This window comes from Aristolochia californica, unplaced genomic scaffold (assembly GCF_029961685.1).
Source record: "Aristolochia californica isolate CCGP_79_NKW_82.1479 unplaced genomic scaffold, dmAriCali1.0.hap1 SCAF_7, whole genome shotgun sequence".
In the NCBI taxonomy this organism is placed as follows: Eukaryota; Viridiplantae; Streptophyta; class Magnoliopsida; order Piperales; family Aristolochiaceae; genus Aristolochia; species Aristolochia californica.
The window spans coordinates 6,501,463-6,640,833 of NW_027182268.1; the positions used below are offsets into that span (position 1 = coordinate 6,501,463).

Genomic DNA, 139,371 nt, shown 5'->3' on the forward strand with positions numbered 1-139,371 from the left:
TGGATTTTTGTTTGTAGTTCAGAATCCTTTTGTTCACTTCCTAAGATGTTTAGCGCTACGATGTCTATAATAATTTGCTTTTAAGGCCAATTACAATACTACCCATACAAAGACTAACGCCACGCAATTGACCATAATAATCAATTTATAAGCTCTCTTCATCCAAGTCAACGGTCTCAGACTTTTCTAAGCCCGAATTCGACTTTTTTTTTTTTTAAATCTCGATTTCGAGAATCTATAAATACTATTTTGCTCTTGGGCTTAATCAGAGCATTATATTTGGATCGGAGTTGTCTTCCCCTTTTTACAGGTTAATCCCTGTGAGGCAAAGCTAGATCTTTCTAAGATATCAAGAATCAAAATGGGTGACGGCAATCAGATTGCAGGTCGTCTTGCTGGGTTGGCATTGCAAAGTCTGGTCTGCGTACCCATGGCGCTGAGAGCCGCCATTAACCTCAAAGTGTTCGAAATTATCGGTCAGGCTGGTGCCGGTGCTTCCCTCTCCCCCTCCGAGATCGTCGCCAAGATACCCACTACCAACCCCAACGCCTCTGCAGCTCTGGAAAGGATACTCAGAGTCCTCGTCGCCAACTCCCTCCTCATGGTTTCTTACAGGGAAGGAGAGAAGAAAGAAGCCGTGTATGGGCTGGCGAGCTGGGCAACCAGCTTGGTGCCGGGGACCGACAGTGCCTCCGCTGCGACAGAGTTTCTGTTGTCTTCGCACGAGGCGACGGTGGCGGGCCTCTATCATCTTGAGGACGCTGTGATGGAAGAAGGCTGCTTGCCGTTCGAGAAGGCGCATGGGGCGAGTCTCTACGAGTTTGCAGCGAAGGACAAGGTGTTGAAATGTATAATTGTATAGCGTGATCGGAGGAAACTGTCTAGCGTGATTGTTTCCTCCGATCCCGTGATTATATTCTTGATTCTATTCCTTGATTTTAGGATCTAAATTGATCCTAAAATCAACTTGTAATGTATTATAAATACCTCCTAAATGGAGAAGAATAAATCATCGGAAAACCATTCGTTCAACCTCTGTTCTTATTTTTCGGTTCTCTGTTTTACATGGTATCAGAGCAGGAGAATTTTTCTCTCTTTTCCGTCGCAGAAAGTCGGAGCTAAGTGCTCCTGTAATCGCCGAAGGAGGAAGCCGGAGGAAGGAAAAATCCGTCGGAGTTGCAAAACTCTATTTTTTCTGCAAATCCATATTCCGGCTGTCCCGACGCCAAAAGAACGTCGCCGACGCCGACGACGGCACCACCACACTGTTACAACTGAAGCCGACGCTCCGCTGCCGTTGCCGAAGACGAAGGCTGTCGTTGCCGACGACGAAGACTGCCGTTGCCGAAGACGAAGGCTGTCGTTGCCGAAGACGAAGCGTTTTACGTAGTCGAAATCACGTCGTCAATGAGTTTCGACGATCGTCGACGAGCGCCGACGACGGCATCACCACCCTTTTTCCGACTGAAGCTGACGCTCCGCTGCCGTTGCCGAAGAAGAAGACCGCCGTTGCCGAATACGACGGTATTTTTTTTTAAACTTAGGTACTGTTGATTTATTTTTCCTGTCAACCCAGACCGGCGGGTCGACCAAATCGGACCGAACCGGTCTAAACTCGAACCGGATCGGACCAGCACTGGAGCGGACCAGAATTGAATCCGCCCAGATCGTACCAAACCGGACCAGATCGAACCGGACCAGATTAAAAAAAAAAAAATTCGTTCGATGGCCACCCCTACAGGTGCATCTACCGACCTTATCCCATCACCACAGATTATAGTCCACCAAGATAATTCTGCGTTTCCAACTGGAATTATCCTCGATGAGACCAATTATTCATTATGGTCCCAACTCATGGAGATGCGAATTGGCGCACGCAACAAAGCTGGATACCTCACCGGCGAAACAAAAAAACCAGCATCTGGTGATGCTAATCTTGGAGCATGGATTACTGAAAATCAAAGAGTTAAATGTTGGCTTATTGACTCCATGAGTCCATTGCTCATGCAGCGATTTATTCGCCTCTCCACTGCCAAGGAGATATGGGAAGCAGTATAAAAAACATTCTATGATGGATCCGATGAAACTTGTATATTTGAGCTGAACCAGAAATCTTTTTCTACCAAACAAAATGGTAGACCGTTATCCACATACTACAATGAACTGGTTGCTATTTTCCAAAAGATTGATCATAGAACTATATCTCAGGAAGGAACAATCGAAGGGCTAATCCAGTTGCACTCTACAATGGCTAGGCTTCGGGTTCATATTTTTCTCAGTGGGCTTGACTCCGAATTTGATCAAGTTCGTGGAGAAATTTTGCGAAAAGATCCCAAACTTGATTTGGAAAGTACATATGCCTATGTCAGACGCGAATATCAACAGAGACAGACAATGGGGAGCTATCGCCCAGTCTCCGAGAACTCGGCGATGTTGGTCAACCAAAGCCGACAAGGATCATCAAACAGTCGGCATCCTCAATCCTCTGGCAAAGGTAACAATCGTGTATATATTCACTGCAGGAAAAAAAGACATTCACAACACCGATGTTATGAGATTATTGGCTATCCGGAGTGGTGGGATTTCTCGAAAAATCCCCGTAACAAGACTACTGGGAAAGCTATGGTGACATCTATGGAAGAGAATCAGGAGCTACCTACTGCAAATGTTGCCCATCCAGGTATTCTCGATAATGCATTAGTATTTTCTGTACATTCTAAGAATAGACCTTGGATTATTGATACAGGTGCATCCGATCACATGACAAGGGATCCCAGTCAGTTACAATTCATCCTACCTTCTCCACAATCTGTTATTTCAACAGCCAATGGTAGTACCTCTCCTATTACTGGGGAAGGATCTGTTATCTTATCTAATAATCTAACATTAGATACTGTCCTTGTGGTTCCCTCTCTTGAATACAACCTTTTGTCTGTTAGCCAAATTACTTCCACTCTTGCTTGTACTGTAACTTTTTGGCCCTCATTTTGTGTCTTTCAGGACATTCTAACCCAGAAGATTCTTGGTTATGGTGTTAGACGGGGCAAACTCTACTATTTGGAGTTGACAGAAAATGGGGGATCGAAAATCAGTCAGACAAATCAAGCTAGTAGTGAAGATAATGCTCAAACAATTGTATGGTTATGGCACCGACGATTAGGCCACCTTTCCTTTGGTTATCTTAAGAAATTGCGACCTCAACTTTTTTCAGGTTTGACTGATGTGCATTTTCATTGTGACACTTGTGAATTGGCTAAAAGCCATCGTATTGCTTATTTCCCGAGTTTGAATAAAAGTTTCGAACCTTTTGCGGTTATTCATTCTGATGTTTGGGGTCCAGCCAAGATTCCCTCTATTTCTAGAGCTCGTTACTTTGTGACATTTATTGATGAATGCACTATAATGACTTGGGTCTCTCTGCTTATCCACAAAAGTTATGTGAGTCTAGCATTTCAGAAATTCCATACCATGATACATACTCAATACCAAAAGCAGATTCGTGTTTTGCAATCTGACAATGGTACTGAGTTTGTTAATGCTTCTCTCGAAACTTTTCTGACCACTCATGGAATTCTTCACCAGACTTCTTTCACCTATACTCCCCAACAGAATGGATTGGCAGAAAGAAAGAATAGACAACTTTTGGAAGTAGTACGTGCTTCTCTCTTTGGCATGAACATGCCTCGATTTTATTGGGGTGAAGCTACCACATCTGCTGCCTACCTCATCAATCGAACACCTTCTAAAGTACTGGATTTTCAAACTCCTCTACATAAGCTACAATCCCTGATTTCAATTCCCCATCTTCCAAATCTTGAACCCCGAATTTTTGGGTGTACCGCTTATGTTCATATCCCAAAGATCTTGCAAAATAAACTCGATCCATGTGCCAAGCGATATGTATTTGTTGGCTACTCTGATCTTCAAAAAGGATATCGGTGTTATGATCCACACACCAACAAGCTCCATGTGACTTTAGATGTCTCATTCCATGAATCAGTCCCTTATTATTCAGGGGGAGTTTCTTGGACATCTCTTCAGGGGGAGAGTTCAAATGAAGAGAATGTTCCACATGAAGCTAACGGAGATGTTGAAAGAGGTGCCGAATTTACTGAGTTAGAAGCGGTGAATGAATTTTTTAAGTGTCACGATGTGCAACAAGACTGTGATTCAGTAATTTCACCTGAAGAACCCCCAGAGTTGCCCCCGTCTGTACCAACAACTGAAGAATCAACCCTGAATGTTCCTCCTCAGGTAAATACGAATCCTGTGTTTGATGAGTCTACTGAAACATGTCTTCCTACAGAAAACATAACCTCTAGATATCCACAAAGATTGAATAGAGGAGTTCCAAAAAAACAGTATGAACCTGATCTTGAAGCAAATACCAAATACTCAATCAATAACTATGTGTCCTCCCATAGGTTGACTAAATCATATGCATTTACTGTTGATCAATTATCCAGGGTTTCTATTCCTAGTAATGTGCAGATGCATTACCTGATCCAAAATGGAAAAAAGCGATGAACGAAGAGATGGAGGCTCTACAAAAAAATGCCACTTGGGAACTTGTTCACCAACCTAAAGGAGTAAAAACAATTGGATGTCGATGGGTGTTCACATTGAAACTCAAACCGGATGGAAGCATTGACAGATATAAAGCTCGGCTAGTTGCAAATATAAAGCTCGGCTAGTTGCAAAAGGATATACGCAAAGGTATGGGATAGACTATTAGGATACTTTTGCACCAGTAGCTAAGATCAATACAATTCGTATTCTTATATCTATAGCAGCAAATCGAGACTGGCCTCTGCAACAATTTGACGTTAAAAATGTCTTCCTCAATGGAGACTTAGAAGAAGAAGTCTACATGGAACTACCACCAGGTGTAAAAAGTGGTTCTTTGTCTCAAGGTAAAGTTTGTAAATTGAAGAAGTCATTGTATGGGCTAAAACAATCACCTAGAGCATGGTTTGGGAGAGTTCTCGGCTACAATGAAGGAGTTTGGTTATAAACAAAGTAACTCAGATCATACTTTGTTTATAAAACACAAGAAGGAAAGGTAACAACATTAATTGTATATGTTGATGATATGGTCATGACAGGAGATGACCCAGGTGAAATGCAAGCTTTACAGGAGTATTTAGCTACTAAATTCGAAATGAAGGATCTCGGACAACTTAAATATTTTTTGGGTATTGAAGTTGCAAGATCGAAACATGGAGTCTTCCTTTCACAGCGAAAATATGTGTTGGATCTTCTAGCCGAAACCGGAATGCTTGACTGTAAACCAATAGAGACGCCGATGGAAATGCATCATAAACTCGAAATTTTTCCAGATCAAATTCCAGCAGACAAAGGGCGTTATCAGCGATTAGTTGGAAGACTAATCTACCTATCCCACACAAGGCCCGATGTAGCATATGCAGTAAGCGTTGTGAGCCAGTTCATGCATACACCAAGTGAAGAACATATGGAAGCAGTCTATCGGATCTTGAGATACTTAAAGAGTGCTCCAGGAAAAGGTTTGTTATTCTCAAAAAATGGTATCTCTAGTATTGAAGGGTATACAGACTCTGATTGGGCAGGTGATCAGACAACCAGAAGATCCACGTCGGGTTATTTTACTTTTGTGGAAGGGAATCTTGTCACTTGGAAAAGCAAAAAATAGAAGGTAGTATCGAGATCAAGTGCTGAAGCTGAATTTCGAGGTATGGCTCATGGTGTATGCGAGTTGTTATGGATACGGAATATACTGAGAGACTTAGGGATTGAATACGACAAACCTATGAATCTTCACTGTGATAACAAGGCAGCTATCGCAATTGCACACAATCCAGTTCAACATGATCGCACTAAACATGTTGAAGTTGATCGTCATTTCATCAAAGAGAACCTCGATGCAAAGATTATACAATTCCCTTTTGTTCAATCTGCGAGTCAAATGGCTGATATGCTCACGAAGGCAGTATCAGGGAAAGCATTTCATGGTATAATTGACAAGTTGGGTTTGACTGATATCTATGCACCAACTTGAGGGGAGCGTTGAAATGTATAGTTGTATAGCGTGATCGGAGGAAACTGTATAGCGTGATTGTTTCCTCCGATCCCGTGATTATATTCTTGATTCTATTCCTTGATTTTAGGATCTAAATTGATCCTAAAATCAACTTGTAATGTATTATAAATACCTCCTAAACGGAGAAGAATAAATCATCGGAAAACCATTCGTTCAACCTCTGTTCTTATTTTTCGGTTCTCTGTTTTACACAAGGGATACACCAAGGCGTACCATGAGGCGATGAACAATATTTCTGCCATGGTTATGGCAGACGTTTTTGCAGTCTATAATGGGTTTGAGCAGGTAAAAGAAATTATAGATGTGGGTGGAGGTGTTGGCACCTGCGTCTCCATGATCGTTTCCAAGTATCCACACATTCGAGGAATCAATTTTGATCTGCCTTATGCAATCGCCAATGCACCTCAATACCCAGGTTAATTACACTTCGAACCTCGTTTAATTTGCTTCTCTGCGTATAAATCTCCGTTTTTTTCATCGATCTTGAGATCTCTGAGCATTTCGATCTTTCGTTTTTTAACTTCCGCAGGTGTTGTACATATTGAAGGAGACATGTTTGAGGCCGTCCCGAAAGCAGAAACCGCTTTAATGAAGGTTGGTAATTAGTTGCAGACAGCTCATAAATCTTCCCTAGAAGAAAGAACTTGGCTTTCCAAATCAAAGCTTATTCCGAAAATCTGTCTTGCAGAGCCTACTGCACCACTGGAACGACGAGGAGTGCGTGAAGTTGCTGAGGAATTGTTGGGAGGCATTACCGGAGGGAGGGAAAGTGATCGCCCTGGAATTCGTGGTTCCACCGGAACTGGGAAAAGATACGGTCTCCCTCCGCGTGACCAACCTCGATCTCCTGATGATGGCTTGCAGTGTCAAGGGCAAAGAACGGTCATTGGAGGAGCTCAGGGAACTTTCCGAAGCGGCGGGTTTTGCAGAATTGAAGAACTTCCCTGTTGCTCATGGCCTGCATGTCGTAGAATTCCATAAAGGAGTCAACGCATGAGCTTCTTCTCGATTGGGGATCGAGTTCAGATTTTCTCATACGGAGAGGATGATCGGAACCATTTATATAAAGAAATAATTGGTTTAAATATGTTTTTAGCCTGAAGCTATCAATTGGTATCTAAAAAGCTTGAGATTTGAATGTATCTAATAAGGGTTTCTTAAATTGAGGTCTCGTGGTCAAAGTCTCCTCTATTTGTCCCGGGCATAACTGGGTCTTGTAAGACGATTCATTTATGGCCTTAATTCATTCTCTATAATGAGATGTAGACAACTCAGGGACAAAATCTGGACGTGAGACAAATAAAGTGAGTCTTGTTTCAAGACTTGAGGGGATCCAAAGCGTTTCGTTCCATATGCACAAGAAACGATTATTTGTCTTGACCTTGACCTTTCTTTTGTCATATAAAACCTAGTTGGAAGGTAAATTAATTGAAATCGATACGTTTTCAAACTTGGCCGGATTTAGTTACCTACTGACTGAAATGTATCTGCAAACAATTATAAGGAGAAGAAGAAAAAAACAGTCCTTTATCGTCCCCACTCCAAGGGAAGACTATAATTAAATCTCTTGATGATCACAACCACGGATTTGAATTGAAGCGAGATAACACTGTTTCATCTCCTCAGGCAAAAACGATGGAAAACTGATTCCACCTTTTTTTTCAAATCATCCACTTACCACGAGCGACGGCCCGAAACTAAAAATCCCTCTCATTTCTTCTTCTCCTCTCCTTTCGCTCGGCCTTCGTCTCCCGACGAATTTTTTCACCCGACCTTCTTCTCTCGTTTTTGCTCTCTCTGCTCCCTCTACTGGCTCTCGTCTTCGTTCTCTGCTCCCTCTACTGGCTCTCGTCTTCGTTCTCTGCTCCCTCTACTTTCTCTTGTTATCTCTCGCTTTCACCCCATCTCCCTCTCTCGTCTCCCTCTCTCTTTTCCCTCTAGGCCTCCATCTCTTCTCACTCTCGGCCTCCCTCCTCCTTCTCGTTCTTGCTCTTCTCTTTCCTCCTCCTCCGATTTCCTTTGATTTAACCTATTCTGGTTTCGATATCCTTCGATTTCCTTCAATCTTCTTCGATTTTCGACAGTTAGGCGTCAATTTCTTCCATTGGGCTTACATTTCCCCATTCGGCGGTGATTTCCCTCAAATTTCAGAAGGTAATCCGAAACCCTAATTTTTTTTTCAACTATTTTAGTGTTGTGTTTGAGTTAATTTTAATTTTTGTGTGTAATTTATCTTGATTGTGGCCTAATTTTTGGATTTAGGGTTAGGGTTTATGGGATTTAGGGTTCAAATTCGGGTTGATAGGGTTTAATTTCGGGATTAGAGTTGGGGTTTTAAGGACTTTTAGGGTTTAGTCTTTAGTTCTGGAATTAGGGTTTATGTTTTTTTTTTAGAAAGAGACCGCAAATGGCCACCGATGATAGTATTATATTCGCTGATACAATGACAAGAATTGCCACCCTATTGCAATCTTTACAACCTAAAAATGATAAAACCGCCGGAGAGAATTGGTATGAAGCCCTCACAGAAATCCCGGACATGTCGGTAGAGATGAAGTTTCACGCTCCTCTATTGTTAGATACTCCAATGAAGAAGGACATGTTTACGAAACTGCCAGTGGAAGAGCGACTTAATTGGCTTAAATACTGTGCTGGTGAAATGTAGTCAATAGTTTGAAGTACACTCTGTATTTTAGGATTATTGTTTTGAAGTTTAATTATGTTTTTTTAATTATGACTTTATAAGACATGTCATTGATAGATTATGAATCTTATTATGGTTAAGATTTGGGTTTTCATGATTGTTGTGTTCTTATTGTGTGGATGAATGTTGTGGGTGTATGATTGGAAATGGTTTTATATAGGTGTGATTGAAAATAGGTTATGATTGAAGATAATGGTATGTTTTTGTGTTTATGACATTTAGGAAGAAACAAGAATTATTATTGTAGTTGTCATTATGGTTGTGGTGATTGTATTTCCAGGTTTCCATGGAAGACAAAAATAAGAATACAAGAATGATTTTATTGACATGTCTTATATACATGATGGGAAGATATTGTCTCAACCATAGGTATAGACGTGCATTACGTCCTCGTGGGATTGGTGGTCCGATTTATTTGCAAAAGGCATTAGTGAAATTACCTGTTAAATTTTGAAAAGTTTACAGGATGAATCAAATTGTGTTTAAAAAAATGGCAGAGATACTTTATAGTAAAGGATTTTATCACCTACAAAGACCATCTCAGTGGAAGAACAACTTGCATATTTTCTCCTAACTGTTGGTCAAGGACAAGCGTATAGTGTCACAGCAGAGATGTTTGATAGATCAAACTGGACTATAAGTAGGTATTTCAATAAGGTGTTGAATGCTATTATCAAACTTCGGCCTGATTACATTAAACGGCCTTCAGAACAGACTCACTCGAAGATTTTAAACAATCCAATGTTTAATCCGTATTTTAAGGTAACATCATTTGGCATCTAATGAACAATTTTAGATTAATATTTAGAGTTACTTGTATTAATTGAAATGATATAATTAGGATTGTATTGAGGCTATTGATGGAACTCATATCAAAACAAACATTCCACTTGAAGAACAACAAAGGGTTTGGAACAGAAAGGGCTATCTCTCACAAAATGTGATGGCAGCATGTACATTTGATATGCAATTCACTTATGTATTTGTTGGATGGGAGGGATCAGCAGCTGATTCCCGTGTATTGAAGGACGCATTGACTCGCCGAAATAGAATCTGTGTACCTGAAGGTAAATAATATATTGTTATGTAGTAATTCTTTTTATTTTATCTTCAATTAACTTATGTGAAAAATATTTTGTATTGTAGGTAAATATTATCTAGTCGATGCTGGTTATGCAAATATGTCAGGATTTTTGGTTCCATATCGAGGAACTCGTTATCATCTACAAGAATTTGGATTCCGATGATGAGGTAGGTGGAGGAGGTAGCGATGATCTTGGGGATGAAGGCAACCTATCAACAACAATGCGGAGGCGTCGTGCATTAGAATCCACTAGAGCTGCACAATTTTGAGATGCCATAACAACTAGCATGTGGAGTGATTATTAGTGGTTGTACTTTATTGCATTTGAACATGTATGTTGTCGTTCGTATCTACTAAACTAGTAAGTTAATGATGTTAAAAGCACAAACTCGTTGTTAAAAATAATTTACTCTAATTATATTTGTTGTTGTCATTTTATACCTTTTTGTCACATGTTTTAATTTTATTTATTAAGTATTTTAATTTATTAAGTATTTTTATACTATATATTATGTTATTACAAAATAATTTATTTATTAATTATATTCATTTATGTCATTTTTAACTATTTTATGTAATTTAAATAATTTATTCTAGTCACACGTAATTAGTATATTAATTTATAATAAATTGTAATCATTAATTGGTTTAATTATGCAATTTCTACAATTAATTAAAAAATTAGGTTTATTTATTATATTCCCTTATGTTATTTTTAAATTTTTATTAATTTTAAATAATTTATTCTAGTCACACGTAATTAGTATCTTAATTTATAATGAATTTTAATAATTAATTGGTTAATTATCCAATTTCTATAATTAATTAAACCATTATATTTATTTATTATATTCCCTTATGTTATTTTTTAATTTTTATTAATTTTATCTAATTTATTCTAGTCACACGTAATTAGTATATTAATTTATAATGAATTTTAATCATTAATTGGTTAATTATCCAATTGCTATAATTAATTAAACCATTAGGTTTATTTATTATATTTCCTTTTGTTATTTTTTAATTTTTTTAAAATTTTATATAATTTATTCATGTGACACGTAATTATCGTTTTAATTTATAATAAACTATAATCATTAATTGGTTTAATTATCCAATTGTTATAATTAATTAAACCATTAGGTTTTTTTATTATATTCCCTTATGTTATTTTTTAATTTTTTTTAAAATTTTATATAATTTATTGTTGTCACACGTAATTATTGTTTTAATTTATAATAAACTATAATCATAAAAGGTTACTCATTCTCTTCTTTATTTAGAAAAGGACACTGGAATATGTTTTCCAGCCACTTCAACTGGCCTAGACTAACACCCAAACATGAGTTGAAGTGGAAGCAATTCATCTCACTTCAATTCAATTTTCCACTTCATTGTGGACAAACCTCCCCCCCATGTGAAGTTGGGTTAAGTTTGATAATAATAAATAAGTTAAATTTACCGTGTGGCAACTTAAGTCTACTAAAGTTTATTTAGTGCATCATCTAATACTTTAGCATCATGGGTCCCTACTCTAATACTTTGTGAAATTGGATCCAAAGCCCATCCCAAAATGACTCGTAAGTTTAGATCGATTAAATCTAATTTGATAATGATTAATAAGTTAAATTTACCATGTGGTAACTTTGTCCATTAGTTTTATCCAACAAGTACATAAAGAAACTCGAAGTTAAAAGTGCATGCAATACCATCCGGATTTCTAAACATTGATTGAGTCATCACCATATATTAAAGCCAAAATATATGTCCGCTCCAATATAATCGCAAATAAGTACAATTAGAATAAATATTTGAAGAATATGGATATAAAAAAAATAAAGATAAGAGAAGGTAATACACCTTAAAATATATATGGATAATATTGATGACTGCACTGAATATGTATGTGCCAGAGTAGTAATAAGAATATATGATATATATTCATCATTTAACAACATAATGACATCTAAATAAAAAAATGTGAGCTAATAGTCCAAATAGATCGACAAAATTACACTCATGTCACAAAATATCTTTGATTTTGACCGATCGTTAATAAAAACATGCCTAATTGCTCTTCTACATGGTCACATCTACATCTTTCAATGATGACTTTGATCATATTATCATGTACGTACAATTTCAATTGTATTCTACGGGAGGTTAGTCCACAATGAACTTCAAATGAAGTTAGACTATATTTCATTTTAAATGAATTGATTCAATTTCAACTCATCCTTAGGTATTAGTGTAGACGAGTTCAAGTGCACTGGAAAACAGATTCTAGTATTAGTGTTCCAAATTGAAAAATATGATATAAATAAGAGAATGAGTAACTTTTATAATATACTTAAATAAAACATATACCTAAACAAATAATTAAACAAAATAAAGATGGTTACTACACCTATAAGTGATTTAATGTGTAGTATTAAAATATATTAATATACTAAATAATGAAATATAATATTATATTAATTAATGATTACAATTTCTAATAAATTAATATAATAATTACGAGTAACTAGAATAAATTATAAAAAATAAAAAAATAAAGTTAAAATAACATAAGAGAATATAATAAACAAATAAATTATTCTTTTAATAACATAAGATATATTTTAACATTAAAAATCACTAATTTAATTATAGTAATAAAAATAAATATATTATTTTATCAATAACATAATATATATTTTTACGTATTATTAATAATAATATATTCCATTGGTTTAATTAATTATAGCAATGGGACAATTAAACCAAAATAATTGATTAAATGTTTTAACAATATTTTAATTATGACTATTAAATCACTAATTTAATACAATAATTACAAAATGAATATACTGAATAAATAAAAACAATTATTTTATTAAGCACAAAAGATGAATTATTTTAAAAAATAAATATAATGAAGTTATAACGTTGGTTTAATTTTTCATAACTTAGGAAAAATTAAATCACAACATCGTCTTCCTCACGACACCGTTAATGGTTGGAGACGACGGGGGGCCAACGGGCAAAGGTGACGGAGGCGGCACTCTGATGGTACGTCAAGAGGGAGAAACTTTGCAAATGGCCAATGTGTTTGTCCATTCTCTGTGTATCTACCATAGTATTCTCTACCTCTATCTGATCTCACAATCTTAATTTGCTTACAGCTTTGTGTTTCCACTCTAGCCTTAAAGATCTTAAAGGCATCTAATGCTTCATTCTTGTTACAAAGCATGTAGAGATACATGTATTGTGAGTAATTATCTATAAAACATATGAAATATTTTTTACCATGTGAGTCCATGTCTGGACTACATATATGAGTATGTATGATCTCTAATATGTCTGAACTCCTATTGGCACCTTTCTTTGACTTGTTAGTCTGCTTTCTTTTGCAGTCTACACAAGTCTCAAAGTCAGTAAAATCCAGAGTATTAAGTACCGCCTCATTTAATAATATTTTAATTTTATCCATGGAGATATGATCTAATCTTTGATGCCACAATATATAGGAATCCTCACTAATAACACCTTCTCTTTTAGTACCAGTGTGAACATGCATTGAATCATCAGTGACATTATTTTGTAAATTGATGTTATAAAGTCCATCAGACAAAGTACCATTCCAGACACAATCAGATTTATAAAATAAACTGAAAGATAAGTCTGAAAAATTAAAGGAATATTCAAAAGGTACAAACCTTGAAACTGAAATCAAGTTTCTAGAAAAACTTCGAACATAAAAGGTCTTTTCTAACTTTAAAACAAAACTATTTAAAATTAAATAGCAAGTTCCTATAGCTTCCACATGTGAGCTCATCTTGTCTCCTGAGAAGATGCTTTGCTTACTTCCCACTGGCTGCCTTAGGTTTTGCAAACCTTGCAAGAAATTTGAAATGTGGATTATTGATCCAAAATCAATACACAATGTCTTAATATTGACATTAATCATATTAAAATCATAACAAATAAATGAGGTTGGATTAACTTTGTCCTTTCCATGCGTTCCCAACATTACATTTTCTCCTTGTTCCGTTAGCAGACTCCCTTCCTCTTGAACAAAATGGTCAAAAGTTCATTAATTGACCATTTATCCATATGTGTGTTGTATGAGATTTTGAAGTGTCCATATTGGTACGAAAAAGTATTCAGGATGTAGTGCACCAGGAAAGAATCTGACATTTCAACATCGAGTTTCTTCAATCGAGCCACAATATCCCTCATTTGCATGATGTACTCGCGTACAACTCTCATACTGGTGAGCCTTAGGGATGAGAACTTCATGATGAGGGTACTTGTTAGTGCCTTGTTTTAAGTGACAAATTGTTCATCAATGGCTTTCAACAAGTCTTTGACCTTTTCATGTTGATCAATAGAACTATGAATACTAGCAAAAATTCTAGTCTTAATGAACATCAAGTTGAGGCGATTAGATCGCTCTCATCGTTCATAAAGCGTGATTTCAGTTGCAGTGATGGTAGCATTACATGTTGGTGGTTCGTCTTTCCGAATAGCATAATCTATGTCCATCCACCCTAAATGAAAAAAAAATTCTCTCTTTCCAGACCTTATAGTTATCTCCCTTAAGTTCAAAAATATCAAAACGAATATAAGAGAAATTTGCAGGTTGTACAACTGCATAAAATTACAAATTACATGTTTATGTTAAAACTGATGCCTGAATAAAATATCATTTTTTCTAATATAAATCATGCTTAAAAAATGAATCTAAATACATAAAAAACATTGCATGTGGGTTAAATGTTTTTAATTCAAGTAGATTCAATATTCTTTACGAGTAAACTTTATGATAAAACAATGAAATTATTTATGAATTCATAATTCCTGTGGGTAAATTATGAATAATTTGATATTTTATCCTAATTAATAAACTCAAATATAATAAAAATTCATGTGGGATAAAATTTATTATAATAAGTATAATTAATTACAATTAATGTCTACATTTTCTTGATGATTAATCTTTATAATCAAACTATCAAATTATTTATGAATTCATAATTCCTGTGGGTAAATTATGAATAACTTGATATTTTATCCTAACTAATAAACTCAAATATATTAAAAATTCTTGTGGGAAAAAATTTATTATATTAAGAAAAATTAGTTAAAATTAATGTCTAATATTCTTTACATGATCCTAATCATAATATATAATTTTTTTATTAAATTAAAGATGTTGTGACTACTCTCTAATTAATAAAAATTATATGGATCACTAGACATTAAATCGCATAAATGAGAAATTTACATGAGAATAACACGAATTGCATAATCTTAACTAACACTAATAAGTAATGATTATGCACAAAAGATTCTCATAATATACGCATAATTTAAAACTATATTATTATGCATAAAATGTAATTTCATGCATTTTTGTATATGTTGAAACGCATAAAAATAATTATAAGTAATAAAATGCATCATATTAGACACATAAAGACTATTGGGCTTAATGGTCACTGGCGCTGGATTTGTTTCCAGCGTGCGATTTTGAATCCCATGGCGCAAAAACAAATTTGAGAATCGAGTCAGCTCGGTCCTCTCTCGAGCGGCTCGGTTCAGCAAGTTGGAACGGGCGAACCAACTCAACCCGTCCGAGTCGACCCGAACCACCGTTTTTTCTTTTTATTTTTTAATTTTTACACCAAGTCGCCTCGGCTTGAGACTTGGTTACCGAGTTGGAACGGCGACGCGCAGACAACTCAACCCGAACTAACGCGCTCAGTATTTACCAAAATACCTTATGGTTTTAATTAACCATGATTCTACGCATTGGAGGTCGTCTTCAACCTCCAACCGAGTGTAGAAACCTCTTGTAACTGGCATCCCGTAACGACGTCGACGCTGACGAACTTTTCGGAATGGTCGCTGGCGTCGGCTCCGACACATTTTGTTGATGTGATAGTCGCTAGTCGTCGCGCCACAGTGAGAGCACAAAGTGCGCTGAACGGTGTTGATCAGCCTTCTGGCCGAGCGCTGCTAGTCTGCATGATCAGTCGTGGTCGCTCGACAACCGCGAGTTGTCGGGATGTTTTACATCGACATTCCCGACGACTCTCCAACCAGAAAAATATCATTTGTCGTAAAAACGACGCTCACCAAACATAAATAGAGAGCAAGAGCAAAAATTAATCGCTTAAATCAAACCAATACTAAGGATCAGAGGTACTGCTCTGATACCAACTGTAAGACTAACGTGAATTTCTAACTTCATGAAATTCATAGTATAAAATGTAAATGGAAGTTCAGAAATCATTCTTCCCTCCATACGATCAGATTCCGTGTAGAAATCATTGACTTCCTGTTCTCTGCTTCTGTTTAGTACTTCCGCTTTCTGATCACTCTCAGCGATGGTGTAAAACTGAAGGGGTGAGTGAGTAACTGAGATAGGGGACCAAAACCTTAGATCTTATTAGCCAACCTCCCATCAAGGTTTTTCTAGGCTTTGTGTTACTGAGGCAGTTGCAATTGGTAGAAGTTGAGGACCATGATTATGAGAAACCGTTTCTCATGAAAAAATGGTTAACAAGGAAAAGATACAGTCTCCCTCCATGTGACAAGCCTCAATCTCCTGATGATGGATTGCAGTCTCAAGAGCAAAGAACGGTCATTGGAGGAGCTCAAGGAACTTTCCTAAGCAGTGGGTTTTTCATAACTTCCCTATTGCTCATAGCCTGCACGTCGTGGAATTCCATAAACGAGTCAACGCATGAGCTTCTTGCTCTCGATTGGGGATCGAGTTCAGATTTTCTCATAGGGAGAGGATGATTGGAACCATTTATATAAAGAAATAATTGGTATAATTCATTAGCTTCTTGTGATTGAAACATAAGGTATAATCTTAATAAATATGTAATTTTTTTGTATTTCTACCTACTGAGACTTTATATAACTATGATCGGGTAATTCGGTTTATTTAGAATTAAAACCAAAAATTCATGTCAGTCAACTTGCCACATCACCGAAACCTATCCCTGTGATGCCATGTTTGCGCATTATTTAAAACCCTAAAATTCCTTCTTCCCCCCTTCCTCTTCCCTCAATTCATCATAAAAGGAGGAGTTGAGCTTGATACCTGGTTGTTGGGAAACAAAAATCGTGCTGAAAGGAGAAAAGTAGGAGTTCTGGTCGCTTGTCATGGTGGGGATAGGTAGGAAGAGGAAAGACACAAGAGAAAGGGGAAAAGAGGAGCCGAGATGGTGTCACTGATTGTGGTGGAGATACGAAGACGAAAAATGTAAGAGGCTAAAAGATGAGAGTGATCAAGCCATGGAAGATCTCTAAGGCAGATTCATTTCGTTTAGGAGCACTTTGTTTGATTCTTCTCCAACAGATTTGTCACTAGCTGAGAGTGATCTAAATATGAATCAAATCAAGCCACTTTAGGATCTGGTTCAATCCGAAAATGATACAAGCCTCTATAAACTTGAATCTGGTTCGTTTAGGAGCACTCTGTTGGAAAACATTTAGCCTCTGTGAACCAGATTCATCTTCCTCCACCAGCCTTCACGTCATTGCATGATTTCATGGCGGTCGTTTCTATTTGTGATCCAGCAGTCACTACCTACCTCGTGAAGCAATTCTAATTAGTTGTCATCGTGGGTGCGGAGAACCAACTCTTGGCTGCTCTTTTTTTGTGGGAAAGGACAAACGAAATCTGAGGAGGGGGTTCCACCATTTGACTGAACCAATCCTAGCCGAAGAAGACATATGATTTAAGTTTGGGTAGAGGCCCGCATACGAGTACCTACTTTGATACCATGTGAAGTTGGATCTAAGGCCTATCCCAAAGTGAGACAAGTCAACTTAAAAAACCTCTTTTCCAACTAATAAACTCAAGATTTTTGTTCTCACTAATCTATGTGGGACTATTCTTTAACAACTATATGTTCTTTGATTCACTCTTTCATGTCGTCTCTTATGAAGATCATTAACCAGAAGTACTTCATGGAAATGTTCAAATTAAAGAGAAGATTTAATTATAACATCCTAACGATCTTTAATAAGAAAAAAAATTAAATCATTGTCTCAAGTTAGACATACACTTGAAGTTTCTAGGGAAGATTATTCTATTCTCTTCTACATGGTGGACAGGTTTCACTGATGTGTCAAGTTGATCGAGCCACATGGATTTCAAACTTTGAAATCAGGTGGCTTGCGAAATAAGTGTGGGAATTTGATATCTTGGTAAATAGAATTTTCAAATCCATTATTTTGGTAAATGTCCCAAATGGATTTTGTCACCCAATTCGATCTAATACATGTGAATGAATAAAAAATATAAATTCATTTAAGTATGTTCAATTCACAATTGTATGTGAGTCAAATGTTTCATAACTAAACCTGAACAAAAAGAAAATTCAATAATTCATAATGGCCATAATTTTGGTCTGCAAGAGCTGTTGTGGAAGCCAAACCCCAATTAGCTGCAATTTGTGATCGAGTAAGAACTGATGTAGAAAGGATTGTTGCCCCTGCGTCGAACCTGACCCTAAATTGATCACCTTCCTTGTAACCCTGTCCCCGCCCCGTCCCTGTTGATTTTCAAGACTCCATGGATTTATCTCAAAGAAAAAAAAAAGACCCACATTGGGAGAAAACAAGAAGAAGAAGAGGTGATGGACTTGTTGTCATAATCCTTCCTCTGAAACTCAATTTATAGATTAATAACTTAAAATATTATAATTATGCACTTGAAACTTTAACCTAATTACATCAATGTCATCTCTATGAGATGACTCTTTATTTACTATATTGCAATCACTATATGGGCCTATGGGCCTTATCCTTGATCTGTGGGCCTAGAGCCCATCTTCCACATCTCTTGGATGTGTGGGCATTCCTTAGTTATGTGGGTTTGGGCCCATCTTCCAACAGTCCCCATAAACCCGACCCGTCTGAACTTTGTTTTATATCTCTGTCTCATATGTGGGTCGGGTTCATGTCAGGTTAAGGTCAGGTTTGGGAAAACCCATCCCCGACCCGAAACTCAAAGGGTTTTTTCCCACCCAGCCCCTGACCTACAGGGTGCAATTAGAAACCTAAACCCGAGTTTTTCGGGTCGATTCTCCGTAAAACCCGATCTGATGCCCACGCCTAATTCTGCAACTATTGAGATCTCTATAATTAAGGTAACATATCATTAGTTTTTATTTAAATGTATTAAAGACATTCCACTTTATATTAGAGAAAATTGAGCACAAAGAATAGTCCCCCATAACTCTTTTTGTTAAAAAAAGTCTTACATGAACTAATGAGTACAAATATTTTAGGTTTTACTTAGAAAATAGGTTTCTTAACTTGGTTTTTCATTTTAGGATGGATTTTCGATATAACTTCACATGGTATCAAAACAGGTTCTCATACATGGACCTCCACCCAAATTGTTCTTATGTAGGAACTACTAAACATGGTCTACATGTGAGAGGGAGAGAATGTTACATAATAGTCTTACATGAATTAGTGATTACAAATATCTTAGATTTATTAGTTAGAAAATAGACATCCTAACTTTGCTAGTCATTTTGGAATAGGCCTTAGACCCAATTCCACACTTTTAATGTTAGTTTTATGACTTCAGACACCTAAATAGTTATAACACTCGATCAATAGGTGAAATATAAAATAATTCAAATGTATAACATGTAGTTAAATATGTTTTTACCTCAATGCTATCTATTACCTTGGTTAGCAATCGGTATCTAAAAACTTGAGATTTCGATGTGTCTAATAAGGGGTTTCTTAAATTGAGGTCTTGTGGTCAAGTCTCCCATATATGTTCCGGGTATAAGTGGATCATGTAAGGCGACTCATTTTTTTGTAACTTACATGAATGGATGGCCTTAATTCATTCTTGTAATGAGATGTAGACAACTTACAATTCTTCCAAAGCGTTTCGTTCGCATGATTTTATCAAAGTCCATATGCACAAGAAACCATTATTCTTCTCCACCTTAACCTTTATTTTGTCCGATAAAACCTAACTAGAATTTAGATGAAAAAATCCTTTTTTTTTTGTTCATCCAACAGCCTATGGCCAGCCTTTGTTAAAAAAATTCGACTCCATGAATCGAAATCAGGATTTGCCGAAATAAAAAATAATTGCAAGAATGGTCCCGATAATGAATTTACCAAAACGAAACTAAATGTTTCATAACTAAAAAAATATATATTCTTATGAAATGGCACCTATTGATTCACAATATAGACATACACATTGTCTATTTGGTCATAATGGCATAGTTCGTATAAAAAAAGTATTCAAAATAGAAATTTTGAATGAAGAAATTTTGTTACCACTATTGACTGCAACAAATTAAGAAGAAGAAAGTCCTTATTGTACAGATGCCGCCCACTCCAAGGGGGAAGACTTTAATTAAATCTTTTGATGATCACAGACACGTGTAGGAATTGGACAAGTTCCTTCTCGGGATTTTTCTTCACCGAAGCCAAAAAGTTTCAGACGTGTGTGGCTGGATTTCAGCGATGTTAGAATTATCGTCCGTCTCTTTTTCATATGAAGTGGTTCATCGCTACAAGGCTAGCTCTTTCTAGGAGATCGATTTTGGAAATGGATGCCGAGAGTCAGATTGCACATCGTCTTGCCGGGTTGGCATTGCAAAGCCTGGTCTGCGTACCCATGGCCCTGAGGGCCGCCATTAATCTCAACGTGTTCGACACTATCGCTAAGGCCGGCGCCGGCGCTTTTCTCTCCCCTTCCGAGATCGTCACCAAGATACCCACCACCAACCCCAACGCTTCCGCAGCTCTGGAAAGGATACTCAGAATCCTCGTCGCCAACTCCCTGCTGACGGTTTCTTACAGAGAAGGAGAGAAGCGAGAAGCCGTGTACGGGCTGGCGAACTGGGCAACCAGCCTGGTGCCGGGGAACGACGGCGCCTCCACTGCGATGGACTTTCTGTTGTCTTCACATGAGGCATCGGTGGCGAGCTTATATCATCTTGAGGACGCAGTGATGGAAGAAGGCTGCGTGCCGTTTGAGAAGGCGCATGAGATGAGTATCTTCGAGTTTGCAGCGAAGGACAGGGAATACACCGAGGTGTTTCATAAGGCGATGAGCAATACTTCCACCATGGTTCTGGCAGAAGTTTTTGCGGTCTATAATGGGTTCGAGGAAGTGAAGGAGATCGTCGATGTGGGTGGAGGTGTTGGCACCTGCGTCTCCATGCTCGTTTCCAAGTATCCACACATTCGAGGAATCAATTTCGATCTGCCTTACGTGATCACGGGTGCACCTCAATACCCAGGTTAGTTACACTCTCAACCTCCTCTAATTTACTGCTCTGCTGTCTCCATTTTTATCGATCTTAACATCTCTGAGCATTGATCAGGTGTTGTACATATTGAAGGAAACATGTTTGAGGGCGTTCCAAAAGCAGAAACCATTTTTATGAAGGTTGGTTAGTTTCAGAAATCTTCCATAGAACTTGTTTTTTAGCTTTCTAAAGCCCTGAAGAAGATCTGTCTGTTGCAGGGTATACTGCACAACTGGAACGACGACAATTGCGTGAAGCTGCTGAGAAACTGTTGGGAGGCATTACCGGAGGGAGGGAAAGTGATCATTGTGGAATTCGTGGTTCCGCCGGAACTGGGAAACGATATCGTCTCTCTGCGCATGACCAGCCTCGATCTCCTGATGATGGCTTGCAGCCTTAAAGGCAAACAGCGGACGCTGGTGGAGCTCAATGATCTGTCCAAAGCAGCAGGATATGCAGAGATGAAGAACTTTCCTGTGTCGCATGGGCTGCATGTAGTTGAATTCCATAAAGGAGTGAGTTAAGATGATTTGAGATTTGAGTTTTGGCTTTCTGATCTTAAGAAAGTTGTAGTAAGAGGAAAGGTATTTTTTCTCTTAGTTAATAAATTTTGGGTGAAGCCCCATGTATCACCCACCTACTCTAATACTATGTGAAGGGTTAGTACAGAGTTATTAACGAAGAAGAGGAAGGATCGCAGGCGGAGAAGAGGCTGAAAAGAGGGATTTTTTGTGTGAATCCGCCATGCGATGAGAGAGAGGTCAAAGCTCTTTCTTCGTCTTCCTCTCGCTCTACGAAAGCCCCTATACTCCTCCGTGAGATGACCGAGATAATCAACTTTTCTGAAGCTTCTGGAAAATAATCCTTTGTAAGAGATGTTTTCACAATGTTTCCTCCGCACACCAAATCCCATAACGCGCCCTACCATGAGAAGCTTCTACTATGAAGCGCTAGGTCTATCCTTTTGCCGCACTGGGTCAATACCTCGTTAATGGCAGCTGAGACTCGAGGGTTTAAAACCCACTGCCGAAACGGTGACTTTTCGTGACCTCCGTGACTTCTGGCGATAACTTTTCTTAATAATGGGTCCCACATACGTAAATCATGCTTGTGCTTCTCATATGCTTCTCACATAATGCGCAAAGAGAAGACAAGACCGGTCCACATGACAATGGTAACGTTATTATAACGTTGAATGTTACCGAAGCTTTCTTTCTTTTAATCGATTCCACTCATCAATTTTTAATAATAAAATAAATATAATAAAGTGAATGGTATTATTATAAAAAAAATTATTTTCCTTACAATTTGAAAAAAAATATATTATAATTTAATAAAAAAATATTAAGAAATTAATTATAATCATTAATTCGGTACCCTCTATTTTGTTTATTTTTGCAAAAAAGTAAATTAGGGTAGAATAGTAAATTACTGTAAAATCTGGAGGTTTATTAGGGTCCAGAAAATTGTGCCGACCCAATCCATATAGCAAAGTTGGTACCACGCCGAACAGCAAGAAGACACGTTTTCGTTTACAATTTGATAAAACGGTGCTACCGTGGCAGCCTTCTAGAAGCCTGTGAGAGTCCACCTTCGTGTGACGCAAGCCAGCCCTTTTTCTCTGGACGGGGGGCGTCGATGTGGGCGAAGAGTAAAAAAACACTAAAACCCAACAAGGGAAAGCCTCCGAAGACTTTGATAGGCAACAGGAGAGTGTACACATGGAAGTACACTTTGAATTTTCTTCTTTGTAGTTCAAAATCCTTTTGTTTACTTCCTAAGATGTTTTAGCACTTTGAGATACCACTGAGGGGGGTTAGTGCCCCAAATGGATTCTTGAAGATTATGTTAATGTCCAACATGAAGATCATGTCAATCATGTACATGAAGATCATCTTCGCATTTGGTGTTAGTATTGATGACTTCATGTGCACTGGAAAATAGTTTCCAGTGTTAGTGCCCTAACATGAGAAAAACATAAAAAATAAGAGAATCTCTAAACCTTTATAGTGCACTTAATTACAACATAATCCTTAAACCCCAAATTAGGTAAAACAACCATTATTACTACATGAATAAGTTATTTAATGTATAATTAAATATACTAATATATTTATTAATTGAATAAGATATTTTATTATGCATTAATATGGTAATTACATGAGCCAATGAAATACCTACATGATTAATTAAAAATAATAAATAAATAAAATTATAAATAACAAAAACGAAAGTAATACGTTGAGTTATTAATTTATTAATAACATATGATATACTTTAACCTAAAAATGAATAATTTAAGAGAAAAAATTGATCTAATCATAACTTTAACACACTATATATTTGTCCATAATATATTTTATGTATTATTAATTAATAATATATTATCACAAAATTTAAAACTATTGGTTTAATTACCTATAGCAATCGGATAATTATGCCAAAAATAATTTATAAAATATTTATTTTAACAATATTTTAATTATGACTATTAAATCACTATTTTAATATAGTAATTTTAAAATAAATATATTAAATAAATAAAAATAATTATTTTATAAATAAAATGAATTATTTTATAAATAAAAATAATTAGTTTATAAATAAAAATTATAAATTAATTATTTTTATGAAGATAGTTTAATTTTTCCTAACTTAAGAAAAATTAAACCATCATCGTCTTCCTCAGCTGCGAGCCAGAGGGCAACGGCGACGGGGACGAGCTAGTAGGCAATGGCGACGGCCGGCAACGGCGGCGGGCAACACCGACAGAGGGTTGCGGGAACGAGAGAGGGCTACGGCAACATCGAGAGAGGGCTGCGACAACACCGAGAGAGGGTTGCGGGAATGAAATGGCAGAGAGGGTGTGCGGCAGAGAGAGCCCCGAGAGACAGCCCCGCTCGTCGAGAGACAACCCCGTGCGTGAGTCATGTAGATGATTCTCAAAATCGGGCAGAAAGCACTTTCCGCCGTTTACTCTTGGGACATGAACTCCTAAGTCATGGATGTTCATGTACGTGACATGAATTTCGGCGTTGCCTAACGACCTCAGGACATGAACTGCGTAATACGCATGAAGATCATGTCCTGAGTCATGTGCATTAACCCCCCCTGAGTTTGGCTTGCCCTACAATGTCTATAATAATTTACCTTTAAGGCCAATTACAATACTACCCCATACAAAGACTAACGCCACTCAATTGACCACAATAACCAATTTATAATATCCCACCCTTACTTGATTTATAGCAATTAACTAGGTCACACAAGTCTAAACCCGCATAGGGATTTTTATGTATGGACTCGACTAAAAAATTTAAGTCTTCAATTTTCTAACCAAAGTGATTGACTTCTTTCTAAATAGTCAACTCCTTTTATTCGTCTTACTCTTCTTGCCTCTTTTGAATTGGCAATATGCAAAAATAATTCTTCCTTTTTTTTGCTCTGTCAATCGGTGTTGCTGGATTGATTGGATGGTGTTTTTGACATGAGCTATTTGCTTCTCTTTTTGTATCGATCATGATCGATCGAACAAATATACTGCTAAAAATTTCTTTTTAGAGATTTATGAACTTCAAAATTTATTTAATATATATCATTCATAATTTAATATTTATTATCATCAAAATTATCTAAATTGGGATCTTAAGACTAATTAGTTTAATTAGTCTTTCACCCAACTCAAGTGTCATCCAAAAAAAAAAAAAAATCCCATATTATGAATTACTAAAGGTGGCAAATTTTGACCGACTTAGTTACTTAAATCTGTATTTATATTTATTATTATTATTATTATTATTTTGAACACTTACCTGATTACAGTATTTCAAAATTTTATTTACAAAACTATCTAACTTCAAAACATATTTCCGTTATTACCGGATTTCAGGTCACGCTTCCGTTCATCCACGTGTCCCCTCGTCATCTTCATCATCGTTCTATTGAAACTTTCGTTTGTCTGGTTTATGCTGAGAAAGTGACGGACAGCAGGCAGGCGAGTAAAAAATTGGCGGCGACAATATCTTTTTAATTTTATAATTTAATTGGTTAACCTGAATCGAACAGAACCTCGGGATCAAGGTACCACGTTCAATCAACTCCTCTGTTTACACTTATTTTAATAAACAGATCTGGTTCAAGTGGATCCGTTGAAGAACCGATCTTAATTCCACCCAATCAAGAAAGAGAAAAATGAGATCAGACCTACTAACCATGTGAACCAACATTTCGTGTAGACGATTAAACCCAGAATAATCTGTTGAAACTTGAAAGTTGCACCAAATCCAAATTAAGAAATCTCCCATCGCTCTCCTCGTTCAGATTATTAACTCACGGAGAAGAAGAAAAATCGATAATGGAGAGGACATGATCCTCCGAAACGAAGGGCAACACAACCCCATTTATTTTATCTTAGTTCTCTTCATCCAAGTCAATGGTCTCAGACTTTTCTAAGCCCGAATTCGACTTTTTTTTTTTAATCTAGATTTCGAGAATCTATAAATACTATTTTTCTCTTGGGCATAATCAGAGCATTATATTTGGATCGGAGTTGTCTTCCCCTTTTTACAGGTTGATCCCTGTGAGGCAAAGCTAGATCTTTCTGAGATATCAAGAATCAAAATGGGTGACGGCAATCAGATTGCAGGTCGTCTTGCTGGGTTGGCATTGCAAAGTCTGGTCTGCTTTCCCATGGCCCTGAGAGCCGCCATTAACCTCAAAGTGTTCGAAATTATCGATCAGGCTGGCGCCGGTGCTTCCCTCTCCCCTTCCGAGATCGTCGCCAAGATACCCACTACCAACCCCAACGCCTCTGCAGCTCTGGAAAGGATACTCAGAGTCCTCGTTGCCAACTCCCTCCTCATGGTTTCTTACAGGGAAGGAGAGAAGAAAGAAGCCGTGTATGGGCTGGCGAGCTGGGCGACCAGCTTGGTGCCGGGGACCGACGGTGTCTCCGCTGCGGCAGAGTTTCTGTTGTCTTCGCACGAGGCGACGGTGGCGGGCCTCTATCATCTTGAGGACGCTGTGATGGAAGAAGGCTGCTTGCCGTTCGAGAAGGCGCATGGGACGAGTCTCTACGAGTTTGCAGCGAAGGACAAGGGATACACCAAGGCGTACCATGAGGCGATGAGCAATATTTCTGCCATGGTTATGGCAGAAGTTTTTGCAGTCTATAATGGGTTTGAGCAGGTGAAAGAAATTATCGACGTGGGTGGAGGTGTTGGCACCTGCGTCTCCATGATCGTTTCCAAGTATCCACACATTCGAGGAATCAATTTTGATCTGCCTTATGCAATCGCCAATGCACCTCAATACCCAGGTTAATCACACTCCGAACCTCGTTCTCTGCGTGTAGGTCTCCATTTTTTTATCGATCTTGAGATCTCTGAGCATTTCCGAGCTTTCGTTTTTAACTTCCGCAGGTGTTGTACATATTGAAGGAGACGTGTTTGAGGCCGTCCCGAAAGCAGAAACCGCTTTAATGAAGGTTGGTAATTAGTTGCAGACTGCTCGTAAATCTTCCCTAGAAGAAAGAACTTGGCTTTCCAAATCAAATCTTATTCCGAAAATCTGTCTTGCAGAGCCTACTGCACCACTGGAACGACGAGGAGTGCGTGAAGTTGCTGAGGAATTGTTGGGAGGCATTACCGGAGGGAGGGAAAGTGATCGCCCTGGAATTCGTGGTTCCACCGGAACTGGGAAAAGATACGGTCTCCCTCCGCGTGACCAGCCTCGATCTCCTGATGATGGCTTGCAGTGTCAAGGGCAAAGAACGGTCATTGGAGGAGCTCAGGGAACTTTCCGAAGCGGCGGGTTTTGCAGAATTGAAGAACTTCCCTGTTGCTCATGGCCTGCATGTCGTAGAATTCCATAAAGGAGTCAACGCATGAGCTTCTTCTCGATTGGGGATCGAGTTCAGATTTTCTCATACGGAGAGGATGATCGGAACCATTTATATAAAGAAATAATTGGTTTAATTCACTAGCTTCGTGTGATTGGGTCTAATCTTAATAAATATGTATTTTTTTCTGTATTTCTACCTTGAGACTTTACAAAACTATGATTGGGTAATTCGGTTTATTTAGGATTAAAGCCAAAAATTCATGTAAGTCAACTTGCGACATCAACCACGGTAGGTGCCATATACCACTACTCTGATACCATGTGAAGTTGAATCAAAAACCTATCTTAAAATAGGACTGACCAATTTAAGAAACCTTTTTTTCAAGTAATAAACTCAAAATATTTTTTCTCACTAATCTATGTGGGACTATTCTTTAAAAACTATATGTTATTTGCTTATCTATTTTATGTTGTATCTTCTAAAGACCATCCATGGAAATGTTAATTACAGAGAAGATTTAATTATAACACCCTAATGATCTTTAATTAGAAAAAAATTAAACCATCGTCTCAAATCAGACATACGCTTGAAGTTTCTAGGGAAGATCTATTCTCTTCTACATGGGGGACAGGTTTCGATGATGTGTCAAGTTGACCAAGTCGCATGGATTTCAAACTTTGAAATCGGGTGGTTTGCGAAATAAGTGTTGGAATTTGATATCTTGGAAAATAGAATTTTCAAAGCGGTTATTTTGGTAAATGTCCCAAATGGATTTTGTCACCCAATTCAGTCTAATACATGTGAATGCATAAAAAATATAAATTCATTTAAGTCCGTTCAATCCACAATTGTATGTGAGTTAAATATTTCATACACAAACTATTGCAGGTTGCATTTTCATGTGAGTCCCTCGAGACAGCCCTGCGAGGAACATAAGGATCCGGAAACGAACTAGATCCGATTGTTGATCGTGTCCTGTCCCGATTACTAATCAGCTCCGATCTCCGAAATCTGAATAAACGGATTATTGCAGTGCACAAATTACAAACCGGAACAAGAGTTCGGAGGTGACCTGCTCGGGAAAACGCGATGAGCCTATCACTCTTACAGGACTACTCCTCGGCGGAAGAGAACGCAGAAGAAGAGAGATTTTCCGATGATTCCTTGCTGAGCGACGAAGACAACGAAGGTTATGGGGTCCGAAACCGTTTTAAGGAAGAAAAATCAGTCTTTGATCTCGGGAAACCCTCTTCGAATTCGTCCCTTCCCTCCGCGTTCGATGCCTTCTCCGAGGTTTTTCTTCTTCTCCGACAGAAAATAAATTAAAAGATTTCAGATTTTTTTACGGTGATTTTGGACTTTTGGTCTAATTTTTGCTGCGCTTCTTCTTATTTTTTGCTTCTGTTTCTGGAGGTTGCAAGGCCGCCGGCTTTTCTTAACAATTGCGTGGAAGAGCAACCTTCTGTGAGGAATGTCGAACAGAGGGGAAGGTATGGTGGCAGGAAGAATAAGAAGGAGAAAAAAGACCTTCCAGCGGGTAAGATTACTCAAATATTGGGAAAATTTTAGCCATTAATTAATGAGACTAGAAGAATGAGGTGTACCGTGTTTTCCCTAAGATGCCTCAGCAGTCTTTCATTTGGCAAATTTGAAATTTTTATGAACAACAATATATTTCTAAGAGCAAGTACCGATCTTTCAAAGAGTTAGTTCTCTTTGAACCTACTTTGTTGAACTTGAAATTGGTTACTGACGAATTTCGTGGTAGAGAACTTCTTTCAAGAAGTTCTCATTTCCTCCGGCCAACTATGAGAATCATGATATTTTGTGCTATGCTAAGAAAGGGTCATCTGTGTTTTACTTCTATTTTTGTCGTGTTTGCTTATGATATTATCCTTATTTCCCATTCAGCAACTCATCTTACATTTCCATTGTCGAGAAAACTGTTTTATTTTCTCCTGGTTTGGAAAATATTCCCTCACCATATTCAAAATCTTTTTTTTTTATAAAGATGTAATTATATTAACAAGAGAAATTAAAAAAGAGGATGGAGCAGATCCCTAACAACAAGCGATTGTAGGGTAGTTCCCTGTTTGGCAAACACATCTGCTGTCAAATTTGTGGATCTCAGAATGTGAGACCAAATACAAGGTAAAATTGAGAAAATTTCTACAATCTCCCGAAATATGTCCCAATGACGCCACGGGGGATAGGATGCTCACTCACACATCCAATGACCACCTTCAAGTCCCTTTCAATATGAAGGGGACCGCTGCACTTGTCTCTGAAAACACGGAGCCCATTGAAGAGGCCATGAAGCTCAACTGACATAGAATCAGATATGCCTAAAGGGCCTGTGTAAGAGAAAAGATGATTACTAGAAAGATCCGAAATAATCCCTCTGAAGCCAGAAATCCCTGGATTACCAAGAGAAGAGCCATCAAAATTCAACTTAAGGTAACCGGATTCAAGAGGAGTCCATTCCTGCATAATTTGGACCTTTGTCCCAGAGTGCATCATTGCCAAAGTTCTCCAGTTTTCACGGATAGGGGTACCCACTAGGGAGGAGAAAAACTTCTTAGTCAGAAGCCAAGAAGAGATATGTCCACTTGGTCTGCTACACGGTCCGTTGATTCACTTTTTGCATTGAATCACCTTCGGTTGCGTTCATTCCAAATCCCCCATGGAATGAAACTAGCACAAGCGGAGAGCATCACTTCTCCGAGACCCGGATGGGGAGTACCAATGAGCGACTTGCTGAAAGAGATCAGATTAGGCGCCATACAGAATTGTAACCCCATCATACTAAGAATGGAAGTCCACACCTTCCATGAGAAGATGCATTGTAGCAGAATGTGCTTGTGGTTTCAGTTTCAGTGTTGCCAAAAGGGCACAAGGGGGTCGATTGAGGGGTGACCTCTTCTTCTAAGCCTGTCTGCTGAGAGAATCTTGTTTTGACAGGCGCTCCACATGAAATTTTTTATCTTAGGAGGTGCACAGAGACACCATACAAAATAGACCTCATGTTCCCTTTGAGACGGATTCTAGCCATTAATGTATCCGAATGCAAATGATACAGAGAAAGTACGTCTTTTGTCTGGCCACCAAATGAGCTTGTCAGCCTCTGAAGGTCGAATTTTTACCGAGTTTACAAAATCCATCAAATGGCTGGCTTCCAAAGCCTCTGTATCAGATAGACCCCTTTCTAGGATGAAGGCTCAGACCACCCACCTCACCATATTCAAAATCTTAAAAAGAATTCTAGAAAAGATGTAGCTACTGTATCTCTAACAACTTTTATGCTTCTTCTCTATTTTCTCTATTTCGCCCTTTTGCATCTGTAGTTTTTCCTTTAATTGGCAGTAGTGCCTTACTATTGATTGATTATGAATGAAAAAAAGGAAACTGCATTTCCCAGGCTGACTCAGGCTTATGGAGATTTTGTAACATTATGAGAAAAAGTTTGTAGAAAAGAGTAGAAGACTGGAACTATTGAGCTCAGCAGCGACTGAAACAGTTAGGAAGGTTCCATCCATCTTTTGCATCCTTTTTCTGACTACAAATATCTTTTCCCCTGATTTCTTGGTGCTTAGTTTTGAAATGTTGCATGAGCAAACTTTAAGTTAAATGCAGCTCAGATTTTTTTTCAGCGGTAGATAATATGTTTCATTTCAATTATTCTGGTTGTAGTAGGGGTTTGCTTTCTAGCATTTTGAGCTGAGTCTTTACTTTCAAAAATTGTTGTATTTTGGTGGAAAAAGAACTAATATTAATATAGGAACAGATAAGGTGTGGTGTTGACCCAATCCACATTATGTTCCTTTTAAAGGATATGATTAGTATTCAGATATTAGAAAATTGTATTTGTAAGCTTTCTGCCTTTTCTTTTTATTTCCACAAAAAAAGTGTTTGTAGTCCTATTCTGCTTTTTCAAACTTGTAGTGGAGCTGTTTTGTTTGATTTATGTGTCTGGCATAATGCTAGATTCAAACCAGGTGTTGAATCCATTATTTGGATGAAATGCAATTGGATAACCTGAACAAAAAGAAAAGTCAATAATTCATAATGGCCATAATTTTGGTCTGCAGGAGCTGTTGTGGAAGCCAAACCCCAATTAGTTGCAATTCGTGATCGAGTAAGAACTGATGTAGAAAGGACTGTTCCCCCTGCATCTTCTACAGGGCCAACTGCGGAGGGAAAACGTGTGGTTTCTGCAGCCAATCCTGAACCCAAGGATGCTGCAGATCTTCTTAGGTAGTTCTTTTGAGCTATTGTACCTATTCTCATTACTATTTTATTCACATTGCCGTTTACTTTTTTCTCTTGATCGTTTGTTCCTTTCTGATCAGGATGTGTGTACAATGTGGCATACCAAAGACCTATTCCAATGCAAGAGGCATGGTGTGTCCTGTGTGTGGGGATCGCCCACCTGCTGATCCCGACAAAGAGCCAACAAAGAAGAAAGGGTCAACGGTTAAAGATAAGGAGAAGAGCAAAAGAATGAAAGGCCAGTCCAGTCATGCTAATTGGAAGAGTGAAACAGAGATGCAGCTTCGGCAGCAATTTGATTAACAAAATCATAAAACAGCTTATGAAAATTAGTGACATCTGTAAAATGATAGGCTGTTAGCGAAGTTTGTTTTAATAGATTCCATGTTGTTTATCACAGTTATGATTTTCCCTTGAATATCAGTGTAGTGTTCTAATTTCATGCCAAAACCCATCATGATTTCTTGTCGCTTCTCTGCGAGTTGAACCTGATTTATTTATCTCAAGGCTGATTTTGAAGATGGATACAGACCTAGTAGGATGTAACTGTTAGATTTAGTCCTGTATTTGGTGGTTGAATTGGGTTCAATTAGTCTCCTTTTCCAGGTCTTGAATCCCAAAACACTTGAATAATTGTATCACCCAACGGTACTTAGGGTTCAAACTCTTGAATTGCCCAACTGATTGGATCAAATGGACTGGTTCAAAAGAGAACCAGATGAGTTTCTCCATTAAATTTTTTGAGACTCTGGTTATGGGTAGAGATTAGGTTATTATGGTTCTGAACAGGTGGTTCTGATGACTTGTCTTAAAACCAGAGTGACTGTAAACATACTATTAATCCTTGGATAAGATGACAGGAACAAAAAGTTTTAGAACCTCCCAAATCAAAAGGCTATAATTAGGTCACTTGGGTTGAGTGGGTTGAATAGTGGAAAACCCTAATGCTTATGCGTGAAACTGAAACTGTCTTCCAGAACAGAATTCATTAGCTCTAATCTATACTGATTGTAGTTGACAAAAATATTAACAGGGAAAGAAAAACAAAAAGAATTCTTCAGCGTTGCTGGAAAACCTCATAATAATTCCTGTTTCCTTCTTACAAGCGTCTAATCTAAACCCACAATAATCCATTCTTCGTCATCTTCTTCGGTTGAATCAACCTCCCCCGTCGACCAACCTTCATCTCTTACCTCTTCATCTCTTTCCTTATATCCGCTTTCTTCTCCGCAATCATTAGACATATCATCTTCTTCTCCGATCCCGTTGGTAGATTCTTTGCCGTCCTCCTCTTCGTGATCTCCTACTCCATCTGATCTCTCTTCGCTGTCCCATTCACTTGAGTCTTCCTTCTCTTCTACCTGCAGTTCAGTCTCCACGTTGGTCTCATCCTTCGCATGACTTTGGGCCGCACAATCTGCAACATCCTCTATTGGGAACTCGCTCTCACCACCATTATCAAGGTCGCTGTAATATTCATGATCATTGCTGTCACGGGGAGCATCATCTCCGACGGGTTTCGGAACTGCATCACTTCTATCGTGTTCCTCATTGTCATCGTAGTCCATAATGTTCTCAAAAGCGCGGTCCAACTGATCGGCAAGAAAACGAGCGGCATGAACGATGCTTGAAAGGTACAAAGAGTGCGCAGCGAGGCGATCACTTAGTTCCTTCTTCACCATGACGCACCTATCTGCAATCAATCTCTCAGTATCAGGTGTAATAACACAAGAAAAGAAAAAATCGAGACAGTGGAAGAATAAAACAGAAAGGCACAGAGCCTACGACCACGGGTCCCCGACCTTACCTTTCACGTACTTGAACAACAGAGCGGCTCCGGCGGCCACATTGTAGACGAGAGACTTAAGTCCGGAGATGACTGGGCCGGAGGAGGCATTGTCTTCAGCGATTAAGAGGGAGACGAGAACGTAGAAGGGCAAGAAGGCGATAGGAAAGGAAGCAACGGTAAGCCATAGGCGCCATGACTCATGGGCAAAGCGAAAATAGTTAAAATAAAGGAGCTGCACGACGAAGGAGAAAGCACCGACGAGAGCACTTTCAGAGACGGCCATGGCTAAGTTCAATTTGTCGTCCTGAATCAACCGGTTTCACCATAAATAGATAATGAAAACAATTCGATTAAAACACGGAGAGTGATGGGTAAGAGGAAAGAACCGAAACAGAGTTAGGAGAAGGACTCTGTTGATTCAGAGGCTCAAGAGACGTAAGAATATAGCTGAAGGAATTTGGAAACTGTGCAACACCTCCAGCGTATAAAATGCTTAAGAGTAGATACAGTGTGGTGCTAAGAAATTACTCTTTACAAAAAAATTGGGGCGTTGCGAGAATCGAACTCGCGACCTCTCCCACCCGAAGCGAGAATCATACCACTAGACCAAACGCCCGTTCAAAGAAAGCATACAAACTTTAGATTTTGTTTCCAAATGTTATTTAAAATATTGTTGTTTAAATAAAAATATTTTAAATGATATAAAAATATTATTTTATAAAATAATAAGGGGTAACTTATTGCACAGACGGACGCAGTAGCGGTCTTCTTCTCGGTGAGCTTCCTTTCAGCCTACTCCCTATTTCTATAAAATCCACCCAATCCATTTGAGACATCTCTCAAGAGAGCGACGGGCGAGGAAAAAAGATGCCTACAGTGAAATCCATCTTCATCCTTCTTTCTTTCATCGCCTGCTTCCCCCTTCTCACTCGATCTGCTGTAATCACTCCTTCCATGAATGAAAGAATCCCCAATTTTTTTGAGTTTCTTTTCTGGGATTACTCACTGATTTCTGGTTTTCTCTCTGTTTTTTTCAGGCGGATGAGTGCGTCTACACTGTGTACGTCCGCACTGGATCGATAATCAAGGGCGGCACCGACTCGACCATCAGTCTGACGCTGAGCGATCCCTATGGTTCCACGGTCGCGATTCCGAATCTGGAGACGTGGGGAGGGCTGATGGAGCCCAGTCACGACTACTTCGAGAGGGGGAATCTGGATATCTTCAGCGGCCGGGGGAGCTGCCTCGATGGACCCATCTGCTACATGAATCTCACATCCGACGGCACCGGTTCCGGACACGGATGGTACTGCAACTATGTGGAGGTCACCTCGACCGGCCCCCACATCACCTGCAAGCAGCAGCTCTTCACCGTCGAGCAGTGGCTCGCCACTGATACTTCGCCTTACGTTCTCACTGCTATTAGAGATTTTTGCTATAGTGTCAGGCGGACTAGTGACAAGGATTTTTCCAAGCTCGAACTTGGGAAATTTCCTTCTCTTTAGGTTGATTAATTTTGGGTTGTAGCGTAGTTGTATCTAATGGGGTTTCTTCCTCCATCTTTTTCCTGTTCGAGTTCCGTAGATACTCGAAATCATCCAATTTCCTGTCGATGGCGATTACCCCAGATACAGTCTCAATAAAGATGGATTCTACTAGACGACAATGGCTTATTACTTTTTCTCAGCCCCCTTTACCTCCGTAGTCCTTTTCAAAAGTTAGAGATCATCTATCGATCGGCTGGCTACGGTTTTCTCTGTGAATTGAAAATGAAAGCAAGTGAAAACAGGGGGAAGGGGGAACCCCTTCAAATGGGATCCTCGTTGAAAAGATTTTTCTGCAAATCGGTGGAGAAGTTATGGAGTGTCGTTAATTCTAAGATTTGAACCCATGGGTATGAACTTTGTTGGCATCTTCTTCACTTCTTTAATGGTTTGAAATTTGAATTTAATTCTTTATTTTTTGGGAAAGTGAGTCTTGTTGGCTGGAACTGATTGAGGCGATGTCACATCTGCAATTCAAGTCTCCGATATGATCATATTCTATGAGAGAGTCAATAGGGAACGGTATTGACCAGGGCTGATACGTGTCGAATTTTGGCATATTCGATATGAATGGAAAACCACTGGATCACCATCATTGTAACCCCATATCCGTCCCATCCCTGTAAACCCAATTTAAATCCGACCCCTCTCAACTTAGTTTATATCACTGGCTCATATATGAGTGGAAAAACCTGTCTTTGACCAGAACCCGACCCGTAGGAGTGAAATTAGAAACCTCAACTCTGGTTTTTTTGGGTCAGGTCGGGTTGGGTAAATTAAAAGCATATATGGGATTTGCTACAATGACTTTTACTTTTTATTCAGAATAAAATAAGAAAAAGAAAAATTGATCAATTTGTTTAATTATTTTTTGATTTTTTAACGATATGTAATATGGTTATTACTTGTGTTTTTAATAGGAGTGGCTTCGAACCGAGCCAGCTCGGGAGGGGCTCGAGCTCGGCTCAGTTCCGGCTTGGATTGATTTGGTATACTTGGAGTTCGAGATCTAGTTAGGGTTCATTTGAGTTAATGAGTCGAGTTTGATTGAATCAAAGTTCGACTCGAAAGCTCGCGAGCCGAGTCATTAATGGGCTCGTGAGTCACGGGATTAGAAGTGAGGGACATGGGAGTAACGCCAAGCCCCTCCTGTTCGCCTATGTTGCCGTTGACAGCTCCTCGCCGACCGCTACATCCCCTACCCTATGATTTCTTCCCCTCTGTTTCCGTCGCCGCCACTTCATCGTTGATGATAGAACCACGCCGGCGCAGCGCCTTCGCTCCGCGCCGTCTCGGCGGAAAACCAATTTCTCAGCAACATGTGCGAGATCATAAACAACTAAAAAAAAAAAAACTCTTTCCCTTCCTCATGCTCTTGAATAAATTGAAAAGAAATTTTAGTAGAAATACGTTTCTAGAGACTATTAGTGGTTTTTTTAATAAATGTTGAAAAAAAATTTAATAGAAATATAGGGACTATCAGTGCCTTGTGTTTTTTGGAAACATTTTTTTAATTAGAAATTTTTATTAAAAAATCATATAATTTTCTAAGTAAGATTTTCTTGCCAAAATTGGTTAGAAAACCGTATAAAAATTTTTTTGAATAACTATTTGACAGTTGATGTTATAATACTTTTAGCAAGAGACAATTTTCATAGCAATTTTGTGTTTGACATTTTATTTAATTAAAAATTTATCGATAAGTATAGTAATATATTAGATTGATTATTAATTTTTATTTATTTTTCTGAAAGAGGCAATAAGAGGTCCATTTAAGTTTCCTAAGAAAACTTTAAAATATTTCTTATAATTTTCTAGTAAGTCTTTAATAGTAATAGGATTTTATTTAAAGGTTTTTTTGGAAATATCTATCTGAGGAAAAACATTTTTAGTTTTTTCTATGTTTTTCCTAGAATATAAATTTTCAATCAGGGGCACTAAGGAGGCCGTAGTAAATTTATGGCCAGATTCAAAAATTACAAAATAAGCTAGACAACATTTGGAGTAAAAAAAATTAATATTGGAGGGTTCTAATCCATTATCGAGGTTCAATCCCGAACCTCCCCTATCATTATTTTTTTTAAAATGTATGCATAATTTTATAGATAATTTATTTGACATATATTTTATGTAGAGTATTAAATGTAAGTTAACCTTGAACTCGGTTAAAATTATTAGGCTCGAGGCTAGGTCGACTCGAGCTCAAGTTCGAAATCTTTAAATCAAACTCAGCTCGAACATAGGAAGGTTCAGACTCAACTAGATTCGATGCCACCCTTATGCTCAATTTTAAGTAGAGGTCATACCCAATTTTATGTAGAGGTTATGCCCAATTTTATGTAAAATGTATGATCAATTTTATGTAAATGTATGCCCAATTTTATATACAATTTATTTGACATATATTTTTTGAAAAGTTTTAAATGTATGTTGGAAATCAAACTCGAGACATGTAATTTTTGAAAAGTTTTAAATGAATGTTGAAACTCGAGTTCGGCTTGAACTCGGTTAAAATTATTCGGTTCAAGTTCCAAAACAATTTTAGGCTCGAGGCTAGGCTCGACTCGAGCTCGAGTTCGAAATATTTAAATCATGCTTAGCTCGAACATAGGCAAGTTCGGGCTCGGCTCGATTCTATGCCACCCCTAGTTTTTAATATTATTTTATATATAAAAGTATTATTATATGGTTTTTCTCGTACATATAATTAGGTCATTATTTTATATTAATTAGCTATAATACATGGCGTATTGTATGAATATTTAATCCTGTTTACTATCATAATTTAAAGCTGAAACAATTTAAATCCTTTTTCTTTTTTAAATTAAAAAATCTCAAGTAAAGTTTTTTCTTGTTCCTTTGTTAAATTAAATTAATCATATAAAATACATGTAAAGTGTAAAATTATTTAATATGTTAAATATTATAAGATCTCTACATTTTTTAGCTTTAAACTGTAATTAGTAATTTTAAATAATTATTTACTTTATTTCAACTATAGTTAATTTTTATCACTATTTTATTTTTAAATTATTTTTTAAATAAAATTATTTCCAATTTTTTTGTCATTTACAATTTATTAATACTTACTTTTAACACAGAACTTTTTAGTTTTAATTTAATTAATTTTGTTTTTCAAACGAAAATTAATCTTTCGTGCCTACTAATTTTGACTCCGTGAAGTTGTAGTCGGAAGGACCCTTCTACAGTCTCCATGGATATACTAAAGTCGAAGTTTCCAGACTGCTACAGCCATGTTCCTCGAAACGATCTTTTGGTAACAGCATGTGCTTTCAACGAGGAGCTTCAGATAATCCATCTCGACACAGATAGAAGGTTGGTACGTTACGATATTGCAGAGAAGATGATGACCAGAGTCCAGCTCCCTCAACCCTTTGAAGATGATGGTGTGCTGCTGCAGTATCCATTACCATGCAGTAAGATCAATGTACCAGTACTTCGCCGGGTGAAGTTGCTAGAGGTGCCGGATTGTGGGATCGATAGAAGATGGAGAAAAAGAAGGCACAGAGAGGGCAGAGACGCGAAACCATGCGCTTGCTCTTCTCTTCCCTACATTCAACCCCCACAACTTTCTGAAATAAGCTTCCTAGGCCCGCACACCTTTCTCTTTCTCTCACCCTTTAAAAGCTACACAAACAAATAAAAGTTCTTCTCCCCTTTGCCGTTCACACTGCTATGCTCCAAAAGCTGCTGGTGCTGCTCCTTAGTTTCTTAGCCTACAATCCAGAATAACAGTTTGGTATGGACAACTCTGTGTTATTGGTCAGTAACTCAGTCCATCGTGTCTCGTATAGTTGAGACACCTTGCATCTCTCGGAGCAATAATGGGTCATTGTTGGAGGATCCTTTTACCTGTATAAGTCTTCATTTCACGAAGATATCTTGTCTTTCAGGTGAATACAGCTGGTTTTGTTGAAAACCGAGTTTACCCAGCTGCAAAAGATTGTCTTGAAATAAAGCTTTTTAGTGTTTGGTGAGGTTTCGGATTACAGGCAACCAACCCAGTAAGCTCCTGCTTACTGTATTGCTTGCCTATCATTCCCTCATGATCTATGTATCCTTTCTCATGACCTTGTCAAACCCCAGCTTTAAAACCAAATATTGGGCAATTAGCTTAAAGGCAAAGACATTTCACCCTGTGCAGCAAATGGACCACCCTACTGGGATCTAGCTAGGTGTTTATATTTCATCTCTAACATAAAGTTGAAGAAAAAAGGTTGAAACAAAGCAAAGAAGATGAACCCACAGCAGGACATAGTGGGAGGGACCAACCTCCCATGCTCTTGATTGCACGAGTCTTCTCATTATTGCACCCTTGCTTTAGTAAACTCCCCTATTTAAAATCTAAATGGGGCTTTGTTTTACTTGGCATTCAAGCCATCTAAATAATTTTATCCTTTTGAATTACATTTCCAACCTGCCATTGGAGAAATGAGCAGTTGCAAGGGAAATAATTTTGATAATGATGCAGGAACTGTGTATGCCAAAGTGTTTGGTATAATGCCTCTGTGGAATCTGCGTACTGAGCTGTTTAAACAGGGATTATCTCATTATATTATAAGGAAGAGAGACCAACTTTGAGTCTTTGGTGGGACTAACACGCATGTGCGCCGACCTGATGATGGATTATATACTGAATTCCAGTCTTTAACAAGCATAAAAACCAGTAGAAATCTGTGGTAAAGTGAGAAGATGATGAAACAATGGTACTCTGATCGTGTCATCCTCTTTGTATTAAATTTTATGGATAGCAAAAGGAAAGACAGAGAAAGAAAGCTCTCTTAAGTTCTCGTGACAATCCAAAAGCCAACAGGGATGAGGGGAAAATTAAAGAAAGATAAAGGAAAAGGCAAAATGAAGGAAAGCTGGCAGTCGGCTTTGGCTTTTAAACTACAGGGTCCAAACCCTGAACTGAACTGAGAGAAAGTGAAAGCAGCCATGAGGGGAAGAGGAGGACGAGTTGTAGGAGGAAATGCTGCGACGGATCTTCTCGTTTGTTTTCCTCCGCGGGCTCATCTATCTCTCATGTCGAAACCAATTTGCAGTCCGGTCAGGCCAGTCGAACCGGCCAAACGCCATAGCTCGAGATCCTGCAACAGAGGTCAAGCCAGCCCCCTCTTCCGGGGGAAACCGAAGCCCTCCGGCGGATCAGAAATCTCAGAGCCAACCTCGCCGAAAGTCACGTGTGCGGGGCAGATCAAGATCAAACAGAAAGCGGGTTCGTGCAAGAACTGGCAATCGGTGATGGAAGAGATCGAGAGGCTCCACAATAACAGAAAGATTCGGAAGAAACCTAATTGGATTGAGACCCTGGGATTCAAGAAAGACATCATGCAGTTTCTGACTTGTATGAGAGGTCTACGCTTCGACATGAGGTGCTTTGGTTCATTCCGTGGCTCCGTTATTGATGATTCCGACAGCTGCAATGAAGACGATGAGAATAACGAAGAAGAAGATCAAGAAACCGATATGAGTACTGCCGGTTCAGAACCCTCGAGAACCATTTTCTCCAAATGGTTTATGATATTACAGGAAAATCAGAATCATGGGTTAGTTAAGGAAAGTGAAGAACGTGAAGAACGTGAAGAGGAGAGATATAAAAGTACTGTTGAAAGCACCGTTCCTCCGAAAAACGCTCTTCTACTAATGCGTTGCAGGTCTGCACCTGCGAAAGGTTGGTTGAAAGACAAGGAGGAAGAAGAAGAAGAAGAAGAAGAAAAGAAAGAAGAGAAAAAGAGCTCCAAAACGGCTCCAATAGATTGCAAAGACAAAGAGAAGCTGCTTCTGATGCGCTACAAGCCAGATTTCCTCAAGGTTTCCACTGATATCGAACAGGAGACATGGGTAGTCGGGAAATCTGATCCTTTCTCGAGGAGTCGAAGCTGGAAGAGATAATAAACAGGCCGGTGATCGTGGTGTCCTGGCTTCAGACATTTTTCTTTTCTCTCTCCTGTTGCAGAATTTTTGCTTATTCTTCTCTGATATTTTCACTGTTTGTTTCTCGCTTCTGTGGGCATGCCTCTGGATTGGAGAATCCAAGTTCTTTAGATTCCACTTTGATTTTGATTTGAGATAAGTTTTTGTTACTTTTGTACATCCCTCTTTGTCATCACTTAGATCTTCCAAGTTTTTTTTCCCAAGGAAGAGGACAGGGTTTGGTGGTTTCTTCATCTTGTATTTATGTGTCTTACGATCATGTTTATACTTGCAGATCTTTGCCTTGTAAGAAGAGTTAATAATTGAATGAGAAACCCAATGAAATGTATATATCAAATTTCTCTTGCAAATCTTTGATTGTTCCAAAACTATACCAGGCTTTCCTCTCCAAGTTCCTTAAAGTGAAATAGTTGTCTCATTCCAATCTAAAGATTTAATTACATCTAAGGGTGGTGAGGGGGTTAGAATTTGAAGATTTTTTTCTCAAACAACAAATTTTAACAGGAAATTCCTTGTTTAAGAATTTTTTTCTAGCTATCTTCCATGTCAAAAGCATGAGTTTTGACTTCAATTCTTCTTGTCTCACAAAAATTGAAAAGGAAAAGATTTTTTTTTCGTATTGTCCCCCGATAAGAATCAATAGGAAAAATAAACAAAGAAGTCACAAATGCAAGAAAACCGATAGTCGCAAATGAATTTTGATTTTCAATGACAATATTTACGTAGAATTCCAATAGTAAAATGGATATTTACCTGTTCGACATTGTAGTAGAACACTAATAGCATCCAATCTGATGCAGGCGAGAATCTGATGAGGGTATATATTCGGATCCGGAGTAATTAGTTGGATCCTTAATCGGATCGATGTAAATAGTTGGATCCTTAATCGGATCTTTAGTCGGAGTCGGATCCATATTCGGATATTTAGTCGGATCCTTAATCGGATCCTTACTCGGATCTTTTGTATTGAACCCGGTTGGACCAGAATTATTAGGGTCGGGTTCGTGTTTTTCCGAGCTGCAGCCCAGGCTTGTCGGGGGCGTTGGATTTGGTTAAAAGGTTGTTTAGGTTTCTTTGAAGGAGATGAATGATATTTTGAATCGGAGTTAGAGAATTTCTCTACGATTTCAAGGCAGCTTTCGTGACTCCTCCCGTGATTCTCAATTTGATCTGCCTATAGGATAATCGCTATCCTGTCCGGCGTCAGTTGGTATCAGAGCTTCAGGCTCGGGACGAAGCTGATCTAGCCAGACGCTGCAGCGAGCAGAAGGGTCGACGAAGACGACGCCGTCGCCGTTGAGCTACCGCTCAACGTTGCTGCCGGAAACACTCGGGATTCGACCGAGCAGAGCTCGGGACTCGACCGAGCAAGTTACAGAAACAGAGCAGAGGCTCTGGCTTTGCCGGAAAAGAGAGATTCGGCAGGGAAAAGGGTCGGCATCGACGTCGTCACCGCCGGAACTGCCATGCGACGTTGCCGTCGCCGTCGCCGTAGTCGGATCTGCCGTCGACGGAGCTCGACGACAGAAAAGGTTCGGTAATTCCGAAAAATCGAGCACCGAAACAGAGGTTCGTGGTGCCGAGAAAGGGGGTCCGAGACAGGAGACCCTCGTTGCCGGAACGAGCCAGCGTCGCAGGCGGCGACGAGCTACCGGAGACGACAGCCGGAGAAGACCGTCGGAGAGGTCTCGATTTCGAACACAGAAGGTTCCGAAATCCCGATTTCGGGAGAAACTTTCCATCGGCGTCGGGACGTCGAGGTATTTTCGATTTGGGAAAAATTATATTATTATTTTATTCGAAAAAAAAAAAAAAAAAAAAAGTGGACAAATATTGTCTTCCATGGCTGGTGGTCGTAGCCGTAATGTTCAAGCAGTGATAATTGACGATTTGCAGAGACAAGTCGCACAGTTAGTACAACTTGACTATTTGCAGAGGCAAGTCGCAAAGTTAGTAAAAATTTCAAAGTTGCAGAGACAAGTCGCCGAGTTAACCCAGCGTCTCACGATGCCGGAGTTCGGGTCTCGTGAGATGGGAACTCACCATTACGATCCCAGATTCGACAACCCGAGTTTAGGATTCCAAGAGCACTGCGGTCAGGGAGATCGACTTGTAGACCTTGGTTTCAGCGTACCGCTACCTGAGATTTCTGGGATGTTACAGACCGAAGGAGTCACCGCCTGGTTACCTGACAATGAGGCGTTTGGTGACCCTGTGTATGATGATGTTGAGGACCCTGTGTTTGATGCTGCTGCTGTTGTTGAAGACGTGGTCGATGTGCTTGAGGAGCTTGATGACCTTGTGTTTGATAATATGGATGTAGAAGAAGGCATGGTCGATGAGATTGACACGCTTGGTGACCCTATCTATGATGGTGCAGATGTTGAGGAAGACATAGTCGGTGACACTGCGGGGCTTGGTGAACCTGTGTATGATGTTGCTGATGATGATGTGTTGTGTGGTGATGGCCATGCGCCTCTCGTTGTTCGTCCGAGTCTGGTGCCTCCCACGGGGGCTTCAGGGGCTGCTTGGCTGAAGGTCACTCTTTTCCCCTCGACCTGCCCCGTTGTTGATCCAGAGTGCAGTGTGACCATTGACAGTAGTATTTGTGCGATTGTTGTGTCCGACGCGACTGTCCGATCTCGTCCGGCCCGACTCACTCATCCTCCGTTCGCCATGTTGTTAGTAGAGGTTGCACCTGGAGACGTCGCGGCGGATCCTCCTCCTGGCCTGCCGCCTGAGCAGGGGACGCTGGCCATTCCTGCATGTCATTTGTGGACTGTCGATGTTTTTCATGTTGCCCCTTGTGTCCTTCGTTTTTGGGTTCCGTTGAAGTTATTATGCACTCGAGGGCGAGTTCTTTCCAACCCGAGGAGACTGATGCAGGCGAGAATCTGATGAGGGTATATATTCGGATCCGGAGTAATTAGTTGGATCCTTAATCGGATCGATGTAAATAGTTGGATCCTTAATCGGATCTTTAGTCGGAGTCGGATCCATATTCGGATATTTAGTCGGATCCTTAATCGGATCCTTACTCGGATCTTTTGTATTGAACCCGGTTGGACCAGAATTATTAGGGTCGGGTTCGTGTTTTTCCGAGCTGCAGCCCGGGCTTGTCGGGGGCGTTGGATTTGGTTAAAAGGTTGTTTAGGTTTCTTTGAAGGAGATGAATGATATTTTGAATCGGAGTTAGAGAATTTCTCTACGATTTCAAGGCAGCTTTCGTGACTCCTCCCGTGATTCTCAATTTGATCTGCCTACAGGATAATCGCTATCTTGTCCGGCGTCACAATCACTTGACGACGTGGATAGGGATCATCTCTTAGTTAGGGTTGTCGATAGTCAATAATCAAAATTAGTTATACCATTATCATAATTTATTCCATTGAATAAGTGTTACATAGATACAATGACATGCTAAAGTGCTAATTCACTACAAATGAGTAACACAAAAGATCAAATGAATAACTAGGCAAAAGGGCTAAGTATACTTATGGTATACACCCTAATAACTTTCATGTAAACATACTCCATATCAAACCCTAATTGACTGTGAAATGTTAAGGGGGGGATGATGATTTCATTATTCATTATTTGAGGGGAGAATTTTCATTATCATATGGAAGAATGGGAAGGAGTAAGAGTGCAAGAGAGGAGAGTCCTTGCAATAAAGCATTTTCATGTGATCTCACATGAGCCATAATTGCTCTAGTTTGGGGTGAAGAAAAGCAGCCATCATAACTTCACATGTCTCTGCTGTAACAAGGTGTTAACAACTGTGAAAGGCAAAGGCTTTGATCACAAATACCTATGAGTCACATATGAGGTATAAATTGGATATAGGTGAAGAGAGGTAGGAGGGGGAAGGAATAGTATGATTTTCGAGTTAGGCGGATTTCTGTGACTTCATTTTCTACCTAAGAATGTCAAGAGAGATATTTATTTCCACTAAATGGAGGGGCATTAATGTTACCTAAATAATAATTTCTATTTAGAAATAGATTTCCAGTATTTCTTAGAAAGGACACTAATAGGCCCTAAGAGGTTGTTGTGAGATGGAACTCCCACAGTAGGGAGGGAGCAATTGTCCCTTCCCTGTCTCTTGATAATGTCAAGTAAGGAGTGTTTGGTAATGGGATTCTAATTCAAATAAACTAAATTAGCAGGTATAGAAGAAGAAATCATGTCTGGTATAAGTTGTCAACTGTAAAAATAATCAACTGGTGTAGTTGGTTATCACGTCAGTCTAACACACTGAAGGTCTCCGGTTCGAGTCCGGGCGACGCCAATATATTTTTGCTATTTTGGATTTGGACAACGAAAGTGTTATGGGTTTCTGCTCTGTGGACTTTCCATCATTGGGCTCAATATGATTGGCCCAGATAGAAGCATTAATCGCGTAGTGCCCATGGGTCACTGAAACTCGAGGCTATGTTAGCAATTGTACTATCCAACAATTAAGACACAGAAGCACAATACTCGCATAAGTCCACGTTAATCAAATACAAATTGCGTCTTCATCCAATCAACGCCCCGCTACTCCCCTTTCTTCATCTCCTCCTCCGGGTGCTTCGCCGGCCGATTTACAGTCGGCGGGAAACTGAATCGGTCCCCAGTTTTGTATTTTCTTTTTCCACTTCTTTCTTCCATTTACAAGACCCACATCTCCTGTCCACTTCATCTTCTCTTTAAAAACTTGAAAGCCCGGATTATTCTCCTCTCTCTCTCTCTCTCTCTCTCTCTCTCCCTCCCTCTCTGCAACTCCTTTTTCCTAATCATGTGCTGAAAATTTTTACAGCACTCTCTAACAAGTCGTGGCTGTTACCGTCCACGTCTTTCACCTTGGAGCCGTTCTTGTAAATGTGGAAAGACGGGACGGAGCCCACGCCTTCGGATTTTGTTATGTAGGGATTGTCTTCAACATCCACCTGATTAAATAATACAGATTAAACCGCTAACCTTAATGTTCATGAATCATGCACGGACGGATTAGATTAAAGTGGAATTATAAGAATTTTACGGAAATTCTCAGTGGGAATGAGCAAGCAAACCTTGAGGAACTTCACCGAAGGGTGTCTCTTGCACAGCTGCTCTGTGAAGTCCATCTGCTTCGATACGTTGCATGTTTCTTTGAAAAATAAAACTACCGACATCCCTGTATGCGAAAAAATTATAAAACAGGTCAGTGGCATTTTTCTTTTCGTTAAAATTTCGGATGGTTTCGGATTTCTTTGAGTACCCGGCGAGGTGACGGCGTGTCGGAACCTGTCGCTGCTGGTGACGACAACGACGTCGGAGCCGAACTTCATGTCGGCGACGTCTTCCCCTCGCTGCTCCTTCAACCGGACCTGGGCCACAAACAAGGCCCGGCCAACCTCCTCGTCCCCCGGCGTTTCACTTATCAACGCCTCATAATCTTTTATCGAAGCCTCCCACCTTTCCAACTATACCCACACAAAGATTCCATATTATCGTCCATGTCCCCCGATGACTAAATTCAAATTTACCGAGTTATCCTTTCAAGAAATGGCCGTTACCTTGGCGTTACAATCGGCTCGCCTCAGCCGGGCCTTGTTATAACCGGGCCGGACTTTAAGAGCATCGTTACAGTCTTCGATGGCTTTTTCCCACTGTTCGAGCTTAGATCGGGCCGCGGCCCGGTTACAGAGGAGGACGGCGTTTTGCGGGACGTGGTCTAGGCCTTCGCCGTACGCCAAGCAAGCCTCGCTCAACTTGCCGGCTTTGAAGAGCTCGTTCCCCTTGGACCGGGCCGCCGCCACCGTTCGGGCCCTTCTCGCCACTGCTCCCGCCTCCTTGCTGCTCGGGTCCATTAGCACCGCCTTGTGGACCGCCGCCACCGCCTCATCGAACCTTAAAATTATACCGAATAATTAGAAAAAAAGTATTTAGTATTTATTATTTTGTTTTAAGCCGGAAGCTAAAACCTGCCGGCGGCCATGTCGACTTGAGCGCGAGTCATTAACAGATACGCATTCGCGGTGGCGCCGAAGAATTTCGTGGCCTCGTCCGGGTCGAAAGCCGGCGCAGACGATAACATCGCGTCGGCGTCCTCGTGGCGGTGGAGCTTCAGGAGGGCCTCTGCCTGTGAAGCATAAACCTAATCAACGAAATTAATCCAAGTCAGATCAGATCACGGTTATTAGATCAAAAGACACGGTGGGGTAGAGAGGTAGACCTGTGGGGCCGAGTCCGCTCCGCAAGAGGTAGCGCAGCCAGCTTCTTTTAACATGATCTGCCAATCTTTTAGTTTTCGAGCCTCGTTGAAGCGAGTGACATGGGCCTGGAGAGCCTGGGCCTGGGCATATTCCTTTGAAGTAGCTTCGTTTCCCGACTGTTTGTACTGATTGATAGCCTTCTCTCCCTCTCCTAATCTGAAATTTAGCGGAGAAATTTCATTAATTTTTGTTTTTATTTTCTATTGTTAACAAGTCTTCTTCGTCCTCTACCTGAGATATAGCGTAGCTAGTCGATGATGCGCCCTCCGGTAAGAAGGATCAAGTCCGACGGCCACTCTGCATTCATCTACAGCCTCCAGAAGCCGACCCAACCCCGTCAAGGCCGCACTCTTGTTGCTCCTGTATGAAGCTTTTTCTGGATCGAGGGAGACCGCGAGCTCGTAATAAGCTAGCGCCTCTGCAAATTTGCCGCGCCTGAATTCGCCATTTCCTAATTCTTTGTACTCTTCGGGTTCTAATCTTCGCGATAGAGCTCGGCACATCGTCCCTTCCGGTTCTCTCACAATCTCTTTCTCCACCGGCTTCGTTACGATGTTCCCCATTACGCCATTCCGGTGAACTCCGTTGCTGATCTTCGCGGCGTCTGCCCTCTCCTTGGCCGTCATTGGAAGAAAATCCAGGATGTTGTTTGAATTTACAGAAGCGCTGTTGGATTTCCCATTTGCAGCCGATTGTTTAATGTTACCCAAGTGCCCAAAAACCATCATATTGCTCGAAGATACGCGAACGAGTTCGCCGTTGGTGCGGTGGTCCGTCATTACGACGTCTAGGTCTGTAGAAAGGGTGATCAATGCTTTCTGGGTTGGTCTCGCCGGTGCCATCGCTCCATTGTTAATCGACCCGCCGGAGCCGGACGACGCCAATGAATAAGAACTACCAAGGTCGGTCGCGGGCTTTGCTCCGACATTCTGATACCGACTCGGAGGAGCCGGATTCGACATTAACGGCGATCGTGAAACTATGTACTTCTCTACAACTTTTGGAGCAGGGGGGTTGTCCAGGGCTGCTCCATCTGACCCACCTCCTCTTCTCCTCTTTGAATAGAAGCCGCCATTGCTCTTCTGAGAGCCACCGTTGGATGCATCGGAAGCTTGCGTTCTTCTCCAGAACTTGGAATGCCTGAAAACTCCGTTGTACAACTCCATGACTCCGCAGCCATTTCTCTTCTCAGACGGTGATGTATCCGCTTCCATCATTCTCTTCACTCTCAACTGCCGCTCGCGAAGTGAGAAAAGAACAACAGGACCGGTTTTTCCTTAACCTTCCCTGTAATGAAAAACGGAGGTTGAATTGACTGTAACAAGAAAAACTGAACAGAGAATCAGAAACCATGAACAGGAAACCGCCGGAAAACCCCGGGTCTCCGGCAGCAGTTTCTGTTCCCCAGTTCAAAACATCCGAAGCTGGGAATGCGGTGGAGGAGCAATGAAGAAAAAGCGATTGACTACAGGACGATAATAAAAGACGGATTAAAATAACAGAAAAAAAAAAATCCGATTGCTTGAAGATGAAGACGAAGACACAGGCCTACTCCCAGGAATCGCGTTTCCTGATGGCACGACCTCCTGGAGTGGCTGTGAAGAAACCCAGCTACTTTTTTCTCTTTTCTTATTTTCAAAGATTTTTGGCTTCTTCAACGCATTCCGATTTCTCGAAGAAGACGAAGAATCTAAGAACGAAAAAAGAGAATATTTTTTTCAAAGAGAAAATAAATTAAAACCTTAAACTAAAATTTCCCGTTTTTGCAAAATACTGGTAATTGAACGTATCATTTTTGTTGCCAGAGACGAGAAATCCGGCCGATTGATAAAATTGCAATCCCACAAATTTGTTATTTCTGCTGAAAAATAAAAGAAAACCTTTTTAATGTTAGTTGCTTTCCCCCCCTCTTTTCACAGGCAAAGAAGCACGTAGGTTCGAGCGCTCCCCACGTTAGTGCAGCGCCAGCTGGCGTTGCGTAGACCATTTCATCTTTTCTATTTCTTTCCGACTCGGGACTTCTCCGTCCTCTATTGTTATGGATATGGGTATTAATGTCAATTCGGTAGACCAATCTGAATATCAGTCAAATTGTCCGTCTCCAATGGCCAAAGTGGGCCTCACTCTCCACCGTCCGATTATCGTCTAGTCATCACAGTTTGTGGCATTTTTCACGATACGATCCATGATGGACTCGTACCAAACAAGTCAAGCCTCAAATAATATTGAATTAAATCAAATACTAAATTTAAGTTTGTACTCATTTTAATAAAATTCAAAAATCTCATGTGATTCAACTGGGAGAAATCCATAAACTTTAATAAATTTAGAAATAAAATGGAATGCACGATGGGAGAGGAGCCATGCCTACGCAAGGAAGAAAAGAAGAAAAAATAAAACAAGTGATCAGTCTCTCATGCTTGGATTTCACGGCTCGAGACATGCAGAAAATCTAGAAAATTAAAGAACACGAAAAGAAATCAGGTATCGCTGTGAATGGGAAAGGAATGCACGTGTTCCCTACCAAACGCGCAGCTTTGCCTACGTTATTTGAGCCTTTATCTGGATCCTTCAATCAGTATCTGTAGGCAAAAGTAATAGAAGCTGAAAAACACTGCACCTGTGCGCTCATTTTTCAATTTCTGTTTCAGAATTGAAACAGATTGCAGAGGCAGTATGGTCTACTGTTTCTGTTAGTTTGATGCTTTGTTTGAACTGGAAGCTTTTTTTATTTCCTTCAGTATGTTTTCACACAACTGCTCTGCGTCGTAATCTACTGTGAAACATTTGAGGACTTCAACGTTTGGGTCCAGCAAGTACCTGTTATCATTAATCAAGAATAAAAGAAGTGCTAAAATCCCAGATGGAGTGGAAATCAGAGAGGAGGTGATTCCGAGTTCTTATTCTTCTTACATGTTGTGAGAAGTTGTGATAAGGTAATCCTCGCCCTCCTCTTCATCCTTTTTGAAGTAGACTCTATACTCCAAGCTTGTCTGTCTTATTGAATTAACAGGTCCCGTCAATCCTATAATCCTCGGATCAAATTCTGTAAGATAGGAGAGAGGAGCTACCAAAATTGAGATGGTTTTAATAGAATGAAGTAAAACGGTGACAGGAGACACAAAAAAAAAAAAAAAAAAAAAAATTGAACCTTTGAGGTATGCTTGGAGCTGAGAAGGAGAATCTCTTTGCGGGTCGATGGAAATAAATACTGGTTTGAGCTTCACACTGTGTTTGGATTCTGCAAAATAATTTTTAAAAATTCTCAAAAGAAGCACACAATCGATAAAAAGATCACATGAATAGCAAAGGACATGACAGAAGCGATGTAAGAAGACAAATCTAAAACAATTGAGGACCTAAAATATCAATTGCCTCGGCCATCTTCTGAACTTCCTGTGGACCAACATCAGGGGATGATGTGTACCCAAAGTACAGAAGTGACCAATTGCCTTGAAGATCAGCATCAGTTACAACATGGTTCTGTGAATCAATTAGTCGAAAGGGGCCTCCAAATGCAGGTCTATTGCGAGTTCTCTCATTTCCTCCACCTTGATGTGATCCTGAAATGTATTTTTCAAATTTAATAACACCCACAAGGTTAAGATTACTAAAATTGCACCATGAAAGCAAATAAGTAGATAGACATATCATTATAGAGTATGTAAGGTGGTGTCCAACTTTTTAATTTCTATTCAGAAAAAGTAAGTAGCAAACTGACAATGTATTTCAGGGCTCTACTCCAGTTACAGGTTAGTCCACAGAAACCTGAGCAGCTTTTGGATTGTTAACGCTTTCTTCTTCTGAACTGTCCGCACGTGTATTATTAGATCAATTAGTTTTACATGTAGGTTTGTTCACCCAGTGCATTGCGAAACATGGTCAAGCTTATCAAGTTGCAATGTAATTCCTTCAGTTTATAGGTGGGTAGCTCCCCACCAGCACTACATGAACATTATCAAGACATTGACTTCCGTATTATAAGTCCTTTTGCAGGATTCAAAAGATTCTCAATCACTAAATAACGAAGGCAAAGAGAAAGATCCCATCACTCCGAACTCATGCAGACTGCAAAGAGACTACAGTGATTCAGACAGTTTTTCACCAAAACAAGTTCAGAATTAGCCACTGCAAACCAGACAAGGCATAAACAAACTCCAGTGCATAAAGGTGGCAGATAGAAACAATACCTTTTGGAATTGCTCTCCTCTCATCGTTATAGTGGACTAACATGGCAACTCCTGCTACAATTAGTAAAGTTGTAGGCTGCAAAACGAGATAGATGCTTTGATTATAGCAGATAAATCTTGTCCTCCCCTCCTGAAGACTATAGAATAGTATAAATACTACTAAAAGAATGAGCATTGCTCATTTACATGGGGCAGAGGAACCATACAACAGCAAAGGTCATCCATGTCCTCAAGTTAGGAGGAACAGGTTGTGCAACAAGTGAGGGATGAACATTCACCCATTTGCTTTTATAGTTTGGCGATCCACAATAACCACAAAGAGATCTAACCTTAAGAAGAAAACACCCAGTTTTAAGTTAGCACATTGAGATATAATGCACTAATCATTTAAACAAGATCAATCAAATGAATTCTATTTGCATCTGTCTAAACAAATTCTTGTAGCTCCTAACATGGATTGGACCTTCAGCTTTGATGGACTAAGATTGCTCAGACTAACTGCTGAAGTAAAGCATTAACCAAACATTAGAATATTAAAATAAAACAAAAAAATTACAATTTTCTTTCCTTGCATTTACTTTTCTTCTCACAAACTATTGTATTATTGAGTAGTAAAATAAATGATCAAGTCAAACAGGTATTTGAAGTAGTAATGGAAAACACATTTGAAAATTATGAAGGCCATGATTAGTTTGCTGAATCCTTTGGTTTCTAAATTTCTTCATAGCTGGGTTCATACACTTGGGTTACTAATCTAATTGGCTGCATATAACATATCTAATGGGTAAACAAAATCAATCTTTTCAAAAAACAATCACATCATGGCAATCGTGTTTCTTAAATGTAATAAAAGTCATCTTAAAACAATACCTTATCATGCCATATACTTAAAAAGATGGGCACACTAGAAGATCCTCAGACTACATAACATGGAGTCATGTACTAAAGGAAAGAAATAGATATTAAAGTAACAATCATAGTTCAACCTCTTCAACCTCTTTAAGGTTAAAGCAATGGGAACAACAGTCTGAAGTTTCTTCAATGCTCATAGCCCGAGAAATATATGTCATTAGGTTCATTCGACCTTGTCACCTATAGTGAAAAAAATTGATAGAGCATTTTAACAATCATTTTTCACCACTTCTCTCACACTCGCTTGGTCCTTCCTTGTTTCCCGTCCATAATTTCGTTTCATTCTTTTGTGACATTTCATCATACAGTAAATCTAATAGCTTCAAAAATCAATTTTGCATCACTCGCCAAAGATGAGGTAATAATTTGATATGTCGCAAGAGATTCTGGGAAAATAGAATCGGAAAGCTTAAATTGATCTCCGGAAAGAATACTTCACTATAAAAAGCAGAATACCTCACTGACCCACTGGATATATCTGTTTTAGCGGAACAGTTCCTAAATATAATCGCATGAGTCCTTATTGCATCACGACTACGTCAAGTAATAAGAAAGAACAGCGATAGCAGTAACTACTACTTGAAATCCAAGAGATCGACAAATTTCATGCCCAATAATCGACTGTAACGAGTTGAAAACAATACATTCAAACGAAAGCAAATGAGCAAAGATTTCACAGCAAGAGAATCCTACTTACCCTCGAAAAGAATCGAAAGAAGCCCTGAATCGTCTCTGTAAGTGAGATGCAAGAATAGGTTTAGATAATAAAACCTTCATGGTTGTAGCAGATTAGGATACTGGAGATGAAATCAGGATTCAAGAAAAACCCATTCGGGCAAGACATAAAAATTTGCCGCGCGAATTGGCTGTGGCCTAAAGAGAGCCCGTGAGAATTCAATTGACAATATGACTGTGGACTGGTTCCGGTGAGCTTCTTTCTTCCCTAGGCATAGGATCCGAGCCTTGCTCACCAAGGATTTGACTCGAGACACCTGGAATTGATAGCGGAAGACCGTGCCACGAGCTCGTGCCCCATCTTCCTTCCCGCATAGACTAACTTCGATAGCAATCCATTTTTCTATTTACTCACAAATATTTTTTTATTAATTTCTGAGTATGCTTAAAAGATATTAAATATATTCTAATGTTTTATTATTATTCAAATAAATGTTGTTTTTTAAATATGATTATATTCGAAATACAACTAATAGAAGTTTATGTAGTCATTTATTTTAAAGCTGAAAAAGAATGGTCTTTTATTTTATTTGTCAGATTTAAAATTTAAAAATAGTTCTAAACTAGGCTTTCTTAGATGTGGGGATGCCAACTGTAATTATTTTTTTATGAGATAAATGCACTCATATGATCTCTAAAGTCAGTTCAACAATAAAAATAATCTCCAAGAAAGTTGAATACGATCTTCAATATTCAAATGCTCAAATACTCAAATAATCTCAACTATCAAAATGATAGAGATAAACATAATAATAGATATAAAGATAATGATAGAGATTTATATAATTTAAGTTTATCTCTAATTCAATCACTAGTTATATTTATCTCTATCATTATCTTTATATCTATCAGTATGTTTATCTCTATCTCTATGACAGAAGGCTAGACCATGCATATGATAAAATTAACAACCATGCTAGAATTCATCAACCAATTCTCTTCTCTAATCCAAAAACAAAAAAATAATACAAATGAAAATAAATATATGCAGCAAATAAAAAAAAACAACAAGTTGAAAGCAGGTCTAACCAGCAATGGAAGCTAGGGGTGGCATCTAGCCGAGTCGAGCCTCATCTCGAGCCTAAAATTGTTATCGAACTCGAGTCCACCAAGTTCAAGCCAAACTCGAGCCTCAACATACATTTAAAACTTTTCAAAAAATATATATCAAATAAAATATATATAAAATTATGCATATATTTTACATAAAATTGGGCATGACCTCTACATAAAATTGGGCTAACCTATATATATATAATATGTATAAGATTGGGCATAACCTCTACTTAAAATTAAGCATAATCTATATATATAATACCTGTATAAAATTTGACATGACCTCTATTTAAAATTAGGCATAATCAGCATACATAATACCTGCATAAATATTCCATAAAATTGTTTATACATTCCATAAACACTCCAAGAAATTGTTTATACACTCCATAAAATAGTATAAACACTCCATACACTGCATAATATTATAAATAAATTCCATACGATAATCAAACACAACAAAATTAAATGAAATATCAGTATCAATTTACAATCACTCAAATAAAAACTATAAATCCATTATAAATTTACAAACTATAGTTATTTATCTTCATGCTAGAAAATAATATATGTCCTTGCTTGAGCAAAATCTCCACCTATGACAAAAATAGAAAAATAAAATTAGTTATTGTCAGATAAAAAAATACTCTTCCACTACTAGTTACTTAATGTTGTTAAAAATATTAAAATTTTCATGATGAGAAAAACATTAAAAATCATGTAGCTGGTAGCATTATCTTTGCACTCTTCTTCTCGGGTTGTTATCATAAAACAAAATTTTAATAAATAAAACTAAAAAATATCGTAATAAATAATTAATCAAAGAAATTCACCTTTTGATTTTTCTTTATACGGTGAAGAGTCTGAACCTAATCACCACCACAAATCAAAGTTTGAAATGTATTTGGTACCAAGGAAGAACAATACGAGTCTATTACTCTACCACCAACACTAAATAATGACTCCGAAGCTACTGTGGATATGAGAATTATAAGGGGGGTTAGTCAACAAACTTAAAATTTGAAGTTCATTTTCATCTTCTTCTTCAAATTCATTTAATTCCTCTACATGAATTTCAATTTCAAACTTGGTGTTAGTGTGGACGAGTTCATATACATTGGAAAACAATTTCCAGTGTTAGTGCCCCAAAATAAGAAAAATATAAAAAACAAGAAAATGAGTAACTTATAATAGTATACTTAATTAAAACATAATATTTAAACCCCAAATTAAGTAAAACAAACATGATTACAACACAAATAAGTAATTTAATGTATAATTAAAATAAATAAATTAATTAATTAATTAAATTAGATATTATATTATTTAATGATTGTAGTTTATTATACATTGATACAATAATTACGTGAGCCAATTAACTATGTACATGATTTATTATAAAAAATAAACAGGAAAATTTGATCAAATGCTAACTTTAACGCACTATATTTTTACGTATTATTGTATCGTCTAGAGGAAAAACAAGTTGAGAATAGGATTTGCAAGTTTTTTTTTTTTTTTTTTATAAAAATCACATGTGCAAAAACTCGCATGTGTGAACTGCATGTGCGAGTTCACACGCTGTGCAGGACGGAGCATCGAGGGGGAAAAATAATCTCTCCCCCTCAACTTAGGTATCCGAACTTTAGGTATCCGGGAGTTCTGTGTCGTTCCGGCGAGAGCGGTGGCCGACTGATTTGACGGCGGTAGCAGACAGTGGTAGGGGGGTGACGACAACGGGAGAGGGTCCAGAGCAGCCACTCTAGTTGGGGTTCGACGAGGCGACGCTACAGGAGTCGACGGTGACAAAGATGAGAGGCAGAGAAGGCGATGACCGGGGGGAAGGATTAGGTGCGGTGGCGGTAGAAGGGGCACTGGCGGCGAGAGGGAGAAAGGAGATGGAGGCCAAGAGAGGGAATTTCGGAGGAAGAAGAGAGAAGGGAAGGAGGAGATGAAGAGAGCGAGGGCAGGAGAGAGACCGAAAAAAAAATTTCGGGAGAGAGTGTGAGACTCCCGAAAGTTTGCCCCATCCCGCCGTTCGTTAAATTAACGGGTCGGCTCGCGAGCCGACAAGCCGAACCTGGCTCTGCTCGAGCTCGGTTCGTTAACCTAAACGAACCCATTTTTGAGTTCGAGCTCGGCTCGAGCTCGATATATAATGAGTCAAACCGAGCCAGAACCGAGCTGAACACGAGCCGGTTCGGTTCGAAACCACCCCTAAATTGGAAACGCTAGATCCCGAAGATGAAACAAGGTAAAAAGAACTGTCAGACGATAGATTGGTCTATGTTGCAGAAAAGCAACATTGGTCGACAAGAGGAAATAACAGAGAAGAGGCATCTGCGAACCGAAGGAAACAGAGAAACTAGCAAAGAAGTTGTTGCTGCATCAAGTCAGATCTGGATGAGTAACTTCTAGCTCAACAGAAGTTCTGGTGCGGATCTACATACCCAGAGTCGGACAAATCGGTTATGAAATCGAAAATGAGAACTCTCATCAAAGATCGCCAATTAGTCGACGGGCCCTGGTGATATTCTAGAGTGTGTTGTACGCGAAAGTGCAATCGATCAGGACCGACGGACTGAAACGAGCCTTGGCTACTGAAGAAGGGTGAGGATTAGAAAAACAAGTCTAGGACAAAGGAGAGGAGATGGAGATCGGTGACATCTCTCCCTCAGATGGTGACGATGATGAGGGAAACGGTGGGAATCTGGTCGGTCTAGCATTGGACAATGGCAGACAATCGTTGGACAGTGAGCGAAGTAGCTTCTGAAAACCAATCAACAGGAAGGAGGAAAATGAGTTGCAGTGAGTCCACCTATCATTGACTCACTTCAACTCGATGATGCAATAGAAAAATCGCACGCAATGGAACCATGAATTGCCCAAGCTTTTGGTGAACTCTGAACCCATGTAAGCGGATATATTTGAATTTGAAAATTTTAATTTTTATAAAATATTTGATGTATAAATATAGTATTATTATTATTAAACCCTAGGATGTTTACTAAAATTCAATATTTTAAAATTAATAGAATATAATTTATGTAAAATCTTATCTTTAATATTATATTATAAGACTTAAAATTCATTCAAAATTAAATAAAGATAAATTTTTAAATACTTATTGGTCTAATATCTATTTTTGTAGTTAAATTATATTTTTTTATTATTATCTCATTAATAAGAAGAGAGATTGGATGAATTTTTTTCTTAATACTACGTAAAAAGAAAATTGTAGAGAATATAAATTTTATCTTTAAATTTTTCAAAATTTTATTAATGTTATAATCCTTATTTGATCTATATATAAAATACAGATATTTATATAACAAATGGCCTATTAGCTCAGTTGGTTAGAGCGTCGTGCTAATAACGCGAAGGTCGCAGGTTCGAGACCTGCATAGGCCAAATTTTTTATTTTTTTTATATATACTACGGAGTTTAGCTATTTTGTTTCTTCTTATCCTCTCCGTCAATGCCTGCTGCAATCTCTCCTCCGTGAAATCATCTTGACAGCACGAAGAATGTACAGTGTTAAGCTATCCCATTTGGCTCTTGGTTTTTTTCCATGTCAATTCCTAAAATTTTGTTGGATAACCTGTCGGAGACCCATCGGCAAGCATGGAGCAAGGCGGCCGGGCCAAGGAACTCCTCCGAGTTCCACCAGTAGGACGGGCACGAGGCACTACAACAAGCACACAGGATGCATTCGTAAAGGCCATCCAGCTTCTTTCTGTCTTCAGGTGACTGTCTGTATTCCCGTCCGTCCTCTGGCACCTTCTTTGTCTGCAGCCAGGGCTCTATTGATCCACATTTACAGCAAGTGTCGCAAAGAGATATGTTTTGAGCAGCTTCTGTTTGTAAGTATGTCAATATGACCATAGGAAAGCAATTTTACACTCGATAGAGATTTTGGTATATCTGCTTCTGCTTACTTGTACTGTTGGTAGAATTGTGTGAGGTTGACCACTAGATCCTTAATGACCAACATACGAGGGAGAGGAGCTATGATGGTGGCCTGGCTAATGTCAGTATCGATCGGTTTCAGGCACCCCACCGTGTTACCTCCATCGATGTTCATAGAACAAGAGCCACAGATTCCTTCTCTGCATGACCTCCTGTAGCTCAATCTTAAATCCTCCTCCACCTTGATCTTCTGAAAAGCGTCCAAAACCTAGTACGATAAGAAACCAGAAGAAATTAAGTCAGCTTCATTTCACAGTCATTCTCAATCAGAGTAGGTAACTGGGTTCTCATTTCTCGGTTTCTAGGACTGTAGAAAGGCTTGATTTCAGGCCTGTCGGGGTCACCAAAGAGAGAATGAAAGTGTAGGACTCCCCTTCCCCTCTTTTCTCAGGGCACTCTCGCAAAGAATGGTTGGTCGAATGAAACCCAATCTTCCTAAGGGAAACGATTCAGTCCATCTCTCAAATGCGGAAAACCGTGTTCTTCATTCAATCCGGGCAAAAAACCTCTAATTGGATGACAGCGATTCTGTGAAGAAAGAACCATTTTTATATTTAACGGTTCAGAGGGATTGGATGACAATTTAGGGACGATTATGGGGTTAGGTGAGTCGGGAAGAGTGATTAGAGAAAAATTACTTTAACTTTGCCAGGATTAGCTGAAGATAAGTTTAATTTATGTCATCTGCTCGCAAGGAAAGAATCTTCTTCGACTCTAAAGAGAGGGAGACCGCTTCAAATATTTGGTGGACTGTCCTTTCAACCCTGAATGAGATAACCCACCAATTGTACAAAACTCCCACTCACGTTTTTAAAGATGGGACCCACACACAAAATGTGGGGCCCTAAATTGCAAGGGAGGGGAGGGGTACCCTGGTTGTCAATTTCAAATGGTGAAAAAGCCATTTTGATGTCATTAGCATCAGAGGGTTTAGCCTTAATGGAACTGTTTATGACGGCAATTAACTCTAACTTGTCCCTTAGTCTGAAAGGGTCTTAAATGCCAATGAAAAAAATTAGATTTAAGTAACCAGATGCTGAATTTAATCGTTCATATTAACTAACCCCACTCCCTCATATATAAAATTTTACTTGCACTTCTTTGCTATCATGTTGCCATGTCAGCGAGTGAAGTCCATGTGGCTGCAAGTAAAAATGGCTATAGTAGGTAACCCTCGTCTTAAAACTTATAACATGGTTATCAATTATAAGAATTAATTATGTGTTACCTATGGTTAATACCATTTGTTGACACAAAATCCGGATAATCGAAATTTTACTTGTGAACAAGTAATTTCGTGGACGTATAGGTAATGAAGATCCTATATCATTTTATACGATAAAAAAGAAAAAATAATTTATTTTTTCACATGTAAAAACTTTTACTTTTTTAAGTACTTTTACCCTGATGACATGTCATTACTTGATTGGATGTGAGTAAATTTATCAAGAGTATTTTTTTCTATAATCAAGTATCCTTTTTACTTATTAATCGAGTAAACAAGCTCAAGTCAAAGTTCGTACAAGTGAATAAATGATTTTATTTAGAGTTAATTAAGGCTAAACCATGGTTATTATCACCTTGACGAGTGACCTTCCTCGAAGCTTAAGAACTCCGTGAGTGTGAACGGGCTCCGTGAAACCTTAATTAATCTGGAAAATCCGTCCCCTTCCCCAAATCGACCTGATCATCCCTCTGCTGCGATTCCTTATGGGCGGTGACGAGCAGCACCAAAAGCCAAAAGCACTACAAAAGCGGGAGGAAAAAATACATATTCGAAGCAAATTCAAAAAGACACCGAGCCTTTCAGGAATATGTTCGCTGGCAGTGCTTTAATCCCACTCGGTAATCTCTCTCCCCAAGAAAGATTAAAAAAAAAAAAAAATTCTGTATCTGTACTTCAGACGATCCATACCCATCTTTTTTTCCAACGCCTGAAGTGTCTTTCACCATTAATGAAGAAAAGAGATGAAGCCGACAGTGATTCTTGATCGAGTTCTGGGTTTTGCGCAGTCAGTTTATGGAACTGCCGTGGGAAGAAACAGTTGTGGGTTTGAACGATGAAGTCATGGTTGAAAGGGAGAGAGAAAGGGTCTCCCAAACTCTTCTCAGTTGTAACAGTAATGGAAGTAGGGAGTTGGGACTTGGGAGGGGCGTCTCAGATCTTACAGACATGAAATGTTACATATTTTCTTCAAAGCTCCGTATCTTTGTAGTTTGTACTGTATGGGTTGTTGATAAATATGGGTAAATACATTAATTTATTGCATCAGTCTTGTTGTTGATGATGGTTGCATCAAACACGAGCATCAGTTCAACCAATCTAACCAGCAAAAAAGAAAGAGAAGAAGCTCAAGGGTAGTGGTTTTCAGTTCATAATAATTAAATTTTGAGGTGATTTATTAAGGGTTTTTTTAAAGATTTTCATCTTGAGTCAGAGATGAATGGGAAACCAATTATGGTTCATGAGAAAATACCTGTTAATTGATTACAGATTTAGGCAGTCAACTTGGTGAGGGTTTAGTGAAAATGGAGACGAGGGGGGGGACTCTCCTTCAACTTTGCTTCATTTTCAGCTTCAACCACCCCCATGGCCTAATTTGGTTGCTTGCCTACCTCATTCCTCCATCTTATTTTTTTCAATTTTTTTAAAGGTTAACCTCGTCTCCTTTTCTTCTTCTCCTTTCACACACAAAGTTCCATTTCAAAATCTGTCTATCCCTCTGACCGGCTACCAGCCATCAGCTGCACTCTAATGGCGGCCCCACTTTCACAATCTCTAGAGGATTTTTTAAGTGGAAACATGAGCTGAAGCCGCCTCTCTTTTAGAGAAGAAGAAGTTACCAGTCTCTCTTTCTCTCTCTCCCTTTCTTTTTCTCTCTTCTTCCTCTTCTCTCTCTCAAACCCTAACTCAGCCAACCAGAAAAGCCAAACCCTTGTCTGTTGTCTCTTTTCTTCTTCTTCTTCTTCTTCTGCTGTTGTTCTTCTTGTAGGACACTGGGGAGAGATCTGGGTCGTGCTCCACCTGGTTTTTTCCGGCTTTGCTTCTTCGTGCATCCACCTCTGTTTAAGAGAAGAAAGTAAAGAAGGTCCAAAAGACCGTTTGAGTAAGCAGATCGGAGCTTTTAAGAAGATGGGTACTTTCTCCTGCCTTTTCTAGAAGATTATCTCATTCACTACATGGCTTAGGTTTCAGGCTCCACTTTATTGGGTTGTGACTTGGATAGATAGATCTCTCACCCTCTGCAACTCGATCTCTTTCTCTCTCCTTCGTGTATCACTCTCTCATCTGGTTCCACATATGGATTCTGGTAACAGTGGCAGTATGCAGTCGTCCAGCGGTGGTGATGAAGAGTACGACTCACGAGCCGAATCCATTTCGGCGTTCTTGAATTCTTCCGGCCAGCTCAGTTCCATGTCGAACCAACGGCCTCCGGCTCCGGTGAGCCACTATCAGTCCTCTCATGCCTTTGACCCTTTGTCTAACTATATGGACGCCTTGCCTAGATCTCACCAACCGTCTACAATGAATTCCCTTCTGAATCTCGACATGGCGTGGGCTAGAGGCCTGAGATCTGATCCCAATTGCACCGATATCGGCGGACTGATCGGTTCCTCTTCCGCATCGGCGCCAACGGTCGCCACCCGGGACGTCCCGTCTTCCGCGCGCAGCACGTATCATGGCGGCGGGATTAACCCATCCATACAATTGCCAGTCTCTGACAGGCCGCCGCCGTCTGCCGATCAACCTCAGGTGGTACGAAACTCGAAGAAACGATCCCGGGCCTCCAGGCGTGCTCCAACCACCGTGCTCACCACCGACACATCCAATTTCCGGGCGATGGTGCAGGAATTCACTGGCATCCCGGCGCCGCCGTTCTCCGCCTCGACCTTCCCTCGAACCCGCCTCGATCTCTTCAGCTCCGTCTCCGCCATGCGGTCTGGTCTCACCGATGCGGCCCCGCCTCCGTACCTCCTCCGCCCTTTTGCCCAGAAGGTCCAACCCTCCTTCCCTTCTCTCCCACTTACTTCATCTTCTTCCGCTTCTTCTCTGGCTTCATCCTCTCCGCCTGTCGCCATGCTTGATGTGCTTTCTTCAAACACGACCAGTACACTAGTTACTACAACAGCTAATGGTAGCACCGCCGCTGCTACTACTAATTCCAGTTCTACGAATAACTTCCAACACCAGAACCTACTCAACGTGAACAACCCACTCTTCACGTTCCAGTCCCTCTTACAGTCTTCGGCTCCCCCCAAGTACCAGCCATTGTCCAATTTACCGGTCTTTAACTCGAAGCAGCAAGGACAATCGACGTTCCCGACTGTGGACCCGAATTTGAAAATGGGGATGTTGGAGGACTTCGCCGTTAACCACGGGAATGCGAGCACGCATCTGAGCTCGCTCTCGGGTCTCATGGCGTCTGACGGGTTGCCAACAAGGACGGAGCATCCTCCCAACTGGGCCGACGGGACCGGGAACGGAGATGGGGATCAAGCTCAGTTGAGGAACTTCAATAGCAACTACGACGCCTCTCAGCGGGTCAGTAACTGTAAACTGAACTACGCGAGTTCTTCAACTGATTTCCATGCAGAGAAGGGCCCGGAGAATGTAACGTCGAGGGGCGAAGGTATGGTAGATTCATGGATTTGTTCTTCTGATTAGCGAATATGCTGATAAAGAAAGAGAGTGAAGAGAGATAGAGAAAGGAGTAGGAAGAATGAGAGAGATTCCCCTCCCTCATCACCGCCTCCACCACCACCACCACCACCACCACCATTAGCAACAGTATAGAACACTATTTATTTTCCTTATGTACATATAGTCTACTCTGTTCATTTTCTTCTGATTATACAGGACCAAGAGACATTATGATTAAGAAAATTTTGTTTTTTTCAAGCTGTCCAGCAATTGCATTTTGCTCTTTCCTCTCTTGCATGATCTTCACTGAATAGGAAGAGAATGTTAGAACAGAACCAGAAACCGAACCGAAGAAAGAGGCTTTCCTGGTTTCTTCCACTGGACAGTAGCGGGATGCGTTGAGCGACATTTCAGGATTTTGTGTTTGCTTTCATCTCCACTTCTCCTTCTCCTTCTCCTTCTCCTTAAGAATACAGTGTTTTCCTTTCTTTTCTTTTGACCGATGTAGTGCAGTGATTGTGGGCAAGATTTGGGGAATCCTTAGCCGCCGAATCCTCAAATTAAAATTTCTTAAACCTTTGCAGTTTCTTTATATTCTTTTTCTTCTGGCTTCCATTTGCAAAATGAGAACAATGCTGGTAAAATATTAACGAAAGCCATTTATGGAATCATCCTTCAAGCAAGATCTGGAGGTCTTCAACCACTCCGCATCGAATGCAGTTTCCCTATCAAAATAATAATTTAACAAACAGTAACAATTATCTGACAATCAATGAATCACAGTAACAATTATCTGACTATCAATGAATCAAACAGACAAGGAAACAGAAAAGAAGAAAAAATGATTCGGGTTAAATTGTTAATTCTGGGCCATTCTTGGTCATCCAGCTTCCACTATTTAATTAGCAGGAAGAGATTTGAAAAGAAGGTGGCCTGTGATCAGCACGCGCCAAACTTGATAAGACCCGGACTCATGCATCTGGGTTTACGCCTAGCTCGATCATCGTCGTCGTTCGTGAGCTTCCCTGAATGGATTTGATTCATTCCCACGTGACTGCTCACTTTTCTCTCTTTACTGATTGCCGTATCTCTTTTGAACTCGAAAATGGTAGTCTGGTTCGATCTTGCGGGGAGAAAATGAAGGTGAGTGCAGAGAAGAGAGGGAGAAGAGCAGAGAACGAAAAAGGGTGGAAAAGGAGACATGATTAGCCATGGGATTTTGTGAAACGGGGAAAGGGAGGTATGCAATGAGAAAGCTTTTCTGGTTTTCTCTTTTCGTTTTTTTTAAAAATTTCCTGGAAAGATATTGCAAAAGCTATGGGATTTTGAAAGATCGGGGCCTTTGAGGTGTGACATGTGACAGTTTTTTTTAAATCATGGTGGCCCATGCCAGTGAATTATCTGGTTTTTAGCAATGATGACATTTCTTGTCTCTCACAAGGGTCACTCAAGGAGGGGGACAGAAAGAAAGCAAGAGAGGGAGGGACTGTGAGAGAGGGAACTCTCCCATCCCAAAAGACATATAGCTTTCTGCTTCTCAAAACAAAAAGCTGCCAAGCATTCTTCCCTCTCCATCCCCTCCTCTTCGACAGGTTTCAGCTCGATCACTTGGTCACCTACCTCATCAGACATGAAATCCACAAAATCTTCTAAATCAAAAGAACAAAAGATATCTTATCCTTGAAACACACCATTATTTAATCTAAGAACCTGAGAAACCATTCTTTATAGCAGTAAGCTCCGGTTTCAAACCTCGGGCTACTTCCCATGAGCTTCCACAGAGCTGTTTTTTTATATCATTACTTTGTAACAAATCTGTTAGACCCAATGGAGTGCTGCAATATTTTATGGTTGGCCATTGCTTGTCAACTTATATGATTGAATCCCATAATATATTTTTTTTGTTTCCCTTCCCTTTTCTTCCTTTTTGTATTTCTTAATGCACTTTTCTTTCGTATCTGTTCTTGGGTAAGCTATGATGGAAACGTAACTTCAGTCTGAGAAGATTCCAACTCAAACATCGTGCTGGTTTACCAGCAGATAGAGTGAGGAACTCTTGGACTGCACTACCCAGACCATGATGTATGTTTTCTCCCTGTGATCGACCAATTTTATACCAAAAACACTGTCAATAACGATGGCCCTGAATCATAACCTCTCCAAATTATCTCCCCGCTTCCCGGTAATAACTTTTTCTCTGTAGCTTAAATCTTGTGAATCTGTTCTTCTCTGGCAGAGAATGGTCCAGGCGTGCAGCCTCTGGAAACGGAAGAAACCAGTAGAAATCCCGGCAGGGGAAGGAAGCGAGCCTCGGTGTGGAAAATTCACAAACGGGTGGTGGGTGATCAGACCTGTTCACCAGCCACGTGCCTAACAGCTAATTCTTTTCTGCATCGTTTTTGCCAGACAGAGGAAGGCGGTGTCGGTGGGGCTCTCTGTAAGCCGCACAGATACGCCATCGCTGGGGGGAAGTTGCTTGCAGCAAATAAATACCGAGAACGTAAGGCCGGATAAAATAGAAAGCCGCCACCTCGAAAGATGTCTCTGTCTGAGAGAGCAGTTTTGGTAGCCCACTGGAGAAAAAGAAAAGAGCATTACTGGGAAGGACTCGCGCTTCATATCTTCTTTTGTTTAAGCTGGAAAAGATATCTCTCTGGACCTTGCCCGACCTAGAAAATGGACTATACCTTCGTCTTCCTGTTTGTTTTGCATCAAGAAGACACTGCTGAAAAATCTATGGCTTAACACTCTTGTCTTGACTATTCTGACGCTAACAAGGAAAATCTATGGCTGCTGCAAAAGTTGGGTTGTCTTTGTATTCGTTTTCATTTTTCTCTTTTTTCTACATTTTCTTTTACCGATATATTTGAAAATAGAACCAAACATAAGCATCTTTTTTCAAGTCAAGGTATGAAGGGTAGCTTTTTGTCATATCAAACCTTCCTTCTGAAACAAAGGTTATTTATATCATTCACTGGGTTAGGATTTGCCAAATACAGGCAGGAACAAAGCCTCTCCTGATGTCCTAACAGCTCTTCAAGCCTGGAAAAGCTCTCTCAGCCTTGGCCTTAATCATGCCCTTAACAGGAAATCACCATTAACAGACAACACCCTTGTTCTTTCTCCTCTTGTGACAGATCCTCCACATCTATCTATCCTTTTCCATAAAGTAGAAAGGGTGTCTGGATGGTTCAGTCTGTCTCTGAAGCAGAAGAAGAAAAAAAAAAAATACTCAGCTCTAAATACTATATTACTTTGTTATGAGTTGCTTTTTCCGTTGCAGAGTTATTGACATTTGGTGGAATCTGTACAGTACTCAAGAAAAGAGTTGGGAAAGGTCCCCTTCAGTTCCATTCAACAATGAATAGTCGGCTACCCGCATGAGTAGACTTTTCCACCTCAAGAATCTGTAGCAGAAACCCAGAATTCAATTTTTCTTTCTTTTTGAAAGACTAAATCTTCAGTTATCATCATCAATCCTGGTTTTCTGGGAAGTTTGGTGAGCCAGTAAAAGCTTAAGATGATGTATCTTTCCCAACCATGTTGTAGGTTCTTTTTTTTATGAAAAAAATAGCAGAACTCACTGTTTCCTCCCTTTCTTTCCATATATACGTGAAACTCGTCGCGCGCCCAGGCTGTTAATAATGAAACTTAATCGCCCTGGTTCACTCCATTTTCTTTCTTCTTAATTCTCTTCACTGTGGGTAAAACGGAAGCTTCATTATTTTTCATTTGTGCAGTTTTTTTTTTTTTTTTTTATCTAATCTTTGAGAAGCATTTGGCGAGCAACGTTGGATTTCCCATATACGGGATGATGCCGACGACCTTTTACATGAATGGCGCCTCTGATTGGAGATTATACAAGTCAGAAACATCAAATGCTTGCGTCTGAATATTGTGTTAGTCGTAAAACAATGATTTAGAATTGACAGATAGCCTTTAATCGCCGATGAATTTTCTTCTTGTATTCTAATCGAAAAAGAGAAACCCAGAAAAACCAGTTGAGTAAACTGTAAATCGCGGACTGGCTTCCCTTTCTCAAGCGTTATCATATGGGAAAGGATCATTAAAAGAGGTGTACAGCGAGTATTTCTTTTCTGGTAGATTCAAGAGTACAAGCTCATGAACTGGAGAAAAAAATGTCTCCAGAAAATGGACTTCTCAAACCAAATTGATATCATAAACTGTAAAACCCAGAAATTTTGATGACTGAAGATCTTATGAGTGCATAAAGCACGTTTTCCCGATGGGTTTTAAGTATATTTATATCCTGCAATTGCATTAATATTCTTCTGACTTGTGTGGATGCTCTCTAACCGAAATGGCTTCTCACTTTCCTTTTGATTGAAGTTGAAGACCCTTCTGCCTCATCATCTCTACAACTCCTAAATTATTAAAGAACAGACCTACAATTAACTATTTTATCCTGCATAATACTCTCTCTCTCTCTCTCTCTTTTAAGCCCACACGTCTCTATGATAAGGACTTTGGATGGGGGCAAGTATCTTTAGAAATTGGAGCTTAAGTAATTATAAGAACAGAAGAGATTGAAAGAAATGAATGGAAACACATGGATTAAAACAAAGAGAGTGTGATAAGACTAATGATTCTATGAAAATTATTGATATACTCCCCTTATGGTGATCTTCAAAGGGGTTCTGCCTGGGAATCCTAAACTCAAAAAGACACATGAACTCTACTAGTAAAAGTAGATGAAGCAAGTCATTGAGGACCTTAGTTTAAACATGTCACCATTATATGATTGCTTCATTGGGATTTTGTTTGGGGATTTGAGGGTGCAGTCATGATAAGCATATAAATGAGGCACATAACTGGAAAGTTTGAACATATAATTGAGGATTTGGATTAAAAGTGGTTTTTTTCATGATGAGTTACTCCATCAAATAATTCACATTTTCCCACTATCATTGCTTGGAGATTTTGGAACTTGAAGACATAATAAGTATGTAAATGAAACCCAAAATGGAGAATGGTTTATGTTTTAGGGATTTGAATTAAACTATGTAATAGATTAATCCAAAAGCTTAGCTTCTAATGCTGTATATGTATGAGGTATCCCCCCTTGTAAAGGTCCTAATAATGAATCAAATTCTACACCTATTCCAATCCCTACCCCAATTCCACCTAGGTCACAAATACTCCTTACCTATCCATTTTAAAGATGTGGTGGAAAGCCATATTGGAGAGATTAATGCGATTCACCAAAATCATACTTGGGACATTGTATCTTAGCCTACTTAGTTCATTGTTGTTGATTGCAAGTAGGGTATACAAAGTTAAATATAAGTTTGATGATATGGTGGAATGGTATCGGCTTCAATTAGTGGCCAAAGAGTATAATCCGATGAGACCTTTAGTCCAGTTGTTAAGATAGTAACAATTTCAGATGATTTTCTTTGTTGTAGTTCTCCATGATTGTCTTTTTACATGGTTCTTAACAAAAGAAGCTTACAATGAACAACTTCAAAGCTATGTTAGTTTACTTGATTTAATATATTTAATAACTTAAGTCCTCTATTTGTGGGTTTAAACAAGCCTCTTGCACTTGATTCATAGTTTTCAAGAGGTAGTGTATGCCAATGACTTTATTTGGTTCTAGGAGGATCATTCTTTATTCATTTATATGCCTACCTCTTCTTTTGTTTTAATCTTGTTATATATGGATGATATTATTATTACTAGCAACGATTCCTCTTTCATTCGATATTTCTTAGGTATTGAGATTGATCAAACTATGAGGGGGATGATTTTAAAATAGACGAAATACGCCATGGAGATATTTAAGGCTAAACTTTCAGCATGGACACCCATACTACACACCGAAGAAACTTCTATTAGATATTGGTATTGCTCCTTTTGAATGTGTGAAACATTACAATTTTTTACATCAACTAGACCAAAATTGACTTTTGAAATGAATCAAGTTAGCTCATGTACAATCCTTCATTAGAACACTAGAAAGCTCTCAAAAGGAGACTTTGGTATGTTAAAGGTTCACTAATAGATGAGATGTTTTTAACAAACATAACAAACAAGGTATCTCTCTCTTCAATATCACTACATATTCTGATTCAAATTGGGTTTGTGATCTTGATTTGTCGGTCAATTTCTGTTTTTTGTGTTTTTTTTTTTTTTTACCAAATTTGATATCATGAAAGAATCACAAGCAAAATACAAACATTAGCTTTCACAATTTCTGAAGTGATATGGGTTGGAAAATTATTAAATTCACTTGGCCATACAGATAGTAATAATCAAATATTTTGTGATAATAAGCATGTTTTAGGAGTAGCAATAAACCTTGTGATTCATGAGTGGACCAAACATAGGGAAATTATCTATGTATTCAATCCCATAGTTTAATACGCCTTATTATAATGCTTCTCGATTGTAAATCATAAATTTTTTAAATTTGAAGGATCAAATATTATGTTTTTTATCCAAATTTTGATTGACGCTATTTCTCTACATAACCATTAATTAAATAATTAATTAAAATTCGCCGGTGAAAATGAACTTTCAAATAATTGTGTATAAAGGAAGTATATTCTTAAGATACACCTATCATGTACAAGAATCTTATACAGATTTTATATTAAAAATTAAACGAAATGAAAATTAAGTACTCTGGACATCTCACATCAAAGGAATATTCTTAATAATTGTGAAAACATGAGAACAATTTAAAAAAAAAAATTAAAAAACCGGTTCGAGTTGGAGAAACTGACGAGACCACGCGGGCGAATGCTTTCGGTCCTCGACCGACCCGCTTTGTAATGGCAGTGGCACCGCCCGCAGTCGACCCATCTCCCTCACGAGACTTTTGAAGGTGGGCCCGCTATAACCTACCTAAAATATCTGATTCAAGGGCCCCACCAAAACTTTTGGCGGACCAGGTGGATTTAGGACGGCCCACCGACTGTCACGCCTGCCGATTTGGGCGGTGATGAGATTTATTTACCTTATCCGGAGTCTAAGCGTTTTCACTGTGGGCCCCAACCTTGAAAAAGAGCGCGTTGACTTTCCATTGGCGGGAAAAATATCACTGATCTTACACTGAAATTATCGTAGAATTTTGGCGGTTAATGGCGTGGATGAGAGTAAAATAAAATTGAGCAAGAGGTAGGCTGAAAAAGGTCAAATACCCGAAGAAGGGTACGTCACAGAGTGGTCAGAGTGACGAGGGATGGGCCCAAGAGTGGCGATATTTACGGCGGGAATTACCACGTCGGCGCTATGATGAGGGAGGGAAGAAGAGAGCGAAATTACGATAGCGCTTACCAGAGCAACGTGTTGTCCTTATCGTCCCGACGGTTCGGCCGTACGCTCCCAGTAATAAGGATATCTGGTGATGCGGCAGGCTTTCATGATGACAGGTGGCAGGCAACGGGAACGAGAAGTGGATCCCACCTGCCTGTTTATCCGTTAAGCGTTACCCGTTTCGGGAAACTGCTCATGCGTTACAGGTTACGCCCCGTATCGGGAGCAAAATCTGTAACGTTCTTAGAAAGAGCATAAAAGAGGGAATCCTATTAATCGGTCCTTGGGATGAGCACCCTTGCAGCGCAGGACAGAGTATATAGATCAGTTTTCATGAGAGAATATTTTGGAGAAGGGGGTCGGTCCAGGGTGATTGGCGTACGAAGCGACAGAAAAAGGGTCGAGGACTGGAGTTGGAATCTTTGGTAAATCGGAGCAGGACCAAGTGATCGTTGTCGAGAGAGAAGTAGAAATCCCAATCGGAATAATGAAATGTACGGGATTTCAGTGCAGTGGACATGGCGCCCAAGGCCGTGCTGATAAGAGTGTGAGCCAGCTTTCCAAGTGGTTTTCCCTCGCGTTGCTTTAAGCACGCCACCAGACCTGGCTCAATTATGAGCTTTAATCAGGTCAAATCCGAAGTGGCACATATAACTACTACAAAGGAGCAGCAGAAACAAATATATTTAATTAGTCGTCCGCATACTCCAGTGACACACGACTTACCTCGCCACCGTCGGTCGAGCAACCAGTTCTGCGTCCAAATGCTCGAAACCACATAGACCGACAGAATGACCCAGTAAAAAAACGCACATTACTACTAAAAGACATCGACTTCGTCACCTTAGCACCCGAAGGATCCTTTTTCTCCACTCTTAATGACACCAACTGCAACTGTTTGTCTCATGTCACGAACAGCAAACCGACCAAGAGGAGGATAATCAGAGAAGGTTTCAACCACCATGGGCTTGGTGGGAATCATCTTCACAAAGCCAGCATCACCGTTCTTAAGGAACTTAGGTTCCTTCTCAAGCTCCTTACCCGACCTTCGGTCAATCTTGGTTAAAATTTCAGCAAATTTGACGGCAATGTGAGAAGTGTGGCTATAGTGTATAGGAGCATAACCATTTTCAATTTGTCCAGGGTGGTTCATGATGATAACCTGGGAAGTAAAGTTAGCAGCCTCCTTAGTTGGATCATCCTTGGAATTTGAGGCAACAAACCCACGTTTCAGATCCTTCACAGCAACAATGTCACCAGGAAGTGCTTCTTGGAGCGCTTCATGATGCATCTCCACAGGCTGTAACTTCAGTAGTCAAAAACCAGAGGGGCCAAATGTAACAACCATTCCGGGGTTAAGGATACCAGTTTCAACACGTCCAACAGGAACGGTGCCAATGCCACCGATCTTGTCAACATCCTGAAGAGGAAGTCGGAGTGGCTTGTCTGTGGGCCCCTTTGGCTCGTTGATCTGGTCAAGAGCCTCAAGGAGTGTGGGACCCTTGTACCAGTCAAGGTTGGTTGAGCGCTCAATCATGTTGTCCCCCTCAAAACCAGAGATGGGAACAAATGGGATCTTATCAGGATTGTATTCAACCTTTTTCAAGTAAGACGAAACTTCTTTCACGATCTCATCATACCTTGCCTCGGAATATTTGGGAGTTGTGGCATCCATCTATACATATGCCAATAAAAAGAAAATATCAATTAGAATAAGAATGAACGAAGTAATGCCTAAACCCCATAAAAAATACAAGAAATAACAGGTAACAGTAGCGGTCAATAGATATGTGGGCTACTTGGGACCTAACTTTACCCTAGTAAAAATCCAGGTAAGGCCACCATGTCTGGTCAATTTCCCGGGTGACAAAATCTTGCCTCTGGGTGAGTTGGGAGGACCTTAGAAATTACAGGGGGTTGACCAGGTTGACCCAGTCAAGTCACGTAGATCCACAAGTCAGAAAACCATGTTATATATCAATACAGGGTCTGAATTTCAGTGAATTTTAATTTAAAATGATTTGTTTCTTGTTTGAAATCTAAGCTTGTACGTAGTCAGCATAAATGACTAGCATATAAGATCCAGAGAACTATTGAATACGACACACACAAGTCTTTTAAAAAGCTGAATCTAAATGAAATGCAGTCTCCATCACAAGGGAGAAGGAATAGCCATTTTTTAAAATTGATAATAATAACTGTGGTTCAGGTATTAGTAACCATCAACAGTTAAAACAGTACTATTGGCAAAGAGAGGTAGAAATGACCTCGTTACAGCAGCAGATCATCTGTTTCACACCCAAAGTGAAGGCGAGTAATGCATGCTCACGAGTTTGACCATCCTTGGAAATTCCAGCCTCAAAACCACCAGTGGAGTCAATAATGAGGACTGCACAATCTGCCTGAGATGTACCTGTAATCATGTTCTTGATGAAATCACGATGGCCATGGGCATCAATGACAGTGGTCGTTTCAAACTTTCAGAGGGCAATGTCAATGGTGATTCCACGCTCACGCTCAGCCTTCAGCTTGTCAAGAACCCAGGCATACTTGAATGACCTCTTGTTCATCTCAGCAGCTTCCTTCTCAAACCTCTCAATCACACGCTTGTCAATACCACCAAGCTTGTAGATAAGGTGGCCAGTGGCTGTGGACTTACCAGAGTCGACATGGCCAATGACCACAATGTTGATGTGAAACTTCTCCTCCTTACCCATCACTAGATTACTATAACCACAAAAGAGAAATCAGTATTCAAAGAGTAAAAATGTCAAAATGCTCCACCAAACACAGCTCAATATCAGCAAGTACAAAAAAGAACCACGTTGCCAAGAAAACAAAAATATCAAAAGCTGCATGAAAGCGTGGACCTAAATCACACATTCACTAAGTGATTTTAACTACCAGAAAAACAAAGGCAAAATGGTAAAAAAAGAAGAGAAAAGGTAGCCAGAGATGGCTTGTAGCATTCTACAGTAAGCAACATTGAAAGAATTGTGTCATAAAAACACACATTGAAGCAATTATACATAGAGTAATTGTGTCACCGGTTACCAGTAAAGAAACAATAACTCAAACATTAATATATTAACACATAAGAAAAATTGAACAGCAGAGAAAATGTCTAAACGGCTTGACCTACTAGCAAACGACTTTGCAAAATGTAATAAACCAAAACACCATCATTTGAAACTGCACAAAGAAAATATTATCAGCTGATCTTTTGCATGCTGACAGAGTTACCAGTGTAAATAACAATAAGTGACATGAGAATATAACTTATAATACAGTATAGTCATTTGAACAGAAAAAATACAATTACCAAACACCAATCCAACATAATTTTATTTAGAAAAGAAACCTATATATTTTCAATTTATAGCACCAGCAGTTCACACTTGAGAGAGTGGTAGAGTTTGACAACATAATTCACAACAAGAATGGTAATAAAGCTCCGGTTACACCACCAAAGTACATAATATCAGTAATTCCAAATCCAAAACAAGAACTCACACGACTACCTAACAATCATGCAATTCTGGGGCAGACTTAGAACTATAAAGAAAAGAGAGATATATGAAATTATCCAACACAATAACTAAAATACAATTTTGAAAAAAATCCCACAATGAGTTGCTTATGTTAGATCTTTCAAAAGGAAGACTTGCATGTGCAACGAGCGACAAATCGTTACAGTAGGCATTTTCTACAGCAACTCAGATATTCATCAATTAAAATACCAGAAGAGAAACAGTTCAACTATATAGAGTTTAAGCCATCAGTCTGAAAAACCAATACAAGCCAAGATAACTTTTATTTAGTTCATGTTTCATTACTCAAAGCAAGAAAAGCAGATTACTTATTCCGTTAAAAAAAACAATAATCTGCATATACTAAACAACAAATAGATCTAAGGATCCCTTAGAGAATGAATATAGAACCTCAACGTGGCGGCATCAATGCGAAAGATAAATCAACCAAAAACAGCAAAACCGAAATTCAAATAAACATACAATTCTACGAGATCCGCAAACAACAAAAACAAGAGCAGCTATCAGAACTACTGCACCGAATACTACCAAATAGACAACAATAATACCGAAGAATCCGGTATGGCATGAGAAATAATAATGCAATTCGCAATGAATCCAAAGGAAAAACAAGAAGAACACTCACCTGAAACGCGGTCTTTAGCCAAGCAACAGCTCCAAACACTAAAGGGACTGGCAATTGGAAGTGAATTGGACCCAAAAAACTAGCAAGGGTTCAATACTGTAGCCGCAAGATTTACCTAAACACTCTGCTTCATAGTCAGATAGAAGAGGGCATTTTCGTCAATGAAAACAAACGTACATTCTCGGAACCGAAACATTACCGAACAATGGTATCTATCTTTGGCAATCAGATGCTATCATGAGGGCCACATTACCGAGTTTCTTTCATGGCATCTAGCAAGTGGCGACTCATCTTCTGACAAGTTGAAAGCATGTCACTTGGCACTCTTCGGGTCGATAGTACGCACTCCATCAAGTACCACGCATGACAAAGCGGTGGTGGGAAGGAAGCATCTAGACCGTCCGTCGGCACCGATGGGACCCGCATCAATTTTCAGATTATTATGAATATGAAAAAACATAATTGTCTACTAATTTTTTAAAGCTCCAGCATAAGCATTTAAAGTTTAAACCACTTTACTAATCCTTATCTTATCTATTCAATCTGAATTCAGCTATATAAAATTTTATATTTACATAATTAAATTTAAAGGCCTCAGCTTCCATTACCGATACACCTTTATTAATTAAACCACTATGGCTATGTTTGGATCACAAAAAGAGAAGAAAAAAGAAAGATAAAGAGAAAAAAAAAAGAGATTTATTTTCTCTTCTTTGGATGCCCATGAAAAATGAGAAAGAAAATGGAAGAGAAATATAATTTTTTTTTGTTTGGATACACGTAGAAAATAAAAAAAACTAAAAATAGTAATATTTTAAAATTTTGATGATTAAGATTTTCTTTCAAATTTCTATTTCTTTTTTTATCCCCAAATTCCATCATTTTATGAGAGAAAATTTATTAACTAAGAAATAAGGTGATTTTCTCTATTTAAATTTAGAGAAGAGACTAGGTTGAATCCCCATATTAATTTGAATAAGGCTTAAAGCAATGGCCTTTCCTAGCCCTGATCTATGAAGATCCTTTGTTAGTGCAGGGCCTAGCCATTTCCTTGTATACACACCTCAAGGAAACTAATGTTCATTAAAAAGTAGAAAAACAACAAAAGAGTTTCAATGGGTCAGACATCCACATTCAGAACCCAAATCTCCTATGTTGATGAGATTTTTGTCTGATTTTTGCTCACCATCATCAAGTCTATCCTCTCCTTCAACCTTGGTGAGACTAAACCCAAGACCTCAGACTGGAAACTTCCCCATGTGACCATAGGCCCAAGTCACAGGTCTACAATCTTCATCATTACATATTCTCATTTAGAGGCAGCCATATACGAAGCAAGCAGCACCAAATGCTTGTTCATCTAATAGTGAAAAAGCACTTTTATTTTTTTCCCTTTCTTGTGATTTTCTGAATGATAAATAAGAAGAATCACAGGGAGAATGAATATGAGCAACTAAAACAAATAACTTCAAAGATATCAGAAAACCACAAACTGTTAAAATAATATGATCCTCTTAAGCTACCCTAAAAAGAAGAGCCAGGAGGTTATTGTATGGCAGAGACCCACCCAGTTTGCCAGCTAAAACATAAAATTAAAATAAGTCATTGGTTCAAGAAATGCATTAGATGAATTTATTGAAGTGTCTCTTACGTTAGGAAGTGAATGAAGCAAAAAGGAAAAAAGAGTACAAACTGTGTAACCATTGATCACTCATATCAAATAAATACTATAGGAATTAAATTTCAACTCAATGGTCTAAATGCTGACTTGCTAAATCATCAGTGTCTCATAAACACTACACTTAAATATAGGAACTGAACAAACTAAGTTACCTATGTTACCAAGAATCATTACAAGCATTTCACACTTTTCCTTCTGGCACTTCCTTAATGGTTTCCAGATCTTTCATGCAGTTTTCTCTTAATTCTTTTAACTTGATGAGATCAGATTGCTACAAGCCAAACAGAAAAGATATGTTTAGTCCACAGAAAAGGCATTTTCAGAGGTTGAGGCAAATATTGCAAGAAAACAAACAGCAACATTTTCTCTGAGCAGCAGAGATATTGATTGCAAGGAAATAATATACACAATATAGTGTAATGTCACAAAAAGGGATAATCAGAAGATAACTCACAAGCTGTTTGCTTTCTTGCACAAATGCATCCTCAGTATGCAGAAAAAGTGATCTCCACTGATGCATGAGATCAGACTCCAGCTTTTTTGACATCTTGGAGCTTTCTCCCATTGTCTTTTCAGTATTTCCATGAGTATAACTTTTTCCTATTAAATGTCTAACCTGCTTCATGCTCCTTTTCACTTCTGCAAAGACCAGTGTATGACTTGAAGAATAACAAATGAACTTTGAGTACACAGAACAAAAAAAAAAGGTGTCCTAATATCTATATTAACCAAGTACAAGTCACTGAAGTAAAAGGAACAAAACAAGCATTGATTAAATTATTTAAACATTCTTACCAGATAAACGACTTCTGGTGTCCTGATAATGAAGCTCCGACCATATATAAGCAGCTAGTAACACCAAAAACATTGTTCAAATTAACAGCTATAGTCTCACAGTTTTTCAGACAACCACCTTTGATTGGGCCTCCTTTCTGGATGGCCTGAGACCTTATTCAATGCCAAAAAGCAAAAATTAACAAAACTAATCAATTTCTCGGACAGAAAATGAGAAAATACCTTTCAGACATAAAGAACATGAGCAGGCTTTATCGAAATCCCAAACTTCACCATTACAAACTCCGCTATCACCAAAAAGACCAGTGTGTGGTTGAACTCCAAGGCTCAATACTCCAGAACCTGATAGCCCAGAATTCCTAGAGCAGTCTAAGGTTTCCTGAGCCAAACATGAACTACCATTAACGACACTTTCCTGTGAACCTACGATCTGCAAATTATTGTCAGCAATGGACAAATGACCTGCTTCAGATTTAACCCCACCAGCCTTGCCAGAAGTGTTTGCCCCCGCTAATTGATTTAAAGGATCCATTCCAGCTTGATGCCCTGCAGTACTACCATGGCAATAAGAGGAATCCCCATGTGCCAAATGCGATGAGTCCAAGGAATCTTCACATTGCCCGGAATGTGAAACACTCGAAGCACAGCTATCTCTCAAGCCATCACCTTCTGCAATGTTACGATCCGCAGCATGGCGTCTTATGAGATGCAAATGATCACCCAGCGAAGCTGTAAGATCTCTAACTTTTCCTTTGACCTGTAAGACGCTCAAATGTGCACTGCTTTGCACATGCTCATCGACATTTCTACTGTTTGTAGGCAGACAAGATCGTTCATTTTGCAAAAATAAACTTCTTGTACTAACACCGCTCGTATTCTCGAAATCTGGAGTTGCCACCTTAACTTCCTCAGTTCTATTGTCCAACTTGCGCGCTTCTTCTCCTAATTTACAGACAAAGTTGTTTTCATCGAACTTGGGTTTCAAGATCCTCTGATAGGGATCCACAGGAAATAATAAAAGATCTCTTTTCTGACGATTTGTAACATCACGTAATACAACACGGTCCTCGAGAACCACTTGCCGAGACTCATCCTCATTTTTCAAAACATGGATTTTACCGGAATTGAGAGAATCTATAACAGGACTCACGAATTGACTTCCACTTCCATGAGTCTGACTCATGTTAGCAGTCCTAACTCTCAAGGCCTTCAGTTTCCAGATAAAAAAAGAAGCTGTTCCAATCCATGTAAAAGAGAAAGAGGGGACACAAATCAAATCGACACGAAATTAAATATGCCAATACAACAAAACAAAGATCGACATTTTGCAATTAGATCAGATGTTCATAAAAAACCTCAGTGAAAGAAGTAAAAATAATAAAGCAAATGTATTGCACCCACGAAGAAGAAGAGAGGAAATCTTGAACAACTCTGCGTTCAAAGGAAAGAAAAGATCGGAATCCGGAAGTTAGGGCGTTGTAAGTAGTGAATCTACTGACCTTTCTTTGGCAAGTGCTGTTGTCTGCGGAGAAGAGTTTGTTGACACAGAAAGCGCAGAGAATTGATCGGGACGGGAAGGTTAGCGAGATTTGAAGGAAAATCGAAAATTTCAGATTGAGTTTGCGAGGGAAAAGGTATGGTGCATGGTGCGTAATGCGCTTATGTTGGAGATTGGGGAGACTCCGGAGGCGAGGAATCAGTAGGTGCGCAGGGACGCACTGAGTGAACGTTAGCGGGAAGTTCTGTTTTTGTGGTGCATTCCACGTGACAAGCCTTAATGAAATATACTTTGAATTTCTAGAGATTTTAGATGTTTTTTTTATTTGATCTTCTCTATGAAGACCCATATCATATAAGAAAAAAATCAATAATAATTAAAAATTAATCATATCATCAACATAATTATTACATCATTAATAAAAATATTTAATTAAAAATATTAATAATTTAACTTAATTAACAAAACTACAATATTAGTAGTGTATGGTAGTAATGTATATTTTTGGTCTCAAGTTAAATGCTGTATTTTTTGTTCGATTTTTCTAGTAAGTGCTACCCTAATTGGGTGGTAAACCTTAATTTTAAAATAATTTAATTAGAATATTTATTAGGAAGAAAATTATTTTTTTATTTTAAAAAAATACATGGTATATTTATATGAGAGTATTTTAAAAACCATCCTAATCAGCACATCAGTACATTGAAAACCGCCAAAAATAACTGACAGAGAACCATGGTGCGCCACGTGTAACACGACTAACCGCCACGACACTACATGGTGTATAAACTGCGCCTGCCTTCTCTGCAGCTCGCGCCCCCTCCCAATTAGACCCATTTTTTGTTTTTCCTACCGAACTGTGCGATCTCCCGAACCGAATGCCAAACCCGTCGGAGACGTGTCTCTCCGGCGAATTCGGCGGCTGTCGTCGCATCTCGCACCTCAGCGTTCCCTGCTGGTGGAGAATTAGCTTGTGATGCTAGCTTGCGCCAGGGTGACGAAGATGAAGGTGAGGCCGTCCGCGCACTGGTTTCAACAGATCCTGCTAAGTATTTTACGATACTGGAAGCTGTGGGGAGTGTAGATCTTTCTCTTGGAATAAAGATGGGAGTGCAGTACGGGTGAGTTTTGCTGTTTTTGGAATTGTTTTATGTACTGTTGTCGTCTTGTAGAGGTCTCTAAATTTCTTTCGAAGTTTTGACACTCGGTTCTGTTTGTTTCTGTCATGTGTAGAGTTTTTACCAAAATATTTTGTTTTTACTTACCTTGATTTGGTTGATTGGGATTATTGAATATCTTGTTGGTTCGGTTACTTTTGGTCCTTGTTCTATTTCTGAAATTTTTTTGTTATTTTTTTTAATATCCGCTCCGGCCAAACGTCTTCCTGATTGGAGATTGAGCTCTCTTTAAGTGGAATTCACTGAAGGTTCAAATCTAACTGCTGTGGCGCTTACTAATTCTGTGCTGCAACAGAGGATAATTGAGAATCCGCATGATATTAGTGCCATTTTTCGTCCATACATTCTTCACGAAACGGAAAGTGAAATTCATAAAGACATCTACTATATTTTTTAATTCTATTTGATTAAGCATCTTGACAAGTCGTTATTGTGGACATAAGATTCATGTTTGGCTGACATGGGCCACACTTCTCTTTAAGACTCTCTGCCCTAGTCCTGTAGCTTATATTCATTTACTATTAATATTTTCTTTCTTCTTTTCCTGGATTCAGGTAGTTCACTCAATGTATGGAATACATGGCATTTTTTTTAGTGATTTAAGTGAAGGAGTTCGTTTTATACCTAAAAGGGTTAATGACATCTAGGTGTTTCTTATGCAGCCTTTGGGGAGGTTCGGTGATTAACCTAGGAACCAAAAGGCATAGAGATAAATACTTAGAGAAAATTGACAATCTGGAATGTGCGGGTTGTTTTGCAATGACAGAACTCCACCATGGTAATGTCTCTGTCCACCATCTTGGAAACTTGAGACTTTCTTCTTAATTGAATTGAATTGGGATTCACATCTATGCATTGGATGTAGGTCCCAGCAAATTGCACTGTTGAAAATTCCATATTCAACTTGAAACTTCAAACATTCTATATATGTTATTTAGCTCTATTCCCTCATACTTAAGCTTAATCCTGTTGGTATTTTTTTTTTATAAAAGGTTCGAATGTTCAAGCCCTTCAAACAGTTGCCACTTTTGATCCAGTTACTGATGAGTTCATAATTGATACACCCAATGATAGAGCGATCAAATGGTGGATTGGAAATGCTGTTGTTCATGGAAAATTCGCCACAGTCTTTGCGAGACTAGTATTACCCAATTGCGAATCTCATGAAGGGTCTGATATGGGTGTCCATGCCTTCATCGTTCCAATCAGGGACGTGGAGACACATCAGACTCTCCCTGGCATTGAAATACAAGATTGTGGCGGCAGGATTGGTCTCACTGGTGTAGACAATGGGGCTCTCAGATTCAACTCTGTTAGAATTCCTCGAGATAACCTTCTCAACGGGTTTGGAGATGTCTCATGGGATGGAAAATATACAAGCAGTCTGCCAACTATTAATAAGAGATTTGCTGCCACATTAGGAGAGCTTGTAGGAGGAAGAGTGAGGCTTGCTTACACTTCTGTTGGGGTGCTCAAAATTGCTGTCACCATTGTCGTTTGATATTCCCTTCTTTGGCAACAATTTGGCCCACCCAAGCAACCAGAGATCAGTATTTTGGATTATCAATCTCAGCAACACAAACTTATGCCAATGCTGGCTTCCACTTATGCTTTTCACTTTGCCACAAAGTATTTAGTGGAAAGATATTCTGAAATGAAGAGATATCATGATGAGCAGCTAGTTGGAGATGTGGATACTCTCTCTGCAGGTCTCAAGGCTTATGTGACATCCTACACAGCCAAGTCTTTAAGCATTTGTCGAGAGGCCTGTGGGGGACATGGATACGCTGCTGTCAACCAGTTTGGTACTCTGCAGAATGACCATGATATATATCAAACATTTGAGGGTGATAACACTGTACTCTTGCAGCAGGTTAGAACTAAATAATTAAACCTTTGCTGCAATACTTCTAGTTGAAGATCTATCATAGCAATTGAATCGTGCCTAACTTGTGTTGTAGGTTGCAGCTGACCTTGTGAAACAGTACAAGGAAAAATTTCAAGCTGGAACATTCACTGTGACATGGAACTATTTGAGAGAATCAATGGGGACTTACCTCTCTCAACCAAACCCGGTAACTGCTTGTTGGGAGGGGGAGGGCCATTTACGAGATCCTAAATTTCAGCTAGACGTCTTCAAGGTGATATATTATTTGATTATAAAAGTTTGGATGTGGTTACTACTTCTGCAACAGCTATAAGAAATACTCTTATTCTTTGTTTTTATTTATGTACAATACCAAACGTCTCGATTGCTCCATGGTGTGGCGGTGCAGCTCCGGAAACACACAAAGAATCTTGGAGCATTTGGTGCATGGAATAGATTCTTAAATCCTTTACTAACTCTTGCCGAGTCCCACTTAGAATCTGTGATCCTAGCTAGGTTCATTGACGCTGTGCAAAGGTTAGTTGCATTTGCACTTGATGTAATTAGCTGAGTCAACCTCATGACAAAGTTCTAATATCCTGTGCACTCAACTGCAGTTGTCAGGATAAGAACACTTGTACGGTTCTGAAGCTTGTTTGTGATCTTTATGCCTTGGACTGGATCTGGAATGACATTGGTACATTCTGGAATTTAGATTATGTAGCCCCCAAAAAAGCTAAGGTATTCCATTTCATGGACCTGATCTGGTTGTAGCTACTGCTTTGTATTTCTGTTCTATCAGGCTGTTTTTGAACAAGTTCATTTCTGATTATTTATGGGTTTGCATGCAGGGCATAAACAAGCTTACAGAATATCTGAGCTTCCAGGTGAAGAATGTTGCCAGAGAGCTCATAGATGGGTTCGACCTTCCAGACGAAGTAACAAGAGCCCCTATTGTGGTCAGACCCATATGCTCAGTATACATAAATTGTGGGTTTCTGGTGTAATATTGTCTGGTGCTTGGCTTATGCTACTCTGGCTGCCTCAGTCCTTTGTCGAACATCTTCATACATCTTCAGCAATGCCTCAGCAAATTTTGTGAGCCGATCCAAAGCCCAAGTCAAGCTCGATTGTAATCTATTCAGGTTTGAAACCTTCTCTTCGGTCTCCAGCTCTCTGTTGCTCCGTTCATTTGGAGCTGGTTTTTTGTCTTCTTCAACTTATTGCTTAAATGTTACACCCCACCCCACTCACACACCAAAAAAAAAAAAAAAAAAAAAAAGCTCATAACGGCCTATTAATGGTTTCAGAGAGTTCACTATAGGGCAGGCCCTTGATCGCAGACAACCACTCACGAAAGAGAACAAACATGAAGGCTGTTGATATACAATTTTGAAGCCAGCTGTTGAGAGCTTCGACATAGGACTTATGCAACTGGTAGCAATTTGCAAGGCTGGAGTCGAAGCACTCGATCTCATGTCGGAGTTGACACGACCTCTTGCTGGGATTCACTTTGTGAAGCCAACGAGGAGCTTCTGCCAGGATATGCCAATGAGACTGTGATGTACTGTGCATGATGGCATTCTAGCATTGCTTTCCACATCGGATGAATCTGTTGTTAAACGATGGCAAAACGCATCAAGGATCAAACAAACTAAATAAAGGTAAAGGGTACTCGTACATAAAGAGCTAGTTACATGCCCTTGAATTAACTCTAGAAATTGTGGCAACAACTCTTCATCCCTGAGCTTTTCTATTCGCTTTGATATGGACTCAATTGCTTGAAAGGTTACTTTAATTTGGGAATAGAGATCTTTCACAATTGTTCTCGTTTTGTCAATTGTTAGGGGCTTCAGCTCTTTAGCAAACTGATGCCTAAGCAGCTCACACTTCCTATCATACTCCTTCCTGATGCTTTCACTATCCTGCACAAGTGGAACAGGCTCACAACATGTTTGAAGGGGAGACAGTAGCATGTATAAGCACCGGTAGAGTGGATGATATAGTTATTATGAGTCCAGAAATTTTGATCTGTGAAGACTGTCCCATGATTCAATAATTGATGGAAACAATTGGGTTAACTTCAGATTCCATAATCTGGTACTGAGGTTCATCAACAACTCTAGAGAGAAGGCATAGTGGATACGTGATAGATGCTATATTCTGACATAAGAACTAAGTTAATTATAATAGAATAACCTTTATAATTGTGTTATAGGTGGTTATTTATCGGTTTTCAAATGAAATGAGCATTTATTGAATTTGGCATTAATCACTGTCGATATTGCATATTTTTCTCTCTTGAATTATATTTCATTGTTTTTAAGGTTTATTTCTTCCTGAAATGCTTTTTATAGATTTAATTATGGAATTTCAGGAGAATTATGGTGGAGAAGGAGATATTTACCAAAATACCCTTAGTGAAATGGAGATGATTTTTAGGTCAAATCGTTTTAAAATAAACAAGATGGTATTTAAAGCAAAAGGGGGGCGTCGAAAGGGGGCCCGAGAGGGAAAACCCGAGAGGGGAAGGAGCGTGAAAGGAAAAGAGAAAGAGAGTATCGAAAAACAGAGGAGCACCGTCGACCGAAACAGGGGAGGATCCGAGAGGAGTTCCCCACCGCCGTTCGCGGGCCACCGTCGTCCACCGCCGTCCAGCAACCGAGAACAACCCCGAGGAGAGCTCGAGAGAGTCTCCGTCGAGGTGATTTCGACAGTGCTATTTTTTGCTCGCCAGGCCGGGAGGGGATCCGAGAGGGCTTTTCCGGTGCCACTTCTTCTTTCCAACCTTCCTCCGGCGTCGGTTATGTATTTCCGACCAGTCCCGGAGCTATTCCGACTCCAATCGAGACTCGAGAGAGCCGGTTGGAGAACGTCAGCTCTGTTTCGTTCTTCGTCGGACGTTACCTCCGTCCGTCGGCTTCTAACCATCGTCGCCGGCGTCGTCTCTACCTCCGGTCACTCACTATTGCTACCCGACGCCACCAATTTTCGGAAATCGCAGCACCCGTGAGAACGAGTTGCTGCCCGAGCGAGAGGAGGAAGAAGGGGAGTAATTCGTCATTATTGAATTTAATTTTTTATATGGTTTGAACTTAGGTTTTGAATGTTAATTGAATCTGATTTGATAATTAAGGTTTATTTAAGATTTGTTTTCTTGATATTTGATTAAATTAGTTAATTAGGGTAAGATTATAATTGAGGTTGGATTTTGGTATTTTAATCCGATTTCTGTCTTTAACTCTAGGCGCTCGAGAGGGGCTAGACGCAAGGATTGAGAATTCGGATTCGTGGTTACGTGGCACTCGAGAGAGAGGCACGAATCACGGTAAAATCCAAAGTTGATAATTTTAGCATCATCACAATAGGAAATTAATTCTCTGCATTCTATTGTAATCCGATCTTTGTCATTAACTCTAGGCGCCCGAGAGGGGCTAGACGCAAGGATTGAGAATCCGGATTCGTGGTTACGTGGCGCTCGAGAGAGGCACGAATCACGGTAAAATTCAGAGTTGACGTTTCCTGTTGTGCAAGTAGTTAATTAAATTATTGCTTGATAATTTAGGATATAATTAGTGTTTAGTTCATATTAATTCATCATATTTGGTTAGGCTAGTTGACTGAAGAATACACGAAATTCAATCCTCCCTGTGGATATGACCCTCGCTTACTGCTAGATTACATGAACGATTCGTACGCTTGCGAGGTATAAAAGTCGATGTAACTAAAATTCTACATCAAGTTTTTGGCGCCGTTGCCGGGGAGGCACGTATTAAGTGTATTTCTTTGTTCTCCATGGTCTTAGGTTAGATTTATTTTTATATTATTTTATTATTTTTTATTTATTATTATTATTTATTTTTTTTATTTCTTTGCTTTAATAATTTTAGCTTGGTGATTTTTATTTTTTTTGTTATGGAATTATTTTTATTTATTCTAGTTAGTTCATATTTTTAGTAGTGAGTTTGTTAGCTTAATTTGATAGTTCGTTTTGTGTTTTTATGCACGGGCGCCGCTCCTTAGGTGGACCATTAGCTCCCTTTGTTGAAGAGGTAGAACAGATTTGTAAGAAAACACCCGAAGTCAAAGTAAGAGCTACCATGGCCAATCAGGGTAAACCATTACAGTTACCTGCAACAGGGAAGCTAAGATCCAGGTGGTCCGGTCCATTTGAGGTCACACAGATGTTTCCTCATGGCGCTATTGAGATCCACAATCACGGAGACGGGTCAGTCTTCAAAGTTAAACGTCAGTGGCTCAAACCGTATCTTGAGAATTCATCTTGAATGCGTCAAAGTCTTGCTTACGACTATAAACTTAGCACATTGTGGGCAATCCCCACATTTCTATCCCTTTGTACATTACAGTTTTATTTTTATTTTTTTTATTTTTTTATTTTTTTTATTTTTTTTATTTTTTTTTTGGTTTATTCATTCTTATTTGCCGGCTGAGAGCATAAATGGTTCCGGTAGTCGATGACCAGACTTTTGGTCCCTAGTTTGAGAGGTCTGTACTCAAACAACCGTTCTGGGATTGACCAGTTCGATCTTGAAGTATTGAATGAAAACCTTATGGTGAGTAACTTAAGGACTTGTGTTCAGCGCGTGATTCCTGCTGCCTTCAGTGGCCAGTCACACGGAGATTTCTTCAAAGTGTGATGTGGGATAGCGGTTTCATCTACGGATGATTACCTACGGGTACGACTGATACGAGTAAACCTTATTCGAGGGAGACTATGTATCATTCCTGGGGGCCTTTATTGACTTTTCGGTATTATTGTTGATGACCAAACACATACGGTTCCACCTATGGATTTAGGAGCCCTGAGGGAGCTTAACCCTCACCCTGTTGGAGTATAACTAGTTAAGCTGTTATTTTTTTTATTATTTTATTATTTTATTTTTATTTATTTTTTATTTTTTTATTTTTGTAGTCGTTATAGTGTTTTAACTTTTCCCCATTGAGGACAATGTCAGGTTTAGGTTTGGGGGGGGAAACGACTCTTTTATGTCTTAGCAATAATTTTCTTTTAATTTTTGTTACCTGTTTTCAAATTACTCCTCTTAGTATGTGATTAACATTAGTAGAGTTAAAATAAGTTGATCAAATGTATTTCAAAATTTTTCGTAAAACTGTGTAGAATATGCCTATTAGAAATCTGATATCATTTGTTGTGATTCATGAGAATTCAGTGGGATAACTTACTATTGCATTAGACTTGGAACTTAGTTGCAAAAGAGAACATTTAAATCTAGTGTTGATCTATGTTAGTCTGAATAGTCTTGTATGCCTGTTTGAACTCAATCTTTTTTAATCCTCAGTGAAATTCCTTGTTGTAATGTATGAATGCGAATAGAAATGCTCTTGCTTGCAAAAGACAGATAACTTCAGAAACAGCCTGGGCAAACCCAGGGACATGCACCGGAACAGTTGGTTACTTAAACATAAGTGCATGTGCAGTGAAGACGAATACAAAATGGTGGTAATACCAAAAGTATTCAGTGAAACAAAAAAAAAAAAAAATTACGCTGGTAATAGCAAAAGTGCGCTGGTAATAGCGTAAAATGGTTTTAAATCTGGAAGCAATGAGTTTCCTTAACTTTGATGATGAATTATTTGAAAGAAGTTGCAAGTCCAGACTGAAATTGGTATATTTCTTCTGTGAGATTGTTAAACAACAGGCTTACTCTACTATTTTCTCTTAATTGTGATGTGACCAGGATTTTATTGTTACTTGTTGCCTCTTTGTTCTGTTGAAGTAATAGTTTATGGGTCACATTGGTTCAAGTGGAGTAACAATGAGTGTATTTGGATTGATAATAGGCTATATTTTACACAGGTTTTCAAATTTTGCAAGATCTCATATGATTTTCAGATATTTTACTATACTAAGTGTTAGTCATATGCTAATGAGGAGTAAATGTTCTTCATTTTTTCTTTTTATATTATTGATTTAGATGAATTTTGTGGGTAAATTCCATGCAAACCCTCACGAGACATAACTCGTCTACTACTGCAGAGTAGGGGTTTAACGGTTTGTTGCATGCGCTAAATGCAATCGTGCTCCCTACGAAAGTGGCATTTTGTTTTCCTAGGCTTAATTTTGGTTCGATTGTTGTTTTGCTAGGGACTAGCAAAGATTTAGGTTTGGGGGTGTGATAGATGCTATATTCTGACATAAGAACTAAGTTAATTATAATAGAATAACCTTTATAATTGTGTTATAGGTGGTTATTTATCGGTTTTCAAATGAAATGAGCATTTATTGAATTTGGCATTAATCACTGTCGATATTGCATATTTTTCTCTCCTGAATTATATTTCATTGTTTTTAAGGTTTATTTCTTCCTGAAATGCTTTTTATAGATTTAATTATGAAATTTCAGGAGAATTATGGTGGATAAGGAGATATTTACCAAAATACCCTTAGTGAAATGGAGATGATTTTTAGGTCAAATCGTTTTAAAATAAACAAGATGGTATTTAAAGCAAAAGGGGGGCGTCGAAAGGGGGCCCGAGAGGGGGGACCCGAGAGGGAAAACCCGAGAGGGGAAGGAGCGTGAAAGGAAAAGAGAAAGAGAGTATCGAAAAACAGAGGAGCACCGTCGACCGAAACAGGGGAGGATCCGAGAGGAGTTCCCCACCGCCGTTCGCGGCCATCCAGCAACCGAGAACAACCCCGAGGAGAGCTCGAGAGAGTCTCCGTCGAGGTGATTTCGACAATGCTATTTTTTGCTCGCCAGGCCGGGAGGGGATCCGAGAGGGCTTCTCCGGTGCCACTTCTTCTTTCCGACCATCCTCCGGCGTCGGTTACGTATTTCCGACCAGTCCCGGAGCTATTCCGACTCCAATTGAGACTCGAGAGAGCCGGTTGGAGAACGTCAGCTCTGTTTCGTTCTTCGCCGGACGTTAACTCCGTCCGTCGGCTTCTAACCGTCGTCGCCGGCGTCGTCTCTACCTCCGGCCACTCACTATTGCTACCCGACGCCACCAATTTCCGGAAATCGCAGCACTCGTGAGAACGAGTTGTTGCCCGAGCGAGAGGAGGAAGAAGGGGAGTAATTCGTCATTATTGAATTTAATTTTTTATATGGTTTGAACTTAGGTTTTGAATGTTAATTGAATCTGATTTGATAATTAAGGTTTATTTAAGATTTGTTTTCTTGATATTTGATTAAATTAGTTAATTAGGGTAAGATTATAATTGAGGTTGGATTTTGGTATTTTAATCCGATTTCTGTCTTTAACTCTAGGCGCCCGAGAGGGGCTAGACGCAAGGATTGAGAATTCGGATTCGTGGTTACGTGGCGCTCGAGAGAGGCACGAATCACGGTAAAATCCAAAGTTGATAATTTTAGCATCATCACAATAGTAATTAATTATCTGCATTCTATTGTAATCCGATCTTTGTCATTAACTCTAGGCGCCCGAGAGGGGCTAGACGCAAGGATTGAGAATCCGGATTCGTGATTACGTGGCGCTCGAGAGAGGCACGAATCACGGTAAAATCCAGAGTTGACGTTTCCTGTTGTGCAAGTAGTTAATTAAATTATTGCTTGATAATTTAGGATATAATTAGTGTTTAGTTCATATTAATTCATCATATTTGGTTAGGCTAGTTGACTGAATAATACACGAAATTCAATCCTCCCTGTGGATATGACCCTCGTTTACTGCTAGATTACATGAACGATTCGTACGCTTGCGAGGTATAAAAGTCGATGTAACTAAAATTCTACGTCAATAAGATCAAGCAACAACCTACAATTGAAACCACAATAAATACAAAATATAATTTCCTAGATTTACCCACACCTATCAAATTCTTCTTCATGCAATGTTGAATTTTCAAGGTAGAAGGAGCACCTCTAGACACATATTTGGGAAGCATGAAACTTATTTCTGTCAACAATGCAATGGTTACTAGAAGGAAGTAAGAAAGGCCCAAATTAAGTAACATTCTTTACAACAAGCAGAGGTAATTTTCACATTAGTTTCTATTCAGCTTCAGGCTATTGACCAACTCTTATTTTTTGTTTTTTGACAATGCAGAAATTTTGAAGAAGAAGAAAAAGAATAGTGATGGTCTTTAGGGTAGAGCCATTGAAACATTGCTTAGAAGAAGGTCCAACAAACATTTTCTCTGATTCCTCGGCAGATTTATCAAACTCGCATCTTTTACCCTGAAAAATTGCACGTACCATGCCTAAGAATCTCTACTTTGTCCATCTAAGCTCGATTAAAATCCGACCTTTCTTTATTTTATTTACAAAAACCCATCCCTAATTTAAAACCTTGTGAGCCGTACTTGACTCATGAGGTGAAATCAAAATCCAGGGTTTTTGCCAAAGAATGCTCATTTTTACTCACACTCATGTCTATTGTGGATAAATTTTCTATTCCTCTCTCTGTCCATGGCTTTTAGGGTTAGGGTTTGGCTGCATAATGCAGCAAAAAGTTTGTAAAGAGGATGAGAGGACCCCTTGTTGCTTATAATGTCTCCCTTTGTAATGGGACCTATGCCTGAAATAATTTCATGGATCCAATTAAGGAGGTATCAATAACTCTTCATAAAACACACCAATGATGTCTGACAAACCATTTCAAGGGAGAAAATTCATGAGTTTCATAAAAAAAAATAAAAAATCTCATTGTCAATAGTAAAATTTTAAAAGTGAAAAGATACCAGAGAGAGTGATGAGAGGGAGAGAGAGGAGAGATAGATATGGGAATTTTGGAATTTGGAACTGGGCAGTGTCTGTCTGTGTTCCATGATTTTGTGTCCTCTTCTCCACCGTGACTCGTCTCAATTTTTCTCCAGAATCGAATGACATTTTTTTCCAGAATCGAATGACAGTAAAGCTGCAAAATGCTCCATCATTCAACCTTTTCCCATGCCTTCATTCCCTTCCTGACTACACTTTTCACGATTCGGATCTTGATACGATCGATTCCCTGCTGCCTGTTCTTAGTATAATTCTTTAAATGCAACCCAGCACCGTGTCTTCTCCATCCTTCCACTTAACAATCCTTGAGCTTGATCATTTTCTTCTAGTACTGAAAGAGGAACAACGAAAGCAACAGAAACGTCTGCTCCAAAACTGTAACGGGGAGAGGAGAAAATCAACTATTATAAACACTATTAGATTGGTGATTCTCTCAAGGTTTTCCCAGAAAAAAAAACAAAGCTGAATAAATTCCCATTACCCTTCTCCCAATGCTTACCCAACACATACAAACAAATCAACATCTTCTTCTTTATTAAGTGGAGTCCACTGTCTCTGCAACTTTATTGCTCGATTATGATGCATGTGCAGCCGACTCCATTAACGCATCTGGTTCCTGAATTTAAATGGAACAGACGACTCAACTTTCATGCATTCTTAAACAGTTCCTCAGTATTGGTTTCCTTGCACTAGCCGAGAGTAGTGCATTTCAGTTCTAGACGTGGCTAACATGTAACTACCAGGTCTGTTTGTAACTCTTAGAAAAGAAAATAAATAAATAAATAAGAATTTGATTATTATTATTTCTAAAAATACTTAGTAAAAATAAGATAATGATCAATTTTTTTCACTAACTATATTTAGGAATAATAATAATCAAATTTTTTTTTTTTTTTTTTTTTTCATAGGGTTCCAAAGAGAGCCTAAGAGAAGACCCGATCCATTCAAATAGGTGTTAAAGTATGGGTTGGGGTTAACCCATTAAAAATATTAAATATTAAATATAAAAAATATATTTAAATACTTTTATTAATAAATAAAGTATTTTAAGTAGTAAAAAAACGAAGGACAAAGTTTCTAGTCCATTTTAAATATATCGAACTAGAAATAGGTTAGGTTCATATCATAACACAAGTAGTTATAAGGAGGCTCTACATTTCTTCCTTTTGTAGTTGATATGACATTAGCACTATTAACAAAAACATGTTTTTCTTCTCATAGGGAGAATGTCATGAGAAAAAAGAAAAAAGAAAAAAGAAAAAGTTAGAGCCCTCTCAAGGTAACCTCCCCTGTCTTTCTTCGACTCATCGAGGAATGGAAATGGTGTTCCACTAATAAAAAAATAAAGGACCAAGTTTCTAGTCCATTTTAAATATATCGAACTAGAAATGGGTCAAGTTTGGATCAAATAAATGGGTCAGATTCATATCAGGATATCGAGTCTAATCAAATTAGCAAGTAGTTATATCGAGGCTCCTCTTTCCTTCCTTTTGTAGTTAATATTAACACAACTATACTTTTCTTCTCAATAGGGAGAATGTAGATTCACATGAGAAAAAAGAAAAACTTGGAGGCCTTTTAGGGTAACCTCCCCCTGTCTAAAAGGAGGACTTTCTAGGCCACTTATGTATAATACAATTTCTAATTAAATAAAATTTATAATAACTATTTTTCTCTTGAATTTTAAAAATATTAATTATATTTAAGAATATGTGATATAGATGATTATGATTATGCATAAGAAAAAAGGAGAGATCCTTCCCCCAACACATTATCTACCCTATTCTTAGTATCAAATTGGACGAGCAAAAGGAAGAGATAAAAGGGGAGAGAGAGATGCCCAAAACATTAAGGGTTCATTCTTGATGTTGAATTGTCTTAACAAAGTGGAGATAGGAATAGATGAAGGACTCATTAGGTAGCGGAAAGCCAATTACTTAACCCAGGACCATAACATCACACCCACCTTCATGAGCCGACGTCCACGACGGCCCACTCTAGCGACACTGGCCCGACCCACCTTTTGTGACCCTACCAATAATTTTAATCCAACCTCTAGGTCGCCCCCTCCACTAAGTTTGCTCACGTCGAGATTCGAACTCACGACGTAGGCGTACCAAAATGTTAATTACCTAGCCAATACTATCCAAAAACCCTACCTATTAGGTAGCGGAAAACAAGTATTTAACCCAGGACCATAACAACTCATTTAATAAGTCTCTGAGAATAATTTACGGTTTTTTTCTTCTTCTGCAATACAGCATACAAAGGAGTGTATTCTACCATATATTTATTACTCGTTTGCTGTCTCTTTTAAGTTCGTTTCAGTACCGTTCTTCCTTTTTACTCTGTATATATTTCCTGCTCGCGCCTCTTCCTCTCAAACACTCTCATCTCCTTTTGTAAAGAGTTCGGGCGAGGGAACCGACAGAGAAAGATGGCGTTCTTCAGCCTTCGCCTTCTTCCCCTTGTCTCTGCTTTCTGTCTTGCCTTTCTCTTCGACTGCGCTTGCTCGTCCGAGCCTCCGTTTGCCTGCGATGCGTCCAACCCTTCTACTTCTTCTTATGCCTTCTGTAAGCAGTCTCTCTCCATCGAAGTCAGAGTTCAGGACCTCGTCTCTCGTCTCTCCGTCGAAGAGAAAATTGCCCAGCTTGTAAACAAAGCTCCTGCAATTCCCCGTCTCGGTATCCCGAGCTACAGCTGGTGGTCGGAGGCGTTGCACGGAATCTCTGGTGCTGGAGGCGGAGTTAACTTCGGTGGGCCGATTCATTCCGCCACCAGTTTCCCACAAGTCATTCACAGTGCTGCGTCCTTCAACCCGAATCTATGGTATCGCATTGGACAGGTAATCTGTCTTTGTCGTTAAGAGTTAATTGAAATGCTCTAACTCTGCCGACTCTCAGGCAGGACGACTGGACCAGTGGGTCTGTGTTTTTTACAGCGTCGTGAACCACAATTGCTATTCATGGAGCTTGATCTCCGTTTTCAGCCATATACATTTCATGCGTGATCCTCCTCTTTGGTAACGCTAGCATGTATTTACTTTAGTGTCCGAATTGTTCGCTGCTCGAAAAACTCGCTCGTCGAGTTGGAAACAAAGAAACCAGCCAGTGTTTGAAATTATTGGGTATCCTGTTTCCACCACGCCGAAGACTCTGCTAATTCGTTTCTCTTTTTCAGTCGAGTTATTTTATTTTCTGCTTGTTGAATACATTCTACAGCTATGAACTGAGACCCTGTACAGAGTCACGAGTTTTCTAACTTCTATATGATTCTAACTATGAATTGCAGGCAATCGGAATCGAAGCTCGAGGATTTTACAACAATGGACAAGCGGGAGGGCTCACATTCTGGGCACCAAATATCAATATCTATCGGGACCCAAGGTGGGGAAGAGGACAGGAGACTCCAGGAGAAGATCCCACACTGGTTGGCAAGTATGCAGCCAATTTCGTGAGAGGATTTCAAGGCGATCCTCTTGAAGGGGCCAAATCAGACTCTCAACCTCTCAAGGCTTCTGCTTGTTGCAAACACTTCACTGCTTATGATTTGGATAACTGGAAGGGCACCACGCGCTATGTCTTCGATGCTAAGGTTAAAAAAAAAAAAACTAAACTTGTTCATTCGAGCTCTTTCAAGTTTGAAATGCCCTGTTTTGTTTGCTCAGAAACTGATTTCTCTTCTTCCAGGTTACTCAGCAGGATTTGGCTGATACATATCAGCCTCCTTTCAGAAGCTGTGTTGAACAAGGTCGAGCTAGTGGAATCATGTGTTCTTACAACAGCGTCAATGGGGTTCCACCTTGTGCTGATTTCAATCTGCTATCGAAAACTGCTAGACAAGATTGGGGATTTTATGGGTAAGATCAAATGGCATTTGGTTCCTGTATTGGATAATTTAAAGAACATAATCTGGTTTAATATCTTTGCATAAAATGATCTTATCAGTTATGTTGTCTCCGATTGTGACGCCGTTTCTATCATCTACGGTGCCCATCACTACGCCAAATCACCAGAAGACGCAGCTGCTTTTGTTCTCAAAGCGGGTAAGTCGGTATAAAATTTTACAGTTACGATTTGGTACTCTGAGCTCATAATGTCTAGCTAGCATTTGCTTTATCTTTTCGTTCATTGATCAAACAGAAGTAATTGTTTCCAGGGCTGGATGTCAACTGCGGTTCCTTCTTGCAAGAATACACAAAATCGGCACTCGGGCAGCAAAAATTGTCCCAATATGATATAGACAGAGCACTTCGCAATCTCTTCTCCATTAGAATGAGGCTTGGGCTGTTCAATGGCAACCCCAAGAATCAGCCTTTTGGGGACATTGGAGCCAACCAAGTGTGCTCCCAGGAGCACCAAAACTTAGCTTTCGAAGCTGCTCGAGATGGGATAGTCTTGTTAAAGAACTCTGCAAGACTCCTCCCTCTGTCCAAAACTTCACCTGGTTCTGTTGCCGTTATCGGACCAAACGCAGACGACGTAACAGCACTGTTGGGGGACTATGCCGGTGAACCATGTAAACGAATTTCCGCTCTCCAGGCATTGCGGAATTATGTGAAGGACATTCGGTATGTCCCTGGCTGCGAGCAAGTGTCTTGCTCACCAGTTGGGATTAGCGAACCTGTAGCAGCTGCAAAAGCTGTAGATCATGTCATTTTGATCATGGGTCTTGACATCACACAAGAGAAAGAAGAACTGGATCGAGTGGATTTGGTTCTTCCAGGCTATCAGAACTCTTTGATAACCACTGTTGCAAAAGCTGCCAAGAACCCGGTCATTCTGGTGGTGGTGTCTGGAGGCCCTGTTGACATTACCTTTGCAAAGAATCATCCGAAGATTGGAGCTATCTTGTGGGCTGGTTATCCTGGTGAAGCTGGTGGACTTGCAATTGCAGATGTTATCTTCGGCAACCATAATCCAGGTGAGTTGTCTAAAGATCTAAACCAGATAATCTCTGCATTCGAAAGATATCAATGAGTTGAAGATTACTGTGACTTTCTTATGAGCAGGAGGAAGATTACCTGTGACTTGGTACCCCCAGTCATTCACCCAAGTACCCATGACAGATATGAGGATGAGGGCAGCTCCTGGCTACCCTGGACGCACCTACCGTTTCTACAATGGCAGAGCAGTGTTCTCGTTTGGCTATGGCCAGAGCTACTCATCACACTCTTACGAGTTTGTTTCTGTTTCTCGAAAACAGCTTTTTCTGAATCAGTCAAGCGCTATCCAGGCAAAGAGGGTCTCAAACTCAGCGGCCATTTACGATACTGCTTTGCTGGGGGCAGATATGTGTCGGAATCTCGAGTTCTCAGCAGTTGTCCGAGTTCAGAATCTGGGGGAAATGGGTGGTAAACATTCTGTGCTGCTTTTTGTTCGTGGAGCTGAGAGTAAACCAGGGGCTCCCATCAAAGAGTTGGTTGGATTTGAAAATGTGAATTTGGAATCAGGAGGAAGCACGGAAGTGGAGTTTCTGGTGAAGCCCTGTGACCATCTTAGTAGAAGTGAAGAAGATGGAGCGAGGGTGATGGAAGGCGGCTCCCATCATCTTCTTGTGGGTGATTCACAATATCAAGTCACTGTAATGGGGTGATGAGACTGGGAAAGAACTCGATCGAAATGCAAATTTTAGCCTATTTTAATGCTTCTAAGATCAAAAGATTTATCATATTGGCTTACAATGGCAGTGCAACATCAGCAGCAGTACCACCAAGAAGTGCTCCGTTCTCCTACTCTCAAACTATTCACCCACCTTTGGCTCACGAGGCATTGAAACAACTTATTTATGAAAACAACAAAGATCTCAAGTTATTTATAAAATTACCGAACTTTAACCGGTCCACTGTATATGTGGACAATCAAAGGCGACACGTAAGCTTTGACTGCTTAGGCGTTACCCCGTTATCAGAGCGATACCGTAGATGAACACAGAGGCAGCCACGTCATTAGATGATATAATTTTGAATAAATTTTAAAAAAATTAAAAAATCAAATACACTTTTTATTACCTTATATCTAAAATAAAAAATTATTACATTTTTAATAAATAATTAAAAAAATAACTCTTACTTATTTAACACCATTTAATATCAATTAAAATATTTATTAATTAAAAAAATTATCGATTTATCAACAGAATCTTTCACATTACCTATATATATAATTTTAATATATAAAATAATAAAATCATAGAATTAAAAAAAACTTGTTTTTATCAAGCTAAAAAGTTGTACTCTAGTAGGAAATGATGTGCCATGTCTTACTTATTTTTGAACAAATGGAACTGATTGTCCTTGAAATCCCTCTACTTTAGTTACTATTTGTTGGAATAGTCCTATAAATTAAATCATTTTTCTCTGGCAACAAGATATTTTAGTGTTTTATTTACAAAATCAATGCAAAGAACAATCTTTAAAACCATTGGTGGAGCCAAAAAGTTTCGAAATTCGGGGGAGGGAGATGATAAAATGAAACTAATTTGCAAAAGGATATAATCCTTTTATATTTACTACTAAATACAAAAAGGATTGTGAAAAAAAGTCTTAAGGTTTTTTGTAAACGAGTCAACCTCGATGATTCTTCATATTTCAAAATTGATGCACTATCAATAACCTCACGGGCCATTTATGTTGAGCTCGATATCTTGCTAAAATGATTGTTTTTTTTTTGATGTTGTTCTCTAAGGTTGTGTTTGGAACACAAAAAATAGAGCGAACAGAAAAGAAAAGAAAACAAGTTTCTTTCCTCTTGTTGGATACCTATGGAAAATGAGAGGGAAATATGGTTTCTCTTGTTTGGGTTATATGTGAAAAAAAAATGAAAATGAAAATAGTAATATTTTAATTTTTTTATGATTAAAAATTTCTCACATGTTTCTTTTTATTTTATTTTCTCACCAAATTCTATTATTTTTTTAGAGATAAACTATTAACTATTTCTCCCTTATTTTCTTTTTATCTAGATGATTCTCTTTTGCCAAACAATAGAAAATAATTTTCTCTCTCATTTTTTTCTTTTCCGTAGGTTTCAAATAGGCCCTAAAGTTGTGCTTGGAACTAGGGGTGACATCGAGCCGAGCCGAGCCCGAACCTACCTATGTTCGAGCCGAGCTTGATTTAAATATTTTGACCCGAGCCCGTCTCAAGCCTAAAATTGTTATCGAGCTCGAGCCCAAAAATTTTAACCGAGCTCGAGCCGAGCTTAGAGCCGAACTCGAGCCTCAACATACATTTAAAAATTTTCAAAAAATATTTATCAAATAAATTATATATAAAATTATACATACATTTTACATAAAATTGGACATGACCTCTACATAAAATTAGGCATAACCTATATGTATAATACATGTATAAGATTGAGGTATAACCTCTTCTTAAAATTGAGTATAATCTATGTATATAATACCAGTATAAAATTTGGCATGACCTCTACTTAAAATTGGGCATAATCAATATACATAATACCTGCATAAACACTCCATAAACACTCCATAAATACTCCATAAACACTCCATAAACACTCCATAAACACTCCATAAATACTCCATAAACACTCCATAAACTCTCCATAAAATTATCTATACATTCCATAAATACTCCATAAAATAGTCTAAACACTTCATACACTGCATAATATTATGAATAAACTTCATAAAATAATCAAATACAACAAAATTAAATGAAATATCACTATCAATTTACAATCACCCAAATAAAAACTATAAATCCATTATAAAATTACAAACTATAATTGTTTCTCTTAATGCTAGAAAATAATATACGTCCCTGCATGAGCAAAATCTCCACCTACGACAAAAACAAAAAAAATAAAATTAGTTATTGTCAGATAAAAAAATACTCTTCCACTACTAGTTACTTAATGTTGTTAAAAATATTAAAATTACCATGATGAGAGAAACATGAAAAATCATGTAGCTAGTAGCATTATCTCTACACTCTTCTTCTCAGGCTGTAATCATAAAACAAAATTTTAATAAATAAAACTAAAAAATATACTAAAAAATATCATAATAAAGAATTGATCAAAGAAATTCACCTTTTGATTTTTCTTTACACCGTGAAGAACCTGAATCCAATCACTGCCACAAATCAAAGCTTGAACTGTACTTGGTGCCAAGGAAGAACGATATGAGTCTATTACTCTACCACCAGCACTAAATGTAGACTTTGAAGCTATTGTGGATATGGGAATTACAAGGATGTCTGCTGCTATCTTAGATAATACCCAAAATTTCATATGATTCACTTTCCACCATTCTAAAACATCAAAATCATATTGTGAAGTTTCCTCACAACTATATACACCTTCTTCAAGATAAATTTCCAATTTTGACCTTGGTGAATTAACTACATCCTTTTGTTTCATATAACTCATTAACTTTGACCAACTGAACTTGATGAAGGCCTACGACTTATGGAAACACCCATAGAGCTACTAGTACTTGAAACAATCTCTTCATTTCTAATATCCACATTATATAAGGATACATATTCATTGTAGATCTCATATAAGGTGCGTCGAACTAAATTTATATTCATTGTAGTTTCGTCCTTAGAATATATCACTGGAAAACACATTTCGATCAACTTTAATTTGACCCTTGGATCCAAAACTGAAGCAACAACCATCAATAAATTGCATTCACCCCAATACTTCTCAAATTTCTCTTTCATTCTACTAACCATTGTCCTAATGAAAATCGAGAACTTCTTTTACCCTATATACCTCACTAAGGTACAAATTTGAGGTAGGGTAGTTACTCCCAGAAATTATATTAGTAACTGCATTAAAAACTTCTAAAATCTCACACACCATGTCAACCTTTTCCCATTCATCAAAACATGGCAAACAATCATATGTTGGTTCTCTAACTTTAAATCTAGAGAATGCATCTTTGAATTTTAATGCAGAAGACAACATGTCATAAGTGGAGTTCCAACGAGTTGGACAATCAATAACCAACCTCTTTTCACAAGTTCTAATTGTTGTACAATTTCAGAAAAAGTGCGAAGTCTAGCCTCAGACAGATTTATGAATTTGACACTTTCACGCACATTATCAATGATATCTTTAATCTGAACAAGACCATATTGGACTAATAAGTTCAAAATATGAGCACAACAACGCACATGAAACAACTTTCCACCACACACCAAAATTTTTTTCCTTGAAAAATCTTGTTTCAAAACTCTGATACAAACATCATTATATGCAGCATTATCAACTGAAATACTAAAAACTTTATTTTTGATCTCCCACTCTTTCAAACACTTGTAAATAGCATCTGCTATATCAACGCCACGATGAGGAGGAGGAACATAGACTCGTTTTTGTAGCTTCTAATTACTGTCAATAAAATGCCCAGTAATAACCATGTATTCAATTTTTTGATTTTGAGACTTCCAAAGATCCGTGGTAAGACTAATCTTGTTAATCTCTTTTAACAAAATTTTCAATTTCTTTTTCTCTGCCTCATACACTCCTTCTTAATAGTCTTACGGGATATTTTCTCATAATTCATATTTGCCAATTTCATTACAAAATTAAATCCCTCCTCGTCTACTGTCATGAATGGATGCTCATGCATAAGAATCCAATGAGCAATGAGTACTCTTATTTTAGCTTGATCATATTTTCCTCCAAAATCCATAAAAGGAAGTCCAGATGAACTCTGATCAACATTAGACCCCACTCCCACTGGTTGAAAGTTTAAGGTTTTTTGTTTTCTCATTGCCATTTTTCTACTAGTGCAACGTTTCAAATGTCAACTCATATGTGTGGTCACTCCACTACTAATAACACTCAAATTGATTTTACAATGAACACACTGAGCCTTTTTTGTACCATTAAGTGATACTTCTTTGAATTCCAACTACACATGAGACTTTTTTTGTCTTTTTGAAGTATGAGTAGAATCACCTTCATCCTCATTTATGGTAATTTCATCTGGGTCCACTTCTATGACAGAGGGTAGTGACTCTGGTGGAGTTGAGTCACTATTTATAGTCACACTAGAACTAGTGTTAATTATTGATGTTAATTGAGGAGGTGTTGACATTCTTAATTCTACAAAAAAACAAAATTACAAATTAAAAACATAAAGAAAAGAAAGTTATCCAAACAACAAAGATCCTACACATAATTTAAGATACTTGTTTGTTCTTAGAGGAAGGTACGTGACATTGTGACAATCGAGAACGACCCTTGTCTTTCAATGCAGCGGGGTCTCTTTGAGCCAGTAGCCCTGCACCCAATAGTTTCCAATCCAATATACCGATCCTTTTTTTATATATAAATTTAAAAACTTCTAAGAGAAGGAAATAAGCACACCAACATTCTCTTCTAATATTCTGATGAAATTCAACCACAATACCAAGAAATTAATGATAAAAATGAAAAAAAAAACCAACACTTACAGAACCCGAAAATGTGTTCGTCGTTCAGGGATATCTCCAAAAGCCTTTCCAAGAATGAAGGAGCACTGCTGAAACAAAGCAGAGTTAGAAATTTTATAGGGTTAGGTCGGCGACAAAAAAAAAAAAAACATTAAATAAAAATCTTACCTCCCGTCGGACCGTCGCTTTCGTCTCGTCAACGATGAAGAACTTCAGATGAAGAAATCGAAGAGGAAGGATAAAAATTGATTGTAAAAAAGAGAGATAATTTACATCCGTCTATATCTAACGTATCAATTCAACGAAATATGAACATTTGACAAGGTTTAGGCATCATATATCATCCAATGAGTAAATTTAAGACATCAAAGGTTCACACACAAGATCTCAATTTCCAAAAGATAGAAAAGGAACTATCAAATCACTTTTGCTAATACATCAAGCCATATAACATTTTAGATCAGCAGCAGATATAAGTTCAATGAGAATTAAGAAAGAAGGACAAAAACTAACTTTTTTTATTCTTTTTTATAATAAAGAGAAGTTGGATGCAATTAAGAAAGCTCCTGATTCCATTAACTATAATAGAGTATTATTGAACAGAATATGTTATCAACACTCAAAATCATGAAATAAAATTCCATTGCTAAAATATATCAAATAACAATTTGAATACCATTGTTGTTTATTGCTGAAATGTATGATAAACGTACAAAATTTTATAAGAGGTCAGACACCTAAAAATAAGAAGGCAAAAAAGAAACAAGATCCCACAACATAAAAATATTTGAAAGTCTAGAATAATAACTTCATTTATAAAGAACAATGGAGTTTGAGTAAAAAAATCATTGACAACCAACTATTTTCCAAACATTATAGCACTTGAGCTTAGTAAGTCATTCTGAGATATACAAAAACATAACAAATGACAAGGTGGGGGATTTTTCTCCCCCACCCTTCCTTTCCTTCTTGAATGTCATAGCTCAGTATGAAGTTTCCTGACTCTCAGCCAGCTAGAATGCAATTGATGGTACACTCAAGCAAAAAATTAAGAGAATAAAATAGGTCAACCTTATACAATCTGTATAAAATGATCTTCTTACCTTCTACCCTTAAATCAAGAACTCACCATTTCAAAAAATCAAATAGTATCAACACTCAAAATCATGAAATAAAATTCATACCAGTTTTCTTCCAATGATTTCTTCCCGAGTGTACTTTGAACTGTCAACTGCAAATATCTGAAAAAAAAAAAAAAAACAGAGCTGAGAAAAAGAACATTTGCTTACAGAAACAAAGTGTTTGCCGTTCGGATATCCAAAAAGACTTTCCAAGAATGAAGGAGCACTGCTGAGAAACGAAGCGAGAGTTAGAGATTTTTTAGGTTAGGTTGGCGACGAAAAAAAATAGACAGATTAAATAAAAATCTTACCTCCTTCCGTCGGACCGTCGATTTCGTCTCGTCTGCGAGGAAAAACTTTGGATGACGAAATCGAAGAGGAAGAAGAGAAAGAAATCGCAGAGGAAGAAGAGACAGAAATCGCAGAGGAAGAAATCGAGGAATCGAAGAGGGAGAGAGAGAACGAGGGATTTGAATACCAAATCCCCCATTTCCCCTGAATACCTGCCGGCGGACAGCGATTTCCGCAAGAAATCATGCTGAAACGGCATGGAAATGGCAGAGTGAGGTATGAGTTTCATAGGCAAAACGAAGAGAGGTTTCTCGAAAAGAAGAGAGGTCTCCCGATCCCCGAATCGCTCGTTATATTAACGAGTCGGCTCGTGAGCCGACAAGCTGAACTGGGCTCTGCTCGAGCTTGACTCGTTAATGTAAACGAGCCCATCCCTGAGTTCGAGCTCGGCTCGATCTCGAAATATAACGTTTCGAACCGAGCCAAACTCGAGCGGCTCGCGAGCCGGCTCTGTTTGAAGCCACCCTTACTTGGAACCCATAAATTGGAGAGAAAAGAAAAGGAAGAGAAAAAAAAAAAGAATTAGGTTTTTTTTATCTTGTTTTGATGTCTATGAAAAGTGAGAGAAAAAATGTAACTAAATATAGTTTCTCTTGTCTGTATACACGCAGAAAATAGAAAAGAAAAGAAAGCTTGTAACTTTTTAAAATTTTGACAAGTAAATTTTTTTCTCAAGTTTCTATTTATTTTCTTTTCTCCCCAAATTCCATCATTTTATAAGTGAAAATTTGTTAACTAAGAGTGAAAGTGAGTTTCCCTCCTATTTTTTTTTTCTCTCAACGGTTCTCTGCTGCCAAACAACAAAAAATAGTTTTCATTTGTTTTCTTTTATGTGGGTTCCAAACAAGCCCTAAGAAATGAACTCATTTCCAAACATTTATGTATAAACCACAGATAAATTTAATACAAAATTTTATATCAAAATATTGACATAGTAAAGTAAAACTATATACAAATATATCACAATTATATGAAAATGTTGTGAATTATTATTAGGATTCAAATGTTCCTATTTGTTTTATCTTCAAATCAACCTATAAATATCTAAAATTTAAAATATAATAAACCACAATTTTCTTTCAAATACTTCAAAATTAATGGCTTTAAAAATATGTTCATAATATAAAAATAACATCATAAAAGTTTGTGATAAGGTCAATATTTATAATATTGGTGTAAACACTTGTTCCATAGCTGTTAAAACAAATGCTTTGAGATTTCTTGGCTAAGAGTGTGAAGTGCATTGTGTTGATGGTGAGTCTGCCCATTTGAGGATCTCATTCCCAACTCACCATACATGAGAAAGTCTCCCAGCTCGTTGTGAAAGCCTATGCCATCTCCATGGAATCGCTTATATGGAAGGTGGGGTTGAGATTGTCCTCTCTGCTGCTTCCTTCAATCCCCTCTCATAAGTTGTTTCCTTTACTGAGTTAAAGACTGTAGAAAGCTCTCATTGCAGAAACAGCTCGCTCCGTGATTAAGAAGAAATCTTTGCACCTTTTGTTATTCACCCATTATTTCATTTGTAGAAGAGATTGTACTTGCATTCAACCTTTTAAGTTATCGTCTCAAAACATTTCTTAGGAAGCTTCAGATTTCTGATAACAAAAAAAAATAATGAGAGCCCTGTTTACAGGATCTATTAGGTTCCTCATGCTCTCGCTTTTTCTGTTTAGAAAATCTCAACTCTGATATCCTGAATGCAATCTTGTATGAGCTATACTATATTTTAGAATTAAAAGAATAAAGGATTACTCAACCAGGTTTGAATTGTAAGTTACGACGAAGTAAGAATGAATCCTGTTGAATCCTGTTGAAAGTGAATTTACTCCACTAGACCACTGAATTCACTTTCACTCAACTTTGAGACTCCTCTTTTCTCTTCTCGTCTTATCATTCCTCGTCCTTGTTCCCATTCCAGTTCCACCTGTCCACCAACAAGCTTTATCAATCACTTTCACTCGACCATGAGACTCCTCTTCTCTTTCTTCTTCCCGCTCGTCTTGTCATTCCTCGTCCTTGTTACCGTTCCAGTTCCACCTATCCACCAACAAGCTTTATCAATCAGTTCCTTGTTCCCATTCCAGTTCCAGCTATCCACCAACAAGTTTTATCAATCTCTCTTTGTTCCTCTCGTCGACGCCTGGTTCCGAGCTTCGACACCTCCTCTCAGCCCTATCCCCCCTACTCTCAAGTCATTGTTAGATCTCACCATTCTCAACTTTTTCTCCAAACGTCTCACTGGCCATATCCTGCCTCAGCTCGCCTATTGCACCTACCTCAACGACATCGACCTCCACAATAATCAACTCCTTGGTCCCATTCCACAGCAAATGGGTGTGCTCGTCTGCCTATCATCTTTTAATGTTTTCAAGCCTCCGCTGGTAAAAAACAAGGGCTTGTCGGTCATGGCAATCGTGGGGATCGGATTGGGGAGTGGCCTTACGAGCTTGGTTGTGAGTTTCACAGTGGTCTATATTTGGTTAAGGGTGATGGAGCAAGGGATGGTTTCTTCTTAGCTAACAGATTTTATTAATGGATTTAAATGGAAATACTGATATTATTTTATTAATAAAATACCCTATTTATGTATTTATTATATTCATGATTTTTAATATTATTAAATTACTAATTTAAGAGTGATAATTAAGACATAAGTAAAGATTTAATCAAATACCTAGAGTAAATTAAAAAATAATTTTATTTTAAATTAATATTATTTTTTGTTATAATTAATTAAATTAATAATTTTATTTTACTTTGTTGTATTAATTTAGACTAAAATAAAATCTGTCATATTTTATTAATAAAATATCCTATTTAATTATTTATTATATTCATAACTTTGAATATTATATTATATTACTAATTTAAGAGTAATAATTTAGATATTATAAAAGTAAGAATTTGATTAAGTATCTAGACATTATTAAAATAACCATGTTTGTTTAAGTATATTATTATTTTTATTTAATTAAATTAATATTTACTTTAAATTTTGAAATTATTTACCTTATTTTTGTTAATTAAAAAATTAAATAAAAATTATCCCAATAAAATTAAATCTATCATAATATTTTATTAATAAACTCATTCTCCACTTTCCATTGGCACATCAAAACAGTAATTCACTGACCCTTTTACTTTTACTTTTATTTTTTCGTTTCACTTTCTCTTTAAAAATACACACAAAGTCACAAACCCTCCCAAAAAAATATGATTCGCTTTCACTTTTATTTTCAATTTCATTGCACTTTCGCTTTCAAGATACACACCGACTCCCCTTTATTATGTCGTTTGTTCAGAACGATGTCAGGAAATCGAACAAACATGTCCTGTAATGTTTTCCTCCGCAAGATCATTAATTTATTATGAAACGGAAGAAGAAAAAACAAGAAATCCTCCTTTTCTTGTTCATGTGTCAGGCATAAGTAAATATTTTTATCTCGGTAATCAAAGTTCTGGTCAGGAATTGGAATTTTGAAGTAGCTCCTTTTTCCAGTAGTTCTCACCTTCATCTTTGCCCTCCCATCTGAGCAAACTCTGCAGAGAGGAGCATGGACTCAGAGATGAGAGTCCATCATCATCTACCACTTCTCCTCTTCTGTTTCATGATCTTCTCCTGCTCAGCGTCTTCAACATTGCCTCCATTCGCCTGCGATGCTTCTCACCCATTAACCCATTCTTTGGGCTTCTGTGAAACGTCTCTGCCCATCAGTCACAGAGTTGGGGACCTCATTTCCCGCCTCACCATAGATGAGAAAATCTCCCAGCTCGTTGTGAAAGCTCCTGCAATTGCACGGCTAGGTATACCGAGTTATAACTGGTGGTCCGAGGCGCTTCATGGAATCGCTATTATGGAAGGTGGGGTTCAGTTCGTTGGAGATGAGATCGAATATGGGCTCTATGGTGTCCTGTTCAATGGAACTATTCGTTCAGCGACGAGCTTCCCACAAGTTATTCTCACTGCTGCTTCCTTCAATCCGCTCTTATGGTATCGCATCGGAGAGGTAAGCTGTCTCTGTGAAAGACTGTAGAATCGAAACCTTCGTTGTAGAAAGAGCTCGCTCGGTGATAGAACGAGTCTTCTGATAAAGAAGAAATCTTGCACGTTTTGTCGCTCACCCATTTTTACATACATTTAATTTTTTTTCTAATTCATATGCGGAAGAGATTGCGGTCCTAGTGCTGCACTCTGAAGCTTGTTTTCGTTTTAGGAGAACTGTTGTGCGTAGAAGCAAAAGAAAAACGAAGAAGACAAAGAAATTTTTACGGTGGTTTAGCGTGCCTACGTTCACCGGAGTGACGGCCGGAAAATCACTAATTTTAATTAGGGTTACATAATACGTATTTATATTCAACCCTATATTTGTGTAAAAAAAACACAAATACCCCTATACAAAAATTGGTTTACTCTGTTTTTGAATTGCAGGCAATCGGAACTGAAGCGCGGGGGATTTACAACACTGGACAGAGTACCGGATTAACCTTCTGGGCTCCAAATATCAATATTTTCCGGGATCCCAGATGGGGAAGAGGACAGGAGACTCCTGGGGAAGATCCTTTGGTAGCTAGCAAATATGCAGTCTCTTATGTGAGAGGAGTTCAAGGAGATTCGTTCTATGGAGAGAAGTCAACCGACGGTCCTGACCACCTCAAAGCTTCTGCTTGCTGCAAGCATTTCACTGCTTATGATTTGGATAACTGGAAGAATGTTTCACGTTTTACCTTCGACGCCAAGGTGAAAATTCTGGGCCTTCTTCTAAGGGATTATTGTTCAATGTTCAATCATGGGTTGTTCTTGTAGTTTCAGAAAGAGAGAAAGAAAAGCTGGATTTTTCTCGAGGGTCTGGTTTTGATAATGAGCAGCATACAAAGCATCGAAGTTTCATTTATTACCTGATTTCTGGTATTTCTCAGGTATCCTTGCAAGATTTGGCAGACACATATCAGCCTCCATTCAAAAGCTGTGTGGAAGAAGGCCGAGCCAGTGGAATAATGTGCTCGTACAACAAGGTCAATGGCGTCCCCACTTGTGCAGATTTTAACTTGCTTTCAAGAACTGCAAGACAAAAATGGCATTTCAATGGGTAAGACTGAAACAGAGAACCGAACTAGGACATTTTGATTCAAATTTTCAAATTTGGGGTGCCTAGGCATCGTCGATTCGTGTCAATTATTGATTAACCTCATCTTTTTATCTCTCTCTGTCGGACTTGGATGATCAACCAGATATATCGTCTCTGATTGCGACGCCGTTGCTGTCATGTACAGCCATCATCACTACTCCAAGACCCCAGAAGATGCTGTAGGATCCGCCCTTGGTGCTGGTGAGTCGGACCCTCCTGAAGCTCTTCAAACCCAGTTGCCAACTCCCAAATAAATATTTTGTCTGCTCTTTTGTTTTGTCTTTTGATTGGAAGAAAACTGAAATCGTTCTCAGGCATGGACATTGACTGCGCCACCTTTTTGCTCAAGTATACGAAATCAGCCCTTCAGCGGAAAAAACTTTCGGAGTCTGATATAGACAGAGCTCTCCGCAACCTCTTCTCTGTCCGAATGAGGCTTGGACTGTTCAATGGCAACAACAAATATCTGCTTTTTGGGAAAATTGGATCAAACCAAGTCTGCTCCAAGAAGCACCAGGATTTAGCTCTTGAGGCAGCCCGTGACGGAATAGTCCTGTTAAAGAACTCCGCCAAGCTACTTCCTCTGTCACATATCAAAACTGGGTCTCTTGCGGTAATCGGCCCAAATGCAAAAACGACAGAAACGCTACTAGGTAACTACCAAGGTCCTCCCTGTAAACGGATTTCGATTCTTCAAGCATTGCAGAGTTATGTCGAGGACACCCAGTACAGCTCTGGATGTGATGAGGTCGCTTGCAAGTCATTGGATTCAATTGACAAAGCTGTGAAGATTGCTAAAGGTACAGATTATGTGGTTCTCATAATGGGATTGGATCAGACAGAAGAAGCAGAAGGCCACGACAGATTGGACTTGATTCTTCCTGGACAGCAGCAAACTTTGATCACCCGTGTTGCCAAAGCTGCAAAGAAGCCTGTAATTTTGGTACTGCTAAGTGGTGGTCCTCTAGACATTTCTTTCGCAAAACGTGATTCGAATATCGGGAGCATCTTGTGGGCTGGTTATCCCGGCGAATCTGGTGGTCTTGCAATCGCTGATGTTATCTTCGGCCGCCACAATCCAGGTGAATTCTCTGCTTCATGCTTGCACTAAACTATCTGAGGAAAAACTAGCTATCATCTGAAAATTACTCTCGTTAATATGCAGGGGGGAGATTGCCCGTCACTTGGTATCCCCAGAAGTATACAAGAATTCCCATGACTGATATGAGGATGAGGTCAGACCCAGCATCCGACTACCCTGGACGCACTTACAGATTCTATCATGGACAAACAGTCTTCAAGTTCGGTTATGGTTTGAGCTATTCTGCCTACTCGTATGAGTTCACCTCTGTTGCTCAAAACAGTCTCTTCTTGAACCGATCAGACATCATTAAAGCAAGCAAACATTCGAATCCAAGCTCGGCCCTTTACCGAACTGAAGTGATGGGAGTCGAGTTCTGTGAAAGCCTTAAATTCTCGGCTGTTGTCGCAGTTCAAAATCATGGAGAGATGGCTGGTAGACATCCTGTACTGCTTTTTGTTCGTGCATCAGATGCCAAACCCGGGGCAGCTTCCAAGCAGTTGGTTGGATTTGAGAGCGTGCATTTGAATGTTGGAGAAAGAGCCAAAATCGAGTTTGCTGTGAAGCCATGTGACCACCTTAGCAGAACTGATGAAAGTGGATCCAAGGTGATAGAAAGCGGCTCGCATTTCCTTCTTGCGGGTGATGCTGAGTATAAAGTCAATGTAATTGGATGAAATAAAAGGAACATGAACTCAATTAGAAATCCTCTTTGGGTTATTGAATAAGCAAATCTAATCTTTCGAAGATCATGTTCTGGTCTTAAGATGAATAAAACCAGTTTTCCCGGTACAGAATCAGTTCAGAACAAAATGAAAATGAGAATCTAAAGTAATTAGTAAAACTGTCTCATTCTCGCTCCCAAAGAATCTGCATTTGTTAATGTAAAACTTAACTAGATGAGAGAATTGATGGGTTCAAGAAATTCAGTTTCAGATATTTACACTGTATACAGTGTATGGTATTTATACACAAACTCTCCATAACTTCCTCCTATACATAAGCTATTCAAAAATCAAAAACACTATCACAACGTATCAAAGTTGTTGGCTCAAAATATCAATTGCAATACCCTCTATTTTGACTGGGCATTTTTGTTCCGAAATATCAGTTGCAATCTTCTCTGTTTTGACGGGGCACGGTTGTTCCCTTGGCTGCCGATGTGTCGTTAGAAGCAGGTTCAGTTTTATCTCCAATACGCCCCCTCAACCGAATGGGCAGATCTTTAACATGAAGGTTGGTTTGCAGGAGATGAAAACGAATGGATGACAGTGGTTTAGTTAATAAATTCGTAAGCTGGTGTTTAGTGGATAAGACCAGAAGTTTTTTAGCTAAGACTTGATCCCGAACATAATGAAAATCTATTTCAATATGTTTGGTTTTGGCATGGAAGACTGGATTAGAGGACAAATAAGTAGCTCCAAAATTATCACACCATAATATTGGATTGGTCACTAAGGGAAACCGCAGATCATGAAGTATGGATTGAAGCCAATGTAACTCTGCTGCTGCTTTGGAGAGGGATTTATATTCTGATTCAGTGCTACTTCGGGCAACAGTTTGTTATTGTTTACAACTCCAACTGATAAGATTGGATCCATGAAAAATGCAGTATGCCCCAATACTACGTCGGTCATCTTTGTCGCCAGCCCAATCTGCATCACTATACTCTTGTAGAGAATGATCTGAAGTACTTTGTAAACGAAGTCCATAGCTCACCGTAGATTTGAGATACCGAAGAATTCTCTTGACAACTTGCCAATGAGTGTCTTCAGGTTGATGCATGAATTTGTTAACACGGTGGACCACAAAAGCAATATCCAGACAAGTGAAACCAAGTAATGTAATGTCCCAACTGTGCTTCGATAAAGTTGAGGGTCAGAAAAATCATGACCTTAAAACTTAGATGAACTACAAGTGGTACTCATAGGAGTTGAGCATGGCTTTACTTCATGCATGTGAACCCGTTGTAGCAGGTCGGCCACATATTTTCTTTGGGTTAAAAAAAGATCATGACCAAGGTACAAAGCCTCTACACCGAGAAAATAAGATAGAGTGCCTAAATTTTTGACAGGAAACATACCTCCAAATTGTTGAATAAATTTGTCAATCGCATTTGAAGAGGGCCTGGTGATGATGATATCATCAACGTATATAAGAATGAAAATAGAGAAGTCGTCGTGATGAAGTGTGAATAAAAAGGTATTTTCCTTTGAACCAACAAATCCCATTTGCTGCAGTGTTTCGGTCAGTCTAGAAAACCAAGCTCGAGGAGCTTGTTTAAGACCGTATAAGCTCTTCTTTAAGTGACACACATGAGTAGGAAAATCAGTGTGAACATACCCTTGAGGTTGTCGCATATAAACTTCTTCCTGCAGCTGGCCATGTAGAAATACATTATGGATATCAATCTATCAAATGCTCCAGTGTCGTGTAATAGGTAAAGATAATAACAACCGTATAGTCCCTGGATTAACCACAAGGCTAAAGGTTTCTGTGAAGTCAACACCGGGTTGCTGATGATAACCTTTCGCCACTAGTCGCGCTTTAAAACGCTCAACACTACCATTGGCATGTCGTTTAATTTGGAACACCCACTTATTTCCAACAAGGTTGTGACTTTGCTTAGATGGGACAAGATCCCAAGTGCCATTTTTGACAAGAGCATTAAACTTAGTGTCCATGGCTTCACGCCAGTAGTGATGTTTTGAGGCCTCAAAAAAACAAGTAAGTTCTGCTAGAGATGAGATATGATTAGTAAGTAAACATTGAGGGAGTGGGTATCGGGCTATACCAACATAGGGAGCTTTTGGCTTGAGTGAGTTTGTTTGTGATCGGGTAAGCATGCGGCGTGGCATTTGAATATCACGTGAATGATGAGGATTTGGTGGCTGAGATGGTCCAACAACATCTTCTGAAGTGCGAGTGAGATCCCTTGCTAGTACATGAGCAACATCTGAGAAGAACATAGTAGACTGAATATCCAAAGGCACTTGATTTTGTTGATTGGCGTGGTCAAAGTGCAGCTAGTTATTGGGACATATGTGTGGACCTGCATGGTTAAGTGGATTATGCGGTTGACATATGGAGGATGGTAAGGAAAAAAATTCTGGTGCGGGTGGAGTAGATGTCGAGGATTCTTTTTGGTATGGAAATAAGGAGTCATAAAAAATGACATGGCGGGAGACATAATTTTCCAGTGGCGAAATTAAGACATTTGTAACCCTGGTGTGATAGACTATAACTAAGAAAAATACAAGTTTTAGATCGAAAATCAATTTTATGTTTGTTATAAGCACGTAAGTTAGGCCAACAAGCATATCCAAAAACACGCATAAACAAATAGTTGGGTTTTTTGTTATAAGCCATTTCAAAAAGTGATTTGTTGTCTAGTGTTTTGGAAGGAAGACGATTAATAATATAAGTGGCAGTTTAAAAAGCGTCTTCCCAATAAGGTTTGGGAAAATTTGAGTGAGCAAGCAAAGCTAAGCCCATTTCAACAATTTGACGATGTCGACGTTCAACTAAACCCATTTGTTCATGCTTGTAAGGATAAGCTAACGATGTTGAACTCCACAGGTTTTGAAATAAGTATTTAAACATCGATATTCACCTCCCCAATCTGTTTGAATGACCTTAATTTGTAGATCAAAATGCCTTTCAACATATTTTTGAAATTGAATGAAAATATTTTCAACATCAGATTTCAGTTTCAAAGGAAATATCCAATGAAATTTAGTAAAGGCATCCAAAAAATAAACATAATAACGAGATCCTTAACTAGAAACAACAGAGCTAGGCCCCCAAACATCGAAATAAATTAGTTCAAGAGGTCGTAAAACAAAATGAATTAAAATAGAAAAAGGTAAATTATGGCTTTTAACCATTGCACACTCAGGACAAATATTATGTTTCTTATTGGAACCAACTGGTAAATTATTATTGCCAAGCACATGTCGAACAATACCATAAGAGGTATGACCAAGACGACGATGCCAGTTTGTAACCGAGATCTGAGCACCAACAAAGGCAGAGGGAAAAACGTGTTGAAGAGATGGAGAGAAGCAATAAAGGCCATTAGAATAGATCCTTTATGTAGGACGTTCCCTGAGTAATCCTTAAACAGAAAAAAAGAACTGTGAAACTCAAAATAAACATTATTATCCTGAGCAAACTTTTGAACAGATAGAAGATTTTTGGTAATTTGGGGGACGACAAGAATTTTATCAAGAATAAAAGACGAAGAGGAGTTAGATAAAGAGCCAGAGCCAATATGAGTTATTTTCAAACTTGTACCATCACCAATGTGAATTTGATCAGTGCCAAAAAAATCATCACTTTGGATATTCAGATTAATCATGTTGTTGGTCAGATGATGCGTCACACCAGTGTCGGGATGCCACTCTGGTTCAGTCGATAGTTGTTGAGATTGGTTGGAGGTGAGGTGAGCTTAAGGAGTTGGGCGAGGCGGTGGGGTTTGGGAATTTGGATCAAAACGCTTCCAACAGCGGGAAGCCGTGTGGTCAGGTTTTTCACATAGTTGACACCACATATTGGAGTTGTTGCGGCCACCTCCATGGTTGCCAGTGAATGGAGTACGCCTCCTGCATCAAGGAGTTTGGAAGGTGACGAGCCCGTCTTCCTGAAAGTGTTGTTGGTGGGTGGCCAACATGGGCCGAATCCATGGGCAAGGAGAGAAGTTGGTTATTATGCTCGATGCGAGCTTCACACGTCTAAAACATTGAATAAAATTCTTCCAAGGTGAGAGAATTATCTCGATGAGAAACCATGGAAACAAGAGAGTCATATTCGAGACCGAGCCCAGGAAGCAAATATGGGATAATTTCGTCACACTTTAGAGCCTGACCAACAATGGCCAAGTCGTCCGTAAGACGTTTGATTGTCATGAAGTAATCAGTTGCAGATTGATTACATTTCCTGAGGGTAGAGAGTTGAGAGCGAACATGCACCGCTTTAGCTTGGGACTGGGATGCAGACGTAGAGCTTAGAGTCATCCAAACTTCAGCGGAGGAGCTGTAGTGAGCAACTTGGACAAGTACTTCATCAGAAAGAGAAGAATTGATGCAAATAAGAATAAGGTTATCCTGGGTTTTCCAAATACCGTATGAGGAGTTGGGGATTATAGAGCCATCAGCAGCAGTGATGGTTTTTTCAGGTTGCCGAATGGTGCCATTGATGTGTCCGTAGACTTTCTGGCCTTTGAGATAGGGTAACATGGTGGCTTTCCACGTTGGGTAATTAAGACGTGTGAGTTTGGTGAGGTTGATGGAGGAAGAGGGGTTGAAAGTGGGAAGGTTGGTGGCGGCAATATTTGAAGTGGAGGAATTTGGGGAGGCAGACATCTTGGAGAGGATCGGTTTAGACATGAGTCGTAACGGCAGTTGATACCATGTAAATTGGGTCCAAGGCCCATCCCAAAATGATTAGCCACTTAGGAAACCTTTTCTGTTAACTAATAAACTCAAGATATTTGATCTCACTAATCCATTTTGGACTATTCTTTAACACTCCCCCTCACGTGTAGGCACGTGGATAATTTGGGTGGAGGCCCTCACATGTAGGTACGTGGATAATTTGGGTGGAATGCCCACATACGAGTACTTGCTCTGATACCATGTAAAACTTAACTAGATGAGAGAATTGATGGGTTTAAGAAATTCAATTTCGGATATTTACAGTGTATACAACGTATAGTATTTATACACAAACTCTCCATAACTTTCTCTTATACATAAGCTATTCAAAAATCAAAAACACTATCATAACGTAACAAAGTTGTTGGCCCGAAATATCAGTTGCAATATCCTCTAGTTTGAGTGGGTACTCTTCTTCTCTTGGCTGCCGCTATGTCGTTAAGCAGGTTCAGTTTTATCTCCAATAGTTAACCATCAATGGTTTGTTGTCTCAATTGGGTATTCCCATTCGCACCAGACGGAACGGAAAGATAAAACTGTTTTTTAACCACGTCGCTGCTGTATACACTCATACGACGGAAGTCTCATTCAAATAATCAAAATGATTAGAAGAAGCACAAAACCAAAGAAAATTCGGGTAATGATCCAAAACGTGTTGTTGCCAATAAGGCCAGGACAAGAAATCCGAAAATTGATAGTTCACGTGCTATCTCGCCAACTCTACCTGTAAGTATCCTCAATCCTCCCCGTCGATGGCTTCCATCTCTCTTCTCTTTTATGGTTGAACCAGAACTGAAGAGACGAGGTTCAACCAACATCATCTTCTTCTGTTACTTCTCCACTGTGTGGTCTTCTTCGACTCTGCTCGGGGCTTACCGTAGATGAGAAAATCTCTCAGCTCGTGGCTAAAACCGCCTCTATTCCTCGATTAGGTATCCCGGCGTCCAACTGGTGGTCCGAGTCGCTTCACGGCGTTGCATGGAGGGAAAGGAAACGTGGGATTCAATTTCCTGGAGCTGAAATCCAGTATTGCGTATACGCTATCCAATTCCTCAATGGGTCAATTCATACTGCAACGAGCTTCCGACAAATTATCCTCACTGCTTCTTCCTTCAATCCGCGTCTGAGGTATCGAATCGAAGAGGCAAGCTGCTTTTGATCATAACGAGTTCTAGCTAGTAAGTTATTCCAGCATTTTAAGTTGCTGAGAACTAAACGCCGGCAATCGGAACTGAAGATGGGGCTAATTACAACAGTGGGCAAGCACTGAACTCACATTCTGGGCTCCTAATATCAGCATTTTCTGAGACTCCAGATGGGGAAGATCCCTTGGTGGCCAGCAGATACGCACTGTCTGATTCAATTTATGAGCATTCTGAGTCTGAGTAGAGCAGTTAAGTATCTTACAGCCAACTTCTTATTCTTCTTTGTGCTAGAGAGCACGTAAAGAAGATCATTGTTGAATAGAGCGGTGTAAGTATGGCAGATAAGCTTGTACTCTTCCAGATTTCTGCTAGTGAGAATCTCCACAATCTTTTTATTGATTTTTGCTTCGTTACCTGTTGCTAAGACACTCGAGTAGTTATTATTTCACATAACATTTGCAGTCTACTACAAAAAACAATACAAAATGTAGCAAAAGGGGCTGCATTCTCCAGAGTGTAGAGTAAAGCCTAGCTCATTTGTAATCACCTGTAGCACTTAATTACTTGAGCTAATACAACTAATCCGAAGAACATCTTATCCCATTAATCAGCACAATGAGAAGAAGTTCGGTTTGCCTGAAAAACAATGGTGGAGATGTTGGCAGTCCGCGGCATATCTCTTACTAATATGTAAGGTAGCCATGTCCTTGATCAAGCGAGAAGAAACCCGGGTACATACGAGTGTAAGCCTCGGACGTTATATGGGGAGGCAGAATTGCTTAGCTATCGCACATCAGAAGGAATTTTACTTTCAGCAGGAAAAGAGCGCATTAAACAAAGAACTGATCCCATATCCCAATTTTAACCATAATCTCCATCCCACAGGGACACTTCATAAAGCACCCAATAAGCAGTGATCACCGCAAACAATCCTTTAGTACGTTATTCCTATTTGCCGAACTTTCACTTCTCCAGGGTTCACACTGAGAGAATCTCAGTTATACAAATGTCAACTGAAAAGACTCCTTTTCAGCTGGTATCATCAAGTAAAATAAAGATATTCTTACAAGTGTCTCCTATAAAATACAAGCATTAACTTTTTTTTACAAATTATAAAGAATAAGTACATTTTTGGGTGGGAAGTAAATAAGTACACTTAGACTTGCATGGTGCGGACAAAGAATTAAAAATGTTGTGATCTTTCAGGCCAAATTCCATAAATGTGGCTTGGCTGCTATCAGCAAGGTGGATAACAATAGAGCCAAAACAGATGCATAAGCCATCAACACATGTGATTCTCGGGCTAGAGAGCATTGGCTCACAATGAATGCATGGTTCTGCTTGAAGGTGGCAACGACAAACCCAGGGTCATTCTTCACATTCCAAGTCATGGCTGGAACAGTAACCTCACGGGTCCCATCCCTGTGGATGTGATAGCAAAATTGATGGGAGTGAGCACTGAACACTATCCTGCAAAAACAAAAACATAATCAAAATGGAAGAGTTTTCTCAGTTATTTGGTTATTCTGCAAGATCACAGCTCATTACCCCCAGAAAACTTGGCCAAAAATGGTCAGTTTATACTGTACTGGTCCAAACTAAGATATGTAAAATGCATTTCAAAAAGCACCACATGCAAGAGTTAACCATGCCTCGAGGGGGATTAGTAAAGTAGCTTTCAACAGAAATTATATAAATTATCTTTTGAAAGTGAAAGAAATTATATAAATAAAATTCCCAAGATATAGAAAAGCGATTGGAATGCATTAAAAGAACAAAAAAAGTCCAAGATCATTAAAAGGACCTTGGTCTAAGAGCCTGAAAGATATATTCCGTTGCATTTGGTGGCATGCTGTGCAGCATCTCATGTGGCCCTTCACCTACAAATCCCCTGTCACAATTTTGACAACATCAAAACAGAACAGAAATGTAGATATATTTTTTAAATGGTCTAGAAGTATTAGAAGGTGAGTTTAACCTATATCAAAAAGACAAGAAATATAACACAATTAGAAAAAATAGATAAACACCATGCTTCACATGAACAATCTACCATCTTGATTATAAATACTCTGATGTTGTACAAGGGTAGTATGAAAGGCCTGCCTATTTGATTCACCCTTAAGCACCTTTTATAACTATGACATGGATAGTTTAAAAGCCTTGACATGTCACCAAGGAACTTCAAGATATTTAGGCAGGTTGAGAGACCAGGAAGAACACAAAAAGGATTTTGAGAATGGAAGCATCCACAGACATGCATGTCATATCAGGCATTTAAGAATAGGATTTTCAAGTGACTAGTGCATGGCCCAAAAAATTATACAGGCCGGTAGCAAATTAAATTTTAAGATATCAATCACTGAACAGCAAACCCTAGTTAAGGGAGCGAAGTAGTAGAGTTTGCATGATACTCTGCTCAAAGTAGAAACGCAGAAGCACAAATAGAAATGATGCAGGTGCTCAAAAAACAATGTTCAAAGACATCTTTTGTGTGCTCAACACCATTTAAAATAAAAAATAAAATAAAATAAAATAAGGAAAGGGTGACCTTCTGTGTTTCCCATTAATTGTCAACATTTGCTAATGATATGGCACAGAACATAGTCATGCATGAAACCCACAAAAAGAACACATTAAGTATAGAGAAGCCACCTAGAATAGTAATTCCTACTACTCTTACTGCACAAGTGCATAGTAAAAAAATTTAAAGTCTTAAACAAAATTTTATTAAGATAAATTTTGTTAATAGACTAACTTATTAAATGGCAAATTTTAAGAAAAGCACACTCTGACCCAAGGAATCAATTGCCACTATTAAAAGGTAAAATTTTTCTATTAGCATGATGAGCCTTATTCAAGGAAACTGGGGGCCACCTTGTACTTGTAAAAGATCCCAATAGAAACAATGGCGTTGAGCTGCACTGAACCTCTACATGATATTGCATAGATATGGTAGAAAAAAAGGGATAAATAAACCTTGCGTACAATATAAAAATATATTAGTTACCTATGAAAATATGTCCTTGATCTCTCATGGAGACTACTTCTAATGTTGTCAGCAAGGGGTTTATGTCCCCCACAGTGGTCAATATTCCGATGCAGTGGGAAGTGTAGCAGAAGGACAGGACCAGACCCAGACTCCACTGCATTTTCCCTCCAATGGAAGTCATCAATATCCTTCTTCCACTCAGTAGGTTTGTTTGATAGCATTGTAGTACCCTTGGAATGTCTACTGAGATCAAGGCTTTCTCTCTCAATGATCCTTTCAACACTGAACCTTAAAGCATTATTACCACAAAGCAGTGCCACAGCATTAAGGGACACAAAGCTGATATTGCTAACCTCAAAGGCCCCACAACCAGCAGGGTCTAATCCTGGTAAGCTGCTGGCTATCTGGTTAACTGACTTTACTTTCAATTGATTACATTCTCCAACATCTCTGTCCCCCAGAACCACATGAAGAGAAAGTCCAAGAAAGGGTCCTAAAATTCTCTGAAATTGTTGCAGAACTGATAACCATTTATTATTTGTCAATTCCGATCCCTTAGCAGATATATCCCCAAGGACGACCAGCATATCTGGTTTCAACCTCTCAAATGATTTCTGGTTCAAGAAACATTAGACAACGTTAGAAACCTTGAAAGCTATCATACATTGAAAGTAAAAAGGACTACAAGCATAGTCAAGAAGAAACTGGCTTTAAGTGTTGTTTGCTGTCATGAAACACTGCTTATTGTTTTAATAAAATATAGCTAAAAAAACAGGAACAAGGAAATTTTCCAAAGACTGGCTATATTTGTTTTTTAATACAAAATACTGACTATAAATATCAAATTGTAAAAAAAAAAAAAAGATTACTTACATGCAACTTTTTGAAGAACTGGAAGACTAACTTTAAACACTGTCACTTCACAAACACAGCGACAAACTCACCCGCTGTTAGTGTGCAGGGAATGTTGATAGTGAAAGTACTTTCACTAGTTAAAGAAACAAAATTCCGAGTGTGCAGGGAATGTTAAGGTTGAAAGTGAATTACTTAGCAAATTCAGTTTCACTCATTAACAAGCCAAAGTAAAATTTCTCTTCCTGTGCTCGTCTCTCCTCTCCCTGCTCTTTCAACTACACTTTTGATTGTGTACACTAACACAAAAAAATACTTTCACTAGGGAAAGTAGATTACCCTGTAATTCGTTGCTTGTTTAGAGCAGATATGTTCATCTCTTCCCACAACAGTGGACATTTCTTTGTTCTATTTTGAAATTTTCCAGCAACCTTTCCAACCAAGTTCAAATTTTTCAGAAGATTCTTTCTTCCCCACTCTTCTTAACTGGAACCTGGTTCTAGAGTCTAATCCTGCTAATCCCAACTCGAAGAAATCCAACTCAAACAAAAAATCCTAAATCTAGACAGCCACAACTTACAGAAGCTCCACGCTTGGAACTGCCAAGTAAATAAAGAAGAGCAAAAGTTTTAGGGACATTTACCCGAAAGAATTTGCTCATATACGAATCTCTAAAATAAATATCCATATAACCCGCTTCGGATCCCATCAAGAGTAAGTTCGCCACCATCATCACCTTAAAATCGTCAGAGCTCCCATCCTTCCCGCCCTCCTCAGGACTGCTGCCACGATCCTCGACGACTTCGCAAGACGGACTGGAAACTCTCTCTTCGAAGACGAGAAGAGCTACAACCAAGAGAAGAGGCAATGTCGACCTAAATGACATCATCTGAACTATTTCTCGCAGCGTACGGGGCGGGCGGAGAACGGGAATCTAGGGTTTCGACTTGGAAGCGGCAAATGTTTCTCGCCATTGCTGAGATCCGCCAAACACTCGCATGCTCAGTATTTTCCGCCCTTCTCTTTTAATGAATTATAGTAAAATTTTAAAATGATGAGGGTATTTATGTCTTTTGAAAAATCCCTCAATCCAAATTATGGGCTCCAATTAGGGGTAGCATCGAATCGAACCCGAACCTGCCTATGTTTGAACCGAGCTTATTTAAATATTTCAAACTTGAACTCGAGCCAAGCCTAGCCTTGAGCCTAAAATTATTATCGAGCTCGACCCCAATAATTTTAATTGAGTTCGAGCTTCAACATTTATTAAAAACTTTTCAAAAATTACATGTCTCGAGTTAGAACTCCATAATACATTTAAAAATTTTAAAAAAATACATGTTAAATAAATTATATATAAAATTATACATACATTTTATATAAAATTGGGCATGACCTCTACTTAAAATTGGGCATAAGGGTGGCATCGAATTCAGCTGAGTTTGAACCTTCCTATATTCGAGGCGAGCTTGATTTAAAGATTTTGAACTTTAGCTCGAGCCGACCTAGCCTCGAACCTAAAATTGTAATAGAGCTCGAGCCTAATAATTTTAACTGAGTTCGAGCTCCAGCTCTAGCCGAGTTCGAGGTTAGCCTACATTTAATACTCTACATAAAATATATATCAAATAAATTATCTATAAAATTATACATACATTTTTAAAAAAAAGAATGATAGGAGAGGTTTAGGATTGAATCTCGATAATGGATTAGAACCCACCAATATTAAATTTTTTTACCCCAAATGTTGTTTAGCTTATTTTATAATTTTTGAATCTGGCCATAAATTTACTATGGCCTCCTTAGTGCCCCTTATTCAAAATTTATATTCTAGGAAAAACTTGAAATATTTTTCCTAGGATACATATTTCCAAAAAAAACTTTAAATAAAATCCTATTACTATTAGAGACTTACTAGAAAGTTACAAGAAATATTTTAAAATTTTCTTAAGAAAATTAAATGGACCTCTTATTGCCTTTTCTAGGGAAATAAATAAAAATTAATAATCAATCTAATATATTACTATACTTATCGATAAATTTTTAACCAAATAAAATATCAAACACAAAATTCTTATAAAAATTGCCTCATGCTAAAAGTATTATAGCATCAACTGTCAAATAATTACTCAAAATTTTTCTATACGGTTTTCTAACCCATCTTGGTAAGAAAATCTTACTTAGAAAACTATATGATTTTTAATAATAATTTCTAATTAGAAAAATGTTTCCAAAAAACATGAGGCATTAATAGTCCATATATTTCTACTAAAAATATATTTTTAATATTTATTGAAAAAACCACTAATAGTCTCTAGAAACGTATTTCTACTAAAATGTCTTTTCAATTTCTTCAAGAGTCATGAGGAAGGGACAAAGAGTTTTTTTTTTTTTTACTTGTTTATTATCTTGAAATCGTCTTCACGTGGGGGGAATTATTCGCCCAACTTAGGTCTAGAATATGGACTCTGGTTTTCCGCTGAGACGATGCGGAGCAAAGGCACAACGTCGGCGAGGACCTGTCATCGGCGACGGAAATAGAGGTGAAGAAATCGGAGGAACGGGATGTAGCGGCCGGCGAGGAGCTATCAACGACAACAGAGGCGACTAGAGTTGCGGACGGGAGGGGCTTGGCATCCCCCCACCTCCTCTCCCCCGCTAGCCCATTGTCTTCCTTACAACGCGTGTCGTTTTCCTCAGCGGTGGGAGACTACGACCGGCTAGCGGGCAACGGTGATGGAGGCGGCGCTCCTACGGAACACCAAGAGGGAGAAGAGAGTGAGGCCGAGAGAGAAGAGAAGCCAGGAGGCCTAGAGGCTCGGCCTCCCATGCTTTGCGACGGAAGTCAAGAGGGAGAGGAGAGGGAGAAGAGAAAAAAAATTGGCCAAGCAGGGGGTGGGACACTTCAGGTGATTGATTCGAAAAACAAGTCCAAATCTAAATTCCTTGTATTTTGCTAGAGTCAATGAATTGACGTGATACATTTCACCAAGAGGAAGAACAATGGGAGGCTGAGATGCTCTGCGATAGAGGCTCGGCCTCCCATGCTCTATGATGGAGGTCAAGAGGGAGAAAAAAAATTGGCCAAGCAGGAGGGGAAGGGGGTAAGGCGCCCATCCCACTCTTCAAGTGATTGATTCAGAAAACAGGTTCGAATCTAAATTCCCCGTATTTTGCCTGAGTGAATGAATTGACGTGATTCACTTGAAGTGGAATTCATTTTACACTAACCCCTTAATCTAATGAACTAAATAATGCAAGAGTAATTCATCTCAATTCATATTGGACTAACCTCCCCTAAGAAAGTCCTATTTCTAACTATAAGCAAACCGGATAAAAATGGCCACAACCAAACTTTTTTGTTACTGTGGAATTTTGAAAGCATGAGAATGCATCCAAGAAAGGAACTAAAAATTCCAAACTAATTCAGTAAGGGGGGGTTAGTCAACAAATTGGAAATTTGATCTTCATCTTCATCTTCATATTCATCTTCATCTTATGCATCTACGTGATCTTCATCTTCGAAATAGGTGTTAGTGTGGACAAGTTCATCTTCGAAATCTTCGAAATAGGGTGTTAGTGTGGACAAGTTCATCTTCATCTTCATCTTCGAAATTTAAAACCATTGATTTTATTAATTATAAAAATAAGTTAATTAAATCAAGTGTTTGAGTTAACAATATTTTAATTACCACTATTAAATCACTAATACAATAGAGTAAATAAAAAATAAATATGTTAATAAATAAAAAAGTATTATATTAATAACATAAGATAGATTTTTTACATGGTATTAATTAATAATATATTTTGACAAAATTAAAAATAATTAATTAATCAAATGCATACTTTAATTATATTTTATTTACCAGGGACTTAAATATGAAGTTTAATATAGTAATAAATTTGAACAAAAATAATAAATAAATACATATACAACTTTATTAATAACCTAAAAAAATTATTCTAATAACGAGTTCGTGCCTTTAATTATTAAAATCATCAAGTTACAAGTTTATTACATATAAACGACGCATGTTCAAAAGTAATAAAATACAACCATCATTTATCGTTCCACATGGAAGTCGATATGACATCTCGAAATTGTGCGGCTCTTGTGGATTCTAATGCACTCTGCCTCCGAAAGCATGTTACTTGGCTACCCACATCCTCAAGACCATTGCAATCATCGTTGTCTGTATACATTTTACATAAAATTGGATATGACCTCTACATAAAATTAGGCATAACCTATATATATAATATATGTATAAGATTGGGTATAACCTCTTCTTAAAATTGAGCATAATCTATGTATATAATACCTGTATAAAATTTGGCATGACCTCTACTTAAAATTGGGCATAATCAATATACATAATACCTGCATAAACAGTCCATAAAATTGTCTATACATTCCATAAACACTCCATGGAATTGTTTATATATACTCCATAAAATAGTCTAAACACTTCATACACTGCATAACATTATAAATAAACTCCATACAATAATCAAACACAACAAAATTAAATGAAATATCACTATCAATTTACAATCGCCCAAATAAAAACTATAAATCCATTATAAATTTACAAATTATAATTGTTTCTCTTCATGCTAGTTGTTCCTCGCCCATTTCCCCCCACAAACTGATCTCCCAATCTTCCCCTTGATTGATCTTTCTCTTGTAGAGGAGGCAACTCCTTCAATACTGCAATTGTTACATCATCCGCATTGCCCTGACATGCAAGTAAGAACATCCAGAATAAATTTGTGATTATGGTAAAAAAAAAAAAAAAGGCCAATTCTTTACTAGTTTACTTTTAACAATCTAAAAATTATGAATAGGGATATAAATATTGTCCTGATGAGACATTCTCAAGCAGGCCTCCGGACTCAAAAGTCTCCTACTCCAAAAAAAAAAGATTGGAAAACAAAATCTTAGAACAATGGTTGAAATGGCATTAGCAACAAGTTCTCAACAATATCAAAAGTAGGATACAAGTAGCTGTCTATAAGGCAAATCAAATACAACACTAAATTAATAATAAAAAAATAGAGTTTAGACTTACCTTATGAATTTGAGAAAAATCAAAGCCGAAGGGTTAAATTGAAATCACAAAAAAAAGAAAATACCATGTGGTGGATATGTATAACACCCGAATCTCCTCACCACATGGCAAAAATATTCCATAACACTTCAAAAATCTTCAACAACATTCTAAAACATTTCAAAATTAATTAAACTATTTTCACTACTGCATTTACACTAAACAATGAGAAAATACACACATCAAGTCCTAATTCACCGAACACCCCTGGTAGAACCCCATATAACTTCGCAGTCACTACGAACTGTACCTCGTTAGTGATGGGGGTCGGGTTTCGTTGGCTAATGGATGCATGTGTAGGTGACTTAGCCTTGTTTGAATTGGACTAAAAAACCCCTAATAAAACCTAAACCATAAACCATCAAACCCTAAAGTCAAACCCTATCACCTACTAAACTCTAAACCCTAAACACTAATTCCATAACGCAGTACCCTAAACCTTAGAAACCCTAAACCCTAAACCCTACACCATAATTCCAGACCCTAAACCCAAAAAACCCTAGAGCTTAAAAACACAACCCCCCCCCCCCCCCCCCCCCCCCAAAAAAAAAAAAAAAAAACCTTAAAAACCATATCACCTACTAAACTCTAAACCCTAAACACTAATTCCATAACTTAATACATTAAAAGCCCTAAACCCTAAACCCTACACCCTAATTCCAAACCCTAAACCCAAAAAACCTTATAGCTTAAAAACACAAAACTCCCAAAACCTTAAAAACCCTAAACCCCCTAAACCTTAAAAGCCCTAATCCCTAAAATACCCTAAATCCTTAACCATAAACCCTAAACCCTAATTACTGGACCTTTAAATACCTAGCAGCAAACCCTAAAAATAATCCATACACGAATCAAGAATTTAGGCTATAAACCGTAACCCTAAATCCCAAAATAATGCACAAATAACCCCCAATTACGCATTGAAAATAAATTTAAATCAAATAAAACACTAATTTAATGAAAAAAATTTAGGGTTTAGGCATACCTTCTGAAATTTGGGGAAATCCGAATTCGAAGGGTGAAATTGATGCCTAATCGAAGTAGATATTAAGCAATCGATGCCCAAATGTCCAAAATCGAAGAAAATCGAAATGGAAATGGGAATATCGAACGAAATCGGAAGGTATTTTCGGGGGAAAGGAGACTAGCCAGAGAGAGAAAGGAGTGGGAGGCCGAAGGGGAGAAGAGAGGGAGAAGACAGAGAAGAAAGGGAGGTCGGGAGGGAATAGAGAGAGAAGCGAGAGAGAGCGAGTCTGAGAGAAGAGAGGGAGTCACGGAGACGAGAGAGGGGGTGCGAGAGAGAGGGTGAGGCCGAGAGAAAACCGAGAGATGAGGCCGGAGGCGAGAGGGAATTGAGACGGTGGCTGGAGACGAAGGACGAGATCGATTTTGGCTGCAGCGACGTCGGGGACGCAGGGAGACGAGCAAGGGAGTGCGGGAGAGAGGAAGAAAAAATGAGAAATGACGACGCGCGATGGGGGTGCGAGGAGAGAGAGGGGAAAAACCGAGCGTCGCCCGTCCTTCAATTCAAAGAAGATCAAAACAGGCCTTCTTCCACATGATCGAAATTAAACCGTGGATATGAAGGATCCCTTCATCCCCTGCATCGAGATGAAGCTTCATCTGCGCTCCACTAACGACTTCAAGTGTTGAAGGACGTTATACGGTTGAAGATCATCTTGTCCTTCAAGTTGACTAACCCCCGCTAAGACAAAATAAATAATCCTCCCAAAACGAGAGGATGAACAACTTCTAACCTCGTCTCTTTCCGAGCATTGGTCATGTGACAAGAAATCCACAGCTTCTAACCCTAAAAAGCAGTTGGTGATTTTCCTCGTTCTATAATATATATTATTTACTGCAAGATGCTCTTTGCCGAACAATCACTGTCGAGTCATCACTGACACCAGTGCAAGACAAGTCATCTTCACCAAAAAATGGCGGCAAAGGAGATCCAACTGGAAGTTCTTCATTAATTATATCCTTCAACTTATTAGAAAGCCTCCCAGACTCATCCATGCTCTTAAGCTCATTCAAGCCTCCAACAAGTAAATAATTCAAGTACACTTCAGGAGCAGCGGAAGATCCAGTGTTCTCCTCTAGCTCCAACTTTCTACTGGGATATATATCAATATTGATCTTAGTATATTTGATTTGTCTCCACTGAAAAAACAATATGATTTATCATTAACACACCTGGCCAAATCATCACTCTTTTCGGTGCCTTCAGTGTGATTGTCTCAACCTTCATCAGTACCACGGATTTGTTGCTCATCCGAATGATGAAGAGGGAAGAGTAAGGAAGGAGGAAGAGATAACAAAAAGAAAAGGAGGAATGGAAAGCAGATTCTACTTCAGGTGATAACACGTTGTTCATCGGTCTTTCCTACATATTTTTCAGGTAGCAACTGAACGAATAACTTAATCTAAACAGATTATTCCCGAAGTCTACATGATCTCATTCCAAATTACCAACGTCGAACAAAGAAATCGTAGAGTTACGAGGACCAGGGACTATCATTTAGTAGAGATTCCCAATATAATGATGAGCGAGAAAGGACAAGAATGCAGTCTAGTAGGGATTGGAAAGACTTACATCGACCATACCGCCGGCAACCTCGGTTAACGTCGAGGCAATGTTGAGCAAGTTGCGCCTGATTGTAAAAGATCTGATCTTCAAATTTCAAGTACATGAAAAAGACTAAATAAAAAGCAAATCTAGAAAGATAAAGAGCGAGAAACTGTTACAGTAAGAGCTTCCGCGGCGACTCATGAATGGAGTCGGAGAGGTACTCTTCGATGGCCGGCCGATCCAAATCAACCTCCGACTTGGCTCTTTCCTACAACAGATCGAACAAGGGAACGGATACAGATCACTCTCTGTTCTGCTTGCCTCCTTTTCTTCCTGTGTGCTTCTGTTCATAACTTCGTTACGCTCGATTACGCGAATTCCCGCATTTCGAGACATTACTCTGGCGCAGAAACGCTCACACGAAACAGTAAATTGAAACCAGCGAACATTTAAATTCAGCAATCTTTAATGAACCAGAAAACGTGGCGTAGGGGTTCGTAGTTGTATTCATCCAGAGAGGGAAACGATTATTGATCCAGAGAGGGGATGAGAAGAGGAAAACTGAAATTCAGTTTTTTTATTTTAATATTAATATGTATAACTAGTTTAATCATAAGTATAATAATTATTATTTAAAAAATAACAATTAAAAATTAACTACAAAATATATTTTTAAATATAATTTCAAAACAAGTATAATTATTTAAAGTAAGTAATAAAAATATATTAATTAATTATTTTATAAATATATATTATTTAATATTATCACCTTCTTGGCGTTTAGTGGTGTATCATTCTCGTGTGACAAGATTTGAGCAAATTAGTCTTGTTTATTTAAATAGAAACCTTGATAATCCAAGATAAGGTCAAGGTGATGTGAGTATTTGTATAGCAATGATGTGTCAAGTGGAAGTGTAATGATGTATGCAGCTAAGGTATCTTTAAGTTCTTCAGGGTGCCTGAGATGTTTGAACCTTGTTCCTATATGACCCCATCAATTCGCCATTCACCAATATTTGAAACTATAATTGCTTGTGTAAATATGTTCGATTAATTAGTAATTACTTAATCACATGCCAATCTTGTGGCAATAATAAAACCTAACTCATTACTAAATTATTATTTTCACATCCTAATTCCATATTTTAAAACATATTCTAATGGTTATTTTACATATTTTCTTTGCTCGAAGATCCACCTTCAGTGTAAGGATGCTTGATCTAGGACCATTTGCATATCAATTGCAAGTAATCTCACATAATTAATTCATCAAGTTGGCCCATTATTTAAAGCCTTAAGGATAAGCAAGGGGGCATGCCATAAATTATGAACAATAACTCCAATTGAAAATTAATGTTAACAACATTTTTAATGTTCTAATTTTGTATTTTGAACCCTTTGTTCCACAAGTCTTCCCCATATGTGACTTGTACAAATCTATATACAATTGGTCATTAGTTTGTTGTTATTTTTATTATTTATTAAGAATCAAATATAAATACAGTGAATTATATATCCCGTTAACGTCCTCCTTTTTAATTCAAAATTAGGAAAACATGATTAAATTTTTTAATTGCTTAAAAAAACCAAAATGGAAATGGTTATCAACCCAACCCACCTCACCTCGTGCGACAAAACATGGCACTTCGTAACTCTGTCACATATACACATATACACACACATACTTGATTTAGGGTTAACCCAGTTCCAGATACTTAAGCTAGGGTTAACCCGGTGCCTAAGCTCAACAATCGAATTCCCATACTAATTTGACAAAAAAACAGGAGAGAGTAAAATCGAAAATATTTATTTTCATATTTTTTACACGTGACTCCATCAGCCACGGCCCACGTGGATGTTCTTCACATGCCTTCTATCTTTCGCACGTGACATCCGCACCCGAAATAATGTAGAGCAATACTTCACGAATACCTTTCATCGTTTTCTTCACGCATTTTTACTCTATTCCAAGCGTGTTATTTGACCATATTATTCTTGTTCTAAACCGAAATGCCAGATGCGTCCCTTCACGGACGGACTCGATCTGTTTCATCCATGGCCGAGATTTATGTACAAATATGGTAAAATTAGGTCGAGATAGGCAGGGGAAAAAAGGAAGGCTGACGTGTCTTTTTATTTTAATTTTTTCCAATTATAGGACCTGCGTTGTGTTTTTTCGATCTTCGGGTGTCGCTTTCTTGATAAAAGGAAGGAGCGGTGGAGATGAGACAGGCGCGGATGATTGCTTGATTTAGGAAGGTTATTATAGTCTTTTCATCGAAAGTACTTTATTTAATGGATAAATACGGAAACGTAATGTACGTAAACATTTCGTGTGTATTTAAGAGACCAATTAAATTCCTTAAACAAATCAACTGAATAGGCACTTGTTTAAAAAGTCGATCATATCCTTTTCTAAAGTGGAAATTTCAGGAATTTTAACTTAGAAAATTCTATCTTTAGAGGGTTATTTTCGTCCATTGAGGAACTGAACAGGTCGCCTGAGTGCAGTCTCCTAATCCGGTTTAAAAAGTGAAAACCTTAAAAGAGGGAACATTATCGATTTTACCTAATAAACAGTCGAAATTACAGTTATATCCTATCGCCGGGTCATGTTTCACGGTGACCGGAGAAATTCTCGGCCGGCGAGCTTGGCCTCGATATTTCCTATATATACCCCTCGCCCCACCCGCTCTGCTTCCTCATATATTCTTTCGCTCCTCTCTTGTATGTGAGCCTCTGCTCCTTGTTTCGCTCCCTTTTTACGTTTTTTTCACGGTTTCTAGATTCGGAGGTTATCAGAGGTAAGATTCCATTTCTTAGGAATCTTTTAATTGAATATTTGGTATGTCTGTTTTCAGTCCTCTGGTTATGCTATCTCGCCTGTGGAATGGAGCGTGAACTAGGATCATAAGCCGAAGCTAAGATCGTCGACCGAGAGATGGAAGGACATAAGTGGGAATATTGTTTTTATGATCTCTTTTCAGTAATCCCCTGACGCCTTTTATGCAATTGTGTGGGTTTGTTTGTGACTTCCGGGGACGGTGCCCTCGGTTGCGAGGTTGTTTTGTTCGGGATCGGATTTTGTTTCTAGAATTGAATTTGTCAGTAGATGTTACCAACCCGTGAGAGCGATTGAAATGTTTAGGCTTAATTTTACGAAAAATCAGGAGTTTTATCTAGCTTTTTATGTGTCATTGCATCAAGGGTCTGTTTGTTAGGGTTTCCCTTTTATATCTGTTTCTATACTCGGATGTGTTACTAGACATTGGGATTAGTTATTGCTCACTTTGCCCGTTAGATTGATGAGTGAAAACAAAGGTTTGGAATCTGATTTCTGTAATGTAGTTTTTTTATTTTTATCAGATGCTTCTCTAGTGTAAGATCCACTTTACCGAGAGAGCCAAAAGTTTGAGTCGTATTTCGCTTCAGGCTGGTGTCTAGGTTTGTAACGGTGCTAGGCTCTACATTCTATGTTTTGGTTAAAATTGGTTTCTTCCCTGACGAGTGTCGTCAATGTATCCAACAATTATTGCCGTATTATCTTAGTTAATACCTTGTGATATAATGTGGTCCTGAATGAGTACATGAGGTCATGTTCTTATATATCCCAACGACCGATATTTGAAACAGATTATTGATTGAATTGGAGTTTCTCGTAAAAATGGTACCATTAATGGGCTGTGTCAGATAGAATATCTGCCCATATCTGCAAATGATGCTGTCTGTTTACATAGCAACTTCCTGTTTCAACACTAATTTAGAAATGAGTCGGTAGGCTGCTTCAGATAATGTGTCTGTAGGCATTCCTGTTGCTTTCGTTTTTTATATCCGATTTGATGATTTCTTCCAAGTAAATTTTTCTGAAGTGATCTGGAACCACATAGTGGGATAACCTTGATGCTTGTCAACTTAAGCAATTTATTTTTATCTTGCACCGGACTTGATGGGTGGTCATCTCATATGTTTTGCAGTTTTATAGCTTCTGAAGTCATCTTATACTGGGACTCGAGGTGGATAAGAAGGAGTTTTGGATGAATGCTAGTTCAGCCTATATATTATGGATGTTGGACTGTGGAATGATTGTCTCCAGGTATGATTTAATATAACTGAGTCCTGAACATAACTCTCTTTATCTATTTACATATATGACCGCGTTTAACTTCTTATTATATGTTGTTGGCAGAATCTGTTGTCTTGTAGTGCTTTCATCTTTCTGAGGCCTCAGAATTTGCTACATCAATTGTTGGCATGTCATGTGCATTTCTATATAACAGAAAGAAACAAGGAAGAGCTCTATCAGGTTTTATTCAGCAACTAACTGTAGATTTTATGTGTTTACTTCTGAAATGGGTTCTAGAGGGAGGTTTATCTTTGATCTAAATGAACTCCCTGCTGAGGAAGATGGAGAGAGTGATGGGTTGCTCCATGTCCAGCCCTCAAAGCTGCTGTCTTCTGAAACTCTGCCCAATACTGATATGCTTTTATCGTCTCAAGTTTGTAATAGGATTGTCAACAATCATACTTTTTCACATGCATCTGCTGTATCAGGCTTCCAACCTTTTGTTAGGCCTAAAGAGGCAAATAGCTCCAAGGATAGTGTAGTAGTAAAAGAGGATGAATCAAATGCTCGTCCTGACTTGTCTCCAATGAGAGTATGCAATAATGAAAAAAATAAAGTCGAACCAGAAACTGTAGGTAGGAGCGATACTCAGACTACAGAGAAGGAGGAAGGTGAATGGTCATATATGGAAGGAAGTAATGAAGAGATAGCTGGTGACAATGTGGACAATACAAAGAAAACAGAGGTAGCTAGAAAAGGGAAAGGCTCTGAGAGTATTTCTAAAGATGAGGGGCTCCCGGCCAGTGTCAAAGGTGAAATTGGTGACACTAACAAGAATGACAATAGTCAAGTATCTTCTGTTCTGGTGCCTGAACAGGCTAAAGAAAACAATAGAATTCCAGATGCTAATGTTAAGGGAGATGCACAGGAAGATAGTTTGGTGGAAACCTCTTTTGTTCCAAAGCCAAGGGAAGTAAAAGGAATTGAAGCTAGCTATGCTTTGAAGTGTGCAAATAATCCTGGCAAGAAGAACAAAATTGACCAACACAAGGAGGCTATGCTAGGGAAGAAACGGAATCGCCAGACTATGTTTCTTAACCTCGAGGATGTTAAGCAGGCTGGGCCCATAAAAACTTCAACTCCAAGGAGGCCAAGTTTCTCATCATCTCTAAATACTCGAACTGTGAAAGAAATTCGTACTATTTCTGCCCCACCCGAACGTGTGGGGGAAAAGCAGGGTCAACCCATGGCCAAGGATCAGAAGCAGATGGAAGGATTCAGTACTGAAGGAAATGGTTCTTTGGAGTTAAGTGATCATAAATCTGAGTCTAATGGGGATGTAAATCAAGGTCCCCGGTTTAAGAAATTAAATGGTTCCAATGACTCATCTGCAGATTGCCCTCCTATTCCAAGGCACAATTCTTGGAAGCAGCCTCCTGACCCAAGGCAGATAAAAAATCACCAGGGGTCCAGTAGAAAGCCATCTTTGGTCAATCAGAACAAGGAATCTGCAGATTTGAAGTCTGGAAATAGAAAGCATCTTCCCCCAAAGAAGTTAAATTCAAACAGTTTGCAGTATCAAGATACGTCGGTGGAGCGACTTCTCCGTGAGGTTACTAATGAGAAATTTTGGCATCATCCGGGTATGCGTTAGTTCATTTGCTTTTGCTTTTGTGTAAATGTTGCTTTTTGATTGCTTGGGTAAATTTGCAGATGACCTCTTTTCACTGAATATTGACCTGTGTTATCCCTTGCATTTTTTTATAATATTCATCATTAATTTGGTATATCCTGTCAGGAGTAACTCCTTGAAGAGTGAAAGTTTTCTACTATCAGGAAAGGTCTGAGTGTGCATCAGATGACTTTCTGACTTATTTCCTTGTTTTAACTTTCATGAGGCTAAAAGACAGGGAGTTTGATCACTATTTGTTTTGTTCTATTGGCGTGCATATGTTTCATTTTTTCATACTAGTAGAAAGTGTTAAACTATGGCCCCACAATTGCTTCCAGAGTTTTCTGCATATAAATGTAATGTTTTTGGAGGTTGGTTCCCCTCCACATTGAGAAAAATTTCCACTTACATTTAACCTACTTGAAAAGGTTGGAATTCATCCTTACAATGTAAGTCAAGGACAAAGGCATCCATCTTTACAATGTGCGTGTGTGGGGTTTGTTTGTGCTGTTCTGGTAAATTGTTTTTCCCCTATCAAATGCATGCACACATATAGCCCTTGTGACGTACTTGAGACATTTATATCTCTATATAATATTAAAAAATAGTCTTTTAAATATGCAGAAGAGACAGATCTCCAATGTGTTCCTGGAAAGTTTGAATCTGTAGAAGAGTATGTTAGAGTGTTTGAACCCTTGCTTTTTGAAGAGTGTCGTGCACAACTCTACAGCACCTGGGAAGAATTCACTGAAACAGTTTCCAAAGATGCACACATTATGGTTCGCATAAAATATGTTGAGAAGCGAGAAAGAGGTAAATATTTAGTATTCCTCTGTGAAGGATAATTAATTTTTTGTGGTGCTTTTGCTATAAGGGTCCTTTCTCATGCAGTAAAATCATTTTTTTTTTTTTTTTTGGTTGGTTTATTTGGACTTGATATATTCAGTGTTTGTTGTTGATATTATCTTCATGTGGTGTTTCCTCCAGTACTCTTGTTTACCTTGAAGTGCAAAAATAAATAAATATGAAAATCTAAGTTTCTGGTGTACCTCCACCCACCTGTTGGATGGAAAGAAAAGCAGAAGGGTTAAGCCAGTTTATATTGGTATTATTTGTTTCTATTATTGTTGGAGAAAATGTTAGGTCTCTAGCTTCTGTCTCAGTTAAGTAGTGGCCCTGATTTTTTTTTTTTTTTGCCCTTTTTTGAGTAATTGGAATTCTTATAAATCATGAAGAGAAAAACACGAAAAGGTAGGGATGGTGGAATGAGGGTTAGACCCTTACTCCTTAAAGTGTGAAGGTGTCTTGTCAACCTTGTCTTGTTCACTGGCAGCTGTTACATCATGCACTTTTGTGAAACTTCTCTTGTGCAAATGAGACATCACATTAATGTGGGATTACTGAGCAAGAAATGACAAATAGGGAATTTAGATCTTGTTTCCTTCAGCAGGATATGTCTCAGACAGATTCTTCTCTGGCTACATGGATGCCAACCTGATTTCTCTTGCTGGTTATGTTTTGCAGAGTAAGCTGCCCTTCAACAGGCCATCTTACTTGGGATCCTTGTAGCATGATATTGGTCTTACAGATGCTGCACATTTCTCCAGGCCTGTACTTGTGAGTGATTGGGCCTGGTTTATTTATCCCAAGTACTTTTCTGTGCGCAGAAAAATGATTTGAAATTCTGGCATCAGTCTGGATGTTAGCTGGTTTTAGGTTTTATTTTCTTCTTGAACCAGCTTCTCAGGTGGTTTTCTTCTGGTAGATTTATTAAGGTCACGAAAGTCAAATGCCTTAAAAACAGAGGGAAAGATGAATTTTGTGTCTCTGACGTCACATGAGGCTAACTTCATGAGATTCTACACTGTTTTCTGCAAGTGGGTGGTTCTCATCAATAATGTATCAGTTAATGTTTTATATGTACATAAGTCAGTAATAATAAATAATTTGTTTTTCAAGATTTGTATTTTCTTTAAGTTGGAAGTTTCTGCTAAAAATTGAAGTTGTTACAGTTAATGGGGTTACCTGACAGTTCATTATGGATACCTATTGGAATTTAATGTGATCCTACCTATCTTGTGCAAATATTGTGATGGGCATTGTAATCTAATTGGATTGATGACACTGACACTGATCTTTCATTGGTCCAAATTCAAATGCATGAGTTTTATCATTTGGTTTTTGTATTGAATTGGCATTATTTATTCATAGCATTGGCAGTATTTATATATTTTCTTAGTTAAATATAATTGCATGAGTTACTGCTTGTTCCAACTGTTGGCGCAATCTGTCTTGCGTAAATTTAGTTTGCATATTGATTGGGTTAGCTTTTTTTTATATTAGTTCTTTCTGTTGAATCAGGATGGTACGATGTAATTGTTCTTCCAGTCCATGATTGCAAATGGACATTTAAGGAGGGTGATGTTGCGGTTCTTTCTACCCCCAGGCCTGGTGCAGGTTTGAGCACTGTGTTGTTTTACTTTCAAATAATGCAATTAATATGCTTCTTACTCTGATTGTTTGTTGACAATGTCAGTTGTTGCTCTGTGAAGCAGGCCGTTCTAAGAGGAATAATATTGCTGGTGTAAGTGAGGATGATGTGGATTCCGAGGTTACCGGAAGGGTCGCAGGTACTGTCAGGCGTCATATCCCTGTTGATACTCGGGATCCTCCAGGAGCTATTGTTCATTTTTATGTGGGGGATACATATGATTCCAATAGGTAAATAGGCTGACTTGCTCATGAGAAATTTAATTAGAATAGAATAGAATAAAATAGTATGATCTGCTTTGACTTTATGCAGTGGTTTTTTGGTGACTTAGTTGTAGAATCCTTTTGCATTTTCAGCAAGATTGATGATGACCATGTGCTGAGGAAACTCCAGGTGAAGAACATGTGGTATCTTACTGTACTCGGATCTCTGGCAACTACGCAGCGTGAATATATTGCTCTTCATGCATTTCGCCGTCTAAATATACAGGTTAGTACTGCTTCTGCATTAATTGTGTATAAGTTAAGATGTGCAGACAGGTTGAAATGCAGCACTGTTATTATGCAGATGCAAACTGCTATTCTCAAGCCAAGTCCTGAACATTTCCCAAAATATGAAGAGCAAACTCCAGCAATGCCAGATTGTTTCACACAGAATTTTGTCGACTATCTGCATCGAACTTTCAATGGGCCCCAGTTGGCGGCGATTCAGTGGGCTGCAATGCACACTGCTGCTGGTACTAGTGGTTCTGGAGCTTCAAAAAGGCAAGAACCTTGGCCTTTTACCTTAGTTCAAGGACCCCCTGGAACAGGGAAGACTCACACTGTCTCGGGCATGCTAAATGTTATCCATCTTGTTCAGTATCAGCACTATTACACTGCTTTGCTCAAGAAGCTTGCTCCAGAAAGCTATAAACAAGCCAATGAGTCCAACTCTGAGAGTGTCAGTACCGGTTCCATTGATGAGGTGCTGCAAAGTATGGACCAAAATCTCTTCCGAACTCTTCCAAAACTTTGTCCGAAACCTCGAATGCTGGTTTGTGCTCCATCAAATGCTGCAACAGACGAGCTACTAGCACGTGTTCTTGATCGTGGGTTCATAGATGGTGAGATGAAAGTCTACCGGCCTGATGTGGCCCGTGTTGGTGTTGATTCACAAACCCGTGCAGCACAGGCAGTTTCTGTTGAAAGGAGAACGGAACAACTTTTGGTTAAGGGAAGAGAAGAAATTATTGGTTGGATGCACCAATTGAAAGCACGTGAGGCTCAGTTTTCACAGCAGATAGCTTGTCTCCAGAGAGAGCTCAATGCGGCTGCTGCAGCTGGTAGGTCTCAGGGATCAGTTGGCGTGGATCCTGATGTTCTTGTTGCTCGTGATCACAATCGAGATACCTTACTGCAAAACCTTGCGGCAGTTGTTGAAGGGAGGGATAAAGTTTTGGTGGAAATGTCCCGTCTTTTCATATTAGAAGGGAGGTTTCGTCCTGGGTGCAATTTTAACTTGGATGAAGCTAGGTCTAATCTTGAAGCAAGTTTTGCTAATGAGGCTGAGATCGTTTTCACAACAGTCTCAAGTAGTGGGCGGAAGATTTTCTCTCGTCTCACACATGGGTTTGATATGGTGGTCATTGATGAGGCAGCTCAAGCAAGTGAGATGGCGGTTCTTCCTCCTCTATCTCTCGGTGCAGCCCGGTGCGTTCTTGTTGGGGACCCGCAACAGCTTCCAGCAACTGTCATTAGCAAAGCTGCTGGGACACTTTTGTATAGTAGAAGCCTTTTTGAAAGGTTCCAACAAGCTGGTTGCCCAACCATGTTGTTATCTGTCCAATATAGAATGCATCCACAAATACGGGACTTCCCATCTAGGTATTTCTACCAAGGTCGTCTCACAGACAGTGAAAGTGTTGCAAACCTGCCTGATGAAATCTACTACAAGGATCCACTATTGAAACCTTATGTGTTTTATGATATCACCCATGGGAAAGAGTCCCACAGGGGCGGGTCTGTTTCATATCAGAATATTCATGAAGCGCAATTTTGTTTGAGATTGTTTGAGCATCTTCAGAAGATCCTGAAATCTCTTGGTATAAACAATAAGGTCTCTGTTGGCATTATTACACCATACAAATTGCAGCTAAAGTGTCTCCAACGGGAGTTTGATGAAGTTCTGAATTCTGATGAAGGGCGAGATTTATACATTAACACAGTTGATGCATTCCAGGGACAAGAACGAGATGTTATAATCATGTCATGTGTCCGTGCATCTAATCATGGTGTTGGCTTTGTAGCAGATATTCGCCGGATGAATGTTGCTCTCACTCGTGCTAGGAGAGCCCTATGGGTGAGTCTGCCCTTAACTTTGTTGTTTTTAACATACTCAAATAGGGGCAATGTCCTCAAAATGAATGTTAACTGGCAACATCACCTTCATGCAGGTTATGGGAAATGCTAATGCTCTCGTGCAATCTGATGACTGGGCAGCTTTGATTTCAGATGCCAAAGTGAGAAACTGTTTTGTGGATATGGATTCTATCCCGAAAGAGTTTTTTGGTCCAAAAGCTTCTTCTGGCTATACCCCAATGAAAGGACCCTCTAGTATGAGGGGAATGAGGATGGGAGGACCCAGGTATAATAGACAGTTTGACATGCATCCGGAGCCTAGATCTGGGACACCATCAGAGGATGATGAGAAGTTGAGTTCTTTCATTTCAAGGAATGGCAGTGACAGGAATTTAAAGCTTCCACTGGTAGAGAATTCTTTGGATGACTTGGAACAGTCGAGAAAGAGGCAAAACACTGGTGGGGCATTGAAAAGAGATTCATAGATATGGAGGTTCTGGTGATGTCATTTGCGAGTTCTTTGATGCACTCTTGAGGGTAGCTTCCTTGAGATAGTTGGCCTGACCTGATGTGACAAGCTGCTGTGGAATGTGCAATTTCATTCCTTGACCAAGCATTTAATCCTGTTGGTATAGAAGCTTGTAGGGGCAAACCTCTGCTGGATTTGTGGGATTCCTTGTTTGGCCCTCTCTAAGCTCTGAAGCTTACAAAGTAATCTTACATTTACCAGAGAGGGGTGCAGACGATGAGCTTGAAATAGGATGTACCGAAGTCTCCAAGGTGGAGAGATGGTTCGTGGGACGCGCACTGTTCCATAATTCAGGAACTTGCGATCTCTGGGCACTCCAAGACTCGAGAAGGGGGTGAATTTTGTGCTACCGAGGTGCCCTCCCACCTTAAGATATGAATTACATGCCTGTTAAATGTCTAAGCTTAACCCGGTCTCTTCTGTCACACCCGCTGAAAAACGGTAAAAGTGAAGAAAAGATTGGAACATACAGAAATTAAATTTTATTTGTCTATTCAAAGGGGGGGGGGGGGACACATCGTGCTAATGCTGATGCATTGCAGTTGGATGTAGGATGACTGACTGGATAAAAAATGCTGATTGCCATCCTTGAAAAAAAATGAATTTTAAAGGTGTACAGACAGTGGTTACAGGATTACTTTGTAAGAAAATTGCAGGGGCTGATTTATGATGTCACCTGTGTTGTAAGTGTACATTACCATTTTGTAATAAAAATAATTCTTTCTTTGTTTCTGTCACTTTATGGTACTCGTATGTATTACTCTTCAATTATCACTATCAGCACTCGGCATGAAGCTGAGCATTCTGATGCTTGCGATGTGTTAGAGCAGGAGGTTTGGGAGGAGCACGTCTCACCCTGCCACAATCATTCTATTCTCCTTATGTTCTGTAAGTGAATTCATAAAAAAATTATTTTTACTCGTGGGTAGTCCAAGATTGCTGTCTTGTATGCTTCATTTCTCTTCAAACTACTGCTGCTATGCTCCTTATCTTAAATTGTTTGGCCCCTGCAACAAAAACAAGAATTGGTTCAGAAATGTCCTAGTTTACTTCTTCAAAGCGTGAATTGGGCAACATCTAGTAGTATTTTCTTATTATCTGGATTCGGAAAATGCGTGTTGAGATGGTATTACTGGTGCCTGTCTTTCCTCCTGAAGTTGAAGTTCTGGAACTGACCTTTACCTTTTGATGCGCTGCACTCAAAATGATCAGAAGGTCAAGCAATCACCGGCGAGTTACACTGTCTCTAAGTTCTAACATCTTCATCAGCTTTCCTTTATTCGTGATGACAATTATTATTCTGGGCATCATAGCATTAGGATTCCAAGAGAAGAAATATTGAGCAGGCCTATATTTTTAGGATCAGTTCTTTTACTAATCAGTTGTTCAACGGTAGACTGAATGCCGGATGGTTGTCCTCTCTACAGAAGGTTCAAGCTGCCAATGAAAGATTATTGTGTTCGTAGTGGCAGGTGGTTGAAACCGAAACATTATCCGAAAAGGGAGGAACTCCATGGATTAGTAGTGCAATCGTAGAATAAGAGATAACAATAGAGTACTCTTTTCTTTTCCCTCGATTGTTTAGGGAAGATTATTGAAGTTTGCGTATCTGTTTCCCTTGTCAACAGTAGCTTCTAATCTTTTAAAGAGTGTTTTGATTGGGTCAAATTGGGTTTTATGCATGCATTGAACCTTTGGAAAGATCTGAGGTAATATGCTAACTCTCATGTCAATAAATAAAAAAAAAATAGTTATGATTTACGATGAAACTGGTTCTTGTTTTGGATTTTGAAAGGGCTAGTGTGGTAAGTAGTCTGAATTGTTATTTCGTTGAAGAAGCAGGATTCAATTAACTGTAAGGCTATAAAGGGGAAACATGGTTCGTTTTCAAACTGCAGGAGGTCGCCGATTTGATTATTTTATCGGCAGTTTTGTTGTGGGCAAGTTGGCCAGTGGCTAAAGTGGAGCGAGGGGAACCGAAGGTGTGCGAGTTGCAGGTCCGACGTTGATGATAGGGCACAGCCTTCCGACTGTTTTTCCGCCTTGGTGGAGCCAATGGCTTGAGACATTTGTTTTGGCATGGCAGAGTGAAATTTGACAGGCCTTATGATTTGTGGCTATTGGAAGCTTTTGTGATTAGTAGAAGCTATGATTAATTGTTTACTTTAGTGTCAAATCAATGGAAGAAATATCTAATATTTTTGTCTATTTGATTGTAGAAGAAGGGATTGATGGGTGGTGTGTCTGGAATCGTAAGGGATGTTTTATATATAAATATTTAAATTGATTTATTAATAAAATACCCTATTTAATTATTTCTTATATTAATAACTTTTAATATTATATTAAATTACTAATTTAAGAGTGATAATTAATTTTTTTGTAAAAAATCATAATTTGATTAAGTATCTAGATATTATAAAAATAATTATGTTTGTTTTTGGTATATTATTTGATATATTTAATTAAATTAGTATTTATTTTAAAAATTGAAATTATTTAACTTATGTTGTTAATTAAAAAATTAAATACAACTATCTTCTAAACTTAA

The 139,371-nt window shown here is 38.7% G+C and overlaps 16 protein-coding genes, 2 non-coding genes and 2 pseudogenes across 24 annotated transcripts; 13 read left to right on the plus strand and 7 right to left on the minus strand.

The window, feature by feature from the left end:
• The first annotated feature begins 361 nt into the window (after positions 1 to 361).
• Positions 362 to 7,076, plus strand: LOC137937183 ((S)-scoulerine 9-O-methyltransferase-like). The gene is made up of 4 exons (XM_068782278.1): positions 362 to 838; positions 6,275 to 6,494; positions 6,609 to 6,673; positions 6,768 to 7,076. Exons 1-4 carry the CDS (start codon positions 362 to 364, stop codon positions 7,074 to 7,076), a joined length of 1,071 nt encoding a protein of 356 aa, XP_068638379.1.
• Positions 7,077 to 20,461: 13,385 nt separating this feature from the next.
• On the plus strand, positions 20,462 to 21,726 carry LOC137937184 ((S)-scoulerine 9-O-methyltransferase-like). Its single transcript, XM_068782279.1, has 3 exons — positions 20,462 to 21,158; positions 21,243 to 21,307; positions 21,386 to 21,726. Exons 1-3 carry the CDS (start codon positions 20,462 to 20,464, stop codon positions 21,689 to 21,691), a joined length of 1,068 nt encoding a protein of 355 aa, XP_068638380.1. The 3' UTR covers positions 21,692 to 21,726.
• Positions 21,727 to 25,787: 4,061 nt separating this feature from the next.
• Positions 25,788 to 27,055, plus strand: LOC137937185 ((S)-scoulerine 9-O-methyltransferase-like). Its single transcript, XM_068782280.1, has 3 exons — positions 25,788 to 26,484; positions 26,588 to 26,652; positions 26,747 to 27,055. Exons 1-3 carry the CDS (start codon positions 25,788 to 25,790, stop codon positions 27,053 to 27,055), a joined length of 1,071 nt encoding a protein of 356 aa, XP_068638381.1.
• Positions 27,056 to 28,070: 1,015 nt separating this feature from the next.
• On the plus strand, positions 28,071 to 31,792 carry LOC137937636 (uncharacterized). The gene is made up of 4 exons (XM_068782742.1): positions 28,071 to 28,302; positions 28,423 to 28,546; positions 31,098 to 31,263; positions 31,359 to 31,792. Exons 1-4 carry the CDS (start codon positions 28,099 to 28,101, stop codon positions 31,579 to 31,581), a joined length of 717 nt encoding a protein of 238 aa, XP_068638843.1. The 5' UTR covers positions 28,071 to 28,098; the 3' UTR covers positions 31,582 to 31,792.
• Positions 31,793 to 33,611: 1,819 nt separating this feature from the next.
• Positions 33,612 to 33,683, minus strand: TRNAP-CGG (transfer RNA proline (anticodon CGG)). Its single transcript has one exon. It is a non-coding gene; the product is annotated as a tRNA-Pro (tRNA).
• Positions 33,684 to 33,843: 160 nt separating this feature from the next.
• LOC137936875 (PLAT domain-containing protein 3-like) lies at positions 33,844 to 34,727 on the plus strand. Its single transcript, XM_068781816.1, has 2 exons — positions 33,844 to 34,006; positions 34,105 to 34,727. Exons 1-2 carry the CDS (start codon positions 33,935 to 33,937, stop codon positions 34,570 to 34,572), a joined length of 540 nt encoding a protein of 179 aa, XP_068637917.1. The 5' UTR covers positions 33,844 to 33,934; the 3' UTR covers positions 34,573 to 34,727.
• Positions 34,728 to 39,569: 4,842 nt separating this feature from the next.
• On the plus strand, positions 39,570 to 40,785 carry LOC137937817 (uncharacterized). Its single transcript, XM_068782997.1, has one exon. It carries the CDS (start codon positions 39,571 to 39,573, stop codon positions 40,525 to 40,527), a length of 957 nt encoding a protein of 318 aa, XP_068639098.1. The 5' UTR covers position 39,570; the 3' UTR covers positions 40,528 to 40,785.
• Positions 40,786 to 45,058: 4,273 nt separating this feature from the next.
• On the minus strand, positions 45,059 to 47,974 carry LOC137937186 (TPR repeat-containing thioredoxin TTL1-like). Its single transcript, XM_068782281.1, has 7 exons — positions 47,040 to 47,974; positions 46,769 to 46,964; positions 46,518 to 46,690; positions 46,110 to 46,443; positions 45,812 to 46,016; positions 45,624 to 45,727; positions 45,059 to 45,500 (listed from the first exon to the last, which is right to left on the minus strand). The coding sequence occupies exons 1-7, from the start codon at positions 47,972 to 47,974 to the stop codon at positions 45,348 to 45,350; spliced, it is 2,100 nt and encodes a 699-aa protein (XP_068638382.1). The 3' UTR covers positions 45,059 to 45,347.
• Positions 47,975 to 49,073: 1,099 nt separating this feature from the next.
• Positions 49,074 to 52,916, minus strand: LOC137937166 (protein SCO1 homolog 2, mitochondrial). Of its 3 annotated transcripts, none has more exons than XM_068782258.1 (7): positions 52,608 to 52,916; positions 51,205 to 51,322; positions 50,999 to 51,074; positions 50,168 to 50,371; positions 49,960 to 50,049; positions 49,722 to 49,854; positions 49,074 to 49,628 (listed from the first exon to the last, which is right to left on the minus strand). In XM_068782258.1, exons 1-7 carry the CDS (start codon positions 52,685 to 52,687, stop codon positions 49,502 to 49,504), a joined length of 828 nt encoding a protein of 275 aa, XP_068638359.1. In that variant the 5' UTR covers positions 52,688 to 52,916; the 3' UTR covers positions 49,074 to 49,501. The 3 variants fall into 3 exon arrangements, with proteins under 3 accessions (XP_068638359.1, XP_068638358.1, XP_068638361.1); XM_068782257.1 differs by having other exon boundaries at positions 49,722 to 49,875; XM_068782260.1 differs by having other exon boundaries at positions 49,722 to 49,875; positions 51,185 to 51,327; positions 52,608 to 52,696.
• Positions 52,917 to 56,420: 3,504 nt separating this feature from the next.
• On the minus strand, positions 56,421 to 58,914 carry LOC137937187 (succinate dehydrogenase [ubiquinone] iron-sulfur subunit 3, mitochondrial-like). Its single transcript, XM_068782282.1, has 6 exons — positions 58,899 to 58,914; positions 58,477 to 58,664; positions 57,641 to 57,878; positions 57,304 to 57,513; positions 57,138 to 57,218; positions 56,421 to 56,470 (listed from the first exon to the last, which is right to left on the minus strand). The coding sequence occupies exons 1-6, from the start codon at positions 58,912 to 58,914 to the stop codon at positions 56,421 to 56,423; spliced, it is 783 nt and encodes a 260-aa protein (XP_068638383.1).
• Positions 57,039 to 57,112, plus strand: TRNAI-AAU (transfer RNA isoleucine (anticodon AAU)). The gene has a single exon. It is a non-coding gene; the product is annotated as a tRNA-Ile (tRNA).
• Positions 58,915 to 60,492: 1,578 nt separating the features above from the next.
• Positions 60,493 to 62,904, plus strand: LOC137936681 (uncharacterized serine-rich protein C215.13-like). 2 transcript variants are annotated; one of them, XM_068781504.1, is made up of 2 exons: positions 60,493 to 60,807; positions 60,989 to 62,904. In XM_068781504.1, the coding sequence occupies exon 2, from the start codon at positions 60,996 to 60,998 to the stop codon at positions 62,334 to 62,336; it is 1,341 nt and encodes a 446-aa protein (XP_068637605.1). In that variant the 5' UTR covers positions 60,493 to 60,807; positions 60,989 to 60,995; the 3' UTR covers positions 62,337 to 62,904. The 2 variants fall into 2 exon arrangements, with proteins under 2 accessions (XP_068637605.1, XP_068637604.1); XM_068781503.1 differs by having other exon boundaries at positions 60,493 to 62,904.
• Positions 62,905 to 70,151: 7,247 nt separating this feature from the next.
• LOC137935997 (elongation factor 1-alpha-like) lies at positions 70,152 to 74,372 on the minus strand (annotated as a pseudogene).
• A 1,006-nt stretch (positions 74,373 to 75,378) lies between these two features.
• Positions 75,379 to 77,871, minus strand: LOC137935998 (uncharacterized). Its single transcript, XM_068780469.1, has 5 exons — positions 77,745 to 77,871; positions 76,468 to 77,478; positions 76,246 to 76,299; positions 75,905 to 76,089; positions 75,379 to 75,721 (listed from the first exon to the last, which is right to left on the minus strand). The coding sequence occupies exons 2-5, from the start codon at positions 77,426 to 77,428 to the stop codon at positions 75,632 to 75,634; spliced, it is 1,290 nt and encodes a 429-aa protein (XP_068636570.1). The 5' UTR covers positions 77,429 to 77,478; positions 77,745 to 77,871; the 3' UTR covers positions 75,379 to 75,631.
• Positions 77,872 to 78,237: 366 nt separating this feature from the next.
• On the plus strand, positions 78,238 to 82,918 carry LOC137937189 (acyl-coenzyme A oxidase 2, peroxisomal-like; annotated as a pseudogene).
• An 8,996-nt stretch (positions 82,919 to 91,914) lies between these two features.
• On the plus strand, positions 91,915 to 95,220 carry LOC137936293 (probable beta-D-xylosidase 7). Its single transcript, XM_068780879.1, has 6 exons — positions 91,915 to 92,359; positions 92,806 to 93,108; positions 93,204 to 93,373; positions 93,462 to 93,559; positions 93,673 to 94,437; positions 94,526 to 95,220. The coding sequence occupies exons 1-6, from the start codon at positions 91,952 to 91,954 to the stop codon at positions 95,107 to 95,109; spliced, it is 2,328 nt and encodes a 775-aa protein (XP_068636980.1). The 5' UTR covers positions 91,915 to 91,951; the 3' UTR covers positions 95,110 to 95,220.
• An 8,153-nt stretch (positions 95,221 to 103,373) lies between these two features.
• Positions 103,374 to 103,925, plus strand: LOC137937190 (receptor-like protein 44). The gene has a single exon (XM_068782283.1). It carries the CDS (start codon positions 103,374 to 103,376, stop codon positions 103,923 to 103,925), a length of 552 nt encoding a protein of 183 aa, XP_068638384.1.
• An 825-nt stretch (positions 103,926 to 104,750) lies between these two features.
• LOC137935977 (probable beta-D-xylosidase 7) lies at positions 104,751 to 108,413 on the plus strand. The gene is made up of 6 exons (XM_068780441.1): positions 104,751 to 105,416; positions 105,839 to 106,147; positions 106,327 to 106,496; positions 106,639 to 106,736; positions 106,850 to 107,617; positions 107,701 to 108,413. Exons 1-6 carry the CDS (start codon positions 104,964 to 104,966, stop codon positions 108,291 to 108,293), a joined length of 2,391 nt encoding a protein of 796 aa, XP_068636542.1. The 5' UTR covers positions 104,751 to 104,963; the 3' UTR covers positions 108,294 to 108,413.
• A 6,709-nt stretch (positions 108,414 to 115,122) lies between these two features.
• On the minus strand, positions 115,123 to 119,020 carry LOC137937548 (uncharacterized). Its single transcript, XM_068782616.1, has 4 exons — positions 118,684 to 119,020; positions 117,207 to 117,802; positions 116,001 to 116,087; positions 115,123 to 115,666 (listed from the first exon to the last, which is right to left on the minus strand). Exons 1-4 carry the CDS (start codon positions 118,927 to 118,929, stop codon positions 115,399 to 115,401), a joined length of 1,197 nt encoding a protein of 398 aa, XP_068638717.1. The 5' UTR covers positions 118,930 to 119,020; the 3' UTR covers positions 115,123 to 115,398.
• Positions 119,021 to 128,446: 9,426 nt separating this feature from the next.
• Positions 128,447 to 137,551, plus strand: LOC137936398 (probable helicase MAGATAMA 3). 4 transcript variants are annotated; one of them, XM_068781039.1, is made up of 9 exons: positions 128,447 to 128,530; positions 129,701 to 129,819; positions 129,913 to 131,432; positions 132,086 to 132,274; positions 133,823 to 133,918; positions 134,014 to 134,182; positions 134,309 to 134,441; positions 134,520 to 136,292; positions 136,387 to 137,551. In XM_068781039.1, the coding sequence occupies exons 3-9, from the start codon at positions 130,076 to 130,078 to the stop codon at positions 136,774 to 136,776; spliced, it is 4,107 nt and encodes a 1,368-aa protein (XP_068637140.1). In that variant the 5' UTR covers positions 128,447 to 128,530; positions 129,701 to 129,819; positions 129,913 to 130,075; the 3' UTR covers positions 136,777 to 137,551. The 4 variants fall into 4 exon arrangements, with proteins under 4 accessions (XP_068637140.1, XP_068637142.1, XP_068637141.1 ...); XM_068781041.1 differs by having other exon boundaries at positions 134,017 to 134,182; XM_068781040.1 differs by lacking the exon at positions 128,447 to 128,530 and adding an exon at positions 128,556 to 128,712.
• Positions 137,552 to 139,371: the final 1,820 nt, after the last annotated feature.

Bases quoted from the DNA above. Each gene is read 5' to 3' on its own strand.
- LOC137937185 (XM_068782280.1), top strand. From the start codon at position 25,788: ATGGGTGACGGCAATCAGATTGCAGGTCGTCTTGCTGGGTTGGCATTG. The intron at 26,485-26,587 runs GTTAATCACACT...TAACTTCCGCAG, and splicing joins CAATGCACCTCAATACCCAG to GTGTTGTACATATTGAAGGA. The intron at 26,653-26,746 runs GTTGGTAATTAG...TCTGTCTTGCAG, and splicing joins CAGAAACCGCTTTAATGAAG to AGCCTACTGCACCACTGGAA.
- LOC137936681 (XM_068781503.1), top strand. From the start codon at position 60,972: ATGGATTCTGGTAACAGTGGCAGTATGCAGTCGTCCAGCGGTGGTGAT.
- LOC137937548 (XM_068782616.1), bottom strand. From the start codon at position 118,929: ATGATGTCATTTAGGTCGACATTGCCTCTTCTCTTGGTTGTAGCTCTT. The intron at 117,803-118,683 runs GTAAATGTCCCT...TTCTTGAACCAG, and splicing joins ATATGAGCAAATTCTTTCGG to AAATCATTTGAGAGGTTGAA. The intron at 115,667-116,000 runs GTCCTTTTAATG...TTGTTTTTGCAG, and splicing joins TTTCAGGCTCTTAGACCAAG to GATAGTGTTCAGTGCTCACT.
- LOC137936875 (XM_068781816.1), top strand. From the start codon at position 33,935: ATGCCTACAGTGAAATCCATCTTCATCCTTCTTTCTTTCATCGCCTGC. The intron at 34,007-34,104 runs GTAATCACTCCT...TGTTTTTTTCAG, and splicing joins CCCTTCTCACTCGATCTGCT to GCGGATGAGTGCGTCTACAC.
- LOC137937817 (XM_068782997.1), top strand. From the start codon at position 39,571: ATGAGGGGAAGAGGAGGACGAGTTGTAGGAGGAAATGCTGCGACGGAT.
- LOC137937190 (XM_068782283.1), top strand. From the start codon at position 103,374: ATGAGACTCCTCTTCTCTTTCTTCTTCCCGCTCGTCTTGTCATTCCTC.
- LOC137937183 (XM_068782278.1), top strand. From the start codon at position 362: ATGGGTGACGGCAATCAGATTGCAGGTCGTCTTGCTGGGTTGGCATTG. The intron at 839-6,274 runs GTGTTGAAATGT...GTTTTACACAAG, and splicing joins AGTTTGCAGCGAAGGACAAG to GGATACACCAAGGCGTACCA. The intron at 6,495-6,608 runs GTTAATTACACT...TAACTTCCGCAG, and splicing joins CAATGCACCTCAATACCCAG to GTGTTGTACATATTGAAGGA.
- LOC137937184 (XM_068782279.1), top strand. From the start codon at position 20,462: ATGGATGCCGAGAGTCAGATTGCACATCGTCTTGCCGGGTTGGCATTG. The intron at 21,159-21,242 runs GTTAGTTACACT...AGCATTGATCAG, and splicing joins GGGTGCACCTCAATACCCAG to GTGTTGTACATATTGAAGGA. The intron at 21,308-21,385 runs GTTGGTTAGTTT...TGTCTGTTGCAG, and splicing joins CAGAAACCATTTTTATGAAG to GGTATACTGCACAACTGGAA.
- LOC137937166 (XM_068782257.1), bottom strand. From the start codon at position 52,687: ATGAAGGTTTTATTATCTAAACCTATTCTTGCATCTCACTTACAGAGA. The intron at 51,323-52,607 runs GTAAGTAGGATT...TCTTAAGGTTAG, and splicing joins TCTTTCGATTCTTTTCGAGG to ATCTCTTTGTGGTTATTGTG. The intron at 51,075-51,204 runs GTATGGTTCCTC...CTCGTTTTGCAG, and splicing joins CATGGATGACCTTTGCTGTT to CCTACAACTTTACTAATTGT.
- LOC137937187 (XM_068782282.1), bottom strand. The intron at 57,514-57,640 runs AGTAAGCAGAAG...GCTGTAAATGTG, and splicing joins ACAATTCTACCAACAGTACA to GATCAATAGAGCCCTGGCTG. The intron at 56,471-57,137 runs GTATATATAAAA...ATTGGTTTTCAG, and splicing joins CAAAATAGCTAAACTCCGTA to AAGCTACTTCGCTCACTGTC.
- LOC137937186 (XM_068782281.1), bottom strand. From the start codon at position 47,974: ATGGAGTTGTACAACGGAGTTTTCAGGCATTCCAAGTTCTGGAGAAGA. The intron at 46,691-46,768 runs GTCTACCTCTCT...TTCGTTGATTAG, and splicing joins GAGCGGACTCGGCCCCACAG to GTTTATGCTTCACAGGCAGA. The intron at 46,444-46,517 runs GTTTTAGCTTCC...TATAATTTTAAG, and splicing joins GTCGACATGGCCGCCGGCAG to GTTCGATGAGGCGGTGGCGG.
- LOC137935977 (XM_068780441.1), top strand. From the start codon at position 104,964: ATGGACTCAGAGATGAGAGTCCATCATCATCTACCACTTCTCCTCTTC. The intron at 105,417-105,838 runs GTAAGCTGTCTC...TTTGAATTGCAG, and splicing joins TATGGTATCGCATCGGAGAG to GCAATCGGAACTGAAGCGCG. The intron at 106,737-106,849 runs GTGAGTCGGACC...AATCGTTCTCAG, and splicing joins AGGATCCGCCCTTGGTGCTG to GCATGGACATTGACTGCGCC.
- LOC137935998 (XM_068780469.1), bottom strand. From the start codon at position 77,428: ATGAGTCAGACTCATGGAAGTGGAAGTCAATTCGTGAGTCCTGTTATA. The intron at 76,300-76,467 runs GTATTTTCTCAT...TGGTGTTACTAG, and splicing joins ATGTTCTTTATGTCTGAAAG to CTGCTTATATATGGTCGGAG. The intron at 76,090-76,245 runs GTAAGAATGTTT...TGGTCTTTGCAG, and splicing joins CACCAGAAGTCGTTTATCTG to AAGTGAAAAGGAGCATGAAG.
- LOC137937636 (XM_068782742.1), top strand. From the start codon at position 28,099: ATGAGCCTATCACTCTTACAGGACTACTCCTCGGCGGAAGAGAACGCA. The intron at 28,547-31,097 runs GTAAGATTACTC...TTTGGTCTGCAG, and splicing joins GAAAAAAGACCTTCCAGCGG to GAGCTGTTGTGGAAGCCAAA. The intron at 31,264-31,358 runs GTAGTTCTTTTG...CTTTCTGATCAG, and splicing joins GATGCTGCAGATCTTCTTAG to GATGTGTGTACAATGTGGCA.
- LOC137936398 (XM_068781039.1), top strand. From the start codon at position 130,076: ATGGGTTCTAGAGGGAGGTTTATCTTTGATCTAAATGAACTCCCTGCT. The intron at 131,433-132,085 runs GTATGCGTTAGT...TTAAATATGCAG, and splicing joins GAAATTTTGGCATCATCCGG to AAGAGACAGATCTCCAATGT. The intron at 132,275-133,822 runs GTAAATATTTAG...CTGTTGAATCAG, and splicing joins TGTTGAGAAGCGAGAAAGAG to GATGGTACGATGTAATTGTT.
- LOC137936293 (XM_068780879.1), top strand. From the start codon at position 91,952: ATGGCGTTCTTCAGCCTTCGCCTTCTTCCCCTTGTCTCTGCTTTCTGT. The intron at 92,360-92,805 runs GTAATCTGTCTT...TATGAATTGCAG, and splicing joins TATGGTATCGCATTGGACAG to GCAATCGGAATCGAAGCTCG. The intron at 93,560-93,672 runs GTAAGTCGGTAT...AATTGTTTCCAG, and splicing joins TGCTTTTGTTCTCAAAGCGG to GGCTGGATGTCAACTGCGGT.